This window comes from Heloderma suspectum, chromosome 1 (assembly GCF_057233095.1).
Source record: "Heloderma suspectum isolate Gila_16-S chromosome 1, 16-S_ref, whole genome shotgun sequence".
In the NCBI taxonomy this organism is placed as follows: domain Eukaryota; kingdom Metazoa; phylum Chordata; class Lepidosauria; order Squamata; family Helodermatidae; genus Heloderma; species Heloderma suspectum.
The window spans coordinates 214,231,632-214,364,350 of NC_139458.1; the positions used below are offsets into that span (position 1 = coordinate 214,231,632).

The 132,719-nt window shown below is 43.6% G+C and overlaps 1 protein-coding gene across 5 annotated transcripts; it reads right to left on the reverse strand.

Moving 5' to 3' along the window:
* Positions 1-10,993: 10,993 nt before the first annotated feature.
* PLEKHM3 (pleckstrin homology domain containing M3) lies at positions 10,994-118,337 on the reverse strand. 5 transcript variants are annotated; one of them, XM_084818870.1, is made up of 9 exons: positions 118,144-118,316; positions 114,405-114,465; positions 105,071-105,973; positions 92,428-93,351; positions 79,171-79,316; positions 69,494-69,687; positions 40,649-40,712; positions 24,694-24,851; positions 10,994-14,335 (listed from the first exon to the last, which is right to left on the reverse strand). In XM_084818870.1, exons 3-9 carry the CDS (start codon positions 105,669-105,671, stop codon positions 14,158-14,160), a joined length of 2,265 nt encoding a protein of 754 aa, XP_084674996.1. In that variant the 5' UTR covers positions 105,672-105,973; positions 114,405-114,465; positions 118,144-118,316; the 3' UTR covers positions 10,994-14,157. The 5 variants fall into 5 exon arrangements, 4 of the variants coding, with proteins under 4 accessions (XP_084674996.1, XP_084675005.1, XP_084675019.1 ...); XM_084818879.1 differs by lacking the exon at positions 114,405-114,465 and having other exon boundaries at positions 118,144-118,337; XR_014785595.1 differs by lacking the exons at positions 10,994-14,335; positions 24,694-24,851 and adding an exon at positions 52,608-52,859 and having other exon boundaries at positions 40,652-40,712.
* Positions 118,338-132,719: the final 14,382 nt, after the last annotated feature.

A 132,719-nucleotide genomic window follows, 5' to 3' on the forward strand; every position in this document is an offset into this window, starting at 1 on the left:
CACAATGAGCCAAGGGTGCCATCCTCAGTATTCAAGCCACAGCTGTGGCTTGTTGTTTTGTCTGAACCTGGGGACCGTGGGTTGTTCAAGGGTCAAACAACCCTCACAGAAACCATAGTCTGTTTTAGCATTATGCAAGGGTTGTTTAATGGTTCCTGGGTCTGGATGACACAATAAGCTGCAACTGCAGCTTGAGTATCCAAAATGGCCACTCACCCATGCTGCAACCCACTGTGGCTTAAGATGGGCTGTTTGATCGAGCGAACCAGTGCACAGAGTTATAGTCTAACACATCTGGAGGGCACCAGGTTAGGGAAGACTGGGTTAGATGATGATATCCAGTTGCGAAACCGCAAGAGCTCACATCTGTGGAACTGTGGCTATGTGGGAAGAGGTGCATAGTTTTTGTATCAATGCAAAATCAGGCAGTTGGCAAATCCTTTAAGCTTCTGAAAAGCCCCAGCGGCTGTAAACAATGGATTCATTTAATGCCAATTGTAATGGGTTTTTTATTATTATTAAGAACCAGACCAAACCAGGACTTCCTTTCACAGTAGTGTCAATCAACACTCATCAGGTGGTAGGAATTTTAGACCGTACCAAGTACCAACTAGGACTGGATATAAACAAACTGCATCAACAACTATTTCAGTGCCACCATACATCCAGTCTCTTCCTGATAATCCCCAAACTGAAACTTGACACTCAGAAGCCTGTAAAGCCCACCTCTTCCTCAGTCTAAAGTGGCCGTTCAGCTAGATGTTGGAAAAAGACTACCAATGCAGCTGTTACTACTACTAATAAATTATTATTAATAATAATTCTGTAACACTTATAAAGCACCTAAAATCCTCGAAGCAGTGTACAAATATTAAAACATAAAACAGTCTCTGCCTGCAGGCTCACAAGCTTATGGGTGACTGGCCAGATGGGTGATTAAGAAATTTAATAAATAAATACATAAAATTGCAGACATGATACGAAAGGATGAAGGAATGGGGAGGGAATAGGATGCGAGCCCTGGAGAAGCTGCACTGTCACTGGGCAGTGGAGGAAGCCAGGCTGGCCTCCCGCTCACCGTGATGTCTTTCCTGGGAGGCTAGGGGGCTGTGCTGGGCCCCCTGGCTAGTGGCAGAGGCCAGAATATGCCACGTTCAGCTCCACAGTCCCAGGGCAACTGGTAGTTGTAGCCAAATGTTCTTGCTGATGGGGGCAGGTGCAGTGTGTGTGCGTGTGTGCATAAAAAGCACCCTCCAGCTGCTCCTTCTGTGGCCAATGGATGGGTCCAATCTATTTCTATCACAATCTGTTGAATTTCCGAATTATCAGCTTGTATTAATTCCACACACTGGAATGGCTGCAGAAGGAAAAAGAAAAATGGATCCAGCAGTTGAACACAACTAGCTGAACTGACAGAGGAACAGAGGCAGCCCAAGACCTTTGGAGCCTGAGGCAAAGTCTAAGTGGCACCCTGCCCTCCATGAAGGTGAACATAACAAAACTAAGGAAATGATGGAGGATTTGCTGCCCTCATACAGTGCCATTTAGTTAGACCAGGGAGACTCAGAAGTTAAGTTCATTGGGTGATCTTGGGCCAGTTACTCTCTCTTAGCCAGGCTTACCTCACAGGGCTGGAGTGATATAAAATAATTGGGACTTGGGGAAACCATGTATGCCATTCTGAGGATGGCTAAATCTCCATCCAACCCATTGTCTCTCAGGGTAAAAAAGACAGAGAGAGCTTCCACTGGCAGGCTAAATTACATTAAGGACGGGTCAACAGAAGGCTTGAATCAACTATCTGGGGCATGGTCCAGGCAAAGTGAAGAACTCTGAAACCCTATTGACTTCAGTGGGAAAGTTTAGCACATACTGACATCTTTCCCATTAAAATTAATGGGATTTCAATCTTTTGACTTTGTATCATGCCCCCTATTTATACAGCAACCCTTCATATTACAGTGTTTCAATAAAGAATATTTTGTAGATGACAAGTTTATATTCTACTGTTTATTGAGAGTAGCCTTTTATACAGTAGGAACTAGCGTGCCTGAGCTGTGTGTCATGGATAATTTTGGCCGCTCTTATACACATTTACCTAGGAGTAAGCCCCATTGAACTCAATGGGCCCATTTGCATGGAAAGGTGGCAAAGTTTGGGTTAATTAATCCAGGATTTGCCATGCCACATGCTGGGCACATTCCACAGCCATTTTGAATATTCCGTCTCCATTCCGGCCAATTGGTTTGCTATGTGATGTCTGAATCCAGACACTATAGGTTAATCTTGGGTTACGCAACCCACAGTTAACCTAACTACTAATTGTACTCAATTAACCCATGATTTGCCACTGTTATGTGCGAAATGGTCAATGTGACTTCCTTCTGAGTAACATGTATAGGATTGCACTGTAAGAGACCCATACCCAGATACATAGTCAATATAATCTAACACGAGTAGAAATGAAGCACATTTGATTTGGCAGCAAATAATTTAAACATACAATTTAAAACAACAATACATGTATTAATAAATTAAACATACTGCAGTTTTAAAAAACATGTTTAACATACTTATGACAGACTAAAGCAAACAAAAACAAACTATCTCCCCAAATAAAGAAGTAATGGTCAGATTTAGCTTAACAGCCAGAAAACATTGCTTGAATATTTCCCTCATAGAAATTTGGGGAGTAAAACATCTAAATGTTCCAGATTCGTTGATAAACTTGCTGAATCATAGGCAGGGTTTGGACATACTCAAAGCAAAGGAAAGCACACATTGAAACCCCCTTACGGTACATATACATGAGAAAATCCCACTAGTGCAGCTCAGTTCATTTTACTGAACAGTTCTAATTGATGTCTGGATCATTAAAATACCGAAAAGATAAATGTCAGTATGGTTCGTTCTTGCACCAAGCTTTGGAACTGGATTGTTTAACAGTGCACAACCCTTTAGAGCAGATTTCAGAGTAGCTTATTTCCCTAGTAACAATTAGAATCACTTTTATGAACTAACTAGTGGATTCTTTTTATGGATTTGGATTAACTAATGAATTCTTCCTAACATGTTTGGGGGAAAAAGGATGTACAATTTTAACGGGTCTATGAAATGCTGGACTCCGTTAACTGGGATACATGCATTTCATTTGATGAGCTTCTGGTTTTATTGACTATTTAGTTCAGGGGAGCAAAACCTGTGGCTTGGGGGTGACATGTGGTCCCCAATGGCCTTTACTGAAGCTCCCCACAAATGCCACCAAAGCCCCCCCCTTTGCTGATTTCTCTGCCACCTGTATTCTCCACTGGCATCCACAAAGATCCTCACACAGATTGCTCTCCCCCTGCTGCAGTTATCTGCATCAAGATTCCTGGGATGCGTGCGTACCCAAAACTCTCTCTCTGTGTGCGCATGTGCAGCCCCGGAGACAGCATCACATGCGGCCCTCAGGACTGAAAATATTGTGTACTCCTGATTTAGTTAATCAGCGGTTGCTTGTTCATCAAATTGTTTAATTATTTGGACTGGATTAGCTAACAAATTTAACTAGAGAATTGAGAACACTAATCAAGATCAAGGGGTTAAGGCAGTCCACCATCTAATATAATCTGTAGCTGCCACACCTCAACAATAAAAGCAGCTTTATTATTCTAAGACACAGAAAAATCCTTTGACTGTGTGGAATGTTCATATGGATCATTTGGATTTCCAAAAATAGATGATGACATACTTTCGTCAGAGTAAGAAACTTTGCATTCAGTTCCACAGGCAATTTCCTATACTTGTGAACAGCCACAGGCCTTCCTTGGATACATGGAAGTATCCAAGTATCCTATAATTGTGTGGAGAAACATAAGTGTGAACCAGGCAATACACTCCAAATCCTGTGGCTGCTTCTGGGGCAGTTTCTCCCACAATTGTGGACGTAGCACTGATGTGTTTCTACGCACAGGCCTATGTTTCTCATGTGAATTATGCGTATGTACGTGTGCATGTGTGTGCATGTGCACGTGTGTATGAGGAGAGCCTGTACTGGCTTGTTTGCAGGGGAAAGGGTTACATTAGCAAAAAGACTGCTGAGCTAATTGCAGATTAACACAAAGAAACTGGCAAAAAGTGGATAAATGCAAAGCTTTCATTAGGGGCCAAATAGCAACTGGTAGGAGAGAAGAGAGGCATTCAACAGGTGGGTTTTTTGTTGAAGAAAAATAATGTTGTTTGCCCCTGCTTTAGATAATGGATTGGATCCAGACTTTGCTGTTCATGAATGGAAGGATTCTTTCTATCCATGAAAGGCTTTTGATCTAGTGAAGGGATCCCCCGACAGAAAGTGGGGAGTTGACTTTTGCTGATTTCTCCCTCCCCCTGCAGTCCCCTGCACCATCTCTCACACTCTTCCAGAGGTCCAAACCGACCACAGCAGAGTTTTGGAGGGTACAAGGGGTTGCAGGTGGATGGAGGGATCAGCAAAAGTTGCCTCCATCCTTTCCACTGTGGAAGTGTCCCTTGAGCAGAACTCCACTCAGGGGATGCTCCTGCCAGTAGAAGTCTGCATCCAACCCAATGACTTATTTTTTGTACATTATAATAACTGCAGAAATATTACTGTCATAATTGTGGTTATTATCGCATCTTTAAATAATTTTAAAAACTTTTTAAAATATTGAATGGAATCAAATTGACCCCCAAAATGAAATATGCTCAAATTCAAATAAACAGTAGTTAACCCACCCACCCCAAATGGTCCATATCCAGATTAAATCACATTGCTTTGACTAGACTGCTTTTAAAACTGCATTTTTGTTAAATCCATAGCATTTGTGGAAACAGGATGTCATCTAATGCATATCTTGCCTAAAGAGTCACAAACTAATTATCAACTACTCTGTTTTCTTCTTTCTTTCTTTTTTGTAGGATTCCCAGTTGTGCTAGAGTAATTGATGGCTTTGTGAGCCTGTGTGAGGCTGCTGGACAGACATTAAACAATAAAGCATAAGAAAAACCCTGTTGGATTTCCCACAGTGGCCAACCAGATGCTTATGAGAAGCCCATAAGCTGGACAGGAGTGCAAGAGCACCCTCCCACTCACGTTCCCCAGCAACTGATAGTCAGAAGCATACTGCCTCCGATACTGGAAACAGCAGTTAACCGTCATGACTAGTAGCCACTGATAGCCTTCTCCTCCATTAATATGTCTAACCTCCTTTAAAGCCCTCTAAACTAGTGGCCATCTCCACATTGTGGGGCAGCAAATTCCAGAAATCAATTATGCACTGAAGATCCTGCTCAGAATGTGATCCTAGTAGGGTACAATCTGACGCATGTTTTAGCCAGAAAACTGTCTAAACATGCATTGAATTGCGCCCGGAGACACATTTCCACTCGCCTGCGCCAGTGGCTGGCAAATGTTTAACTATATTGGTGATGTGGTCATTTGTAAACATTATTTTCATGATATCTGCACAGCATAATTATTTCAACATGGTTTCTCCAAGTCCTACTTTAACTTGATGTATAGAGCAATCTTATGCATGTTTATTCAGAAGCACGTCCCATGGAGTTAAAGTCCACTGATGACATGAGCATATGGTTGCACTCCTAATTTCCTAATGAAGGGATGCCCAGTGACACACCATTTCTGAGCCTTACATTAACAAACTCCTATACATACGAGTCATTACTGCATGCAGAACAATGGCTTCTAAATGAGGAAGCAGCTTAATGTCTAATAGAGTGTGCACAGAAAAACAATCAGCACTTGTGGAGGCGCAATTCAAATATATTGCATAGTGGCAAATACTTGACTTTTTGCCTTTGCTACAAAAAGAAGTTAAGGCACCAGATGACACCAAAGTGAGCAGCTTACATGCAACATGGCAAGTGCTACATGCATACTGCATGCTAAGCCCATCAGATCAGGGCCACACATACATTAGGATTCACCCTCCAGGGAAGTTTCTCTCCATTTCCCTCTTACATCCCCCCCCCCCCGCTCCAATATATATAATGCTGACCAAATAGTCAATGAGCAGCGTGATCCTGTGCATATTTATTTGCACATATGTCCCTCTGAATTCAATGGGGCCTACTCCCAGATAATTTGCATAAGATTAGAGCCATAGTTAAGTCATTCAGAATGTGAATGAATGACAGCAATGCACACTGCACTATGCCACTCCTACAGGAAGAACCCAGAAGGCAAATTATGAAGGTTTTACTAGATTCCATGTACTCAACATGGGCTGCAAAATTCATAATCCAAAAGGCAAGATTATATATTCAGCAGAATCAAATGTTTTTCTCTCTCTTGGACTGTATCACTTCAAGCCACATTTTAAAATCCTCTCCCGTGAAGAAAAGTCTTCATCCACACAGAAAAATGTTAGGAGAAGAAGACTAACCTAAACTTTTCTTCCCAACATGTTATTTTCTCATGTGAAGAGCAAGCTGGATTTTGTTTTTAGCTTGGGGAGCATTCAAACATGAAATTACCTGAGGTCTGAAGTGGTACAATCCAAGAGAGGCTTTTCCTGTCAATTCTCCGGAATATACAGTCAAGGTCAGAAATATTGGAACAAGGATAACTGTTTTGGCAGTTGGCCTCTGCACACCACCACATTGAAGTTGAAAGGAAACACACCCAGATGGGAGCGAAGTCAGGACTTTCAGCTGTAATGCAAGGGGTTTGACAAAAGTGGGGCACTAACCGCTCGGGAAGGACAGCCAGTGGTATACACACACGCCCATCGTCGGTGGCTCATAAGTAATGGAAAGAATGGCTGGCAAGCAGCTGCATGGCCAGGTGTGGCCTGTTTCTTGGGTATCCCATGACCAATCAAGCAGAGAAAAGGCCTGGAGGTGGTTCTGAGTGTTACATTTGCATTTGGTAGCTGTTCACTGGAACTCCCAACATGAGGTCCAAAGAGGTATCTATGCGAATGAAGGAGGCCATCATTAGGCTGAGGAAACAACATAAACCCATCAGAAAGATAGCAAAAACAGTGGGAGTGGCCAATACAACAGTTTGGAACATCCTGAAAAAGAAGGAATTAACTGGCAAGCTCAGCAACAGCAAAAGGCCTGGAAGACCACGGAAGACAACTAAAGTGGATGACCGCAGAATTCTGCTCATGATGAAGAGGAACCCTTTCACAACATCTAGCCAGGTCAAGAACGCTCTTGAGGAGGTAGGCATGTCATTGTCAACATCTACAGTCAAGAGATGGCTTTATGAATGTAAATACAGAGGCTTCACAGCAAGGTGCAAACCACTGGTAACGTTCAAGAACAGGCAGGTCAGATTAGCCTTTGCCAGCAAACACCTAAAAAAGCCTGCCCAGTTCTGGAATAAGATTCTTTGGACTGATGAAAAAAAGATTAACTTGTACCAGAATGATGGGAAGAGAAAAGTGTGGAGAAGGAAAGGAACAGCTCATGATCCAAAGCATACCACATCATCTGTCAAACCTGGTGGAGGCAGTGTTATGGCATGGGCATGTATGGCTGCCAATGGAGCCGGGTCACTGGTGTTTATTGATGACCTGACTGCTGATACAAGCAGCAGGATGAATTCTAAAGTGTATAGGGCTCTACTTTCTGCTCAGATTCAGCCGAATGCTGCCAAACTGATAGGATGCCACTTCATACTGCAGATGGATAATGACCCAAAACATACAGCAAAAGCTACCCAAGAGTTTCTCCAGGCAAAGAAGTGGGATGTTCTTTAATGGCCAAGTCAGTCACCTGATCTCAACCCAATAGCGCATGCTTTTCACTTTCTGAAGACAAGACTGAAGGCAGAAAGACCCACAAACAAGCAGCAGCTGAAGGCAGCTGCAGTAAAGGCCTGGCAAAGCATCTCGAGGGAGGAAACTCAGCATTTGGTCATGTCCATGGGTTTCAGACTTCAGGCAGTCATTGACTGCAAAGGATTTTCATCCAGGTACTAAAGGTGATCCTTAAGTTTGAAATGATGTTGGTTTGTTCCATTACTTATGAGCCACCAACGATGGGGGTGTGTGTATGCCACTGGCTGTACTTCCTGAATGGTTAGTGCCCCGCTTTTGTCAAATCCCTTGCATTACAGCTGAAAGTCCTGACTTCGCTCCCATCTGGGTGTGTTTCCTTTCAACTTCAATGTGGTGGTATGCAGAGGCCAACTGCCAAAACAGTTATCCTTGTTCCAATATTTCTGACCCTGACTGTAGCATCTGGATCTAACTGTGGAGCTCAGTGCTAAGGCGGCTTAGGAGCTGATGCTTGTACAGAACTTTTCCTCTGTATGGTGTCCATAGGCAGATGTACAGAATTCTGTATTGGCCCCCGGGTTTGCCACAATTGCAAGTTATTGGAGTCTACCAGAGGGCCATGCTTTAGGAACATCCCTGTGGACATATTGGGGGTTCTGAATGACCACAGAAGGTCGTTCTATGCAGGAAACAGCTCTAAAAAGAAATGGGGGTGAATGGGAGGCTTCTAATTATTATGCAAATAGTAAAAGAAATAATAACCACACCAATTAAGTGAGGTAAATGGAATAAGACAGGGAAGAGCTTTTAGCAGGCAACTAGCGCTACTGATAACTGCCACTCAAAATTCCTCAGTCAGCATTTATATATCAACTGCAAACTATAAAGGATTCTCTCAAAATGACTGATAATGTTCTTTCCCATAGGACAAATATAAAAAAAACCTCGGTTTTGTAGTCCCATTTTAAATTCCTGCTTTTAAAGAAAGACTAACATGCTGCATCCCAAATAATTCAGAAGCTACCCCAATGTTGAACTTTGTGCCAGAGAGGATATGGCATCATATCCTAGAGAAATCAGCAGTCAAAAAGTAGAAAGCCACTGAGAGAATCTTGGCATCAAACAACACTGTCAAAACATACACATAAGGAAGTCCTTATTCCTCATACATGATGACAGTCTAGTTTTTCCCTCATCTTTTAATTCGCAAAAGCGAAAGATGTTAAACCCACGTATCTCCCAGCAAGAGAATGATACTACTAGAATTAGAACATCAGTTGATTCAGGTAGACAACACTACAGTCCAGATTGGCTTTGGAAACTTCCTTTCAGACAGTTGACAACAATTATATAAAGCTGCTACTTTAATTTCCTGACAAGGTTATTGTTATACTCTTATATGGGAGGAAAAAACTGCATACATTGTCCTTGCAAAATATTAGGATAGAGGCAATCTCAGGTACCCTAAACTGAGACAGAAAGCATCGGGCTGTATCCAAAGTCAGTCCAACTTTAGTCCCATTCATTTGAATCGGTCTGCTCTAAATAGGACTAACACTGGATTACATTTATTGAACAAGAGAAGAGCTTTTCCCAACCAAAAATGATCCCTTACACTTCCACCCCATAGCAATGATATAGTTCTTCAAAAAGAGAGGCATATCTGCTTCTTTATTTTGTTCCCCATTCTTCTTCACTGCTAGCATTCCTGTTTGTTGAGTAGTTATTTTAAAACCAATCCTATGAGCCCCTGTGCCAATGCAGCCATGCAAAGGATTGGGCAGTAGAATCCCACCAAAGATACAAGTGGACAGCACATCTGCAGTACTATAAATCGATGGGATCAGCCCTTCACCACCTACCATTTCATAATCCCAGCACCTGTTGGGGTGGTCAGAGAGCTGGGGTTACCAAAGAGCCTTCAGAGGAGCACTGAATTCCTAATTCTGGCACAACCCTGTGCTAGTGATGTATACTAGTGAGAGACAAAAAAAAAGGGGGTTCCAGTAGTTTCCCACAGAAAGGAGGGCAGGGTTGAATAGTTTGCCCCCATCTGCTAGGCATAAAATGCCACTTTAGCTTCAGCAGTGCAGAAGCAGCTGCTTACCATAGGCCTGGTTTGTGTATAATGCTAACCCATGGTTTATTTAACCCATGCTTTGTTGCCCTATCCAGGGTTTGTCTGGTAGACAACTGAACAAACCATGGTTTGTTTCCTCAATCCCTGGTTTGTTTCTTTCCCTCCACCTTTACCTGTTCCCTCCCTGTATCCCAAATGCCTTTGTGGTGCTGTAGTACTGCCATGATCATTTTAACTGCTCTTGCCTTCTGTCTCTGTAGCCTGGCGAAACAACACATGAATAACCCATGGTTCTGGGTTTACACATAACAACTACTCATGGTTTAAAGAACCCAGAGTCCATAAGCTAACAACAAACCATGGGTTCTCTTTCTATGTTTCATGGTTAACAAACCATGGTTTCTTAGTGCAGCTGGGTTTGCACTTCATGACAACCCATAAGTCAACAACCCATATCATGGTTAGCATTGTGTGCAAACTAGGGATGGGGGAGAATTTCTCCCCGAAACTTCGGGGGGCCGAGTACCAACGCATTCGGTCCTCCAAAGGTTGTTCGGGGAGAAATTCTCCGCCCCCCCACTCTCCCCGCCGGGATGGGACTTACCTTTCACGAATGTCCCTCCCGGCGGCGGGTCCTGGCAGCGGTTCGGCAGGTCTTCGTCACGGGCGGGGGCGGCAGCCGGTCTTTTGACCGGCTGCCGCCGCCGCCATTACAAGAAAAGTAAAAAAACAACAACAATGCCCCTGTGATAGGCTACGTAACGATTAACGTAGCCTATCACGGCTAGATTTGCAAAGTCAGCTGTGATAGGCTACGTTAATCATCACGTAGCCTATCGCGGATGACTTAAAAAAAAAAAGCACGTACAGCTAATGGCGGCCCCCATAGGGAGCCGCCATTCGCGTTCCTTATTTGGTCCCTGTAGTCTACGTAAAGATTTACGTAGACTACGGCGAAAATAAGGACAACGCAAATAGCGTTGCCCTTATTTTCGCCGTAGTCTACATAAATCTTTACGTAGACTACAGGGACCAAATAAGGAACTCGAATGGCGGCTCCCTATGGGGGCCGCCATTTGCGTACGCGCTTTTTTTTTTTCAAAGTCACCCGTGATAGGCTACGTGACGATTAACGTAGCCTATCATGGCTGACTTTGCAGATCTAGCCGTGATAGGCTACGTTAATCGTTACGTAGCCTATCACAGGGGCATTGTTTTTTTTTTCTTTTGAAGTTCGCGGCCGGGGAGATGGGGCACTTCTCCCCGGCCTGAATTTCGGCCGGGAGAGGCGGGAAGCCTCCCCCCCCAGCCTGAATTTCGGCCGGGCGAGGCGGGAAGCCTCCCCCCCCCGGCCTGAACTTCGGGGGGAGCAGCGAAGCGCCTCCCCCCCACCGCGAAGCAAGCTGCGAGACCAGGTAAGTGACTTTCGTGCATCCCTAGTGCAAACCAGGCCACAGTGTGCCAAGATTTAATTTAACCTTCCCCCAACTTAGTGCCTTCTAGATGTGTTGGACTCCAACTCCCATAATCTCACAGCCAGCATAGCTGGCTGATATTGAAATTTTTAAATGAAAAGGCAAAGCACTACATCAAACAGTAATCATAAAATAATCAACAGATAAATCTAAGATATGAAAAATTCTGCCCGATATGCAATGTATGTTGTTGTTCCTGCAGTTTATAGGGGTTGACATTTGCTTCAGAATTACCTACTTAATGGTGAGGGAGCCTCTAATTGGCTCAAAGCCCCTCCATTTCGACATGTGATGGGCAGATTTTTGAGAGGCGTGAAGGTACTAAAAAAAGGTTTTCCTTAACACGTTGGCCAAGACCTTTCCTAAACCAGATGCCCATTATTATCAACTAATAATTTGGCATAATACTTTTCTCTTTTAGTTGTGAAAGTCAGTAGAGGCTCAACCATGTAACCCAATAAACTCAGTAAGATGTGTTCTCTTTTCCTCATGCAGACACAACTGAAATGGTCTAAAGCCTGGAAAACATTTTGCTATAGAATCAAGACAGTTCTTCCTATTGGAAAGAAACAGTTTCTTGCCAGCAAAGTGGGAATTTCAAAAAAAGCAGGTCTGTGTTGTGTCTTTATGTTAAGTTCTCATGCATAACTCAATGCAATGCTCTATTTTGCCATTGCAATACATGTGATTGAGGCTGCTGCAGATCTATTCCAAGTTTCAAAGGATAAGAGATATGTCATATTATATCATGCTACAAATACAAGTGACAAATAAAATTCTGCTCTCTGCCATGTGGACAGGAAACATCCAGCATAAATTCCCATCAATGACAGACTAGTATCCAACAAATCACAGGTGTAATTACACTGTAATAGGTCAATATATGACACTTTGCTTGTGAAATTTGGGTAGCCTTTGCAAGGGTTTAAAATAACAGAGCAAAATGCAAGAAAGCAACATTATAAAGGCATCATGCTCTTGAGTTATCATCAGCTGAAATTAGCAGCAACTGCATTGTTAAACTGGCATCAACAGTCACGCTTCCATGTACAAGTTGACTTCAGAGCTGTTGACTGTGTCACAGCCAAACAATATGGAGTTTACCATTTACTTATACAAATAGTTTCTACTTCCTTCTCCCATGATGGATATAACAACAGTATATTGGATTGGATGCAGACTTAGAGTATGACTGAAATCAATGGGACTTGAGATGGTCATGGCTAACTTAAGTCTCATTGATTTCAGTGAATTTACTCTAAGAATTACTAACTCTGGATCCAACCCATTGTTTTCAGGTGTGTCTTTCTCTAGCCTAGTTCACACATAACAAGAAGCCACTGTGGGTGAATTCCCCCATGGGGCTTCTCGTTGCAGTAGCGGTTGCTGTTTTTGAATATTCAGGGTGTGTGTGTGTGTGTGTAGCTTCTCATTATGTGTGAACCCAGCAAGGATGGGTTGTTGGGGTGGTCGACAGGCCACCCAGAACCTATGGGCTGTTTTAGGGTTGCAGGTGGCTTGTCAACCTCCCCAGCAGCCCACCCTTGCCAGGTTCACATATAAGGAGAAGCTACGATGTGCTCCCACCATGTGCTCTGAATACTCAAAATGGTGGCCACTGCCACAACGAGAAGCCCCACAGGGAAATTCACCCACAGTGATTTCTTGTTAAGTGCAAACCAGGTCTCTCTCTCACTTTCTCCCCCTCCCCCACTATTAGCATAAGTTATGTTAGCTTCTCAAGCTAGATATTTCAAATAGGGGGGATTTGAAATATTGTCAGGTGAGCATCCACATATGACCTACAGTCACCACATACTGAGTGCCAAGCATGTGCTTCATAAACCAGAATTGGAAACTGCTCAAGCAGTCCTAGTTTATAGTTACATGTATGTAGGATGTGATTCTCCCTTGTTGCACTGAAGCATTTGTTCCCCAAAGCTGCTCAGCCGGCTATTCTGAGCCTCTGTATAATGTACGCATCAAGTAGAAGCTAAACGAAACAGACTCCAGCCCTATGAAATCCTCAACAGGATGTAGTTCACCATTTCATCATTATGTATGAAGATAGCAGAAAGTTTCTTAGAAAAAGAAATGTCTTCTTCTACCACTAAGTAACAGCAAAGCAATGTACATTATTTCACATTAAACTGCATCAATTTGGGAGTTTTAGAGTGCTACATGTGAGAAAATAACAGGAATTTAAATTATTGACTTATTGGGACATTGGAATGTTGTTCAGGTGTAAAGCTGCAAATGTCGTACATGAGAGCTGCTTCTCCAGTAGTCAGGGATAGTAATGCAAGACATAAGCAGCATTTAGCACTTAGCTTATATAAAGTGCAAGGATCACTTTACATTAAATTGTCATCTGAATGTGGATCTATAACTGAGTTGACTTTTTGGTAGTGGGGGAGGAAAGTATTCTTAAATGCTGTTCACTAAAACATCTTTCTAAGCTGTGAAAACCCCACAAATACCAATTCATAGGCACCTTGTCTGTGAGTTTTAAATAGCAGTGCCACCCTTGCTATTTCTGCAACAACAACAAAATCACTTGAAAGCTGAATAAATACACACAAATAAGAAATTTCTGACAATAAATGCAAAGAAAATCAGAAATATTTCAAGTAGACTACATTTGGCTTGAGACCAGCTGGTTCACTTAGACTTCATGACTACAATTTAGCCTTCGATCTTGAATAGCTGGGGCTATTCAATAACTGAAAAGTGAGTATCAGCCAATCTTTTTGCAGTAAAGGTTTCTGCCTGGCAGTGCAATGTTGCCTTGTAAGCATTCATTTTACGGTAGGGAAGGGATCTCTACAGGTTGCCAGCTTTTTCCTGTGAGTCATGTGTTCTGATAGGACAGTTCAAACATGTTGCAGGCCTCTTCCAGGCTCTCGTCCATGTTGAGTCTTCTCCAGAAAGACTTCTGCTTCATCTGAAGCTCCTGCCGCACGCACCTGGGGCATGGTACTGCCTTCACCTTGCATTCCGAATGGAAGACGGCACCACAGCTCTCACATCTGTGAGTACAAAATCAGATGAGAATAAAGCTGTAACTTAAATGCACCTCCAAACTCAAAGCACCCCTATGACAACTTGATCCCAACCCCTAAAAGCCAGCCAGAGAGAGGAACGCATATGTGGAAGATGCGCAGACACTGTTGAGTCCCTATGGGAAGGGAGAGAGAAAAATGACTACGTTCATCTGTATAATATGCTGACAGTTTGGCCGGGCAGTTAGTTGCAATCCTGCATGAAGTCACTGAAGTCAGTGGGATTTAAGCAACCTAACTGCACGCAGGATTGCAGCTTTTCGCATTTGCTTAATCTTGAAATCTCTTGTAGTTTTTCCAAGCTTAACTTAAGCATGTTATCCATTCTTTACTGGGTTGGGACACAGGCAGGCAACCAAGTGAGAGCCTAGATGACAGCCAAAGAAAACAGTTGTGACTTTAAAATTTTAAATCATCCACATCTGACACTAATGCTGACTTTATCAAGCTAATTCCCCTTTCGTTAGTGATTTACAATTCCTCAAGAATTGCTGGGGACTAATGATTGATGAGAGTGTCATTTTGCGTTCATTCATGGCCTCTCCCTTTCCCTCTTTTGATCACTCTTCTCAGTCAACTGGAGAATGTAAAAGCTTATCAGGAATCTCTGCTGAAATGGGACGCCGGTAGGATTATGGAAGAGTGAAGCACACCTGCCATTGCTACCCAGATGCACTAAATCAGGGGGCAGGGAGGGGGGAAGAGAAGATGAATGATTTAAAAATTAAGAGCAAATACATCATTCAAACAATTCGCAAAGCAGCAGGAAAAACAACCCCGTTTCATCAATAATCAGCTTATTCATTGATAAAAGGAGGAGAGGGAAGGGATGATTGTAACCAATGCTACTGGGAAGAACAGGTATGAGCTATACTTTTCATAGGCTTCACTTAAAAGCTGACCAACGTCCATTGTTCAGGATCTCAGAACATTCCATTTGCAATTATCACACACTTCAGGTCCAAGAATTTTCTCACCTCCAAATTAACTCTTAAAGATATGCAGAGCACTTATATTGTAAACAAAGTTAGTTAGTCCAGAAGAGTAGATGTATTATAGTGTATAGCAGCTGTATCCTTCTATGAACATTTATTCAGAAATAACTCTGACTGAGTTTATTGGGACTTGTTCCAAATATGCATTGGACTGCAGCCTTCATTAGTGGCACATTACAGACTGATTCATTGCAGAGTGACCTTGTTCAGGGAATGCCATATTTTCCAACTGGGGGAATAGGCATTAAAATGGCAAATGTAAGCAATCATGAAGTGAGGCATTTTGGGGTAAAAAAATCCCAACTTCACATCTATGCTGATGGAGACTGAGCTGGCAGTGACTGATCAGGAAAGGGATCTTGGTGTTGTGGTGGACAGTTTGATGAGATAGTCAACCCACTTTGTGGTTGCTGTGAAAAAAGCCAATCCATGTTGTGGATGATCAGGAAAAGAACTGAAAATAAAACTGCCAATAGCATAATGCCTTTATACAAATCTATGGTGTGACCACACTTGGAACAGTGGGTACAGTTTATTGTAGAGTTGGAAAAGGTGCAACTAAAATTATCAAGGGCTGGAGCAGCTCCCCTACAAGGAAACGTTACAATGCTCGGGCTTTCTAGTTTAGAAAAAAGGGGAGTAAGGAATGGGGGTGGGGGAACATGACGGGTGTATAAAATTATGCAGGGTGTGGAGAAAATGCATAGAGTCACTCAATGAAACTGAATTCTGGGAGAGTAAGGACTGATAAAAGGAAATATTTTTCCACACAGTGCACAGTTAAACTATGGAATTCACAAGATGTAGCGATAGCCACCAACTGGGATGGCTTTAAATGGAATTTAAGACAAATTCAGGGAGGATAAGGCTATCGATGGACCCTAGCCATAGTGACTATATATTATAGCACCATGCCTCTGCTTACCCGTTGCTGGGGAACACAACAAGGAGGATGCTGCTATTGCCCTCATGTCCTGCTTGTGGGCTTCCCATTGGCAACTGGTTGACTACTGTTGGAACTGAATGCTGGATCAGATAGGCATTTGGTCTGATCCAGCAGGTCTCTGCTTATGTTCTTATTGTGTGAGGTAATCTTCAGTCTCCCCAGCCCTGGCAAACGAAGTAGCAACTATAAGTGGGGAGGAGAATATGCCACTTAAGCAGTTTGTTAATTTGGTGTTGCAGAATTTACTATAGTACAATGGCAAGCAAGGAGAGGAACCTGAACTTGCGATGAACTTAAAGCTGAAGATTGTTCCAGATGCAGTCTACTTTATAACAGGACTTCCACAGAGAATCACGAAGGTGAGCATTCTTACTGTGGCTGCAGAACCACTCAGAATTTCAACCCAAGAATCAAATGTCCACTTCTTGTTAGCCCACCCTATCTTGCCAAGAATACACCTTGAAGCTGCATGGGCCACTGCTCTAACATCTGAGGAGAAAGAGAAGCACCTGTGCTGAGAAAGAAGGTGTTCCTGGGACTCATCTGTTACGATACTCCTTTCCAAAGCAGTCTCATTATTAAGAAGCCTTTATCCTTCTCTTCTCAGTTCCTTTTGAGCACAAATACAGTAGCACTGAGGAGAAGACATTCATTGCTTTGAAGAGGACATAAGACAAGGCTTTAAAACAAGCAGCTACAGACTCATTCATGTACTCAGTTTTGCCTGTGGCAGTCCCACAGGCGGCTTTGGCTTCTCATGGCCGCAGCTGCTGTAGGGGTGCAACTCAGCAGCAACTGTGAGGAGTATTGCTCAGGTTACTCGGATGGTGCCAGTGCATGAAGCATCACTGAATCTCTAAGTGAAGGTCTCCACATTTTAAATGAATTGGGAGTAGGCTCCTGTAGGACAGCAGGGGAGATGGGAGGGCTCTCTCCAGGGAGGCGCTGGCAACTGATAGGTATAGCACCAATTTCTCCTTGCCAGTCTGTCCCAGCGCTGACCAGCTTCCCGCCTCCCAGCATTCCTATCTGGAAGCCACAAGAGAACCTGAATCACAGGTTATCATGCTTTAATGCATGCCCTGCAACACTGGACATTAAATCCCTTTCTAAAAATGCTACAGAGAAGCTCAGCCATTATGGCTATATGTATACATGTAGTTTGTATCTTATATTTTTTGTTGACATCACTCTAGCGCTTTGGATCAAGTATCTATTGTGGTCCAGAAAAGGCTGCAAGAGCAGGAGGAGGCCAGGAACTGCCGAAAGACTGCCAGGAATGAGAGACTCCTGGATGGCAGTGGGGAAGTAAGTATCACCCAATTGACCTGTCCCCTCCCCCCGCGCACACTGATTAGATTTTTAAACACTGCCCGCATGGGAACTCCAGATAAATGCAAATACCTTCCTAACTACCAAGTCACGACCCCAGCCAGATAACCCATGAGGGTATCTTTAAATTGGCCAGTCTAGAGCCTTGCGGGTACCATGATCCAATCCTGCAGCGTCCTCACCCTGAAAAAGATCAACAGGTTAAGGCACTACTCTAATTTATCCCATTTTGCTGACATACAGAGCACGGTCTGCTGCATGCATGCCCCACCTCTGTAAAGATCCCCACAGTTCCGGGTCTGTCAGACACATGCAAATTTGCACGACTGCAAATTATGCCATGAGTGTACAAGAAAAGGGTTTTTGAACTATTAACCTTGAAAGATGCATTTCCCTATGCCCATTGCTTGCAAGAGCATGTGGGGGTTAATTCTTGTGCAAAGAGTTTGCATGTGCACAGACGTACGTATTCACACAGGGACTAAAATGCCAGGGCAGCAGTGCAAGGGAACCCTCCATGCTGAATGGAGGCTTCAGGTATAAGGTCCACACAACAGGGTTTGCTAGGGATCAGCAACTCAACTGGCAATCACATCAGGCCACCAAAGTAGGAGAGAGCAAGGTGGAGGCCAGAGGCAAGCGGCAAGGTCTACAACAGGTAACAGTCAAGCTCCCAAAGTGGCAGCTAGTAGGCCAATGGATAAACACTGTAGTCCAGGCAAGCAAATAGTCAAGGTCCAGCTGTAGAAACGACTGTGTAGGAAGGTGAAGAGTGGGAGCTCAGTCTGGCAGGGTATTCTCCCTGGCAGTAAAATTGTTCTGTTTCAAAAGCAGGCACCGGTGCTGAGGCTTTCTTTATATGGCCAAGTGGGGCAGCACTGACTTCCTGCGTCACCTGAGTTGGTGTGGAATCAGCTGATGGGCCTTCTAATCTATATAGGTGGCACTTCTGGATAACACATTTCAGCTTGGAATTCCTTCAGCAGATGGGTGCCCTTGTTGGTGCAGGAGGGTAAGGCTTTGGAGCCTGGCTGCCAGGAGTTCAAGACACCCCCCCCACCGGTGCCTTATGTCCCGTTGCAGTAGTTAATAGGAGAAACCAGATCACCAAGAACCCAGCAACCAAAAGTTTCCCAACATGGACAGGCAGCACAGACTGGAATGACTAAACATTTAGCTACATCTACATTGTCAAGGAAGGACTGCCTGTAAAAAGTCTTTGCTGTAAAATCTGAAGCAGATGTCAGTGGCAGGGCTCAGCCTGGAAAGCTGTCCAAAATTGCAATGTGTTACCTTGAAACATGTGCAGAGTGCTGTTCTCTCACACCACTGAGTTAACTACCACCTGACACTCTACCTCTGGAATTGGGGAGGTGTGGGGGTTAGGCTTTACTAAGACTATTTCCCGCAGGCTTGCATTTGTCATTTGTCTCTTTTGGGTTAGCCTAATATAGATGATAAAAATCAGAAGACCCATTCACTGTAATAACCCCACTTCAAGTGGTATTTTACTATTCCTTTTATTTTTAGCCTTCTATTTCCACACCAAACTATTGAAAGGCCTAACACCCAGGAAATTCAAAGGAGGGGAGTACTTCAACTAAAAAATACGAAACCAAACCAAAGAATTTGTGAGCATTGAGCATTCTACAACAGTGTTAAGACAGCAAACTTGGGGGTTGTGTATTGTTGGACAGGATGTAAGGAGCCTGCCAAGCACAGCCCACAAAGCCCTGCTAATTAAGTGAAATGATTGTGTTTGTTTTGGAACCATTTGGCCAACAAAGGAATGTGTCACGCTGATTAGTAAGAAAAGGGTATGTAATATATGTGTATTCAAAGCCAGATGAGTGCATTATCCAGGTATTTGCTCTGTTTGCTCAAGGACTGACAAAAAATGAACGCTGAGCAAACAGGCCAGTGCAACTGGAAACTCCAACTCTTTTAGGAGGGGTGTCCTCCTGCTCTGAGATTTATCTGTCTCAGAAATAGACAGCCCTTGAGAAATTGCATCTGGAAATGGATCCATAGGAAAGCCACTTCTCCAACAGCAATGGTCCTCGCTGACAACCAGGGTGGTAAAACTCCAGTGCAGATACTCTGGCATGTCTGACCAAGGCCACCTGAGACTCATCACTTTGACTTCTCTAACAGCAAGCCCTGCCCCTAGCTGGACTCCTTATATGGCAAGCAGAAAGTTCAAGGCATTGGCACAAGTAACAAGATACACAAGCCAAAACACAAATAGGGTGGGCAGATGCATAACAATCTACACCTGTTGAAATTCCCTCTTCTACACAACTATTAAAGGAGCAAGAGCCCTATCCTCTTTTGCATCTGGCCACCTAAGGCACAATACACTTTAATTTCTAAAAGCCACAGATGAGCCACACCTTTATGAGGACTAACCAAAAATGCCACAAAACTGTGCAAGTTTTCAAGTTCTCCAGAATTCTTCATCAGGCTACGTGGTACAAAAATATGCATTGATTCAAGAATGCCGTGAATGGGACTTGCACGAACAACTTTTTATCAGCACTTTGTTGCTGGCTTGTTATTTTTATTATACTTTTTAAAATGGAGGCTAAAGGCCAATTAAGAGTCCAGTTTTGCACTCATTTAAACACAAGCAGAGTCCCATTCCTCTACGTTTAGTGTAACTGAATACAGGAATGTGAACAGAAACAAAACAAATAGGGAACAGTAAGTTCACCACAAGGCAAACGCGTTAACATTTATTCTCATCTTGATTCGGGGGCAAATTCTTAGAAAATAAATTTTGTAATGGACCCGAAACATTTACAGAACTGTAAATGTGGATGTTTAAGTGGGATCTGCTTAACATTTCAGATTTAATGAGCCCATCCTTCTCCCACACAGGAAAAATAAAAAATATTAATGAAAACTACTTAGCTGTGACAAAGTCTAGCTTGTCCCACAGGGAACATGTTTGGTTGAAGAAATCTTTTCCTTTTCAATCCTTTTGGGGAACCAATACCAATGCAAAAACTCAGTTTGTTAATCTTTAAGCTGCCACTGCTTTGGCTATTACAACAGACTAACATAGCTACACCTCTGGCATTTAACAGCAGTGCTTGTGTTTGCATCAAGCTGTGGTAGTCTATTGTAGTAGCAAAAACAGTAAATATTCTTGTGTGGCAGATTAAAGATTAATAGCTGGAGTTTTTGCATTGGTGTTGGCTCCCCAGAGTGACAGTCCTTTTCAGAAAACTACAAAATACCTGGATATGGAACCAGTATAAGTTCCTACCTGTTCAAAAGTGGATATACAAAACCAGGCACCAGGGCTAGAATCTGCTCCACCTTGGGCAGCATCCTATGCTGCCTGTAGGCTAGCAGGACTCAACGCTAATGCAACGAGAAGCTAGCAGTTCCTCAAGCACCCAGAAAGAACGGAAATGCTCATTTCTGGAGTGGGGCAGGTCAGTGGAGTTCACAGAAGGGAACTCTGGTGACCTGTCCCGATTCATAAACAAGCATTTCCACTCCTTTCTGGGGTTACTTTTTGAACTGGTATTTCCTGTTGTGCTACCAGTGAGTCCTGTGGGTGCAATGGAATTAGTAGAGGCACAGCTGAAGTACTGGATACTGCCCCTTATTGTAACTCTGCCATAGTAGCAAGAGCTCAGAGTACAAATGACTATGCATAAGGCTAGGCACAGAATAATATGAGAACAGGACATCTGAAAGCCAGATAAATGGCACTGAATGTTTCAGAAGTTATTCCCAAAATAAGTTAATGAGATCCTGCTAGCAGAACGTAAGAATGGATGGATAAGACCAAAGGCCTATCTAGCCCAGTGCACAGTGGCCAAGAAAATGTCTACGGGGAGCCCACAAGGAGGACACAAGCATCCTGCCTCAGATACAGGAGGTAACAGAAATCCTGTTAATATGCTGACTTTTGAGGAGACGCTTTTGTTAGTTATTCTGTGGTGGGGCGCACATGATTCATGCCAGGAAATTCCCCCTGCCCCCCCAGATGTAATGGGAAAAAACAGGCTTATACTCGACTCCAGTATGAAATGTACAAATCTGCATGAACAAGGCTAGTATGACCTGTCTTGGCATTAAAAGACAAGTCAGTGCTAGTTTACATCCACTGATTCCTTTAACACACGGAAATTCATCATATTGCCCTGTGGCAACCTTAGTTGGGAAGGCTATTTAAAAAAGAAATGAACTATCAATATAATTGGTAATATTCCAATTAATTTGCAATTTGTTTATTTTTGAAGGCAATTGATCAATATAATTAATGATATTACCAAACTACTATTCTGTTGGGTACATCAATATTAACCATTATTTTGTAAATAACATAATTATATCAATATTAGTAAACACTGCTTGCGTCGCGTATGTATAGAACTATATGTTATTGGCTGACACTGCAAATACCAAAAGAAGTTATTCTGTTCAGATATCACTGATTTGAGATGTACTATAAGTTCTCTGAAAACGTTTAAGGTTTCAGAAGACTCTGGGGTGTTTAGCCTGTAAATCCTCAGGAAACACCCAGGGTAACTAATCAAATGTTCTGCAGACAAACTACATGTACACATGACTGGTAAGCAGTAGTGCAGTTAGGTAATATTGAAATCTTCACTCAGTGGGGCTGTTTGCATGACACAACAGCCCACTATGGGTTATTTAACCCACACTGAGGCTGCGGCACATGCAGGGTGTGTGTGGCTGCCATTTTAAATATGCAAGCCCCACTTGGGAGTTGTTGGGTGATGCAAATCCAGGAAGCGTGGGTTATCCAAGGGTTAAACAACCTTGGTCTGTTTTAGGGTTATATGAAGGTTGTTTAACCCTCACATAACCCACGCTTGCTGGGTTTGCATGACACAACAACCCCCAAGTGGGGGTTGCACATGCAAACTGGTGCCCACAGGCACTGCAGCTCATTTGGGTTAAATAGCCCATGATGAACTGCAGTGTGCCATCTGAACCCAGTCAATGGTCTTAGAGCCCCCACCCCATAGAAGGAATGTGTATTATATAAATGTGGAAAGCCAGCCCTCTTGTGTTTGGAGGCCCTCCTGCTCATTCTGCTGAGTGGGGTTCTGGATTTCTGCCTCAGAGTCTTGCCCTGATGGAACCACCACTGAGAAGCTCTCTTATATCAATTATTTTGCCCCTTTTGTTATCCTCATCAGTCTCTCCTTTAGCCTGTCTCTTTGACAGTTTTACCCTCAATCCTGGTTCTTACGCTTCTCCATTCACAACTTTCCTTTATAGAAGCTACTGTTTTTCTATGCTTTCTTTGCTTCCTTATGTAATATTTACATAGTTGTGCTGCACACCTCATTTAATCTATGTTCAGGCCTTTGACTTCACATTAAAACAAAACAAAAAAACTGGAACAAACTCAGGAAAAGGCTGGGTGAATAATAGCTCTAAAAGATATGTCAGTCAGAAATCTCAAGGAAGGTAGGCCTTGGCTATACCAGCAAAGAAATTTTCTTCCAGCTGTGTTGAAAAACAACTCTCAACAAAGTACGCTAATAAAATAATCCTGGACATCTCCCTGATTACCAATAAAACACCATGCATGTACAAAACGTTGATTATTCCACACTTGAGGACTCACCACTGACAATCCACTGAAAGACATTGTGTCTGAGGTGATATGAACATTTAGTCTGTGGTGTTTATTTGCAAAGGCTCGTTCACACAAGCAAGTAACCACATGATACACAGTCGAATATACAGCCCTTACGTGTGGCTTTGTCAGCTCCTTCATTTCCCTCATATAATGCCATGGGCCCAGTGTGCAGGGGCTCATTTGCTGCCTAGCAATTGCCAATGCACTACTACTTACGTGTTGATGTAGTATCAGATGCTGCTCTTCCTCAATCCCATAATCAGACCTTATGCCTGCCATTATGTACAGGAGGCCAAGAGGGGAAGAGATAGCCTGGATATTAACCCCCAGAAGCTAAATGTGCAGACCTGAGGCCTACCACATGTACTGGCTCAGCCACACCATATGTACTAGCTCAGCCATGAGTAGATCTTAGACATACCATTTGTATAGGGGGCCAAAAGGGGGGGAGAGAGAGCCTAGAGACTACCCCTTAGGAAGCTAAGTGTCCTTGTAATGTGTGGGGTCAAGATTGCCCAAGGCCCCCAAAGTATCAGACTTACACGTACAATCCACAATGCCAGGTAAAATATTTATCTTAAGGCATTTTAATGGTAAGATTTTGAAAGCACCACAGTTCACAAGTTTTTTCTTAAGGCCTCTTTGTGTGTTACGTACACCATTGTGTTTGTCCTGACTACATATGTCTAGCCATTTATATATGGCAGGGAGCTGTGACTGACTGCAATCTCTCGTGTACACACATGTGGTAGACATAAACACAATGGCTGCAGACACAGCGTACACTCTTCACTCACAATGTGGGAAGGGGGCCTCAAAGACAGGATTGCACACAGCAAATTTCACATGATGTATGTAAATATCTTCATATGTGAGCATAGTTTGCAGAAATGTAGCCAAAATTAATATAAGAGGCAGTTAAACTTTAACTACTGGAAGACCATTTCCATGGAAGGAATCACAAAGCAAAATATCTGGAGGAATCATAACTCTTCCCTAGCTAGACAAAATAGCGGCTTAGTCAAGAAATGGTTCTTGGTGATTCAGGGCCAAACTGGAGAAGTTATGAAATATGATTTTGCACATAATATGCACTTTAAAATCCAAATAGCAGTCACGGCATGGGGTGTGTGTGTGATCATTATTTGGGGGGGGGGGGTAACCCTTTCCTCCCCTACTGCAGTCCTGATGAAATTGGCTCAGTTGAAGCTGCTATGTGGATTGGGAGGAAATCCCTCACGGGTGCAAAGATACATCTAACACCACATCTGGTTTGTCCCTCAAAAGAGGGCTGTATGTAGAGAAGAGGGAAACTGGGGTGGTCTCTTGCCCAAGATTGGGCCAGCCATGTTATGTTTTCCGATGCAACTATACAGGTAAACAGATGCATACAAGCACATGAATCACAGTTCTTCACCTGCTTGTAGAACTGTCCTCAAAGGGGTACAGGATCTCGCCGTTATTGCAGATCTCGCAGACGAATCCCTTTTGACTACAAAGGCTGCAGCTGTAGACATGGGAGGTGGCAAATTTGATTACCTTTCCAAGAAAAGGGGCCAGCTTCCCTTCAATAACCTGCAAGACAACAGAAGAAGACAAAATCATGAGGAATCCTCAACAAAAATGACAGGATATTCATGCGTTCCATCAACAAACAGAAACAAGTATGTAGAATTGATTGAAGTAACTCATGAAGATCCTAAACAGTGTTGAGATGCATGTGGGTGGGTGGGAGGAAGTCAAACCATATAGTGAATTCAAATTCAAAAATGCTATGTTAGGGTGTCATCCTATGCATGTTTAGGCAGGAAAAAAATCCTACAACTCCAAGCATTCCCCAGCCAGCATGTAGGACATTTTCCTGTCTAAACACACATAGGATCACACCCTTAATCAGAAAAAGCCTACCTATGGCAATGAGATAACAGAACACAAAGAGGTAATCTTACTCCTGTCCGAAGACAAGTACGTTTAGATAAAATACCTGAGACATTAAAAAAAGCTATCTTAGTTCATCCTTTCACTTCAAATGTGTGGTCAACTCTTTAGCTCAAATATACTCTTTTCTATAGTTGGCTTTTCACACATTTGAGGATATTCTTCCCTTAAGAATGGCTACAATATTTTGACTTAATTATATGGATAGAAGTATGTTTATTCAGTTCCACAACTGAATGGAACAGAAAAGAAAATACTGAAGAAAATGACAGTGGACATAGTTGGCTCTCAGTAGTGTAGCAAGGGGATTCTCACAGAAGTCTTACACCCGATCCAATACTCTTTGTCTGTTGCACACTGGACACTGGATTAAGCTGCTAATCCCAGGGACTACAAAGGTCTTGCAGGCATAAGGATACAGAAAAACATATAGGGCCATTTTAGGATTCATTAAGGCACATATTGTCAAGGTATGTGAAACATCAAAGGAGGTTGGCTAAAGACTAGAAGGACTTGTCCTCTTAGCTGGATCAATGTGCACATTATTCAACACAAGCTGGAAGATGTTTCAGTTGATCTAATGTTTTCCCAAGTTCGGTCAATTAAGCAGTAGCTCACAGCATTCAGTGTTGAACTATTATAGATTGCTAACCCAGATGAACAGTTTTAGTATTATCATAAAAACGTAGACATCATCTGCCCACCAAACTTTATTCAAAATAACAGAATGAGCTCAAGCAGAACTATACTGTGAGATAAGATACGGTCCATCTGTATCTGTATATCTATATCTATACGAATATCTATATCTATCAATAAGGGACATGCAATGGCCCCAGTACATGGAAAGCAATATTTTAATGTTTGCTTAAAGGTGTCAGATTTCTATGTCCACCCTCAAATATTCAGAGCTAGCATTATTTTTGTTTCAAGCTATATGCTACCATACCCAATATTTTGAGAGTCCGGTAACCAATGTGATAATGATAAACCTCAAAGCAAAACCTGGAAACACGAATTCCATTTGAATGTTTACCTCAATTATACTAAATGTATTTCTGCAGGCTACAGCCTAAACTACTGCACAGATGTGAAATGGAAAAAATGTAGGCAGGAAAGGAAGTTCATGGGAATCGCTTGGGTGGCTGCCACGGAATGGAAATGCTGAAAAGCGTTCATTCTTGTAAGAACATCTGTGGCAGCAGGAAGCAGAAATGTTATTGCTAGCTGTGCAGATCGGACATCTGTTTGTGTTGTAGGGAAAGGTGATGCTCTTATTGTGTCCTGCTATAGGAAGAGTCCCTTACACTGGACCTTAAACAATTCATAACGGTCACTACGCAAAGGTGTGATTCAAGGCCAGGACTCTGCTACCGTTATAACAGACTGTTCCAGTCAGGACTGTGAGCAGTTTTTAAAAAACTCTTCCTTAATTAATTTTGGCAATGAGGGTCAAAAGTCTAAACTGGTTAAGGGGAAATGATGTTCAACAAAAATGAGCAAACAAGCAACAGCAGATATGTTAGTGCTGGGACATACGCTTGTGGATTAATATAAACAGAGAAGTCAAGGCCTGAACCAAGGGTACCAGAACTACACATCAAGAAAAGTAATGTCCTGCACTACATTGTTTACATTCAGGCTTAGTGTACTGCCAATAGGCTTTAATAATAATAATAATAATAATAGCAGCACAGATTTGCATAAACATCACTTTTGCATACTTTATTAAGAATGCAGCATTGAAGGTTTTGCAAGGTCTGGCTTCATTGGGAAAGGAAGATTGGCAGCAGGAGGAAAGATAAGTGGCAGCAGAGGTGAATGGGTAGGGTAACACTTTTACAGTCAGTGGGGGAGGGACTGGTTGCCAAGCAGTTTATGAAAATTCTGACCAGTGGACAGAATAGGTTTTTAGCACTTGTATGATTGTAGCCAATTGCCTCTAGCTAGGGGCTGCTTGCTGGTACCTGAAGATAAATGCAACAGGTGCCTCTTGGCCTTGCAAGCAAGTGCGTGGGCACAGGGCCACTAACTGCATGCATCACCATTTACAGTGTCGCAGATGAGGACAAAATAAAACACTGGAATGCACTGGGAAGATTCGAAATAGTCCAGCTGATGGGATCTGCCAGCGCTAAACACATTGGGCTAGCAGGAATGACTGCTAATGCAATGGGAGAGTAGTGCTTGCTAGCACAACCCAAGAAACTACCTAAAACTACCACTTCTGGAATGGGACAAATCAGTGGAACTCCCTTCCACCACCTACGCTGATTTGTCCCATTCTGGAAGTAGTAGATTATGGTTGAACTAGCAAGTGCTACTTTCCTGTTGTGCTAGCAGTCATTCCTGCTAGCACAGGGGAAGTACCAGATACTGCCCAATGTGTTTAATGGGTGTTGTTTAAAATTCAAGGAGAGAGAATCTGGAGGCATTTTGACAGCAACTGTTTGATCCTGGAAGATGGATGATGTGTTCTACTTGGATTAGTGAAGATGACTAGCAAGTCAGAACGTGTCTAGCAACTGATGTGTTTCTGGTTGTTGTTTTTAAACAAACCTGTTGTTGATGAGACTTCTACATTCGTAATTTCACCTATGTGTATTTCTAAAATGGCAAATGTGAACTTTATTACTTTCTGGAAATGTTTTACATGGAAAAGAGGAAAAGAAATATATGAAATAAATACATTAAAATGCTTCCACATTATTAAAGCTTAAAGTTGATAACTGTAAGATGCAGTCCCTAAACACATGTACTAAGGAGTACACCCCATTGAGCCAAATGGGACTTACTTTTGAGAAAGCACGCTTAGGGTGAAACTGTCAAACAGTTCTAGTTTTATAGATATATAATAATCAGCAATACCGTATTTAATATATGTTTTACATGGGAAAACATTTTAATAGGATGTTGTGACTTTTATTAAACCTGTTTTGCAGAATTCTGTACTTTAGCTCTCAAGTATAATGTGGGATTTATTTGCCTCCTAGTTACTATAATATACTTGCCTCCTAGTTACTATAATGCAATCTTTACTCCTGCAAGGCAGAGGTACTATATACTGCTCAGAAACACACCTAGAACTGCTATTTTCAAATATAGTGCACTGGAAAAATCAGAACAAATAGCCACTTTAGAAAGGCCTTGAGGAAGTCTCACTGAAAGCTGTACTATGCAAAGAACATTATCTCTGAATTTTCGCAATCTATTAGGCATACGCCTAATATAATCAGAGTACAACTAGAGAGCTAAATCAATACATGGTGAGAACTTCTGGGGAAAAAACAGTGACGGCAAGAAAAGATTGTGCCTATATTTTCTGAATATGAGTGTAATCATGTTCGGTGTTATTCTTGCACAGGTTCTACTGAAATCAGAAGCATAACTTTGGGCAGAAATGTATCTTAAATAAGCTTACTAACCCACCACTTTTCCTCATCATAATCAACCACAGCGATATGTTTAGAATATGTTAAATGCTACAATCATTATTTTAAGAATCACATGGCCAATCAAAATTGTATAGCTGCCACAGGCAGGGAAATGTTTCCATGTTGTGACAGCTCCACATGGGCACCATATTGCTTGACAGTCACTCTGAAGCACACAAATCAGCCCAATTCCCTGGAAAGACTCCACACCAGCACCAACAGCCACCAGGGATGAGCACAGCTCTGAAAAGTCATACTCCCTGTAGAAAGAAGGAGATGCAATGGATGTGGTGATCAGCTTTCAGATCTTAGGCCACTGCCTGGAGACACCACCACACAGAAGAACTTCCAGTGAAGTACATGGATTCCATCATGTTTGACCTGGCCTTTGTTTGACAACTTTTCTCAGAAATAGGGCAATGTGAAGCCAAGAGAGAAGTAACTAGGCACAAAGCTACTCAGTAATTTAATGACTGAGCTTTTTAACCCAAATTACCCTGTCCACTGAACTAATGCTTCAGCTACCAACAGACTGACTCTCTCTCTCTCTCTCTCTCTCTCTCTCTCTCTCACAGGACCAGTTTAAAAATACAGAGCTTTAAAAATACCCCAGAAAGGTAACCAATCCAAGGCCTGCCATCAAAAGATAAATAGGCAGGCAGAAATAAGTAGAATAAAACATCTATAACAGCTAGAATATTCAGTTCCACAAATCTTCGGTTCTTAGATTGACACTGTTTTGTTAGCTCATAGATGATTTCACTTCAGGGCATCTAACCTTGAGGTACATATCTCCCAGAAAAGGCAAATGTAGTTTAATAAACAGGGGTTAAGCGTGCATTTACCCTCTTTAATTTTAATGAGGCTGCACTATATTGTGTGGGGTTGCAGGCTAGAGTTAATAATTGAAGCTAAAGAGGCAAAAAAGCTTACATACCAAGGTGCTATTACCACTGGGAAGACAGTGCATGCGTACAAATATCTTGTGACCCCCTTGTAAATCAGCATGTTAATCATTATCATCATATTGATGATAAGGCTCTTTATAAGTCAACACAGAGGCTGTAATTTCAACCGTCCATTCACGATCTGAATTATTTCCGTGAAGATAACGTTTGTTAAGGAACAGGTCTCTTCAAAAATACCGGCTCGCTTGTTAACTCCTTTTTACATCATGGGAGTGTTGGATTTGGAAACAGGCTTGACAATAGCCTTATGGAGGTGTCTGCATACACATGTGAGGGCTATAACAGTGTAGGGAGGGGTGTGCATGTCATCCCCACCCCCATGTCCCCAGGCATGCAGGCTCCTCCAAAGACCTTTGCACTTTTGATAAGGTAGGGTTCCCAAACACGGGGAGGTGTGTAAGTGTATTCAGTTGAAAGCTCTTACAAACCATCTTCAGACCTTCCTTAGTGCTAAACATGCAACTGTCTTTAGAGGAGCTGAGCGCCGGGAATGTTGGGGCCGGGCTTCCATGTGCACCCCCACTGCACATTTAATCCTTGCATGTACAGGCTGAACATCAGCACGGGGCTCCTATTTATGTATAGCTGATTAGGGTTAGACCTGAGGACTTGTCCTGCCAGTGGATGCTAAGCAACCACGTCAGCCATAGAGCTGATGTTTTGCTAGGCCCAGTAGAAGCAGCAGCATGGATTGTGGTGGCCTACCACACATTCTGCCACTTTTCCAAGACTGGAACTGGGATCAGTGGCCATACAAGACAGAATAGTGTGATGTATGTAGAGCTGAGCAAAGGAAGAAGTGGAAGAATTGGGGAAGTGTGTGGAACATCATGAGAAGAGGTGGTGGTGTACAGCCAAGGCCTACATAGGACTTCCCTTGACCTACTGGCAGCCTCGGGAATGAAAACAATAAGACACAAAGATTTAATAAAGAGAACATTAATATTTCCAGCAACACCACTGCCCATCTGTCCTATAGCACTGCGGTGCAACTGATGGGTCTGGATATGAGAGGCTGAGCTTCAAAATTTCATTGCACTACTATAAAGCTTTCTTGTTAGTCTTGGAGCAAGTCATTATGTTGCACCTTCACCTACCTCACAAAAGAACAGTTGCAAGGACAAAATGAGATAAGAAATGTATGGCACCTAAATGCATGGCACTACTATATGCTAAGCCAACTTTAGTAGTTTAAAGTATTGTGCAAATTGTCAGTTTGCTCACAATTGTGCACCAAGTCCAAGATATCGGAGCAAAGATTGATGGCTTTACTGGGCTTGGTGTCTTCTTACAATATTTAGATCATGGTCTTAACTCCAACTGTTTTAAAAGGACTGAAGACACCATGCTTATACATTGTTGGGGCTTGTACCCTGTAGCAGTGTTTTCTGCCTATTTGGCTGGAGGGATCCACTCTTGTCCTGTGTGCCCCCATCCTCTTCGCCTATGCCTCAGGTATACAGTGGGTTCAGTAGTACCCAGGTACTCCTCCTCTTGCTGTGTCTCGGCTCTGCTGCCTGAAGTAAGAAAGAAGGGTTGTTTCCACCTAAGCAGCTTCCCTTCCTCCCTCTCTTAAAGATGGCACAGGAAGGTGGATGCTAGAGAGGTTTCCCACCTCTCACAAGTCACCTGGAGCCTACAAAGCTGAACTTTGCTGAACTTCAGGCCTGTGGGCCAAATCCAGCCCTCTGGGGTTCCCCAGAAGACCACGCCCCTTCCCCTGGTCCCACCCCATTTCCCTATGACCAATGATCATTGGGTGGTTTCCCGGGTTTTGGATGGTTTTTCCTGTTCCAAAAGGTAGAATCCCCCTCCTAAAGCTCAGATACTGGCAATAAGAACTTTAAGCTAAAATATGCTGGTATTTATGGTATTTTGATTCACCCATTTGGCCCCACCCTTTTGCCTTCAGCCCCATCCACCACAGGAATGCGGTCCCTGGGAGCTTCTCCGAAAATGAACTCGGCCTTCAAGCTGAAAGAGGTTCAACACCCCTGCTGTAGAAAACCAAGCTGCATCCCCATTGCCCTGCCAGTGGGGCCATGGCAGCCTCCAACCTCCCTCCTGACTCCTCCACCCATGGAGCCACCACTCAGCCAGCTCTCTTTCGGGCTCCCTGGCACTTCAGCAGTGTAAGCCTTAGCCAGGGAACCCATCCAATCTCCCACCTGTTGGTAAGGGGTGTGCAGTCAGGGCCAAACACTAACAGCAACAGGAGTGCAGTTTTTGCTTTTTAAGGGTCTTCTTAAGGATAAAGCAACAACTTTTTCAGATAAGGAAACTTCAGTCAGCAACCTGATGATCAATCACCCTTTCTTGCCCTGGTACGGACTTTCCCATTGTTGCTATGTAATTGGAGTGAATACTAAACTTCATTCACCTCTGATCATACTGCTGCTTGTACACCCCAATATCTGAAGTTGAAACAAAGGCAAGATGGCAAAGGCAAGACAAGAGCCCTATGTTATCTTGGAGCACTCTGATTCAGTTTCAACTCTGGTCAGCCTAAATAGAAGCCTATGATGATATAAACAAAATGGAGGCTAAAGCACATTAAAGCTTTCTTACCTTGCCTTGTTTGAATGTAATGCTAAACCATGGTTTAACATCACAAGGATGAGCCGCAGTGAAATTTGGGCTTGTATGTGGCCTCTGGCGCACCTGAGGATGACCTCAGAAGTTTTAGATTAACCACAGCTTGTTCTGACATCTGAACTGGGACAAGCTGTGACTAACCTTAACTACGATTTTCAAAAAGAACCCAGCTTCAAACCATGGGTTATGAAGCTGGCTTGTTTTAATAATCCATAGTTAAGATTTGGACATAACACTAAACTGCGGTTAATCTATTATGGAAGCTAAAGGTTCTGATTGCCTCCTCATAGCTGCGCCAGAGAAGGCGAGGAGAGGGGAAGCACGCAAGTCAGAGGTGCGCTGTGGCTTGTCCTTGTAATGAGAATGCAGCCAATTACAGATAATTATTACAGATAATTTTACACTGCTCTTCAATCATAATTTAGTTATACAGTAAGCTTTAGACAGGTTATAACACGTTTTTAAAAGAGAAATTAAAAGTAGATTGATTAAACATAGGTTTACTCACCTGCACTATCTACTTGCAGTATCTACTTGCTATTTGTTCTATACACCACCTTCAGGAATCTCTTCTAAGCACTTCATATTACGTTATGGCCTTCTGTCGAATCAGATGCATTTTCCTCTAGAAAACAGGCTAACACGGGAACCAAAGTATTCTATATGTGAAACTCAACTCCCTCCGCTTTTTGGAATTTGACAAGAGATAGCGCAAAGCCAGCTCCTCCTTTGTAATTTGAAAGGATCTATTGTCTGTGGCAAGGTGAGGGGCGGGGGGAAAGGGGCCCAAACAGCATGTCCCAGTATCCACGGAAATTTCAGGTGCACCTGAAGGTCAAATTAAAACAAATGAGGGAGCCTCCCCCTTTAACCCTAAGTTCAGTATAAAGAATGTGAGTTGAAACAGTGGATGCCAGCAACACCACAGTAAGCTCCACGACGCAATGGCTGTGCCAAAGCCTCTGCCTTCACATTCACCATTTCATACCCTGTGGCTCCCTTTCTTCTTCCTCTCAAGATGTTTAGGCTTATGCTGGCAGCCTGACATGTGATTTCTGTCATCCTCTGGGGGTACTGCCAAACTTGTTAGAAGGCTGAATTATAGATGTTTCTCAAAGCATTTAAAAAGGCGGGGGGGGGGTAGGTGAAAGGCTGCATTAGTCAAACAAGTTTTGAAAATGTCAGGATCCTGCAAGGCAGAGAAAGGAAGACAATTCCCTTAACTTAAAGGTATTTAAGAAGTGCATACCAGAGCTGCATGCAGATTTTGTATTTTGATCATTGTGTTAGTCTAAATCTGCACTGCAGTTTTGTTTTATTTTCATATGGTTTCATTAAGTTGTATTTATTATTGTGATTTTAATTTTGATAATAAGCCATATTGAGGACTTGCATACTGGAAAGGCAGGATAGAAAGATTTGTTTTAAAGAAAGAAATCCAAGAACAGCGACACCCCTTCCACAGAGAGAAACCACCAGAATTTTATAGCAATTGTGTTTGCTTGCTCAGGTTTCTTTCTTTTGTTAGTTTTAAAAGAAGGAAGTTGGAAAATGAGTAATAAAAATATAAAATTAACTACTACTGTTCTCTGGGTGTCCTAAACTTGCAGGATAAACGAAAGGAGAAGTATTTGGTCTGCACAGTAGGGTCTTGCTGCCACTCAGTTTAATCTACACTCTGATGCAGCCGTACAGAATCTCAGCTCAGGAGCCTTTCAAATCAGCATCCTTCGGGGCTGCTGCAGCATCTTTAAAAAATGCTTGTTTGCAAAGTACAAGCAATCACAATAGTGACCTATAATACCAGAGAGTTTTTACAGCAATCCTAGACATGTCTACTTAAAAGTTAGTCCCACTGAGTTCAATTGGGCTTCCTTGCAGGTAAGTGGGGACAGGATTACAGTGCAAGGCTCATTGGGCTAGTATGGGAATTGCAACGCTACAGAGTGCGCCGTGCACATTTGACCTCTTTTGACTTCACTATGTATGTGGACCAGGTGTCCTTTTTACAGCTGGGTGGGCTTCCGCTGGCTACATTTGATATTCGAACTCACATCCTTCAGCGATGCAGTCAAGTGATCTAAACTGGGAAGCCAAATATTGCAACTTAGTATACCAGCATAAACAGTCACTTGCTAGGTTACTTGTCATGAGAAAGTATCTCCACAGATGATTAAACATGGAGGTGCAACCATTTCCAAAAGGTGCTTTTTCCTCTTTTCCTTTTGGGCCAGAAATTATTTACTTATATAGGTAAATGCAGACCAGTAGGCATGCAAGTAAAAGTTTCTGTGAGCTAGTAACTTCAGTGAATTTATTTGCAAGGTTGCATTACCACAGACAAACAATGAGCTCTTATCTATCCCTATCCAGTAATTCCTAGAACAATTTAATTAAAAAAAAATACTATACAACTTATAGTGCAATCCTCAAAACTTAAGCTCACCTGAGGTCAATGGGAATCACTCTGAGGTGTATGTACAGGATTGCAGCATCAGGGTGCAACCCTATGCATGTTTTAGAATTTTTTCTGTCTAAACAGGCATAGGTTTGCAGCCACAGAGCACATATTTTCTACACAATAAAGGAGGGGGTTCTACCCTTAAGGGCGGCCTAACAATAATTTTAAATAAGTAAATAAATAATGATTTCCATTTCACAAGAGACTGGAATAGTCCAAAGAAATAAAGCACACAGACATTTGGGGGTTTTGTGAGAGGCTTGTTTCTTGACTCACCTCACTCAGGGGTTTCTGCAACAAGGGAGGGTTACAGTGAACATATGGCCAACAAGGAAAGGAGATCCTCTGTTACCATAATTTTGTTTTAATGCTTGTTAAATCTGAATACTGCTACTTTATCTTCATATGTGAACAAATAAGGGAGCAAGAAGGGGACGGGAGAACTCTATGCATTAGCAACCTGGCGAGACTGTATAGCTGGTTGCACTCATTATGGAGTATGCTGGGAGAACTTGTTTTATTTCATTTTTTATTATTATTAAAGTATCTCTCTGTGACTGGGAAGTGGGAAAGGGAAGGAACGACCACTTATTTCTTTGGTTAAAGCTCAGGCCTGCTGAGGCACTCCCATTTGCACCCACAGTGCTTTTTAAATCATGAGAGGAATAAACGGTATTAGTAGTAATTGGACAGCTTTACCAAAATTAAGTTTCTTTTGCTTCACACCTTCTCTTTTGTACTATACTACTCTATTCATGGAGAACACAAGCATTAAAGGCTATTATGTAGTGGATTGATCTTGGACTGTCCTATAATTACACTGCAAAAACGAGCACCTAGAGCAAAACACCTGTTCATTCTGCAGCTTTTAAATTCACCTTGCATATCACATTCCCTCAACTGCACCAACACAAGGAAAAGTTGGTTTTTTGGGTATTAAAATAGAAAAAACGCGTGACATATAACCACTTATATAAAGCTTATTCAACTACATGTTCAGACCTACAGAAAGTGGTACCTGCAATATTACCATTCACTGCTGGTTTATTATTTATAAGCAATGCCATCCTGTACATGTCTACTCAGAAGTGTTCCACTGAATTTAATGAGGTTACTCCCAGGTACGTGGGTAAGGATTGCGGCCCAAACCATACTGGAAACCGCATATATGGGACAGTATCCAACGGTGTCATTCTGCAAACTCAAATAAAGCTAGCAGAACTATGCCGAATCCTTCTGTTGTGCAAGCAGTTGCACCTTACGCTTGAGCAAGTGGTTGCACAAGCATAATGCCCAACCAGCTGCACAAGTGGCTGTGCAAGCATTAATATGGAACTGCTTGTGCAAACTTATCTTTAGTTGGATTCTCATCTTGTGCATGGTTCAGAACCTAGTTTCTGCTAGTGCAACGACATTTGTGCTAGTGGAATGACACAGTTGGATGCTGCTCATGGTCTTAAAAGCACTTTATGCCTGAAAATAAACAGTACAACAATTGGTAGATATATTGCTAGCACAACAGGATGTGCCTTACCTTTAAATTCAGAAATCATTCTAAATTTAAAGATAGTGTAAGAATGAAACTCACCCACTAACTCAGAATACATTAACAGCAGCTAAAATATTGGTAGCTTCCAAATGGAAGACAGTAGGCACTTCTGAACAATAATGGCTCTGCAAGCTATAGTCTATAGGTAAATTGGTTACAGGCGCAAACCTATCCCGATGCTTGTATGCCTCTGAACTTGGAGGCTTACGGGCATCCACTGCAGAGTGGGAGGAGTGGCGTAAGCGATCTTCATCTCTACACTCCCCCCACTCTGAATTTTGGCTAGATGAGTTTTTTTGCCCATCTGTGGAGGTGGAGGGAAGGAGGCTGGAGAGGCCTGGGGACGCTTCATAAGCTGGCCTCTCCAGTCCCTTTGCCTCTCCGCCCACAGAAACACCCCCTTTCCCTCCTCTCCGAGGTCGCTTTTGTTATGGTGTTCTCCAGTAAATTATTGGATGCACTGTCATGATTTAAGAGATACAAGGTACATATGCCATACTTTGCTAAGACGAAAAGCTGTTTAATAACACATTGTATCTTTTTAAAATTCTGTACTTGAAAGATTATGGACCATCAGTGTGTAAAGCCTAAATATATAATGGATATATATGATAATTTAAAAATTAATAAAATACTTTAGGAATCCATTGATCTGTGGAACCAAGATCAAGCTGAAGAAACTGTGTAGATATATCCAAGGAGATTGTTATAGTACAAGCATCAACATAATATAAATATTTGATGTTTTTGAAGAAAATTTAAAAGATAAACAGTATTCATGCAAGAGTGCTAACAGAAAAGTACAATAAAGACAAGGGTCCCAAACTAGTAATAGTCAGTCATGTTTAAGTCCAACTGAAAGTGATGAGACAAGTTAGTGACTAAGTTGTGTTCCATTAATTTTTTTATATGAATTAGGTTTGACTCATGTTCACGACCAATACCAAAAAGGCCTGGATGCCTGCATGATATTGACTGCAATTGTGAGGGCCAAATCTGGCTGCAAACATAGAAGCTGGCAGCTACCATGGAATCCTAAGGAAATAGCAAGTTTATATGCATTTTGGCTTGCGGGGGGAAGAACCTGTTTCTGCACTATTGTCCACATTCTTACAGTCTAGGAACCCCCAGCTCGCAAGCCAGATAAGGCCCGTGGAGGTTCCCCATCTGGCCCAGCAGCTTCGTCCCCTGGCTACCACCACCCCCACAGAGGAAAATGCTCTTAAAATCAGAGCACTGAAAAGGGTTCCTTTTCGCAGTACTTGGCAGGGGAAAGCACTTAACTCCAATCAGCTGCTTTTACTTTTGGCCAACACTGGAATGCGGTTCCCGAGAGCTCCTCTGATATGGAATTTGGCCCTTGGCTGAAAAAGGTTTGTCATCCCTGATCCTGAGTGAGAGTATAGCATCCTATGAGCTTTCTACAAGTTAGAGAATGGAACTTCTTCAGAGCAGAGCCGGCCATAGTCTCATTCAATAGCTTCCTGTCCCTTTGATTTTATGTAGGCATTGCCCCACCCACATTTTTATGAGTTCTTGCCCTACTTCCTCTAATGTGTGTCCTAAAAAGGAAAATTGTCTCCAGATTCTACAAAAACATCACACAAAACCATTCTTTTTGCATACTTTATTGAATCTTTAAAAAAATATTAGGGATTAATTGAAATGTATTTTCTTTTTCAATTGCAGAATTCCACACTTCCTGAATAAAGGCCTGGCTGGGGGAATCCAGGAGGTCCTAGTCTTGTTTTTTCAGACGTACAACCCTTCTTTTGTAAGATGCCTTCATTTTGACAGAAAATACACAATCCCATTTCAAACTTAAGAAGTAATGACATGAGTTTGGGGGTGGGGGAGTGGAAGATGCTCTAGGCTGATAATAAGGATCCGGCCAGATTAAAAGCAAAATCCAATTTAACCTCACCCCAGCAGCACTGAAAGTAATTGAATTACACGATGAAAGGTTTGGGGTGCAGCGAGGGAGGGAAATAATGTAAATGTGTATCAGCACAATGCAATCTGTCAAAGGAGCAACAAAATAAATGAACGTAATATGGCTCTTGCAACCCCACACCGCCACTGCCACCTCCCTGGCCCCTCCCAAGAACAATTTGAGAAGCTGCTGATTGCTTCTTAAACTTCACTATCAATATTTGGAGCTAAGCAACTCACAAGGCATTGGAGCTTAACACACTGGCATCTGGGGAAGCAGACATTCCCAATTGAAGCCGCTTGCTATTCAGAAGCTTATTTACAGCAGGGCTGGGCAAAAGGTAGACTGGGATCTACTGGTAGATCTTTGGGTGATTTGTAATCAGCTGGGAAGGGTTTCTGACTCCCAATTACTTTACAATAGCAACAAGAAAATGATTTTCCCCACCCAAATTATGTTGCTGAGATGAAGAAAGCTTGGGGAAACCACTACCAGGAGTGTACTTTGGTGTGAAAGGGCTGTGACCTCTGTTCGGTTCTGTTACTGAAAACAACTTCCTCGGCTCAGAATGTGCTCAGTGGGACTTTGGTCTTTATGTCTTTTTTTTGCATCTGGCTCTGGTTGGCAGATCTCAGGGTTCTAGTAAAATATAAAGTAGCTCCAACAACCCTGATATCTGCCCACGCCTGATTTAAAGAACAAAGCACTGGCTTGTACAGAAAGTATCACAGACTTTCTCTCTGGCCATACCTTTTAGGGGTGAGTTTGTTCCCACCTCATAAATCTTTCATTCGGCAGAAAAACAAGGCGTGCGGTGATGGCTCCCCTCATGCTCCCTGTCTCTCTGCAGAATGGGACTCTCAACTGCTGCTGGGAACCCAGTTCTGTTGGGAAACAAGGCTCCCCACATGCCCTGTTTCCCAGCAGAATCACTGGAATTTCAGCAGCAGCCACTTCCGCTGCCATCAGGGGAAGGATGTGGTCCCCACAGGGTTCCTGGGTGTGGGGGGAACATGGCCCTTCAAGCCCCAGACGTTGCCCACCCCTTCCCTACAGAGTGCTTCATATATCACAACCCATGTGGAGAGGAGGCCATCACAAGCCACTTCCACAATACGGACAGTAAAACATTTAATAAGCAACTTGGAGCATTTTGTATCATGCATCTTGATCAACCCGAACACTTGGTTTCAGAAACCTCTGCAACAGCCATGCAAGATGGGCCAATATGATGATCTCCAAGTTACAGATGAAGAGCTGAATCTAACAAAATGGTTGCCCTGCCTGAGGCACCGTATGGAATTCAGAGATGAGATTTGAACTAGGCTCTTCCTAGCTCACAGCTCAACCTCTTATATTAGCTCTCATTTGTAAGACTCTTATCAAGCATGCTAGCACATTTGCCCAACAGACATTTATCCTCTTCAGTCTTACTCAGTTAAGGACCCTCCCAAAAAGGCTTTGGCTCATTCTGCATTTTCTTCTAACTTTAAAAAATCATTGTCTGCAAAGGAAAGCAAGGGGAGCATTTCCATTATGTTATGGACAGACAAACATTAACAAAAAACGTCTAGCTAGTTTCAGACCTCATGTCTGGCATTCACCACAGCCAAGGCAGATTCCATGTAAAATGTGTGAAATTCAGCCTTAAAAAAAAGGTAAAGGTGTCCCCAACCAGTCGTGTCCAACTCTAGGGTGCGGTGCTCATCCCCGTTTCTAAGCCGAAGAGCCAGCGCTGTCCGAAGACGCTTCCGTGGTCATGTGGCCGGCATGACTGAACACCGAGGTGCACGGAATGCTGTTACCTTTCCGGCCGAGGCGGTACCTATTTATCTACTTGCAATTTCTTGCTTTCGAATTGCTAGGTTGGCAGAAGCTGGGACTGAAGACGGGAGCTCACTCCGTCACGCAGCACTCGGGTCTCGAACTGCTGACCTGCCGACCTTCCAGTCTACAGTTCAGCAGCCTTAGGGGTTTTTAATTTGGTTTAGAGTCCTACAGTATTGTTCAATGGACAAATTGAAGCTGTATGTCTTCCTAGTGCCTTACTCTGTTATTGTTAAATGGACAAATAAAGCAGTTTGTTAGAAGTTACTGTATAATCCCATACACTCACCAACAGGCACGGCCTACCACTGTTTCTTGTTGCTTCTCTTCAGCACCATGTAATGGTGTCTGGGGTTGAGTTGCATAAAGACTGCAAATAGTCAAGTCAACAACCTGTAGTTACAAGTCACAGACCCTGCCCCCACCCCCTGAATTATTTCTGCAGACACCCATGTTAATAGTAATAAAGAATTATAACTAATGGGTAAAAATAAGCAAGCTACAACTAAGATATTGTCTTAGCTGTTATTTGGGGAAGGCTTGAAATATTTTCTTCTTGGCCTAGGAAAGCTCACCAAGACATAGCTTGAGAAAATCTGAGCTGGAGATACACACACACACACACACACACACACACAGAGTATCTGGACAAACTGAAGTCACTTACCTGCTGGAGGTCAGCCAGGGAATACAGGTGGATCTGCTGAAAAAGATATTCCCTGGGGAAAATTCTTGAAAAAAAAGAAAAAGTAGTAGTAAGTATTTGCATAGTATTCAAAATACAAAATCTTCTTTGAGACTTTCTGTGAGATAACAAAACATTCTGTGTCACTTTAAAGATTAACAAATTTTGCTATAGCATAAGATTTCATGGACTAGAGTCCACTTTATCAGATTCGTGGAGAGTGATCGCAGTTGCCAGAGGGGTGCGTGTGTTTGTTGCATGCATGGGAGCGCACACATATACACACATGCAGGTGTAAAGCAACTAGCTTGTTTGTCTGTACACAGAATAAAAAATGCACACAAATCTGTCATCAGAAATAGCAATATCCATAAACCAGTAGGAGAGTACTTCAACTTACCAGGACACTCTATTACTTATTTTAAGATGGCCATATTGAACAAAGGAGCTTCAAAGGGAAACTCCACTGTGAAACTGCTGAATGGGAACTTATCAAAATGTTCAATTCTATTCAGTTGGATCTAAACAGAGACAATAGTTTCCTCTCCCTCTACAGGTGTCAGGCACACTAAAATGATTGTGTTATCACTAGTTACTGCTGCTGTGAAGGGCATTTTGCATACATTCAAGCTGTAATTGAATGCCTCAAACACTACTTTTTGCATTCCATTGCTGTGCAACTCCAGCCTTTATATTTTTCCCTTTATACCCATGTGTGTGTGTACACACACACACACCCCCTAACAAAAGAGGATCACACTTCATGTATCTAATGAAATGGACTGTAGTCCACAAAAACCTATGCCCTAATAACATTTGTTAGTCTTTACAGTGCTACAAGACTCTTTGCTGTTTTTGCTGCACCAGACTAACACAGCTATTGCTATGGAAAATCCTGTAAGATAGTGAAAACATTAAATTCTTTAGCCTCCATTGGAAAACAAATCTTCAGTCTCTGCCTCAAATTTTAAAGCATTATTTTGGATAATGATAAAGTAATGCAATCTGCCTTTATAACATTATGGGCGGCTATTTCTTTCTCTCATAGGAAGAATTAATACAGCAAATCTTCTGCAGCTGAGACTGTACCCCTTCATCCACTTTCACCGTATCCACCTGAACAGTAACTTCAGTGTTAACTATGTGCAATGTCAACACATACAGCTAGTTCCATTGCGATTTAACTGCTCTTGTTTTGCTTATCTCTTCAATGTGCATTTCTCACTGGTACAGCTATCCTGCACATTATGGAACTGTGGTGGAGCAACTTGGAAATTCACACTGCAGTTACTATTTAATGTTTATATAGCAATTTTTCTAAGTACTCAAAATACCTTACATATTGACCTGCTTCACACAACACAAGGGTGGTCAATAAGTCATGGTGGATTATTAACCACCCCCGTGTGTGCTGGTAGATTTAACTAATTACCCATGCTGGTCATGGCTTATTGCTCCATGTGAACCTGGCAAGGGTGGCTGGCTGGGGTGGTTAACAAACCACCCAGAACTCATGCTCTGTTGTAGGATTGCTGGGTGGTTTGTTAACTACCCCAGCCACCTACCCTCGCCAGGTTTGCACATAATGACAAGCTGCCGGGTGCTCCCCGCAATGGCTTGCATTTAAAAAATGTCAGCAGGTACGCAACAAAAAGCCCTGCGGGGAAATCACCCCACAGTGGCTTGTTGTTACGTGCGACCTGCCCCAGTGATATGGTTCGCATCATCACAGAGTGGTTAACAACCCACAGTAGCTTGTTAACCAACCAGCTCATGCCAGCCGGATATGTGGAATTACCCTTGCCAGCACAACTTCTTGTATTGTGCAAAGCTGGTGAGGGTGGCTTGTTGGAGTTGGTTACAAATCACAAGCGACTCTTATGGGGTTAATATGACACAAGAAGCTGCATCGGCAAGTTAATGATCACATTCACCTACAAGCTAATGATCACATTCGGAGCAGGGTGGTTAACAAGCCGCAGTAGCTTGTTAATCACCCTGCAATCATGCAAACCAGGCCATTATTGCAGTTAATTCTTACAACACTCCTGTAAGGTGGAAAGCATAATCCCTGTATTACAGATGGAGTTAGATGATCGCTAAGAAATAGAATGTCTGCTTTATCACCCAATAAATTCATGGTGGAGCTGAAATTTGAGTCAGCAACTTTTAAACATGTTATTGAACACTTCTACACTAGTGATGGATGAATCAGTCTATTTCTGGTCTATGTCACTTTTGCAGGTGTTCATTTATAAGACCTTTCCACCCTATTTCTGCATCAATCTGCGATTTATTTTTAAAAGGTGCATTTAAAAATGTCAATACGTGCTTTTAAATGCATTTTCTCTCAAAATATACGTGTTTAAATGTATTTGATGTACTCTTTGAGCAGAGAATTGCATTGGAAAAATCAGGAAGCGCAGAAGCCAGTGGATAACTAATGACATCTGGAGACAAAATCATGACAGCAAGGAGATGGGGGCAGTCTGCTCTAAGGAAATGCGGTCATCCTCATTAGTGGATGTGCAGTGCAACCCTTCACATGTCTAATGAAACTTACTCCCAGGTAAGTGTGTAAAGGATTGCTAATGTGATCCACCCATTAGTCCAGGAGATGCAAATGAGGTCAGTTCTTATTGCAATGAGCAAAAACTGAATTCCTCAAGCTACGCTTCACTCAACAATTCCTTATTGGAAGTATTTACTCTGAATCACAGAACTGCACCCACTGCCCCTAAGACATAAGCTCTCTTCTTTGGATGCTGAGGGATACTGCTGGAAGCTCTTTAAAATGGTTTAATATACAGTTTTAACTATTATTGTATATTATTATACAGTATAGTATATTAACTATTATATTAAATCTAACTATTACTGGTCAAGTATGATTACAAAAGAAGTGGTGCCTCTAGAGGTGATTCCAGCAGTAAATTAATACACACCATCTTTGTGGAATCCTGTTATTTCCATTTTATCCCAAAGTGCTGACAAATGCTAATACAAAGTTTGAAACTTCCCAGATACAAGGTTTATATACCCATTCACAAAATTCTTCAGCTTTAACATAAAATCCAAATGATTTCATTCTAAATTTGGTGTAACAGTGGCATTTCAATGGAACTTTAGATTTGATTAGCCAACACCTGTTAGTTTTGCCTCATTTTTCTTTGATTACTTTCTAGATAAACCATGGTCCACCAACTATGGGTTGGATCCAGAGTTTGCTCCTCCAATGAGAAAGGCAGGGGAGGGGAGTTAAAATTCATCATATATTTGTTAAGCACTATTTTAAAAATTCAGTGTGTTATTGGAAGAAGAAATATGCTCCAAACATGTATGACTGGCACTCAAAAGTTTGGGAAATTGCACGTCTGGATAAACCTACCAATTATATTTGCATATGGAGAGGCAGACAACAAGAAGATAGATTTATCATCATGTAGCTTATGTGTTTTTAAAAGAACATTAGCATTATACCAATAATTTGGAACCATGTATCTTATTTTCATCAATGTAATGTACATTTGCAAAGATTATTTAAATAAACAAGCAGCACACACCAACATGCAAACACGCACACAAATTTGCCTCTCAAATGACACATATGCCACAACATCGCAAGATTTCCTACAATTTAGTTCTGCAAGAACTCTCTCTCTCTCTCTCTCTCTCTCTCTCTCTCTCTCTCTGTGTGTGTGTGATGAAATGCAACCAATACATGCAGACTACAATAAAGCACATGATCAGCAGGAGAATAACATAAGAAAAGCATGCCTACTCCCATTACCATGGAAACTGGGACTGGGATAAAGCCTTAAAAACTAAGGCCTGCCTAATTTTGCTGGTTTTTTTATTTTTATGGAACTCCTATTTATTGTGGAAAGATGCCTTGTTCGTTTGTGATGGAAGCAAGCACCAGAATAGCCCAAGCCTATGACTGACGATAGCACTCCAAATGCATTATGAAGCTCCCCTCATCAAAATCAAAGAGAACAGAGGGCACTCAGTGCCATGAAGATCACGCACCTAATGGACAGAACCAGTTGCATCCAGGGGCTGAGTGCTTGAAAGGTAACATTATGAGCATGTCCAAGATCAGATGGAGGTCAATTCAGACACGACATTTTAGTTCAATGTTGTAGTTTTCGTGAAGGAGCACTGGCGAACACTATCATTTATTCACATTACGAAATCAGTTTAGATCTTGAGAAACTGCATTGCAACATGGTTCTGCAGAAGAAAACTTGGCATACAAAAACAGTGCTGCTTTGCTGCAGTACGGGAACAGATTTTGAAATTCTTTGAAAAAATACAAAGAAAGTTTGCAACAAACAACATTCAGAAACAAATTCACAACAGCAGGGAGGGGCAGGCTGCTCTAATGAAGTGGAGGGGTGCAGAGAGGGTGATCCTCATTAGTGAACATGCAATGCAATCCTACCCATGTCTACTCAGAAGTAAGCTCCACTGAGTTCAATAGGCCTTATCCACAGATAAATGTGTATAGGACTCCAGCCTAAGGAGTAAATCTTCAGTGGGTTGGGAGTCAAGGGAAAGAAGTATTTCCTGAAAATGCTGGAAAGTAACACCAATAGATCAAGCACAGCAATAAAAAGAAAATCCCCAGTATGGTACAAGCCAATGCTTATTAAAGGATCCTGGTGTTTCAAGCCATCAAGGTTAAGGAGATCACAGATGGTATATTTAGGCAACGTATAGCTTGCCTTTCAAACTGACAGATTCTCAAAGAAGGGTAGAAATAAAAATAATACAAATAAAATCACAACAAAACAGACAAAATGAAACTAAGTCAGCATTAAAATAGTATTAGCAAGGAAGACTTCCGGTCAGAGCCATGTCGCCCTGGCAAGCGTCCTGCGGAGGCTCTGCAGGTCGCCTCCTCAAACAGCTTTTAAAAGGTTGAATAACCTTTTCATCTTCCCCTGGGATTAAAAGGGGAAGCTAGAGTACCATCTGGATAAGATCTTAGAAGAACAACTCCTTTTGTGGAGTGGCAGAAGGGCTGGACTGTAAGGTTAGTTTTCTGGAGCATCATCTACTCAAAGCTGTTTTGAAACTCCTATTTAATTAGGAAACCTCAGGGCTGATGAGCTCCAATTTTAGTTAGTATTTATGAATTGAAAATACCAACAATATCTGAGGACCTGCGAAATCTGTCTAAGTGACAGTTTGTTTGTAATTATACTTACTCCAAGATTCTATTACTAATCTTCAAGGGGCTGTGGATTTAATTAATAGTTCTTTGCAAAAGGTGGAGAAGGTTAATGCTCTGCAAGACCAGGTGTCTGCACAAGAAACGGCTATGCATGCCTCTCATAATATCCTGTCTGCTAAAATTTCCCAACTGGAGGCATATACTCATAGAGCGAACCTGCGTATCCTTGGTGTCAAAGATCTGCCTGCTGATATAAGTCTGTCTAAATTACTGGATAAATTTCTGCATGAGCTACTCACTCTGACATCTGATTATCTACTTGATATTGAGCATGCATACCATGTTCCAGGTCCAGTTTGTGGCATCAAAGGGACTGCCTATACTGTTATAGTTCAATTTGCAAGAGTCTCCACAAAAAATCATATTTTGCATTTGGCAAGAGAAGTGGGAGAACTTTTTGGGTGGCCAACACGAGACAAAGTTATGTTATTTCCGGATTACACTAAAGAAATCACTGACAAAAGAAGGCGATTTACCAAGGCGAGAACTCAGTCAAGACAAATTAATCTGCAATATCATATCAAATACCCTGCTATATTTTGCATTCTTTTTGAAGGCCAGATAGAAAAGTTTTTAAATCATGAGATGGCGGAGGCTTGGCTAGCTGGTGCTCAAAATAAAGCACGGGAGACATCTTCCCCAGCCTCATGAGCTGGGAACTTTTCAACTATTATTGTTCTTCGGATTTGTTTGGGCTTCAAGGTTTGAGCAGCATGCCAGTGCAGAGGACAGTTTACATACATCCCCTTTTTCTTTTTTCTCCTTTTCTTACTTCCTTTTTTTTATATTAGACATGATATGCTATATAATAAAATTCCTGTTTGTGTGTATGGATATGTACACATTCATATATAGATTTAGAAATGATTTTTGTTGTTGTTTATTCAATCAGTCGCTTCCGACTCTTCGTGACTTCATGGACCAGCTCATGCCAGAGCATCCTGTCAGCCGTCGCCACCCCCAGCTCCCCCAAGGTCGAGCCCGTCACCTCCAGAATATCATCCATCCATCTTGCCCTTACTATTTAAAATATATAGTATAAAATATATTAGTGATTTGTTATTATTTCAAATCCTTTTTAATTTCCTTCCTTTTTATTATTACTATCATTATTATGATACTTTGATTAGTAATATTTTTGGCTGGCTAAATTGTTAAGCTTTACTATTATATGTTAACTGAAGGGCAATATATGGTCATTGGAAATTAACTGTATGCTTACTCCTTTGCTATAAGACTGATGATATGATACTGAAATGTAAGGGTGATTATCTATGCTGTACTGAATTGTAATATTGGCAAAGTTATAGGTATAGCTTTATGTAGAACAAAACTTGAAGTTTGTGTGTAATGGAGTGTAAATTTAATGCTTTTAAGTAACTTTTTAATATTTTTTCTTTTTTGCTTTCTTCTTCCTTTTCCTTCTTCTGTTCTTTTTCGTTATTGCTGTGTCCTCCTAAGAATACTGTGTTGTTGGAAACTGTAGATAATGACTAGGTTGTTGGTACTGTTAATTTCTTGATAAATAAATAAATTTCTTGATAAATTTATTTTATAAAGATAAAAAATAGAATAAAAAGTTTTTTTTAAAAAAATTAAAATAGTATTAGCAAAAGAGAATTAATCATAAAAACGACAAAGAATGTTGTGGCAGCTTAAAGACTAACAAGTTTATTCTGGCATAAGCTTTGGTGGACACTATTCACTTAATCAGGTGCATGAAATGTTAACCTCAAATTGGCAGATTTATATACACATGCCTTGGGTGTGGGGGGGAATATAAACTGTGTTGTCAGAGGGAACTGAAATGCAAAAATTGCATACAGTGATTATTACTTTCATGGTTGCCATTCACAAAGGCTTGTTGGGTGATAATGCAGACATCATTGCAATGGTTAGCAAACTAACATACGTAGTGTAATAAAAAAAAGTTGTCCTTATTCAAATCACAAGAAATATTTTTTTTGTGGTGCGATCCTATGCATGTTTAGATAGAGAAAAAGTCCCACAACTCCCAGCATTCCCCAGTCAGCATGGCTGATTGTGCCCTTGATGAATTGTACTTCAGCAATTTCAAATTATCTGTCTTTAAAATTCCTTTGTTCAAGAATGGCCACCTTAAGGTAATTGGCAGAATGCTCTGGGAGGTTGAAATGTTCCCCCACCAGTTTCTGAACATTGTCATTCTGATTTCAGATTTATATCCATTCATTGTTTTGCATAAAGACTGGCCTATTTATCCTATGTAGAATGCAGTAGGATTTTGCTGGCAAATAATGACATATATCAATTTGGAAGATAAGCAAATATGAACCCCTGATGTTGTGGATGGTATTCTTAGGTCTTGCAAAGGTGTTGCTAGAGAAGATATACGGGGACAGAGTTGACATCAGTGTCTGCCACGGGGTCTGGTTCCTGAGTTTTTTGTCGCCATCCACAACTGTGTACTGATGCATCAAATGCAGAAGTTACCACAGACAAAAGCCCACATTCTCATATCACCTCCAAACATGTGTCAAAATGTTGTGTTTTGTGTTGCAAATCCCAAGTTTTGTGCTGCTACTATTTACTTAAGCCTTGCTGAGTTCAATGGGGTTTTCTCCCTCGTAAATAAGGGGAACATTTCACGTTTTAAAATAACTATCTTAGTTGTTCAGATATCTTAATAAATTAGCATGCGCTGTCATGTTTTACAACTCACTTCATTAGATTCTATAAGTAGAACTGGAGGCTTTGATTCGGAAAAGACAGAGAATGGAATGCTTGCTGCAGATCTATCTATTTAACTTGGGAGTTGTGGCATAAAGCAACACAGAACTAGCATAGGTTTGGAGGTGATATGAGAATGTGTGTTTTTTAGCTTTTGCCAGACCCTCACCTAAGGGTATGTCATTTTCACCCTTCTGCTGGTGGCATAAAACTCAGGATTTGTGGCACAAAAGAGCACAAACTTTGGCACAAGTTCAGAGGTGACATGAAAATGTAGACTTTTTAGCATTTGCCAGGCCCCACTGCTGGAGCTTATAAGGCATTGTAACTGAGCTTATTTTAAGGCAAACGGCTATATGAACCTCCCAAAAGTAGCAGCATAGGCAATATATATAAGAACAGCACATATAGCATAAGATAGGCATAGGATGATAGCTAAGAGAACCAAATATTACTAGGCCTGATAAAATATTGGGTCAATAGTTCTAGCTTGTGTCAGAGTAAAATATAGGGGAATATTTGTATGGGGTAGTAGAGTCATTTGTACTTTGGCAATGAGAGTAGTTTAAGAGAAGGGGTTGTGGTTAATGTACCTTTTTAGATACATTGCCAACCACAGAGACAGGATGCTTAAGGAGAAGTTAGGGACTTTTCGAATTTCTCTGGAATTAGTCAAAACATCAGCAATGACGTTTTCAGAAGGGAAACACTTAGATTTAGAGTAAGTGGCTTAAATGAAGCTAGACTACTTTATAATAACCAGTCAGTCAACCTTATAGGATAATGGATACCAAGTATGTTAAAGGCTGGCATAGGACTTATGGGCATAAAAGAAAGTTTTACCTGATGGGATAGAAGGCAGGAACCTCACCTGACTCTAAAAGAGCTTCTGGGAGAGGGGACAGGGCCTCTGCCAGCAGAATTGTTGTAAGCCTAACTCTTTCCTTTGCATTTCTGTATTAAGTATGAAAGGTGTGTGTGAATGAATCTTTATAATAAAAAGTACTTTATTTCACTCTAACTGGTTGTATGTGTAAATAATATATTTGCATACAAACTCAACATTTTATTGTGTCACGACAGCCATATCTCCTAGCCCGTGTCAAATTCTAGTAGACAGGAAACAAAATCCTATCTTAATTCTAATTTCTTACACCACCTAAGGGCATGCCATTTTCACACTTCTGGTGGCAGCACAAAATTCGGGATTTGTGGCACAAAAGAGCACAAAACTTTGCCATAGTTCAGAGGTGATATAAAAGTGTGGATTTTTAGCATTCGCCAGGCTCCACCCAAGGGTATGTTACTTTCACACTTTTCTGCAGGAGAAGCCACCACCCAGGGAAAAGGGCGTGCCTGCTGCTGCTGCTGCTGCTGCCATCACCACCACCACCACTCTCCCTGTGGACTTCTGCTTGGCAGACCGCCAGTCCCTGCGGGACCAGGCCCCAGGTACTGAGCCAGCTGCACTGACCACCTCCACCTGTTCCCTCCTGGAAGGGATATATAAGCTGGCTGGCTGAGGTGGCCTGGGAGAGCCAGGATCTGCAGGAGAAGCCACCACCCAGGGAAGCGGGTGTGCCTGCCGCCGCCGCCGCCACTCTCCCTGTGCACTCCTGCCTGGAAGTATTTGTGAGGGGATGTATTGTTTTGATTTTTGTTTAACTGCTGATGGGGGGTGGTTTTGGGGGGGGATTCTGTTGTGTTTTTAGGGGTGGGTAGCCTGCCTGATAGCCAGGGGCAAGGGAGCATGTGTCCACCTGACAGAGGCAGTGGGGGTAGTGTTGGGGGCCAGAACACACTGAGGCTGGGCGGCAGGCGCTGGCGAAGCGCTAGGGGAAGGCCATGCCAGGTAAGGGGAACAAGGGGGAGATGTGTAATATCTGTCCCCTGTTCTGGGCCTGTCCAGAGCCAAAGGATGGCTGGGGGAGGCATGCCTCCATCTACTGGCCTTCGTCTGTTGCTCTGCAATGCCAGGTCTGTTACCCAAAAAACATCTGTCATCCATGACATGATCTGGGATGAGGGTGCAGACCTGGCATGTATTATGGAGACCTGGCTGGCTGAGGCCACTGCTCCAACTCTTGCTGCCATGTGTCCAGCCGGATTTTCATACACACAGCAGCCGAGGGCTGGGGATCGGGGAGGGGGAGTGGTTGTTATCTACCAGGAGGCTTGGTCTTCACCAGACCCCCTCTCTGGGAGACCAAATTTGCTGAGTGCATGTACTGGAGGTTGGGCCCAAAGGGCAGTCTGGGGATTCTGCTCGTGTACGGCCCACCCCGCTGCATGACTGACTCCCTGGCTGAAGTGCTTGAGGTGGTCTCCAATGTGCGTGTACAGTCCCCTAACTTATTGGTGTTGGGGAACCTCAATGTACATTCAGAGGCTGTCCTCACAGGGGCACCTCAGGATTTCATGGGGACCATGGCTTCCTGGGAGATGCACCATATTCCAACTGGGCCCACCCATGTTTGTTTATGGAGAAGTGGGGAGTGATTGGAAGTTGGCGGTATATCCACCACCCCCTTGTCATGGTCAGATCACTATTTGGTGATGTTGGACTTCTCAGTTCCACAAACCCTCCGCAGGGGTGGAGGGCCCATTAAAATGGTCCACCCCAGGCGTCTTATGGATCCGAATGGATTCCTGAACGCGCTTGGGGATTCTCTGGAACACACAAACGGCCATTTGGTCAAGACTCTGGTGGGTGGGTAGAATGTTGCAATCACTGGGGCATTAGATTGGGTAGCTCCGAAATGCCCTCTCCCCCTGAACAGGGCTTGGACTGCACCATGATTTAATCCGTGGTTACGAGCTCTGAAACAGGAGGTGAGACAGCTAGAGTGCCGGTGGCGGAAGTCTTGCTCCAAAGACGATCAGACATGGGCTAGAGCTGTATCTTCAGCCTATCATGTGGCAGGGAAGGCAGCAAAAAAGGAATATTATGCTGCCTCTATCGCATCTGCAGAGTGCTGTCCCAGGAGGCTGTTCCAGGTGGTCCGGAGCCTGGTCGGTCCAGTTGCTCCGGAACCGCTGGAGCATTCTAAGGCCTCCTGTGAGGCCTTGGCAAGGCCCTTTGCGGATAAAATTGATTGGATTAGGGGCGTTATTCTGTGCGCCATGGATACAGTTAGCGAGCAAGAGGCGGCCTGTGGCAAACCGGTTTTGTTCAATCAGTTCCAGCTTCTTCCTTCTGATGAAGCGGACAAGGTGCTTTCATCTGTGAGGCCAACTATCTGCTTATTTGATCCTTGCCCATCTTGGCTCATTATGAGCTGTAGAGAGAGGCTGGGTGAGGGGAGCAGGGTGGTGGTGAACGCCTCCCTCGAGGAGGTAGTGATGCCATCAGTTCTCAAGCAGGCAGTGATAAGACCGCTTTTAAAAAAGCCCTTCCTGGATCCCCAAGTTTTGAACAACTTTTGCCCAGTCTCAAATCTGCCATTTTGGGGCGAGGTGATAGAGCGGGTGATGGCGATGCAGTTGAAGGCACACTTGGAAGAAGCTGATTATCTAGATCCATTTCAATTGTTCTTCAGGCCTGGGCATGGGACAGAAAGGCCTTGGTGGATGATATGACGAGGGCCTTGGATAGGGGTGAATACTCCTTCCTTGTTCTCCTTGACCTCTCAGCGGCTTTTGATAGTGTTGACCACGGTATCTCCTGGACTGCCTGGAGGGGTTGGGCACTGGAGACACCGTATTACAGTGGTTTCAGTCCTTCCTCTCCAGCAGGTACCAGAGGGTAGCACTGAGATAGGAGGTTTCAGACCTCTGGCCGCTCACTTGTGGGGTGCCGCAGCGTTCCATCCTCTCCCCGATGCTATTTAACATCTACAGTCAGGGCCAGAAATATTGGAACAAGGATAACTGTTTTGGCAGTTGGCCTCTGTACACCACCACATGGAAGTTGAAAGGAAACACACCCAGATGGGAGCGAAGTCAGGACTTTCAGCTGTAATTCAAGGGGTTTGACAAAAGTGGGGCACTAACCGCTTGGGAAGGACAGCCAGTGGCATACACACACACCCATCGTCGGTGGCTCATAAGTAATGGAACGAATGGCTGACAAGCAGCTGCATGGCCAGGTGTGGCCTGTTTCCTGGGTACCCCATGACCAATCAAGCAGAGAAAAGGCCTGGAGGTGGTTCTGAGTGTTACATTTGCATTTGGTAACTGTTCACTGGAACTCCCAACATGAGGTCCAAAGAGGTGTCCATGCGAGTGAAGGAGGCCATCATTAGGCTGAGGAAACAAAATAAACCCATCAGAGAGAGAGCAAAAACAGTGGGAGTGGCCAACACAACAGTTTGGAACATCCTGAAAAAGAAGGAATTAACTGGCAAGCTCAGCAACAGCAAAAGGCCTGGAAGACCACGGAAGTCAACTAAAGTGGATGACCGCAGAATTCTGCTCATGGTGAAGAGGAACCCTTTCACAACATCTAGCCAGGTCAAGAATGCTCTTGAGGAGGTAGGCATGTCACTGTCAACATCTACAGTCAAGAGACAGCTTTATGAATGTAAATACAGAGGCTTCACAGCAAGGTGCAAACCAATGATAACGCTCAAAAACAGACAGGCCAGATTAGCCTTTGCCAGCAAACACCTAAAAAAGCCTGCCCAGTTCTGGAATAAGATTCTTTGGACTGATGAAACCAAGATTAACTTGTACCAGAATGATGGGAAGAGAAAAGTATGGAGAAGGAAAGGAACAGCTCATGATCCAAAGCGTACCACATTATCTGTCAAACATGGTGGAAGCAGTGTTATGGCATGGGCAGGTATGGCTGCCAATGGAACCGGGTCACTGGTGTTTATGGATGACCTGACTGCTGATAAAAGCAGCAGAATTCTGAAGTGTATAGGGCTATATTTTCTGCTCAGATTCAGCCGAATGCTGCCAAACTGATAGGTCGCCGCTTCATATTGCAGATGGATAATGACCCAAAACATACAGCAAAAGCTACCCAAGAGTTTCTCCAGGCAAAGAAGTGGGATGTTCTTCAATGGCCAAGTCAGTCACCTGATCTCAGCCCAATAGAGCATGCTTTTCACTTCCTGAAGACAAGACTGAAGGCAGAAAGACCCACAAACAAGCAGCAGCTGAAGGCAGCTGCAGTAAAGGCCTGGCAAAGCATCTCAAGGGAGGAAACTCAGCATTTGGTCATGTCCATGGGTTTCAGACTTCAGGCAGTCATTGACTGCAAAAGAATTTCATCCAGGTATTAAAGGCGATCCTTAGGTTTGGAATGATGTTGGTTTGTTCCATTACTTATGAGCCACCAATGATGGGTGTGTGTGTATGCCACTGGCTGTCCTTCCTGAATGGTTAGTGCCCCACTTTTGTCAAACCCCTTGAATTACAGCTGAAAGTCCTGACTTCGCTCCCATCTGGGTGTGTTTCCTTTCATCTTCAATGTGGTGGTGTACAGAGGCCAACCACCAAAACAGTTATCCTTGTTCCAATATTTCTGGCCCTGACTGTATGTGAAGCCGCTGGGGGCTATCATCAAGAGGTTTGGGGTGTGGTGTCATCAATACATGGATGACACGCAGCTCTACCTCTCCTTTAAATCTTCACCAAGGTTGGCCATAGAATCCCTGTCCAAATGTCTGGAGATGGTGAGTGGCTGGATGGGTAGGAATAAGCTGAAGCTGAACCCTGACAAGACCGAGGTACTTTTGGTGAGAGACAAAAGGAGGTTGGGGAATGTTGACCTGGTGTTGAATGGGGTATGGCTACCCTTGAAAGACCAGATTCGCAGCCTGGGGGTCATTTTAGACTCCCAGCTGTCCATGGAGGCTCAGGTGTCAGCTGTGAGCCGGACAGCGCTGTACCAACTCCATCCGATATGGCGGCTGCGTCCCTACCTTCCTGACCATCTGCTCCCATTGGTAGTACATGCCCTGGTCTCTTCTCGTCTAGACTACTGTAATGTGCTCTTTGTGGGGTTACCCTTGAAGACGGTTCGGAAGCTGCAGCTGGTACAGAACGCGGCAGCTCGTCTGATTAAAGGCAGCCGCCGGCGTGATCACATCACTCTGGTGCTGAAGGGGTTGCACTGGTTACCAGTTGTTTTCCAGGCCAATTCAAGGTGTTGGTTTTGACCTTTAAAACCCTATATGGTTCTGGCCCAGCCTATCTTAAAGAGCGCCTCCAGCTACACCAGACAGGCTGCTTAACAAGATCAGCTTCGGATGGTCTTCTCTCTGTCCCATCAGCCAGGACAGCCAGGCTGGTGAGGACAAGGGGGAGAGCCTTCTCTGTGGTGGCCCCCACTCTGTGGAACTCCCTCCCTAGGGAACTCAGCCATACCCCTCTTTAATGAGCTTCCACCACACATTAAAAACGTGGTTGTTCAGGCAGACATTTGGGGTGGGTTAGGGTATTTTTTGAAATATGATGTTTTAAAGTAGAATTTTATTGTTTTAAAATTGTATTGCTGTACATCGCCCAGAGTGGCTGCGTGACCGGCCAGATGGGCAATTAAGAAATTCAATAAATAAATAAATTCACACTTTTCGTGGTGCTCAAAACTCAGGACTTGTCGTACAAAAGAGCACAAAATCAGCACAAAACTTTGGCATGGGTTTGGAGGTGATATGTCAATGCTGGTTTTTGTGTGTGTTAACTACAAAACCACATGTGATGTATCAGTACAGAGTTGTGGGTGGCGGCACAAAATTTACACAAAACTTTAGCATAGGTTTGGAGGAGATACTAGTTTAGGGGTTTGGAGTTAACAGAGTTGGTGACTCTGTGTTGGTGACTAGTGGTGTTGTTGTTTTCTGTTCTGGGTCTATCCCATAGTAGATTATTTGTGTTTACCAGCCTGGCCCTGTTGATCTGTTTTTTACTTCATTGGGCAAGTACTGTATTCTCAGAAATGCCTGATTTAAATCCTTAATCTGTGAGTCTCTGTCTGACAAGTCTGAGCAGATGCAGCTGTATCACAGGGCTTGGCTGTAGACAATGGATTTTGTGGTGTATTTTGTGTGGAAGCTAGAAGCATGTAAGTATGTGTAGTGATCTGTAGGTTCCTGATATAGGGTGGAAATAGAGTTGAAACTCTTCATGAATTGTTATCTGACTTTGTGATTCCTTTGTTTGAAAAAAAAAGCCACGTTACAGTCATTGACAGACTGTCCTGGGACTTAAGGTGGAATTTCCTGTGGTTTGAATAAGGACAACGGTTTGTTTGTTTTTAATCACACTCCATATGTTAATTGGCTCACCACAGCAATGATTTCTGTGTTATCACCTAAGAACATTTTGTGAATGGCAGCCATTAAGGTAATTATTACTGTCTGTACTTTCTGCATTTCACTTTTCTCTGCCAACACAGTTTACATCCCCCACCCCCACCCTTCCAGCACGTGTATATAAATCTGCCAATTTGAGATTAACACTTCATGCATCTGATGAAGTGGACAGTGTCCATGAAAGTTTATGCCATAATAAATGTTTTATTTTCAAGGGTGCAATCCTATGCACATTTAGACAGAAAAAAGTCCTACAACTCCCTGCATGCCCCAGCCAGCACTTTGTTGTTTTTGCTGCAACAGATACCCCTCTGGTAATCATTAAAAGCCTGTCTAAAAAAGGAAAACTCTGAGTGGTTGCTTAAAATGGGCAAACACTCAGATCTGTAGTTCATTTACATTCCTAAAAGTTCCACTGACCTAAGTTCCTAGGCAAGTTTTGCATTTGCAGGGTTTTGCCAAGAAATATGTCAATATGGAAAGGATTCCCCAAGGTAGAAAATGTAAAAACTGCTGCAAGACAGCATTGGGTCTCCGACTGACTCACCATTAATCATTCCTGTTGAGAAAGTCCTGAAACTGGTCAAAACACTGAAGAAATTGTCTTTTTTTTCTGGATATGGTAAAATTATTATTTAGAAGCAATCCTATACACACTTACCTGGGAGTAAGTCCCTGTGAACTCAGGGGCACTTACCTCTGAGTAGACACATATAGGATTGCATTGTAAGACAGCCTTCCCCAACCTGTTTATAACTCCCATCTTGGGAGTTGTAGTCCAACATATCTGGAGAGCACCAGGTTGGGGAAGGTAAGCCCCACTGAGTTCAATGGACTTACTCCCAGGTAAGTGTTTAGAATGTATAAGATTGCAGCCTTAAGCAGTTTCTCTTGGTTTGTGGTCTTGATTTCTGTTCCACTGCTATGTTAAGGGTGTAGGTACGGGGGGGGGGGGGCGTTTTCAAAAAACGGTTTAAAATTAAGTTTATGGTGAGGTTTTTTTTTAATTGTTGTTGTTTGAGACTATTAGATGGAGCAGTGGAATATACATATAAAAAACAAAAGGAAAGAAGGATAAAAGGACAAGGCGGTACCTCTTCTGGATGATAATTACAATGTCACCCCTAATTCATCTTGGTACTCTGAACATGCAGACACTGACCACCATTAAGTCAACTTTTTGCTCTCCCCTTTCCCCTTCCCTCCCAAACCTACTTTTTGTAACATCTTGTCTGATGGAAATCTCCATCTCAAAAGCTTGCACATTTTTGGTGATGTTTTGGTTGTCCTAACAAGGGTATTACACACTAATCTGGGTTGTGGATTTTTTCTTACAGTCAACCTTAGGGTTTTTTCCCCCTCTTCTACAAAATGATAGTGATCGATCGATCAATCTATCTATCCAGAGTGGACTTTTGTCTACTGGATCAGGGAGGGTTTGGAGACATTACATCTAACCAGAGTAAGGACCTTGGTCTCACGGGGAGCTTGCCATGTGTTTCTATATCTTTCCCACTGCCAATTAGTTTGAAGCATAACAGTCATGAAAGATAGAACCAGACATTTCATCCATCCTCACCTCTCAGCCGTATTAGGTATGTATCTGCACAAACAAAAGGTTATCGCTTACGTTTCTCTGGCAAACAGAACTATAGATAAGGTTTTGTTTTCTGCGTTTGAGGCGAAGTTGCAGGGTTTGTAGCTATGTTCCTTTGTTAGCAATAAATACTCTCTGGAGGCATTTAAGAGACAGTTTGTCATCGGCTCAGAGTAATTTTTCTCCACTGAATTAAACACCGTGACAGCTAGACTAAAACGAACGCAAATAGACTGCCTAAGTCCTATGCTAAAAGCCAAAGTACAAATGTGATAAGCATAGAGTAAATTCTGCAGTTCACATTGCAGCTCAAAGAAATCAAGGCAGGTGGGCATAAATCAATCAAGTGTTCTTATGCCAATGAAGGCTATATATTTAAGAAACAGTTTTAAGTAAGCATAAACACAGTTTGACCAAGTACTGTTCTTTTTAGATGACAAACAGCAATGCTCCCCCATCTAACCACTTTTAGAACTTTATGTACATTGTAAATTTAAGCTTAGACCTTTTAAAAATACAAATTCTGATGGACCACCCAATCCTGTAGACTGGACTGCCTTGCAGTAATAAAGAGCATGACTTGATTTCAATGCCTGACAACCAAGACAGCCATCTAGCTGTCTCCCCCTTGCCAGGCTAACCACTTACTAGAGAAAAAGAGGCACTGCACTGGGCTGATGAATTACATCCTGGGATGATCAAAAGGTTCTTAAGATGTTGTTGCTGGCAACCCCTTCTCCACCCCATCCATGTACCTACTTCTTCCTGCTTTTTAAAAAAAGAACCAAGTAACTTGAAGACATCTCCACAAAGATACAATGACCTGGGTGCACAACCAAAATAAGCCACGGTGGCGTATTTAAATTACAGCATGATTTCCATAATCACTGCCCGGGTGTAGCTTGTTGTAGTGTCTGAACCTGGGTGGCATGGCTTGTTGGAGGGGGAAACAACCCTCTAATAACCCTACAACTCCCCATGAGTTATTGCAGAGTTGTTCCCCCTCTAACAGTCCATGCCACCTGGGTTCGGATGACACGACAAGATGCGTCCCAGCAGTTATTATAGAAATCGTGCCTGGCATGCACTGCAATTTAAATAAGCCACCATGGCATATTCTGATTGTGCAAACCAGCCCAAATCAACAAAATTAACCCCCAAAACAAACTAGCTACATAGAAATGCCCTATAATTTAACCCCAGGTAAAGTAGAGTTACTCAAGCCCCTTCGCCACAACAAGGCAGTGATCCCCTTCATGGATCACTGCCTTGTTGTGGCGAAGGGGCTTGCGTAACTCAGTGAAGCCATAAGCTATGCCGTGCAGGGCCACCCAGGACGGACAGGTCATGGTGGAGAGTTCTGACAAAATGTGGTCCACTGGAGAAGGAAATGGCAACCCACTCCAGTATTCTTGCCAAGAAAACCCCATAGAACGTATCACAAGGCTAAAAGCTAATAGAGTTTTGCCAAGAGAACATGCTGATCATAGCAAACACTCTTTTCCAACAGCACAAGAGGCGACTCTACACATGGACATCACCAGATGGTCAATACTGAAATCAGATGGATTATGTCCTTTGCAGCCAAAGATGGAGAAGCTCCATACAGTCAGTAAAAACAAGACCTGGAGCTGACTGTGGCTCAGATCATGAGCTTCTTGTTGCAAAATTTCGGCTTAAATGGAAGAACGTAGGGAAAACCACTAAACCATTCAGGTATGACCTAAATCATATCCCTTATGAATATACAGTGCAGGTGAGGAATAGATTTAAGGGATTAGACCTGACAGACAGAGTGCCTGAGGAACTATGGACGGAGGTCCGTAACATTGTTCATGAGGCAGCAACTCAATCCATCCCAAAGAAAAAGAAATGCAAGAAAGCCAAGTGGCTGTCTGAGGAGGCTTTACAAGTAGCTGAGGAAAGAAGGGAAGCGAAAAGCAAGGGAGAAAGGGGAAGATATATCCAACTGAATGCAGAGTTCCAGAGAATAGCAAGGAGAGACAAGAAGGCCTTCTTAAATGAACAATGCAAAGAAATCGAGGAAAACAACAGAATGGGAAAGACTAGAGATCTCTTCAAGAAAATTGGAGATCTCAAGGGAACGTTTTGTGCAAAGACGGGCATGATAAAGGACAAAGAAGGCAGGGACCTAACAGAAGCAGATGAGATTAAGAAGAGGTGGAAAGAATACACAGAAGAACTATACAGGAAAGATCTTAATGTCCCTGATAGCCATGAGAGTGCGGTCACTGAACTTGAGCTGGACATCCTCGAGAGTGAAGTCAAGTGGTCCTTATGAAGCATTAGTAACAACAAAGCTAGCGGAGATGACAGTCTTCCAGCTGAGCTATTTAAAATCCTAAAAGATGATGCTGTTAAAGTGCTGCACTCAATATGCCAACAAATTTGGAACACTCAACAGTAGCCGCAAGACTGGAAAAAGTCAGTTTACATTCCAATTCCAAAGAAGGGCAACGCCAAAGAGTGTTCAAACTACCGCACAATTGCGCTCATTTCACATGCCAGCAAGGTGATGCTCAAAATCCTACAAGCTAGACTTCAGCAGTATGCGAACCGAGAACTACCGGAAGTACAAGCTGGGTTTTGAAGAGGCAGAGGAACTAGAGATCAAATTGCCAACATTTGCTGCATCATGGAGAAAGCAAGAGAATTCCAGAAAAACGTCTATTTCTGCTTCATTGACTACGCTAAAGCCTTTGATTGTGTGGATCACAACCAACTGTGGCAAATTCTGAAAGTGATGGGAGTACCAGACCACCTTACCTGTCTCCTGAGAAACCTGTACGAGGGTCAAGAAACGACAGTAAGAACCAGACATGGAACAACCGATTGGTTCAAAATTGGGAAAGGAGTACGACAAGGCTGCATATTGTCACCCTGCTTATTTAACTTATATGCAAAGTACATCATGAGAAACGCCGGGTTGGATGAATCACAGGTCGGAATTAAGACTGCTGGGAGAATTATCAACAACCTCAGATACGCAGACGATACCACCCTAATGGCAGAAAGCGAAGAGGATCTCAAGAGCCTCTTGTTGAGGGTGAAAGAGGAGAGTGCAAAAGCTGGTTTGAAACTCAACATTAAAAAAACGAAGATCATGGCATCTGGCCCCATCACTTCCTGGCATATAGAAGGGGAAGAAATGGAAGCAGTGACAGATTTTACTTTCTCGGACCCCAAGATCACCGCAGACGGTGACTGTAGCCATGAAATTAAAAGACGCTTGCTCCTTGGGAGGAAAGCTATGGCAAACCTAGACAGCATAGTAAGAAGCAGAGACATCACCTTGCCGACAAAGGTCCGTCTAATCAAAGCTATGGTTTTCCCAGTAGTAATGTATGGCTGCGAGAGCTGGACTATAAGGAAGGCTGAGCGCCGAAGAATTGATGCTTTCGAACTGTGGTGCTGGAGAAGACTCTTACGAGTCCCTTGGACTGCAAGGAGGTCCAATCAGTCAATCCTAAAGGAAATCAACCCTGACTGCTCATTGGAAGGACAGATAGTGAAGCTGAAGCTCAAATATTTTGGCCACCTAATGCAAAGAGAAAACTCTCTGGAAAAGACCCTGATGCTGGGAACGACTGAAGGCAAAAGGAGAAGGGGACGGCAGAGGATGAGATGGCTAGATAGCATCATCGATGCAATTAATATGAACTTGAGCACGCTCCGGGAGAGAGCACAGGACAGGAAGGCCTGGCGTGCTATGGTCCATGGGGTCACGAAGAGTCGGACACGACTGAACGACTGAACAACAACAAAGTAGAGGCCTGTACTGATTTGCCTAATAAAGGTACTGAAAGCTTACCTATTACAATGAATTCCTACTTTACTTTGGCTTCACAATTTTTCATCTACACCATTCCAATAACTATAATGGCTATTCTTCACCAGATATCAGAGGACGCACTTCTCATAATTTATTCATTTTTTAAAATTAATTTTAATTCTCTAGTTTTCTCAGAGAAGCTGGAATAGAACTTTCCTGCTCTTAATCAACAAGTGTGAAGGTTCACCTCCAGGTAAACTCAGCCTTCCCCAACCTGGTACCCTTCAAATGTGATGGACTTCAGCTCCCACCATCCCCAGCCAGCATGGCCATTAGCCGTGCTGGGTGGGCATGAAGAGTGTTGTAGTCCAACACATCTGGAGGGCACCAGGTTGGGGAAGGCTGAGTAAGGTAGTTATGTCAATACAAGAACAAATAATTATACTGAGCTGGCCTGTTTGGTTCTGGAACTGTTCCTACACATCTGTGTTTTAATATTGTAGTAACCTTAATATTTTACATTCTGCAATAGTCTAATTCAGAACATAATTGTTTAGAAACATTTATCAACGATCTTGTTTATTCATACCTGAAACTAAGCATAGGCAGGAAACATTTAAATAGTTAACTTTTCATCTACTGTGGCACAGAGGTGATGGTTGTTTTTGCAGGTGCACTTTTAAAGTTTTCTGTAAGCATTTCCTAAAGTGATAAATGTATGTTGGATGTGAGTAGTGCCAATTTTTCAAGCAATGCTTTTTGAAAGTGAAAACAATTTTGAATCTCAGGGATATTTTAAAAGGCAATATCTCACAATAGAGAAAATGGACACCTGTCAATTTATAATGTCCAGTATTTTCTAATCTCCTTTCCAAAGAGTGACCAATTGTGTTATCTCCCTTTGGAGCTACTGAAGAGCCACAATTTGGGCAGGTTCCCTAGAAGCAAATACAAATATTTTGAAAACTGTGTATGATTTTTAGTAACACTTCAAACTTGGCTTTTGGAAAGCTATGTTACTTTAGATCAGCATCCAATACAGCATTTCTAAAGTCTTGTGATATTGAATATAGTTTATTCTTTCAAATTTCTTCTCTGGAAACCCAGGATGACAGATTTCCATGAACTGCTCCTGTGAAGTACATGAACTTGAAAATATTTTATGCAAGTTAGTCACATCAGCAGTTTGTTCCCTGACAGAGCTGTAAGTTGTGAAATGCCACGTTCCAAGTTGGCAGTTCATGGGTCTGTAAGAAAGCGAGCAGCTTGCCCATGCACAATACATTACTGTCAAATAGAATACATTCACCTGTGATGCATTAATCATTCATATAACATGCTTGTGCATGTGTGCAGACCCAGGAAAGACTTGAATGATCCAAAAAACAACAGGGAGTCTTGTGGTACCTTGAAGATGAACACATTTATTATAGCATTACAAAATCGTTAGTCTTTAAGGTGCCACAAGACGTTTTGTTGACTAACAAGTCTCCCCCTCTGGAAATTGTGTGATGCAGTTACCTCATATCTAGGAGAGGGGGGGATGAAAAGCAGTCCTTGTTTTTTCAGTGAACCTGTACTCTCTGGGCTCACAGTGGATTGACGAAAGAGCAACGGTGGCTTTAATATTTTCAGCCTCCTGCAGGAACAACCTTTTTCTTACTCTCTGAGTCTCGCTAATATACATAAGGTAAATTAAGCAGTACTGACATTTCCTCACCAGCAATATATGCAATACTGTTCTGTGTGAAAATCTGCCTGCTTGCAGGGAGCACAACTGGATGAAAAACTTTGCTCTATTTTCCATTTCTTTTTGGAGGGCAAGGCATGTTTACAGAAGAAGGTAAAAACTGGCAAAGTAAGTGTTGAGAGCACAAGAGTCCTAAGCAGGTCCCTGTTGAAATGGTAATAAATTCATTTGGAATGTAAAAAAGATACTACATTGTCTCTCCTCTCAGAGTCAGGAAGACAGAATAATACAAAAAGAGACAGGCATTTCCCAGTAGTTACCACTATCGAATTTATAGTTCCCTCCCTGAAATGTCTTGCCTAATGAGTTAACTTTACAGGTTTGTATTATTTATTAATAGGGTTTTCCCCCTTTCCTTACCTACAGTGATAACAGAGAGGGACCACATACTCCACTGCTTCCCATCCTGAGGCTGCAATCCTTTATCCTTAGCTTTTAGGGCTAGATTTCACAAGGAAGATGCCTCTGCCCGCTGTTCTTCACACCCACTCTTTACAACCCCACTTATGAGCTAGTGTGACCAAGAGTGGCAGCCTCAATCCTGTGACACCTAAATCTCATTAGAAAAGCTCTCTTTGCCTTCTGTCCATTCTTCAGGAATAGAGGTTCTAGGGGCTGCAGAAAGTCAACCCAAATTATAGCTTTGCCTAGCAATTGTTCATTTGCTAAATTGTTCATAACTGCAATGTCATTACCAGTCACCAATTCTGGAAGAAATACACGAGGACCCAAGTGAGAAAACTGGTTTTGTTCTAGGTTGAAAATGTTTATCATCTGATATTCAAAAATTATCTCTGAATTATATTTGATATAATGAAAGCAGACGAAAGCGTACAGATGATAGGCGATTCAGCTCCAGCAGCTATCAAGAGGGTCTGATAAATTTATTTCTAGTGCCATAATTGTTGTTGTTGTTGTTATTATTATATTTATTTATATCCCGCCTTCTTCCCAATACTGGGACTCAAGGTGGCTTTACAACATTAAAAACTTGTACAGTTAAAACCTATAAATAGAAATTTATCTATTTATAGATAAAGATATATCTTTATCTATAAATAGATCTATCTATCTATCTATCTATCTATCTATCTATCTATCTATTTATAGATAAATAATAGATATCTATTTATAGATAAAGGGGGTTGGACTCGATGGCCTTGTAGGCCCCTTCCAACTCTACTATTCTATGAAATATACAAAAGTTAAAAATATAATTAAATCACCAATAATATTAAAATTATATAAAATATCAAAAATTTTAAAGACAACAAGAAATATAAACCATAGTATCCATCCATCATATTCTCACAGGTCGAGATTATCTATCCCCAAAGGCCTGCTGGAACAAAAAAGTTTTTACCTGCCTGAGAAAGCATACCAAGGAGGGTGCCACTCTTGCCTCCCTGGGAAGGGAGTTCCAGAGCCTTGGGGCAGCCACTGAGAAGGCCCTCTCCCGCATTCCCACCAGACAAGCCTGTGATGCTCGTGGGACCACGAGAAGGGCTTCCCCTGAAGATCTCAGGGCACAAGTAGGCTCATAGGGGAGAATACAGTCTTTCAGATAACCTGGACCTGAGCCATACAGGGCATTATAAGACATGACCAGCAATTGTGCCCGGAAACAGACTGGGAACCAGTGAAGCTGTTTTAGCAGGGGAGTTGTATGCTCCCTGTAGCCAGCCCCAGTCAGCAGTCTGGCGGCAGCTCTTTGAACCAGCTGAAGTTTCCAAATGCTCTTCAGAGGCAGCCCCACATAGAGCATGTTACAGTAATCCAAACGGGATGTAACTAAGGCATGTGTCACTGTGGCCAAGTCAGACATCTGAAGGAACAGGCACAGCTGGCGCATGAGCTTTAACTGTGCAAATGCACTCCTGGCCACCGCTGAAACCTGGGCATCCAGGCTCAGGGCTGAATCCAGAAGTACACCCATGCTGTGAACCTGTGTCTTCAGGGGGAGCGTAACCCCATCCAGCACAAGCTGAATCCCTATTCCCATATCTACCTTTCGACTGACCAGGAGCACCTCTGCCTTGTCTGGATTAAGTTTCAATTTGTTTGCCCTCATCCAGTCCTTTATTGCTGACAGACACTGGTTTAGCACCACAACAGCTTCCTTGGAATTAGATGGAAAGGAAAAGTATCATTGGGTGTCATCAGCATACTGGTGACACCGAACCCCTAAACTCCGGAAATCTCTCCCAGTGGTTTCATGTATATGTTAAATAGCATGGGGGACAAAACAGAACCCTGAGGAACTCCACAGGCCAAAGGCCAGGGAGTTGAACAGGAGTCCCCCAGCACCACCTTCTGGATCTGCCCCTCCAAGAAGGAATGGAGCCACTGTAAAACAGTGCCTCCAAGTCCCATCCCAGTGAGGTGGTCCAGAAGGATATCATGGTCAATGGTATCGAAAGCCACTGAGAGGTCTAGCAGAACCAACAGGGACACACTCCCCCAGTCTAGTTCCCAGCGTAGGTCATCCACCAAGGCTGTTTCTGTCCCATAACCGGGTCTGAAGCCAGATTGAAATGGAATAGTTAAAATGGCATCCTAAATCACATCTGTATGTGGAACAGAATCCTACAGCTCTGCCCTGGATTGTAGCTGCAATTGTGTTGTAGGTTTTGTATTATGCTGGCATTTGTTGTTTTTATGAATGTCTGTTCTTTTATTACCATATCACTTTTTATTATACAAATTTTATTGTTGTAAGCTGCCTTGGGAGAGCTTCTGCCCTGAAAGGCGGCCTAGAAATATTTCAAATAAATAAGTAAAATACAATTTGTGCCAGGCCACCCCCCTCCTCCCAACACACAGAGATTTTGCTCTATTGAGACCACAGCAGTGTTGTGCCAGTTTTCATGGAGGAACTATTGAGAGAATAGACCCATTGCATATCAAATGGTGTTCTCTTTGGTCGTACTCCTAGAAGCACAATGTTTCTAGGCAGCCCTAATATGCTGGGTAAGGCAAAGAGAGAAATCACCAATCTATCAGGGTAGACAAATGCTTTGGCCTCTCTAGGGCCAGATGTGGCTACAAGCAAAACATTACTGGTTGTGATGGTGCATCAGGATTCATATACTGATCATAAGCACTCCAGTGGCAGAGTACTGATCACTTTAGACTTCAAACTCTGGATCAACCTCAAGCTATCCACACTTTTGCAAAGAACCTCTGCTCCTCAGAAATGGCCACCATGCTGTAATTATCTAGGTCCTTATTTAAATTGCCAATATAACAAGCATCTGGGAGTCTTTAGGAAAACTGAACTGTCAGAGCTGTAAAAAAATTTTGTTCAAAGAGAATAAATACCAGGAACTCCAAGACCAAGTTCCATCACTGACATGTAGGCATATATAGACTGAAGTTCTAAGAAAGTAACAGCAGTTGCAACACACACCATAGGCAGCAATTTTGACATGTTTTCAGAAAAAAACTTGTACATTTTAAAGCACAAACATGGATCGTAATGAAAACTAGAAGAAAAAACACAGCACACTCTTTTCCTCATAAGAAAGGCTATCCATGTTGTAAAAGCAACAGGGTGCCATCGTGATTAATCAGTCTGCTCTTAGTTCTCTCTGGACGGCACTATTAACAGTTCGTTTCAGCTTGTTTATATAATTCTGACAGGCCTTCAAGACGGTGTTCTCAGAAACGCTGGCTATTCACATAACTGAGATGAAGAAGAAGCAGAAAAAAGAATTTCATCAAGAAAAAGTGAACCCTTAAGTTACCTCACATTCTTTTGAAACACTAATTACATTACAATTTAAGGCATACAAAACGATAAATAATATGGTAAATAACGGTTATGTTCTTGTTTGCAAAAAAGAAAATAGGGAACTGTGATAAAACTTTGCACATAGGCCACTAAGTAAAAAAGAAACACAGCAAGCCCCATGGGTCTGGGAAATATGCCATGAAGGAAAGAGATGGGGGAAAGCAATTCTGCAAAAATAGTAGCCCTATGCAGGCATTTGGAAATACAAAGCATGGAAGGGAGACAGTGATGTGTGCTCTGTTCCCTCTACCCCTGGCCTCCCCGTGTTGACAGGGAAGGTCTGAAGAGAGATTGTAACCGTGTTTGGTTGAACTGCATCTGGCATTTTGCTCTGCATCATGGGGAAGTCGGGGGCAGGGCCAGAGTGTGCATCCCTGTCAGCCCTCAAAGTCATTGTGACAGTTATGGGGTTTGAAAGCACTACAGATCACATCCAAACCAGACACAGCAACTGAGATGGTTTTTATAAGTCTAAGGTTAACGACAGCTTAACTGACCATGAAAGATAAAAATTAAATTATGTATTGTTACCTAAACATACACCTTTTATGGGTATTTTTATTTAATCCATAAAAAGGTCTCATTTTAAACCCTCCATCTTCATTGTGACATTTCCCATCACCATGTACAGGCGCACCTGTCCATGTGCCTCCCACATCTTTCCCCAAGAGCTATAGTGTAACATAACTTTATATTAACTTTGATAACAAGTTGATATATTTAACTCTCCATATCCCCCAAAATCTATGTCCTAACTTTACACTTTCTGTCTTCTATACCATGTCCACTCGACTGCTTCTTCAGTTTCTAATCCTCCTTTGTTTCAGTCCTTTGTAGCTTCCAATGGTTCTTATTTTCTCAGGTTTGCTTTTGTTCCTGTGCTCCCCTGAATGCCTCTTCACAGCTTCCTATGGACCCTTTTCTATCACCTTTTTCCATCAGCTCTGGCTCTTCATGGCTCAGCTAGTATCCTCACTTTCCCCCCTTTGCCCCATGTCTTCAAGCCCTATTGCTTTTTTCTCTTTGCTTCCTTTGATCTCTTTTCTTCTGCTCTCTTCACTGACTTGGCTTGGCCCTCCCTGCCTCTTTATTTTAATCAGAACATTCTTTTTTCTTTGGTGTTAATCAAAAGTGGTAATTTCTTTCTCTGATGCCTTTTCTGAACTGTACCCTCCATAAACCACACTGCCTTCAGTTTCATACAAATTGAAGGAGACACTATTACCAGTTTTGCAAATGAAGGACATGCAAAAAAGATAATGTTGCCTACGGATGTATGTGCAAGAGCAAGGCAATTATTAATAAAATATTACATGTGCTCTCCTCACAAAGTTGCAGGTTTTTTTTTTGAATTACAGCTTTAAACACTCTCTCTCTCTCAGACACACAGGTACATTTAAAACAAGAATGTGGTTACTAACATCTAGCACCTTGCTGACATAAATATCTTCCTTTAGTTGTTCTTGACATTATTAATCAAGGCACTGACATAGGTTATCTCCTAAATAGCAAAGATCACCTCCCTTTGGTTACTGGGATAAAGATGCCAAGGCAAAAACATCTGGGTATCTATTTTTACACAAGCCTTTCCTCCTTCCCCCACCAGGACACAGTTCAGCAATGACAGAGCAGAGGGGGGAATAACCCCTCTATATAAAAGTTAATTCCCAGTATTCTAGCCCACGCACTTAACAGAACTCTAGTAGGACTGTACAGATAAGGGACTAGCTTGGTCATCAGTTATTTCCACTGAATCCTATGGGACTAAGGAAATGCTTTCCTTCTCACCTTTTCAGGGTCTGAAAGCCAATTCTGAAAGAAGGCAGGACACCCTTTTGAAAGTGGCCTGGCCCTGATCCTTGCTTTGCCTGAGGCAATGACCTCAATGATGGATGGGAGGCTAGGGGAGGAAAAGAGGGGGAGTAGGTGACTCCAAGCCTCAGAACTCTAAATGCAATTCCCCTGAGATGCTAAGAACTACTGCTAGGTCTTCCAGTGGTAATTAAATTAGATACAACATGGAAACCTCTCTGCAGATACATAAACCCTATTATGAGTGGGACCTTTTCCAGCAGTAGTTCTGGTCATAAGAACACTCAGGACAATGGGCTCAAAGTGAAGGACTTTGCCATAACTCGGTCCACATGCTTTGCATGCAGAAGGCTCCAGGATCAATCTCCAGCATCTCCAGTCTAAAAGCATCTTGGGCTGTAGGATGGGAGAAGTGTGTGATCTTGAGAGTTATCACAGGACAGAGTAAACACTGCTGGACTAGATGGATTGCTGCTCTGATACAGAGTAAGTCAGCTTCATAGGTCTTATATATAACTTGTTCCAAATTCTGCATGTTCTATTGCTCCACAGTGGGTATGTGATGACTGCATACATTTATATCTTGCTAAGTACACTTTAAAACCATTCCTCCTGTAGAGTTGCCAGTTTGTTTAGCCATTGTCTTCCTAATATCCCTCAGTGACACACTGAAGACTCAAAGATGTCTTAAGGCAGTGAACAACCCAAGTCCACTGGAAGTATCCAGTTACAACAACTACTAGGCAGACACAACAGGCAGCACTTTAATTGCTGGGTCATGGGAACCAAGGAAAGGAAGCGAGAGATGGACAAGCAGAGGAAGAGAGCCCCAAGGAAGCTTGTTCTTGCCTGTTACCCCTTCTTCCTACCTCCTTCGCAGGTCTTCGGCCACTGCTGCTCTGCAGCTGAATAAATAGGCTCGGAGGGATTTCAGCTGCTGTCTCAGACGGGCCACAGTTGCCAGTGGCTCAACGTGTCTGTACAACATAGGGTTTTCCTGCTGGATGTCAATCAGGGGCTCTTCATAAACATATTCCAGGAACTCTTTGGCTTGCTTTGATACCTAAAAAGGGGGAAAATCCATTAAGCTTAGCTCAGCTTCTAATAAATGCTCACAGGCAATCAATACTCTCTTCTTAGTGGTGTTACCCTAGTTCCACTTAGGTGTTCTGAAGTTGTAATACAATTTATCCAAATTGCTTAAGGGATGTCTTTATGCATCTGCATTACAGGATGCTTGGATAACACTTGGAAAACTATTTGAATGCTTGAAGTGTTGTTTAAGATAGTATTATGAAGACACAGAAACTACAGCAGCGATACAAACCGAATTCAGATAATCGAGATATTCAAATAATCAAGATTTAATTACTGGAAGGTTCTATAGGTCATGCTAATCATACACACACCGCCTATGTTATCAGTATTTAATAGTATTTGAAATAAGACTCACATATGTTTTGAAGCATTCCAATCTCAATAATAACCAAACAAGCAAAGTAAACTCCAATTGGGGAAGGTTGTTATCTTTATTAGCGAGCTGCCCACACCCCAAGCTCAGGCCAGATAACATTTCCTTACCTCATTTCATCACAAAATGACCCTGCAAAGTAGGCTCTATCACTGTATAGGCTCAAGTACTGAGAGGCCATTTATAGTATTACTATATTCAAATGCTCCACGCAGAGCATCCCGTTAGACATGGCTGCTTGGAAGAAGCATTATCTGACCCAGTGCAGCCATGCCGAAAGGCATCGCTTCATGGTAGCCACTTGGATGAGTGTGGAAGGAAAAGAAAAAGTAGAACCACTCAGCTTATTTTAATTGTTATCAGGAAGCAGCACTTTCCTGCATGTCCAAACCAAGGTTCAACTGCCAGGGACTTGCTGCAGTCTCATGTGCTCCCTCCTTCACTTCCTGGTTCACAGTAACCATACAAACCTATGAAGCTGCCTTGTACTAAGTTAGCTTATTGGCCTATCTAGCTCAGCCCTATCTTTTCTGGCTAGTGACCTTCTTGCAAAGTAACTTTTTTCCCTACCTAGCTATATTGCAGACTGCACCTACTCTTGTGTTAGAGCTGTAGCACTACAGAGCAGTTTGCTGCCAAAATTAAGCAGCATACTGGCGATTTGGGTTTATTATTATTATTATTTTCATTTCTATACTGCCCAACAGCTGAAGCTCTCTGAGCGGTTCACAAAAATTAAAACCAAAGAGTGCACAATAAAAAAATACAAAATATATAAAACATTAAAACCACAGTAAACAATACAACCAGAATAAAACATAGCAGCAATGCAGGGATTTAAAATACAGATTTAAAACAGCAAAGCTAAAAGTCTAAAGAGCTGAAATGTTAAAGTGCCTGGGAAAATAACAAGGTCTTCACTTGGCACTGGAAATAATACAATGTAGGTGCCAGGCGAACCTCACTAGGGAGCTCATTCCACAGCTGGGGTGCCACAGCAGAAAAAGCCCTCCTCCTAGTAGCCACTCGCCTCACTTCCTTCGGCAGGGGCTCACGGAGAAGGGCTGCTGAGGATGATCTTAAGGTCTGGGCAGGCACGTATGGGAGGAGGCGATCCTTCAGAGAACCTGGCACCAAGCCGTTAAGGGCTTTGAATGTTAACACCAGCACTTTGAATTGGGCCTGGAAATGGACTGGCAGCCAGTGCAGCTGGAAAAGTACTGGCGTAATATGAGCCCGTTGGCCAGTCCCTGTTAACAGTCCTGCTGACCTGTTTTGGACCAGCTGAAGTTTCCGGACCATTTTCAAACGCAGCCCCACATATAACGCATTGCAGTAATCCAGACGAGAAGTTATCAGAGTATGGATAACTGTAGCTAGGCTATCTCTGTCCAGATAAGGGTGTAGTTGGTATGCCAGCCTAAGCTGATAAAAAGTGCTCTGTGCCACTGAATTCACCTGTGCCTCAAGTGACAGTTCTGGATCCAAGAGCACCCCCAAACTATGAATGTGTTCCTTTAGGGGGAGTGCAACCCCCTTCAGAACACATTGAATATCACCTAGCCAGGCAGACGAACCACCCACTCACAGTAACTCCGTCTTGTCTGGATTGAGTCTCAGTTTATTGGCCCTGCAGGTGTTGGTAGCCTGCAGCACTGCATGAACTTCAGCTTGCACTGGGTCTGCACTGGGGGACTAACGGTTGAAAATAGCCCCTGGATCACTGGAGTTGCCCACCCTGCTCTACAGAAAACCCTCCAAGTCCAGATGATGGTGTGACCCAAGCAGAGAACAAAAGGGAGGTACCTGTGCAGTTCAGACACTTGTTCAGTAGAAAGCGAGCCATGTTTGTAGAGCAGTTCTGATATTTTAAATCAATACTACCAGTTACTGGCCTCTGATCCTGTGCAGAGTTACTAGACTCATTTATTTATATATCACACTTAATAAGCAGTAAGACTTGGAAATTATGTGCAAGTAACTGCATGCAGGAAAAGTGCTGTAGATTGTTTTTATATTCTTTTATCAATACTGAAGAAGTAAGTATTAAAGTAGCTGGGGCTCTTTTTGCAGTTTACCTTAATTGTAGCAGCTGACATGAATGAGATATTTCAGTGCAGTTTGTGGCCTTTGGACATCTGGAAAGTCATGATCTTTTAATTCATTTTACAGCCCCATCTGTGTTTTAAAATGTACAGCTGTGTAATTGGAGCCATGCAGCAAGTGCTTGCTGGGGTTTGTAAATTTTGATAACTTTGGAGCCTCCCCCTGCCCTCCCCCCACCCACCCCCCTTTCTTTTTGGATGCATATGTTAGCATGGAATACCTTGCCAAGACTTATATGATACCCAATCACTTAAGCATCTCTGGTGTCATTAAAAACTTTTCTGTTCCCCTTGATTTATTTCTCTTATATCCTCCTTTTTTGATCTATCAGAGACCCTTCAGTACCCAATGTGATTCAAAATGAAGTTGTAGGATAGTTCCAAATAACTGGAACTATAACCCATAATCTATAATGTATATTGCAAGCCAGGAAAGAGTCTACAAGTACAAGGGGTCACCAGCATGGCTAACAAGCAGTATCAAGGAAGCTATTCAAGAGAAGAAGACTCCCTTCAGAAAATCAAAGAATTGCCCAAACAAAAAAATACCCCACAAACTTGTACAAAGAAATGCAAGCAGATAATATGGGATGCACCAAAGGATTTGCTCAGCAGGGGGACGAGGGGACTACCAAGGCGAAGAGGTTAGACAAGCCATTGAGTGTCTTGAAAGATGAGATGAGATTTTGAAATAATGACTTCCCAAGCCCACATGCTTAGGCAGTGACAGGGTTTAGACGACACATCGCAGCTCATCATGCATTATTTAACCCCCAATGAGCTGTGGTGCCTGTGTTGTGAGAACCCGGAGAGCATGGGTTATACAAGGGTTCGCATAACCCTAAAAAAGGCCATGGCTTATGCGAGGGTTGTTAAACCTTCACTGGGTTGACACGACAACCCTTGAGTGGAGGTTGCATATTCAAAATGGTGGTCACACACACCCTGCATGTGCTGCAGTTTCACTGTGAGTTAAATAACTCATGGTGGACTCTTGTATCATGCAAACAAGCCCAGTGTCAAGCATGCTTCCTGTGAAGCTGAAGGAGATGAAATGCAAAGGTAGAGGAAGTCCAGGAGAAGGCAACCTGTATACAGCAAGTGCAAGTCCAATGAGGCATCAGACCACAAAATACATATCACTTGATACACTCTGGCTGATTGTTGCTAAGAGGCTTCCTAAATGGTCCAGCTCTAGCCAATCTCCTTGCAGTGCCCTCCTTTAACTAGACTCAAGTGGTGGCACACAGAGAGAGGCTGAATCCCCAGCTGACATCCCTCAGGTCACCAGTTCAAAACTCACTGTGAGCTGGAGCCCAAACAGCCACTCAGCTACAACGGCTTTCATTTAATGTCATTTGAGTCACTTGAAGACTTGCACTTCATTATTTCAACCAACTCCACTGAAAAGCATCGTGCTGAAGGTAACATGAGGCAAAATAAAAATTCAGCTAATGGTGTTATTCAAACAATGCATGTCATCAAGTGACTGAACATATGAACAGCCCAAGACCACACAACTGAATTCTTTAATGCAATTCTCAAAACTAGTGCTCAAGAAATGTGGAGACACAAACATAAATCTTTTCCTTTGTGCTCAGTGTGCTCCACGTTGAGTAGTTTTTTCTCCAAATTAAAGAACAAATCTAAAAAAAGACAAAACATGTTGCTTACAGGTGCCATGAGGAAATTGTATTACTTTGGGCAGATCAGGAAAGAAATTCCTGATTAATAGTGAGAACTGATCTCAAGTGTAAACACACTGAATAATAATTTCAACATAAAATACTGGCAAATGCTTGCATAAGACTTCAATTGTACAGATGCACATTCTGAAATACAGGTGAGGCTATAAAATGAATAGAAGGCTAGCATTCTCCAGGTGGCCAAGATCCATAAGCTGCAATAAAAACTCCATCTATTTTTCAGCTGTTATTATAAGTTTTTTTAAGTAAACAAGAAATACGATTGTCAAGGGTCAAGCACATGGGGGCATAATAAATGTACAAAGCCAAAAATATCACAAGAGTCCTTCTAAAAAGAGAAAGAGGGGAAAGTGTACTAAGGCCTTTCTACAATGCTGATTTGTATGCACATAGCGTTTCACCAAGTTCTTCATGAAAGTGGGAAGCAGTTATGTGAAGAGTAATTTTGGCATGCAGACAAAACAGTTATTATAGAAATAAAGTATTACTTGTGGAGGGGGAAGGGTAAGTATGTATGTATCATTATTAATAAAGTCAGTCACAAAATAAACCAGTTATGATCAGGAACTTTTCAATACATGTTTGTACACCTACATGGACCCGGTTTGCACGTCACAGTCAATTCCTGGGTTGTTTGACCCAGGAATTTATGGGGGTGCACAAAAGCAAGTGAGTGTGCTGCTTCCCGCCCCACTTCTGTTTTCAATTAACAACCTAGGAACACCCCATTCTTGGGTTGTTTTGTGATGTTGGAACCTGGAAACTCTGGTTTGTTTATGGGTTAAACATCCCAGACTTAACCCAACAACAAACCATGGGCAATTGTTGGGTTAATCCCTAAACAACCTAGAATTCTGGGTTGGATGCCACGAAACAACCCAGGAGTGTTCTTGGGTTGTTAATTGAAAATAGAAGTGGTGAGCAGTGCACTTCCTTGTTCTTGTGTGCCTCTGCCAATTTCTGGGTTAAACAACCCAGGAACTAGCCATGGGTTGTGAACCGGGTATAATGGTTTGAGTTTTGACCACAGGACCAGAGAATCCCAGGTTCTAATCTCCACTTAGCCACAAAGTTAACTGATAACTTTGGTCCATTGTTTTCTCTGAGCCTTACCTACCTCAAAGGCTTGTTATGAGGATAAAATGGGCGGGGGAAAAAACTATTAATGCCACTCCTTGGAGAACGAGTGGGATAAAAATGAGCTCTTCAGATTCCACTATATGTTCTTGTCAGTTCTGTCAGGTAAATCATCATTTTATATGGGGAATAGAGCCAAGATCTACTAAGGGCTCGATGGAGCACTTCTAGTCTAAAAACTCTTGTGCGTTTTCTCAGTGATCAATCCAGTTGTTGATGGTTCAGCTAGATCAAATGGCCATAAAGGCAGCTGCACAGTATTTGTTGATTGTGGACAAAGCAACAGGGGTAACTGAATTTCAATCGTAACCCACCAAACCAAACGCAGCCTACCCGGCCAATATTTTGGCCTGCTAGATGGCCAATAAGCCTGCCTCCTGTTTCTTTGCAGTCCCAGGAGCAGAGAGCAAAAGCAGGAGTTTCTTCAAATCCCTGGTCAGGCAGGCCACTCACTACACATAGCTCTAGGGCATAGTCTGAAGGCACATGAGGCAGCCACCTTGCTGAAGCTGGGAAAATTCACCCTCCATCTGTGCTATAGGAGCTCAGCCAGAGAACCCAGGCCTGATAAGTCCAAAGTTAGTCAGTGCAATACCATCCACACTCTTACAGCAGGACCTGCAGACTACATTGAATCCCCAACACGGCACAATGCTGAATCACTGCTTTTAGTGCTTTGCTAGATTTAGCCCTCTGAACGTGAAGCAGACATGTAGTCAGTGAATGAGATGACACATAAAACACAGTTGATATTACACATGCACAGTGAATTCCGAGAGAACAAATGAAAACACATGCCTAGTTGAATCAACATTACCAAATAAGGTTCATGCTATGGTACATACATTGATTCCCATACCCTCGGAACTGCTGGAGAGAGAAATAACAGGTTTTAATTTCTATCTGAGTGCAGAAATAAGAATGGGAGGAGAGTCCTCTCACCTGCTTCATTCAATTCATTCTGTGCTCAGGAGATTGCAAATGTTTCCAAGATAATTTCTAGAGCCACTGGAATTTGAACTGAGAAGCATATAGAAAGTTTTAGAATCCTATGTCCAGGCTTAGTTGGGAATGTGCTGTACGCTTTATATTTCGGCGTGAAAACTGGAAAGCCACAATTAGCAAACAAAATGCAAAAGCTGGTGAATGCTGCCTATTTGGGAGCAAGTATGACATCAAACCTTATTTTGGAAGTGCTATTTGATGGATCTCAGCTCAAAGATCTTTCAGAATTCTGTAATGGATGACCACATTCGGACGTCACGATACCCCATGGTGGCTTAATAAGCTTCTCACAGTAGCTTATTTTTTAAATAGTCCACGATGCTCCACCACATGACCCGGCTAATAAGCTACTGTGAGTAGCTTATTAAGCTACTGCATGTAATTTGACTCACTCCCCACCCCCTGTCCTGCTGCAGTCCTCCCACTGGAGCAGTGGTGCTGTTTTACCGCTAAAGCACTGGAAGTTTGCAGGATCTGGACAAAACTTCATATACAGCAATTCACAACTGCAGTATTGGGAAGACCTGAAAGCCTCTGTCAGTGATGGCTATGGGGAGAATTCTGCTTCAGCGATTGAGCATTACATCTCTATGAAGCTTGGTCTTGACCCTGCAAACCCCCAAGGTTTTATAGCCACCTTGCATTTTCACTGCTGTCAGTGTCAGGGTGCTGGGTTTTAAGGTGCCTCCTGAGTAAGGGAGGCTGGCTATGAGGTTTGGTCCCGATCCTGCAAACCCCCAAGGTTTTATAACTACATGCCTGTTTTTGCTGCTCTCGGGATTTTTGCTGCTTGTTGAGCAATCGCCCTGGGTTTTGATGGTGGATTGGATGCCTCCTGACTGGGGGAGGCTGTGTATGAAGATTTGTCCGGATCCTGCAAACCCGCAAGGTTTCCTAGCCACCTTAGATTTTTGCTACTTGCAGGGTGCTAGGTTTTGAAGATGCATCAGGTACCTCCTGAGTAGGGGAGGTTGGCTATGAGGTTTGGTCCTGATCCTGCAAACTCCCAAGGTATTATAGGCATCTTCCCCTTTTTGGTGCACCTGGGATTTTCACTGCTGTCAGTGTCAAGGTGCTGGGTTTTGATGATGCACTGGGTACCTCCTGAGTAGAGGAGGCTGGCTATGAGGTTTGGTCCCAATCCTGCTCATCCTCCCCCCCCCCCCCATTAGACAGAAGCAAAAATCAAAGTCATCTTGATAGACTGGAGCGCTGGGCAGAAAACAACAGAATGACATTTAATAGGGATAAATGCCAAGTTCTACACCTAGGAAAAATAAACCAAATGCACAGTTACAAGATAGGCGATACTTGGCTCAACAACACTACAAGCGAGAAGGATCTTGGAATTGTTGTAGATCACAAGCTGAATATGAGCCAACAATGAGATGTGGCTGCAAAAAAGGCAAATGCTATTAGGGGCTGCATTCGTAGAAGCATAGCTTCCAAATCCCGGGAAGTACTAGTTCCCCTCTACTCAGGACTGGAGTACTGTGTCGAGTTCTGGGCACCGCACTTTAAGAAGGATGCAGACAAGGTGGAGAGGGTTCAGAGGAGGGAAACAAAGATGATCAGGGGACTGGAAACAAAGCCGTATGAGGAGAGACTGAAAGAACTGGGCATGTTTAGCCGTGAGAAGAGAAGACTGAGGGGAGATATGAAAGCACTCTTCAAGTACTTGAAAGGCTGTCACAGAGAGGAAGGCCAGGATCTCTTCCCGATCATGCCAGAGTGCAGGACACGGAATCATGGGCTCACATTACAGGAAGCCAGATTCTGGCTGAACATCAGGAAAAACATCCTGATTGTTAGAGCAATACGACAATGGAACCAATTACCTAGGGAGGTGGTGGGCTCTCCCACACTGGAGGCATTCAAGATGAGGCTGGACAGCCATCTGTCAGGGATGCTCTGACTTGGATTCCTGCATTGAGCAGGGGTTTGGACTCAATGGTCTTGTAGGCCCCTTCCAACCCTACTATTCTATGATTCTATGTTCTTAAGTGCTAGGCCAGCAAAAAGCAGAGTGGCAGTGGTTTTGACTGCTCTTCCCGCACAACTCTGTAGCCAGCCAAAATAACCCATGGTGACTGCCAGACAACACAATAACCCATGCTGGGTTAAATACCTTACTCCGCAGACTGTGGGTTATCAGAATGGGTTATTTTGGCCAAATAAGCCATTGTGGGTTAGAAAACACTCACCAGATGACACAATAACCCACGAGGGGTTAATTCAGCCATTGTGGCTTAATTAACCCATTGTGGGTTATCGTGACATCTGAACCCAGTCAATATCTTATTAAGCTGCCTGGTGAGCAGGAGATGAAGAAGAAGCCAGCAAGACAAAATGCCATCATTGCCTTCTCCCGCTGCTGCTGCTGCTTCCTCAGCCAGGGACTCAGCCCCTCCTCCTTGCACAGAGGCCACTAGAACTAACTGCCCCAGCAAACTGTCATTATCACCATTTCTTTGAATAGTTTACTGTTGTAATGAGATATTATTTTTTTACTGACTTTATGAAAGCCACTCAGGGAGACTTCTTGGTTGAAGGGCGGGATAAAAACGCTATAAATAAATAAATAAAGCAACCAAGCTAGCTGTCTTGCAGTAATGATGAATCTGAGTGACAGCCAAAGCGTCAACACTGAAAGAACAGGGGAGTATATTCACCCTACCAGTGCTGAGCCAGAGTATTCAGGCCAGACTTTTTTCAGCACTGGTGGGTGGGGGGATGTCCCTTCTAAGATTGGATTAACCTGGTGGGTGGGGGGAAACACCTGAAAATTTTCAGGTGGGGGTGAGCTTATCTTTAAAGACTAGGTGGCCAAGGGTTGCTCCTCCCCTCCCCACACACACACTTTTTCTTTTTTGACAGAAAAAAAGCCTCACTGTCACTTCAAGCAGCAGCTTGACTGCCTTCAGCAGCCTGGCAGTGTTCCCTTCTGATTTGGGACAGAATGCCAATGTAGTGTTGTTCTCAGAGGCACTTTGGGGGCATGGAGAGGGGGGGAGATAGCTGTCCCCATTGTTTTTGTATATTGTACCTCTTTATATCTGTATTCATCACCAGGAGCAGGGAAAAGGGACTCCTAATAGTATTATCAAGAATTTACTTTATACCTTGTATTTTGAAGTGTCCCAGTTATGAACCAGCCGTGCAGGAATTAGAAAGTTGTCATCCACGTGACAGATGTTGCAATAGTACCATCCACTGTAGCTGCACACCTTTGCTTTGCCATTGGATAGGCCTATGGAGCGCTGACAACCTGCCAATAGAGAAAAAGAGAAGACTATTTAAAAAGCAGAATTCTTAACTACGTTCAAAGCAAATCTTCATAACCACATTTAGCTGTGTTTTAGTTACAAGAAAGCTTACGGCAGCGTTCTCCAATCTACTGCCTTCCAAATGTGTTGGACGACAATTCCCAACATCACCAGCCAGCATTGATGGGAGTTCTAGTCCAACATAGCTGAAGGGCACCAGGTTGGTGAAGGCTGGTTTACACATTACTTAATTAGTTTCCAAAACAGAACAATTATCATTCAAAGTAAATAGTGTTGGAATAAGTGAGACATTTTTGATAACTGCTTGTATTGCTCCATGCTAACCTATTAAAAAATACAAGCTCTCTATCATATTTTTATAACCTGGAGCAGGGTTGTCAATCCAGTGCCTGCAAGATATTTTGGACCACAATTCCCATAATCCCTGACCACTGGCCATGCTGCCTAGGGTTGATGGGAGTTGTAGTCAAAAACAACACCAGGTTTCCTACCACTGTGCTGTTGAATAGGCTGAGAATTCTCTGTACCAATTTAATAATATGCAACTAGTTCATTAGCAACTGGAGGCCCTGGGCCAAAATCTGGGCTCCTAAGGAACACCAGCTACTTTCTTGGTTGCTGACAAAGGAGACAACAAGTATGTGTAGGAAGCATGAGGCAACAACATTTGTTTGGGAGCTTGCTTTGTGGAATGGATTGGGGGATGGGAAAGAGGCCTGACCCACCACTTCCCATCTCCTCCAAGAGGCCCATCATGTGAAACTCGTTTACTCCTGCATCCTCCTGAATTATAGCTCTTCTCCAGGTTTGGTATGCTCCAGCAGGCAAGAGTGGTCAAAAAACCCAGCCACACTACATGCCAGTACTACCACACCTCAAGGGCATCTGGGATCCAGAGGAGAGAAAAAAACAACCCGGTGATAGAGAAAACAGCAGTTGCATATAACAGCAGCAAACCATGGTTTAATTAATTAATTAATTGAACAAACCACATTTGGGGGCTATTTGTACATAACACTGGCAAATCATGGGTTAATTAATTAACCTATAAGTTGCTGCAGCATGTGCCAGGTGTGCTCCATGGCCATTTTGAATATACAAGCCCCAGTTGGGGGTTGCTACATGATGTCCGAACTCAGAAACTGAAGTTTAATTGTGGGTTAAATAACCCACAGTTAACCTACAATTAGTAGGCAGATTAACTGTGGGTTGTTCAATCCATGACTAACTTAGAGTCTGGGTTCAGACATTACGTAGCAACCCTTGATTGGTGCGATCGGGGGTTGAATATTCCAAAAGGCTGTGGAACACACCCAACACACATTTCAGCAAATCATGGGTTAATTAAGTAATCCATGATTTGCCACCGTTACATGTGAACAGCCCCCAAACATGGTTTGTTCAATCATCTGGGTAGGGAAACAAAAGCTGGGTTAAATAAGCCACAGGTTAGTGTTATGTGTGAACTGGGCCTATGTCAAACCTGAATGCTTTATTCCACATCCAGCTCTTTAGTTTCTGCAGATTTTTGAGTTTTGGAGCAACTGCTGATGTGGATGAGGCAAACTATGTGAGACAGGAGAAAACTCTATGAGGAGGGGGCCGTGACTGGAGAGATTACGAGAGGAAGGCCAAGCAGCAGTGCAGGGAATAAAAGCTTCCTTCACTGAAATTGTTTTCAGACATCACAACTGAAAACATGAGGGCTGGAAACAGGGTTTTAAAATCAAAGCAGAGATTCCCAGAAATCCAAATTCTCAGCCAGATCCCACCCAGCATTCTGCACATACGCAATTGTGAAGGCAGCAGGCAGCAGGCTGCCCTGTTGCTCCCTTCCTCAAGAAATCTATATTCCTCCTCTTTCCTCTATGACCTCTCCCAAGGAAGCAATTTCTGCTAAACCTGTTTTCATGCAGTACAGCCATTCGCTTCCCACTTGATTCGAACTTGCCCTCTATTTCCTTGACAACACATTTTTGACCTGGGTCACATAACATAATGCACACAACAGTCTGCGTAGCTGAGAGAATTACAAAATGACAAACCTAAGAAGAGAGACATGCAAAGACAGCACAATGTCATCTCCCATTAGACACGGCTGTCACAGTTGTTGTGTTCTCCCCTTACCCAACGGGTTAAACTGTACAACTCCACCCCTCACCTTGCGTCTTCTTCCTGTTGCATGCTTTATTTTACAAGGCCTATTATTTCTAAAACCCCTCACATAATGTTATGAAAGCAGTCGATTCCTTTGATGTTATGAGGTTCAAAGTGATGGATGGTGACAAATGTATCTCAGTGGCAGACACCAATTAAGCTATTTGTACAAAATAAAGAAGGGAAAGAGAGAGAAGAAGGCAGTGATATACAGCACAGGGTTGAGAATTTTTGTAGCATAGAGAGCCTGGATTCTATAACACAATTCTGTTTCTAAGGGGTTTTGTACTCCATCAGATTTAACGGAATGAGATTTTTTTTCCTCATTACAGGTTTTTTTTGGGGGGTGAGCGGCAGATCTGAATGTGCAAAGGTGTGAATAGCAAGCACCACTCTATCAAATCAAGTCAGACTTGATTTTCTGCTACTGTTAAACTTTCATTTGGATACCAATATCTGAATCAAATTCTGAAAGATGGTGACATATAGGTGCTGTTGTTTTATTAAGAGATCCGTCCCGTGGCCCCATCTCCTGAACCAGAATGTAGCTTATGTCGTATTGCTTCCAACACAACAGCAGCCAACAGAGAGGTAGGAAGATAGGTAGGTAGAAAATTAGAAAGATAGGTGTTATATGTAAAATCGTGACTTTTTAAAAATGAAAAATGTAAATAAATAAATACCTAATGAAAAATAACCACAGTGTTTTAAAAGATACCGTACGCAGGGAAGACATTTCAGACTCCAGTAGTAGGGATGAACAGGTTTCAGTGCTCTTGGATAAATACATGTTTAAATTGCAAAAAATATCACAACCCCATCTCCTACTGCATTTTAAGAGCTTTCACTGTTACTACCGTTTAATATCTCAAAACGAACCAGAGATAGGTGCTTTTGAAGAATAAGTAACATTTAGTCTGAAACATGGGCACTGCCCTCCTTAAACCCCTGACTAAAGAAGCCGAAAAAGCTTACAGTTTTGAACTAAATCCAATCAATAGATAAATGTAAGAAGAACACAGTGACTGTATCTGGAGTAATCGGATTCCATCTGGGAATTGCCTCCCTCCAAAAAGTATCAATAAAAAATAAAAAATAAAAGTAAAAATAAGCATAACATTTATTGATTTTCTGATTGATTAAAAGGTGCCCCTGATTAATTGGGCAGCAGTTTTTTTATGTTTTAAATATTTAATTCACTTAGGGAGCAATGCTCTGCATGTTTAGCGAGAAAAAAGTCCTACAACTCCCAGCATTCCCCAGCCCGCTCTTAGTCAATTTCTATGCCATCCATCGATATAAGTATTCTCAGAGCAGCTCACAATAATAAGAAAAAAGACAATAAAACAAAAACACTGTAATAAAACAATAATGATTAAAAAGTTGAAACAGTGGGTAAAACTGGTAGATCATAACAGTTTTAAAAACCTAGGGGGGAAAGAGAAAAAAATATCAGGGGACTGGAAACAAAGCCGTATGAGGAAAGACTGAAATCACTGGGCATGTTTAGCCTTGAGAAGAGAAGACTGAGGGGAGATATGATAGCACTCTTCAAGCACTTGAAAGGTTGTCACAGAGAGGAAGGCCAGGATCTCTTCTCCATCATCCCAGAGTGCAGGACACAGAATAATGGACTCAAGTGACAGGAAGCCGGATTCCAGCTGAACATCAGGAAAAACTTCCTGACTGTTAGAACGATACGACAATGGAACCAATGACCTAGGGAGGTGGTGGGCTCTCCCACACTGGAGGCATTCAAGGCAAGGCTAGACAGCCATCTCTCAGGGATGCTCTGACCTGGATTCCTGCATTGAGCAGGGGGTTGGACTCGATGGTCTTATAGGCCCCTTCCAACCCTACTATTTGATGATTCTATGATCTTTTGCCTGGCACTAAAAAAATAGCTGAGTAGGTGCCAGGCAAACCTTGCTGAGGACAGAATTCCATTAACAGGGTGCCACGACTGAGAAGACCTTTCTCCCTAGTCGCCACCCCCGTCACCTATGACTGTGGGAGGGCAGGGGAAGAGATGAGGATCTCATTGCTTATAAAGTCCATACATGCAGGTGTCATATTTGAGGGAGCATTATCTCATGTTAGATAGAGAAAGAGAGAAGGGGTGGGGGGAGAAGAAGAAGAGGTGGAGGAAGTATTCCTCCCCCAAGGTAACACCTGCACATGCCACAGAAGGCACTATCTTAAGAACATTTTTTTTTTCAGGATTCTTTATCCCTTTGGAAACTTATGCAGATTCAATAATACTGCCATTAACAGAATGACAGTTCAAGTTTATACATATCTACTCAGAAGTAAGTTCCACTGTGTTCACTGAGGTGCACTCTTAGGTAAGTGGATATGATTGCAATGCCAAACTTTTACAATTTATCGATTCAGTCTTCTTTAATCAGGGGTCTGCTCTGACAAGAACAAAAACAAAAACAAAATAAGTACAAAGTGCTTTTCTGATAAGACCATGGTGCAATGCACATACACAAGCAGTCCTTTCCGTTTCCAGCAGTGCCTGACCATGACCTATGTACCATTTTGCTAGGTCATCTTCTTGACATGCTTCACAACGTGAATTAATGAAAACTTTTGTGCAAGGCTCTGGTGACCAGTTTATACCAACAGACAAAATTTGGGAGTGTACGCGTGTGTGGAAATTAGGAAGGATGTCAGAGAAAGCACAAGATGGATAGTTTCTTCACAGTGAAGTCACTGCTCATTTCATGATATGTAAAGTTTTGATCGTGATGCACAAGGGGAGGGAGATACGATGCATTGTAGGTTACCATTACCGTGTAGCAAACAAGGGAGAAGGAGGGCTTGGCTTATGCTGTGAATACTCCCATACTCCCAGCACGCTCATTGTGCACATTCAAAATGGTTTTCTACCTAGCAACTGGGTAGAAAGGAAGCTTTCACATGCATTAAAAAATTCAACAGGATTTCACTCCTGCAGAACGTCTGATGCACACCATGAATTGGGGTTGCAGCGTATGCAGACACGTGCACAGAACGGCCCACACCAGGAAGTAACTGAATACTAATGAACAGCTTTAACAATGGCCTGGTATGGAAGAGCTGTGGTGTTTTAGGTAGAAGGCTCCAGGCCTTTCCCCTTACCATTACTTTTACCCCAGTCTCTCCCCTTCTATCAAGGGGGAGTGGAGTGGGGTGTTCCTTGCGGTTCCTTTTTCTCATGGCACAAGGACTGGACTACAGATGGCTCAGAGCTACCTGTCTTTCCCCGTCTTCTTTGGCAGTTTTGGGGCAAAGAAGGTCATGTGGTTCTGTTCTCTGGCTCTGAAGAACAGGGCCATCATATCTGGGTTGCTCCACTGATCTCTAAATACAAGGTAACGACACGCCTTCAGAATAATTTTTTTACAACTGGATATGAAAGTAGGCGAGCTGTCCAACTTCCCCCTGTGGGAAGAGATAATGCAGATCTGCTGTTGCAGTTACACCCTTGCTCTGCAGCAATTTTGCCAGCAAGGCTTCACCTCACTGCACCAAGGAGGCAAGGTGGTCTCTGGCCATCTGTCTTATTGCTGGCCAAATTGCACTTGCATTTAACAAGGCAAACAAATCAAAAACCCGACTCTTGGTATGTTTGTTAACCTCAAAATCCAAGCCAATAAAACCCCAAGCGAAATACTACACCTGGCTATCTCATAAAGGTGAATACACTGCAGGAGAAACCTTCACCTTTGAAACTGGCTGACTTTTTATTGCTTGGATTTCACAACATCAGTACTGCAAAACCATGAAGTACAGGAACACACACACATGCGTGCGCGCGCCTGCAAATATGGCTTATCCTGAAAGCTAGTGGCAATAAAGGTAACACTAGGTGAGGAAGGGCGCCTTTCAAAGCTGGTTGGCCTACTCTTTTGCTAGGTGGGGAAGAATATGGAAGAGAAGGGAAACTATGGCTTCACCAGACAACACAGGAGCTTCAGGTGCAGGAGACGTGATGTCAAAGTGACAAACGTGGAAGCCAGGGCAACTCTCATGTCAGGTGTCTGAACTGTACGGAAAGCAGTCTAACAAAACAGAGTTGGGGAGGAATTTTTCTCCCTCTCCCCTAACATTAAAACTTGTAGGTCACCTAATGAAACTGATAAGCACTATATTCAGGACAGGCAAACAGTACGCCTTTGGCTTATGACTCTGGCTTGTTTCAGGAGACACAAGCCAGAGTTCCAAGTTCGGGCATCATGATACACAAACCACAGACGGAGGGTCTTGTGATTCTTTTTAACCGTTGCCACTGGCAGGAGGAGCAATCAGGCAGTGTGCGCCAGCACACGGCTCAGTCCTGGCAAGCCAGGGTTCGTGATGTCTGAACCGGCCTCATGTATCACTTACCTTACAGCAGGCATACAGAACCTCACTATTAAGCCGTTTCACACCACTGAATAATACCAGCTGCGTATGCATGGGGTGGGGGGATAGTAAACAGGGTAGGGTTGTTATGTTTATGCCCTGCTCATGGGCTTCTTAGAAATTTCTGGCCAGCCACTCTTGGAAGCCGCATGGTAGGCTGGGTGTTTGTTTGTTTGTTTGTTTATTTTTGACATTTCTATACCACCTTACCTGCTAAAAGCCATCAAAGGCAGCATACAATTTAAAACAATAAAACCTTAAAACAATAAAAACAGAACGTTAAAACAGTAAAAACATTAAAACTACACATTTTGAAAAGCCAGATTGAAAAGATGTGTACCCCACCCTTTCTAGAGGCCAAGAGAGTGGGGGCCAATCGTAGTTCTTGAGGGATCTCACTGCACAGTTTGGGGGCAATACAGGAGAAAGCCCTTTCACGTGTGCTCAAAAAACTGGCCCCTGCAGGTCATGGCGCCCTGAAAAGGGCCTCTCCTGCAGATCTTAGTACTCTGACAGGTTCATAGCGAGACAGGCGGTCCCTTAGATAGCTAGATCCTAAGCCGTTTGAGGCTTTGAACGTTAAAACCAACACCCTGAATTGCACCTGGAAAGCAACTGGCGACCAGTGCAGGTCTTTCAGGACAGGTATAATTGGGTCCTGATACTAGATGGACCATTGGCTTGATCCAGCAAGGCTTTTATGTTCCAGGACCAGGAACATATTTTCAGGAACCATGTCTCATCTAGCACACCATACAGATAGGAGCTCCCTTGACTGGGGCTAAGAACAACCTACAGTTTTCCCCTTGTCCTTCAGTGGTGAATGACTACTCCCATCACTTGCAACCTTGCATATTACACGAATCATACGGCAACCACAAAATAAGACAGAATTGTGCCAACAAGATTCTGGTATACAAGTTCATGTGTTTTACACAATTCCAGCCAGATGGGAAGACTCCCATATGACACTAGGGCAGGGGTAGGCAACCCTTGGGGGCCTGTGGGCACATTTGGCAATTTCAGAAACTCTCCTGGACACCACCACAAAACAGCTGCTGTGGTAGGTGTGGCTTACCAGATAGAAGTGACAGGAGTCACCTTTTCTCCCGCTGCCCTCTTATTCTTGGTGGCTGGACATGCTGCAAAGGAAAGCATCAGCCTGCAGCCATCCATCTTCATTTCATGAGAATGTCTCTGAGCCCCACTTGTGGCCCAGAAGCAATTCATGGGAAATGAAGATAGCGGTGGTGGAGACCCTCACTTTGCTCTGAAGCAATCCCAACTTCCAGGAAGAAAATCTGTTAATTAAAAACGTGGAGGGGGTAGGGCACCTTGGCAGGTGACAAGAAGATGTCCAAGGGTGCACTGGTGCTCATGGCACCATGTTGCCTACCCCTGCCCTAAAGTCTAACACGGGCATCGACTCTCTGCCAAAGTATTCTGAATGAGGTGAAAACCCAAACGGATCCAATCGAAGAAAATATGCGTATGAAATTAACACATGCAAACTTGCTGACTTATTCTGAGACTGGTGCAACATAGTGGCCAGGAGGGTGTACTGCAATATATAATTATTACTATTGGCCAATGGAGTCATTATGAAGGCTACTGAAATGATTATGAAGCAGTCTGAACTCTCCGAAGCATTATATTAATTGATTATTGTGATTCTGAGTCTAAAATCTCTGTTCCTTTGTAGAAGAAGTTCAACACCAGATTCTTCCTATCCAGGATTTTTTCCCCACTTTTCTCTTATTGCCAGTTTCTTTCCTACTGCAACTTGTGCGTGGGAATAGGAAGTTTACAGGATGCTGAATGAGGCATTTTGCATCCGACCTCTTAAACATTAAGAATGCCCATATAAAAATAGTATAACAATTGGGTCCATAGGATGAAGTTGCAAGAAACAAAACCATACGACAGGGTGGAAACTGGGTTTCCTTTATATGTTTATTCAAGCGCAAAGTATAATGAGACCTTAGCCTGTGCTAAATATATACTCATTTCCTAATGTAATACTTAGGCTGCAATCCTTTTCACACGTACCTGGGAGTAAGTCCCATTGACCTCAACAGGTTTTCTTCTGAGTAGATATGGATAGGATTGCATTGTTAGGTGGCAATCCTTTGCAAACTTACTAGGAAGCAAAACGCATTTAAGACAGTGGACAGGCTTCTGTGTAAAGTTTTTAGCACCATGCTGCACATCCTAATAGTGGCATTATAACCAACTTTATTCTAGTTCTGCAGCAGAGCTCCAAATGGCTTCACAGTCTCTCCAGAACAATTTCACTACACTCCCTTGACAGATAGAATATTTCAAAGATGCAACAGAAAAAAAATTACATCTTAGTTACAGGATCCCCAGCCACCAAAAAAGCCATGGCCATCAGCAATGTTTCTGGGTTCATAAAAAGGGCTTAAGTTTACATAAATTCATGGAAGTCAGGATTGCAATCAGCTAAGCAGGAAAAAAAACGCTGATCATCTATGTAACACTGAAGGTGCTAACCATATGGGATAGGACCTTAAAGTTTCTGAACCATCTGACTCTGGCCACTGATGCAAAGCAGATATTGGATATTGAGAAGTACCACAGCAACAGAATCAGATGCAATTATTTGGGGCAGGGGGGGGAGAGAGGTAAATGCAAACAGACTGCAATCATATGCCTGTCTACTCAGAAGCAAGTCCTGTTGATTTACTCTCAGATAAAGGTATACAGAACTGCAGCCTGAGTAAAGCCTCTTCTATTTCCAGGCCTAGGGGAGTCATCAGTTCCTGAAGGAAAGATTTCTGAGGGGAGTTTGGAGGTTGTTGTTTTTTTTTAAACTGCCCTTCTGACCTCCATACACTAACAATCTGTTTTCCCCCTTCCTCTTTTTCCTCCGCCAAATCTCTGGGCGTGACATGGCTTCTATCGGTGGTTGGAAAATGCTAGCTGGCGCCCAAGATAAACTTGTCTAAAGATACATTCTTCTTTACCCACTTCTGAGTGTCAGCTGTTTGTCTGGAAGCTTTTTCTGCTAAAGCTTTTAAAAAGGAGGATAGGAAGAAGAAAAAATGTAGAGTGCAATTCAAACTAAACTGACCCCCACCCCCAAATCCTGACACAAGGAAAAACAAAGAAAGAAATGGGGAAAGGGTGGGAGGAAAAAACCTTGTCCCCATCAAATCTTTCCAACAAACTCCTTTATCAGAGGTTCATTGTCAATCAATTAGCCAAGGCGGTGGGGATCTGTGGGGGGGGGGTAGTTGGAGAGACAATAGGTCACTCTGTCGTATTACTATTTAATCACTTTTACTAAATAAATAAAGCAGCCCCAAGGTGCTGTCATGTCAAGGGAATTTACAACAAAACAAAACCAAAGAAAGAGAAAAAAAAATACCCTCATTTTTCCATTTGCCATTACTCTTTTCCTCCCCTGAAGAACAAGAGAGGGTTATTACTGTAGCCTTAAGTCTCATCTTTGTGCTGCTCGTCTTTGATTCCCACTCGGACCCTGCCACTTTCTGGCACTAATTTGTCAGGCTGAACAAAGAAGGGATTTGTACCTCCTGTAAGGTCTCAATTAGGAAAGGCTTCTGCTGTATTATGTGCCATTCAGACGGGACACAATGATGGTAATTACAGGAATTTGCACTAAATGGCTGAAGAATTCGCAGCAAAACTTTTTTTCTACCTCCACAAAGCTTACTCCTCTTTTGCAGCTGTGGGGGAGTGGGGTGAGGGTATAGGGGGCAGAATGGGAGGGTGTACCTAATGTCTACAAGATGCAATTACCAGCAACAGTCCTGTTAGGTTAAACAGCCACCCCCATGAAGTTAAGACAGCAGACATCTTTCAAAGTGGGAAAAGACAAATGAAGACCGTCAGCAACTATTTTTGACACACAAACCCAGTTTCTGCCAGTTTCCGCAGCATGGTCTTTCGGCTCTTTAGCTTTAAAACATTTATGATGTAAATCATAATAAATTATTTCATTTTATGTAATATATTCTATTCTTTCCTTCAGAAATCTCAGAGCTGTTTACATGGAGCTTCAAGATGGCCCCCCATCAAAACATTTGACCAAGATGATGTAGGAAGTTCTCTGTGACCTTAAGCAATTCCCAAGTTCACCCTCATGAGGAGAAATGAGAGTGTGAACCCGGTAATACATAGATTCATGTACTTCAACAGCGTAAGCACCTCATGCGCTCACAGGTCCATTCTCCATCCCTTTACGGTAGTATTTTGAGGTACCAGCTGGGACAGGGCTCATGCAGGAATGGCTCAGTATTAACATGCAAAGATGCGCTAACATGTGCTAATAGTTCCCAGGATAAACTATTAGCACATAATGCCAGTATGGTGCTGTGAACAGAAAACTGGTTTTGCATGTAAGAAGCCCAGGTTCAAAACTGATCAGCAACAAAGCTTGCTGCATTGCTGTGGGCTGCTCACTAGATTTCAGGCCTCCTATACACAAGCAGTAGTCCACAGCTGGCATTGGAGAACTCGTATTTGGAACGTGCCCACGTCACGAACGGGGAAGGCCACAGGGCAAAGCAGACCTTTCTTCTGACCTGGCTGACAAATGCCACCACCTAACACACACCTGCCCACCTCACCTCCAAAGTCTTCCCATACCGGGAGGATTTTTAAAAAGATGCTGGAGACAGAAAAGTCGAAAAGGATTCTACCACAACACAAATGAGCAAACTGGGCTGCACACACAGATGTGGCCAGCGGTGGACAGCGACAGTTTCTGTTATCTCAGCAACAGTTTGCCTGGCCATTGCTGGCTGTATCCATGTATTCCTGCGTTCACGCTGACATTTCTCCCCATGAAGGTGCACTTGGGGACAGCTCAAGCTGCTGAAAATATAGCAGAAAAACCTCTGGTAGGAACCAGCCCTGACCCCTGCTGCTCTCCCAGACAGAAACAATTGGCTCAAATATCTTCATCAGAGGCGACATATCCTCCACACACTTTCCTGTACAAACAAGGATAAATTGTATCAAGGGTAGTAACTGTAGCACAAGGACAAAAGAGAGAGGTTATCAGGAGAGAAGTTCACAGAAACATAGTGACATTATGGGCAATAAGGTGGCATGCTCATAATGAGCAGACAAATTGCAAAAATGGCTGATTGCAAAGTAAGCTTAATATCAACTTAACATTCATGAACTGAAAGATGGCAATAAAAAGAAAATAAATAATTGGCTCTTTTAGGGGGTTGCTAAAGTAAAAAAAAAGGCTGTTTTCCCTTAAAATGTGAGACAATTTACTGACACTGCCCCCTGCTGGCATTACTAATTACTGCATCCCTGGGCATCAGCAAACAGCTGAATTACCACAAGTTCCCTTCCATGTTGCTACCCACTACCTACCAAAGTCCCCATTCAGGAGCATCAAATTGATGCCTGCACCCTTTCACAGTCTGTTTCCACTGCCACTCTCATTTGCTCCAGTTCTTACTACTCTGGAAAACTCTCTTTACACCGTAGCAATACAATGAGAAAGTCAATTCATGAGCGATATCCAATGTCATGTGAGTGGACTTCCCCTCATGCAATAGGACTTCCCCTCCCTCCTCCCCTGCAGCTCCCCACACACCCCCAATCTGCTCTGAAGGGTCCACCAACCTTCCAGAGCAGATCTGGGGAGTGCACGGGGGGGGGAGGGGAATCTGTTCCGCCAACACTGTCCATTCTGCTGTCAAGACTACTGGATTTCACCCCTGGGCAGTTTAATGTGCTGGATCACCTACTATTAAAGTAGCTTTTGAACTGGGGGTCAGAGTAAGATCCATGAGCTCACGGCCATGAGGTACCTGTGAGTCCAACTTCAACTGCTGCTGTACCGACAAGTCATGCAAGTAAAGCAACACAATTGCTAAGCAATTGGGTTCCTCAGCATCCCATACTGGCTGCCAGAAACACCACTGGCAATTCTGAGGGCCCACCTGAACAGCAGTGGGAATAGGAGTCTTGTGCTCCAATCAAACTGTGGGAAAGATCAACAGAAAAAGGAGAGCAGATCTTCCTCTTCATCTCCATGACCTGGCTGATGGAGAGTTCATGCAGCTGTTTCTCCCCACTCCGAAGAGACTTTCTGCAGTCACCTATTATCTCATTTTTCACTTGGTAGATTCATAATAGGCTACATGGTCAAATCAGAAGTTCGTAAGTTGAACCATAACAACTCAATCTAGTGAATGCTGCAAGATATACTGTGCTTGTCAGCAATCAGAACACACTGAACCATTCACAAGATCAGAGTGCGCATATAAATCCTAGCCATGAAGTGGCCAAAAAGTTAAAGCTGGTGGCCTAAATTCATCCTCCATTTCCCGCCTTGAAAAGATACTTGGCACACGCATTCATGAACTAGGTTAGTACAGCACAGGACATGTAGAGAGGTACAGCCAAGTCTTAGAAATTGCAACAGGCAGCGATGCAAAACTCAGGAGGGAGCCCTTATATCCTGAAAAGACACGTAAGTAGTAAAGCGAGTCAGAACAAGTACAAAATGTCTTCCATTTGTTTGCTTACCTGCACACTTGAAACTCTGGGCAGTCAGCCCTCTTTCCAAAGACAAAGTGGTTAAGATGCTCAAAAAGCTGGTGGTTACAGATTGGCGCTTGATCTTCCTCTGCTCTTTTCCACAAGACAGGCCTTGGACTTTGTTTCTGAGCGTTACTTGCAGGTTTTGACCCAAGCTTGCAGCACTGGCAGCAGCCTTCAAGGCCTCCATCCATTCCTGAGCTCTCTGACGGGTCTCTGCACGCAGGCGAAGCACATCTTGAGGAAAGATCACCTGAAAGCAAGAGTCACAATCATCCAGAATATCAGTCTGGACAGAGAGACACATGTCAATATTGTGGCTCCACAGAGGGTCTTCGTCAACCCCACCAGTCTGAAATGCCATGAGGAGAGACTGGCTGAGTACAAAATGGAACGCTTTCCAGTTATTTTGGAGAGTCAGTCTGTAAAGAGTCCCTGATTTGAGAATGTTTTGGTAGTCCTTGATGTTTGGGGTCAAAGATGTTGATTGGAAAAAATCAGTCGGCTCCTTCTGTAAACCATGGTTTGGGGTGATGCCGCTCTCATCATTGTCTAACTTCTGTGAGCTCTCCAAATCTCCCTGTGGCCTCAGGAAAGATGGCACTGAAGAATGCATGGCTCCCCGAAGCTTCTGCCCCCAGTCCAAGGCCTCCCATGGGGATTCCGCTTTGAGCTGTAGATGCGAATTATTGAACAGAACCGCATCAACCACACTGGCTTCCACATTGATGCTTTGGAAATGCAAAAGCAGGTAGACGGTAGGGAGGTTCTGGTTGCCACTGCTGTCAAGCCAGTACAGGTACAGTTCATATGGAGAGAGTTCTGAGTAACAAGCCTGCCAGTAGCTGTCTTGGTTGTTCTTAATTTCCAAGTACCCTTTCTTCAGGATATTTGAGAATGTCGGCTTGTGTTCTAAAAGAAAGTTTAAATAAACGTAAGTATACATACTTTAAATTTCTCCCTCTATAGACTGTCTGACAAAGGGCAGGTGCTTGATACCAATTTCGCAATATTTCAGGGCCATGTGCAGTGAGTAAGGGTATAAATACAAGGGGGATAGCAGTCATGCTCACAGAGACATAGAAAGCACAGAGGGAAAAATGTTTAAAGCCGGGGTAAAACATTTGCTCAGCAGCAAGCGCCATACTGGAAACTTATCTAGAAAGCTGTCTACCTTACAATGTATCTACTTCAATCATCTCTAATTCCTAGAATCATACCATTTTTGAAAACATGAAAAGCATCAAAGTATAGTTGGTGAATGTGCTCAACTTATTCTGAACTTGTTGCCCTCAACTATGGAGAAACTCCAGCTAGCCCTTGAATATTTAGATATGCAGTCCTCAAAATAATGATTGACAACATGATTTGGGGTGCCTTTTGCCTGTTTGCTTCTAACCTTTCAATCTTTCCCATTATATTCCAATAATATTTATCCAGATCACACAGAGTTACTGCTAGTGAGTGATTTGTCTGCCCAGCTGACTGGTGTTTAATTAATTTTGGAGGGGGCTGCACTCCCCCTAAAGCAGATACTGTTAGCCTGCTACTCCCATCAGCCCTACCCAGCCTAGCCAGTGGTGAGGGATGCTGGGAATTGCAGTCCAACCACATCTGGAGGGCCACATATTCCTCATCCCTGCCCTAAAGGGTCAGGTGCCTTCTTTGGGGGATGCTCTTGGATCCAGCCCTATTGCTGGAGGCACAGGTGGCTTCAGATGTCCAGAGCACCTTTATCATAGGCTGATATACCAGCTATGATCCCATCTGGACAGAGATTGCCTAGCTACAGATCCACATACCGGTAACCTCTCATTTAGATTACTGCAATGTGTTATACATGGGGCTGCCTTTGAAAACAGTCTGGAAACTTCAGCTGGTCCAAAATACAGCAACAAAATGTGTTGACAAGGACTGGCCAATAAAATTATATTATGCCAGCGCTTTGCTATCTCCACTGACTTCCAGGCTCAGTTCAAAGGGGCAGGGGTGGCAGGTTACCTGAAGGATCACCTCCTCCCATGTACACCTTCCTGGACCTGAAGATAATCTTCAGAGGGCCTTCTCTGCATACTCCCGTCAGACGAGGCATGGTGGGTGGCTTCTATAGAGAGGGCCTTTTTGGTACTTGTGCCACAGCAATGGAATGCCACATTATGCCACTACTGAACAGTATAGACACACTTTATTATACCACCATTTTCAGATTAAACTTGCTGTTTACACAATGATGGGTATACACTTCCCCTTAAGAATTTGAAAAACCATCAGATCAAAAGGAGTGGTAAAAGGTTGATGGAAACCATACTGGCCATGGAATATTTCTTTGTATGATAGGAAAACTAATACCTCCCAGAAGAAAATGGTAAAACTAATACTGTCCAGAAGAAATGGTAAAGAACCAGGGATGCTTAGCACAGGGTTCAAAATATCTCTTGGGAAGATGAAGGAAAACTTCCTAAAATCTCAGGCACCTTACACCAGCCTTCCTAAACCTCTTGTCCTCCAGATGTTATCGACTACAGCTCCCAGTATTCCTCACCATTGGCCATACTGGCTGGGGTTGACAGGAGTTCACCCAGAGGGCACCAGGCTGGAAAAGCTGCCTGCCTTACACCACTAAAATTGAAGTTATTTACAATTTATTGGCCACTGTAAAACCTCCCTGAGACTAACACACTTACGAAAGAGTAAGCCCCATTGAACATGGTGGGATTTACTTCTGAGTAAACATACACGGGATTGCACTAACCCTCATTCTTCTTGAACTGTGCCATGATTAGACCCATCTGGAAGTTAATTTTGACTATAACAACGAAATAGTGAGGTATCAGATCCCACCTAATCCAATAAATTAGAGGTGCAGAATCTCAATCCAGGCTGCCTGAGAGCTCAATCCAGTCCTCTGGGGGTCAAATACCCCCTTCCCCTCGCCCCAGTCCTCTTCCCCAAACCACCAGTCATTTAGTGGTTTCCCTATTTTTGCACAGTTCTCCCCATTCTAAAAGGCTGAAATGCCTCTCCTGAGGCTTAGTCACTGGCAGCGAGAGCTTTCCGCTAAAACAGGCCAGCGTTTTGGCCCTGCACCCCTTCTGCCCTTGGCCCCACCCTTTCACCTTCAGCCTCATCCATCACTGCAGTGTGGACCCGGAGAGCTACTCTGAAATGGAATCCAGCCCTCGGGCTGAAAGACATTCCCCATCTCTATTATAAATGCTCTCTTTGACGACTTGCAAAATATTGTAATATGGCAGAAAATTCAGATTTAGAATGGTTCCAAGTTTTCTGACGGCAGCGAAAAAGTCTGTGGTGCTTTCTTGGAAAAAGGAACGCACACAAATTGGTGATATGGTTCCATAGGGTTCAGGACACAGCTATAATGATTAAGACTGACTTATTAGGAGTACATTCATGGGTATAGGGCAACTGAAAACTGCTTAACAGTAAGATACTTGAAACATTTAGGAATGATATGCTTCAGGTTGTCAATCCATATCCTTTGTTTACTGCGATTTAAAAGTACAGTCTACCTATGTGTATACCCTATCTGTTTGTAGCTGCTGGCTTGCTCATTAAAAAAAACTGAAAACAAAACTTGCTTCTTTTAAAGGGAAAAGAAAATTAGTTTTCTAATTAGAGCCTGCAGGTCGCACAGATGTGCCTCAGATGCAACACATGAATGATATACTGCTTGCCCTGAGTGGAATTAGCTGCAGAAAGATTTAGGTCTTCAACACACCAATGCCAATTGCTTAACTCTCACTGACTTCAGATTGCGGCCTACAGCTCTATCCTTAAACCATGTTTACTTGGATGTAAATATCACTGACGTCAATCAGATTTACTTCCATGTACACATGCAGAAAAAAAGCTGTACCCCCTAGTAAAATATCAGTTGTGTCTCACAGGGGCCTGCATACTATGTATGGGTTGCTGGCTTTGAGCCCAATGGTGGTGGTCAAGCAAGGAGTCCAGGGCATTGCCTTGAGTCAGAAGCAACCATGTCACCATGTTTTGTTTTTTTTACTTTTCTTTTGGGGTAACTTTTTAGCTAGTTCCCTTCCTTGCCTCCTGTCTCCATTCTCTTGCCTCCATCCATGTTTGTTATTTTCCTTGGCATAGTCAGGATCCTAGAAGCTCTGTTCTAAGACTATTTTAATTTCTATATTTGCAACCAAGCTGTTTTGGCTCCGGAGTCCCCTAACAACTGCGAGGCCTCAGTTCAGCCTCCCTATCCTCCTCCCCGTGAGTACCACAGATCCAACGAACTTTGGAATCATAGAACCATAGAATAGAAGGGTTGGAAGGAGCCTATAAGACCATCGAATCCAACCCCCTGCTCAATGCAGGAATCCAAGTCAAAGCATCCATGACAGATGGCTGTCCAGCCTTGTCTTGAACGCCTCCAGTGTGGGAGAGCCAATACCTCCCTAGGTAATTGGTTCCACTGTCGTACTGCTCTAACAGTCAGGACGTTTTTCCTGATGTACAGCCGGAATCTGGCTTCCTCTAACTTGAGCCCATTATTCCATGTCCTGCACTCTGGGATGATTGAAAAGAGATCCTGGCCTTCCTCTCTGTGACAGAGATGGAGCAGAATTAACAGGGCTGCACTCCACCTGTCCCTCTCTCGATAATGGCCATCCATCAGGGCAACCAAGACTGAATTGGTCCCGTAAGCAGGTTGAAATCCGGACTGGAATGGGGCTAGACCATTCCAATGTTTCCCACCTCCTAGCTGAGCAGAGCAGAGCAGAGGAAGCTGCTCTAGCTCATCTAGGGACTATAGAAGCAAGCAAGCTCCCAGAGAGTGAGTGATCAGAGCAAGCGGACAGGGAGAGCAAACAGAAATTGGCCAGGGAAGTTCAGCAGGGGAGGTCAAGGGGGAGGCCCCTAACTTTTTTTAAATTAAAACATTTTTTTAATTTATTGTTCTTGTAACACACACTTCCATACCAGTGGGACTCTGTTTTTAACCTCCACTGAGTAGAGGACCAGGCACAGGCTACTCTAGAACAATCAAAAAGCTAGACACAAAAAGGGAAAAGAGACTATGGAAGGGCAAGACTCTTCAGTGGTGGTGACCTGCAAGGTGTGTGCAATGTTTGTTTTCTTGCCTGAGAACAACATGGCCTATACGTGCAACAAGTGCAAGTTGATCACGCTGCTGGAAGAAAAAGTAAGAGGACTGGAGCGGCGACTGTTGACCCTCCAGGGAATAAGAGTGCTTGGACCGAGTGGTGGAACTACAGCAGCAAAGTGAAGAACAGAAGTTTGAAGAGCAACAGCATACTGAGGCAGAAGAGGGAAATGCTTAGGTGAGGAAAAATGCAGTAGAAGATACTCCTGGGAAAAGGGTGACATTTAGGAGCAGAAGAACCAGAAGCCACGCTGCACCAGTGGAAGCAGTGGAGCTATGGAACTGTTTCCAGGTACTTGAGGATGAGCCTGGAGGACAGCCTGCAGAGGAAGAATTACAGGGGAACCTGCATGAGTGTGCACAAGAGGCTGAAGGTCAGTCAAGCAGAGGCACCCATTGGCAGTTCCTGGATAACGTGGTACTCAATGGTGCCTGAGAAGCTTGAGCCTTTCTCCTTGTTTTTAAGTTGTGAGCAAAAGCTAGGAGACCAGAGAATAGCCTGTGCTGCTGGGAGTTTACAAGAACCCATGACCAGCCAGGAAACAAGGTCCTTTGTGTTTCTCTTACTCTGAAATAAGGCAACTATAACTGCCTTGACTCCATTCCTTTGCCTCCTTCTTTTATTCCTCTAAATCTATCATTTCTTCCCCCATATGGCCCACCATATTTTATCAGCACTCAAGTTCTCCCTTGACATATAGCTCCCCAATCCCTTGCCCTTTTCTTAGCACCTCCTTCCACTCCTTATTTGATCAGCACTAACTTCCTTGTCTCCATCTTCTATCCTTGCTAGCCCTCTTAGAACTAGTACACTGGAGGCGGCATATTAACCAAGCTTGGGGGTGGGGCTCTTTCATAGTGTGTGTGTGTGTGTGTGCGTGTGTGTGTGTGAAAATAACACTGAGCACTCTTTGACTTTAATGTTTGAGTTATTTTTCCCCACTTCAGTGCATAAATCAACTGTGTGCACACCAGACCTCTGGTAAAGATCCCTGCATTCCCACAATCATCTTGACCTGGACACATGCAAATTCACATACACATGTGAACAAGGATGCAAGGTAACAGACGCTGTGACTGATAGAGTGGGGGGCACTTTGGCATTGTCTTGCATATCACATGTGGTGATGTAGGGGTGTGTGCTGGGGGAACGTCCCCATCGGTGTGAGTTCATTGGCTCCCTCCAGGTGTGGACATGATGTGAGTGGCACTGGTGACACAGTCCCTGGTTGGTGGGTACTACGGAAGTTTCCATGAACCCTGGGGGCGTGCCCGTCATTTTTTTAATTCTGTTTTTGCTGTGTGTTTTTCTCCTCCCCTGCTGAAACCACATCGGATATGGTGGCTGTTCCACCAGCACAGCAGTGCTGTATCCCCACCTCCCACACCAACGTAATGAGGGGATAAGGTTGCTTTATCCAAAGTGTATCTCACTTTATCTCACAAAAAAGGAGATTTAATTCAAATAAATTGTAGAGGGGGAAAGTAATTAAATTCAATCCAAAATTGGAGAAAGAAAAAAAAAACACAGAAGTGTTGATGAGACAAAAAGAGTATAAGAAGAAAACAATTTTATTTGCCTTCCATCTTTGGCCCTGACATTCATTAGGTTTTCTGTGCTAACTCAAAAGCCATTAATTTCTTTGAAAACCACACTAATCCCTTTGTAGTGCAGATAATGGGTACACATTCTACAGTCATCTTCCCTTTCTGCTAATCCAATAAGGGAAACAGCATGGCTACTGCAGACCCAACCGCAACTTCACTCTGTTGTTCTTATTTCCATCAAACACAGATGACACTTCAAGCTTCTCCCACATTTTATGCCACATCCATCACTGTTCCCCCCTCCCTTGAGCTTTCACAGAGGGCTGCTTGTCCTTTGTTGAATGAGAGGAAAGCTGTCTCCCCTCCCCATCTTTCACAGCCAGTCCTTCTCTCTGCCAGCCCTTCTCTCAAGCTCTTGTAAACTGGCTTCATCCGCTCCCACTTACAACTGGGACAAAGACAGTGTCGGGCTTGATTGAAATTCAGCTATGGATGGCATACTCTTCAGGTCTGAGCAGCAGTTGCTGACACAGAGAGGCTGAATCAAAGCTGCACCACTACCCCACTGTTGGTCAGCTAGCTCCCACTCTGGTTCCCTCCTGTCACCCCACCTGCCTGATGTACAAAAACTACATAATACCTTTCCACTGAGTGCTTTCTGTCCATCCTCAACAATGGAAACAACATTTCACTTTACTTTCCCCAAACACGGAAATTAAACTGAGCCAGAGCAAATCAGAGCCCATCACAGCAAATAGGGGATAATCACACTAAATAGCCCACATCTGGGGTGACCTTTTTTTTTTAACTGCAATTTCTTGAGAAGTAAGGACCAAAAGAAGAAAACAGCAGAGAAAACACCAGCTGGGAGCAGTGTAAGATTTCTCTATCTGCAGATTATATCCCTTTGCTTGTTGTATTATGCCTCATTACAGGCTTTTTTGGCGCACACTTTTTTTCAAAAACGGTTACTAAGAGAGGCTAACATCTCTCTCTCTCTCTCTCTTTTTGTGTTCAAGCAGCCTCCCCAGGTACTGGGAAGAGAAGAAATTAGAAAGTGGTCTAAGCAAAGCCTGGGCCCCATTTATCCTAGCCAACTACCATGTTGTATTTGTGTCCTTGCCTGCAAGCAATATAAGAATTGCCTTGCTGAGTCAGACCAAAGAGCAGTTTTCCATTTCCAACTCTGGCCAGCTGGATGCCTCAAGGAAATGTCTCAGTAATGTGTGGCAGCAACAGTGCTTCTCCATTCTTTTCACACACACCCCAGCATTGGATATACAAAGGTAGACTGCTGTTGAATATGGAGGTTTCATTTAACTATTCAGCTTAACAGTCATGGAAAGTCAGAGCCTTCATGAATTAGTCCAGCCCTCTGAGGTACTTGCCCCTCTAAAATCCCTGAATATTTACTTCATTCCAGACTCAGAAGTAGCCAAAGTCCCTGGCCAACCTATTGTTAGCCAAACAAGCAGTGCGATGTTCTACAAACTAAACACAGCACTGATGGCTCCTTGCAGGGGAGGGGCTGTAGCTCAGTGGTAAAACACATGTATTGCAGGCAGAAGGCTTAAGGCTCGATCCCCAGCGTCTCCAAGAAGGGCAGGAAAAACTCCTGCCTGAAACCCTGGGGAGCTTCTGCCAGCCAGCATCGACAACACCGGGCTAGTTAGACCAAGAGTCTGACTCGGTATGAGGCCGTTTCCTATGTTCCCAGGGTCTCCCACCCCCACCCCACCCCCTCACTTAGGAGCATAAAACAGACACACAGAAGCAGACATTGCAGAGTCACGGTCGCGGATCTAGTATTGCGACCTGCTAGGTAGTCAGACCCCCTTCATGGATCACTGTCTTGTTGTGGTGAAGGGGCTTGCGCAACTCAGTGAAGCCATAAGCTATGCCGAGCAGGGCCACCCAGGACGGACAGGTCATGGTGGAGAGTTCTGACAAAATGTGGTCCACTGGAGAAGGAAATGGCAACCCACTCCAGTATCCTTGCCAAGAAAGAATATGTGATATGTTCCCCATGGAACGTATCACAAGGCTAAAAGAGATGACGCCGGAAGATGAGCCCCTCAGGTCGGAAGGTGTCCAATGTGCTACTGGGGAAGAGCAGAGGGTATTTCCAAGTAGCGCCAGAAAGAGTGAAGCGGCTGGGCCAAAGCCGAAAGGACACTCAGCTGTGGATGTGTCTGGCGGTGAAAAGAAAATCCGACGCTGTAAAGAACAATATTGTTTAGGAACCTGGAATGTCAGATCAATGAATCAAGGTAAGCTGGAGGTGGTCAAACATGAGATGGCAAGATTGAACATCGACATCTTGGGAATCAGCGAACTAAAATGGACAGGCATGGGCGAATTTAATTCAGGTGACCATCATATCTACTACTGTGGGCAAGAATCCCTTAGAAGAAATGGAGTAGCACTCATAGTCAAGAAAAGGGTGGGAAAAGCAGTACTGGGGTACAATCTTAAAAACGACAGAATGATCTCAGTACGAATCCAAGGCAAACCATTCAACATCACAGTAATTCAAGTCTATGCCCCAACCACTGATGCCGAAGAAGCTGAGGTTGATCGGTTCTATGAAGACCTACAACACCTTCTAGAACTAACACCAAAAAAAGATGTCCTCTTCATCATAGGGGATTGGAATGCTAAAGTAGGAAGTCAAGAAATCACCGGGATAACAGGCAGGCATGGCCTTGGTGTACAAAATGAAGCAGGACAAAAGCTAATAGAGTTTTGCCAAGAGAACATGCTGATCATAGCAAACACTCTTTTCCAACAGCACAAGAGGCGACTCTACACATGGACGTCACCAGATGGTCAATATCGAAATCAGATGGATTATGTCCTTTGCAGCCAAAGATGGAGACGCTCCATACAGTCAGTAAAAACAAGACCTGGAGCTGACTGTGGCTCAGATCAGGAGCTGCTTCTTGCAAAATTTCGGCTTAAATTGAAGAACGTCGGGAAAACCACTAAACCGTTCAGGTATGACCTAAATCATATCCCTGATGAATATACAGTGGAGGTGAGGAATAGATTTCAGGGATTAGACCTGATAGACAGAGTGCCTGAGGAACTATGGACGGAGGTCCGTAACATTGTTCAGGAGGCAGCAACTCAATCCATCCCAAAGAAAAAGAAATGCAAGAAAGCCAAGTGGCTTTCTGATGCGGCTTTACAAGTGGCTGAGGAAAGAAGGGAAGCGAAAAGCAAGGGAGAAAGGGGAAGATATATCCAACTGAATGCAGAGTTCCAGAGAATAGCAAGGAGAGACCAGAAGGCTTTCTTAAATGAACAATGCAAAGAAATCGAGGAAAACAACAGAATGGGAAAGACTAGAGATCTCTTCAAGAAAATTGGAGATCTCAAGGGAACGTTTTGTGCAAAGACGGGCATGATAAAGGACAAAGAAGGCAGGGACCTCACAGAAGCAGATGAGATTAAGAAGAGGTGGGAAGAATACAGAGAAGAACTCTACAGGAAAGATCTTAATGTCCCTGATAGCCATGAGAGTGCGATCACTGAACTTGAGCCGGACATCCTCGAGGGTGAAGTCAAGTGGGCCTTAGGAAGCATTAGTAACAACAAAGCTAGCGGAGATGACAGTCTTCCAGCTGAGCTATTTAAAATCCTAAAAGGTGATGCTGTTAAAGTGCTGCACTCAATATGCCAACAAATTTGGAACACTCAACAATGGCCGCAAGACTGGAAAAGATCAGTTTACATTCCAATTCCAAAGAAGGGCAACGCCAAAGAGTGTTCAAACTACTGCACAATTGTGCTCATTTCACATGCCAGCAAGGTGATGCTTAAAATTCTACAACCTAGGCTTCAGCAGTATGCGAACCGAGATCTACAGGAAGTACAAGCTGGGTTTCGAAGAGGCAGAGGAACTAGAGATCAAATCACCAACATTCGCTAGATCATGGAGAAAGCAAGAGAATTCCAGAAAAACGTCTATTTCTGCTTCATTGACTACGCTAAAGCCTTTGATTGTGTGGATCACAACAAACTGTGGCAAATTCTTAAAGTGATGGGAATACCAGACCACCTTACCTGTCTCCTGAGAAACCTGTACGAGGGTCAAGAAGCAACAGTAAGAACCAGACATGGAACAACCGAGTGGTTCAAAATTGGGAAAGGAGTACGACAAGGCTGCATATTGTCACCCTGCTTATTTAACTTATATGCAGAGTACATCATGAGAAATGCCGGGTTGGATGAATCACAGGTCGGAATTAAGATTGCCGGGAGAATTATCAACAACCTCCGATATGCAGACGATACCACCCTAATGGCAGAAAGCGAAGAGGATCTCAAGAGCCTCTTGTTGAGGGTGAAAGAGGAGAGTGCAAAAGCTGGTTTGAAACTCAACATTAAAAAAACTAAGATCATGGCATCTGGCCCCATCACTTCCTGGCATATAGAAGGGGACGAAATGGAAGCAGTGACGGATTTTACTTTCTTGGGCTCCAAGATCACCGCAGACGGTGACTGTAGCCATGAAATTAAAAGACGCTTGCTCCTGGGGAGGAAAGCTATGGCAAACCTAGACAGCATAGTAAGAAGCAGAGACATCACCTTGCTGACAAAGGTCCGTCTAATCAAAGCTATGGTTTTCCCAGTAGTAACGTATGGCTGTGAGAGCTGGACTATAAGGAAGGCTGAGCGCCGAAGAATTGATGCTTTTGAACTGTGGTGCTGGAGAAGACTCTTATGAGTCCCCTGGACTGCAAGGAGGTCCAATCAGTCCATCCTAAAGGAAATCAACCCTGAGTGCTCATTGGAAGGACAGATACTGAAGCTGAAGCTCAAATATTTTGGCCACCTAATGCGAAGAGAAAACTCCCTGGAAAAGACCCTGATGCTGGGAAAGACTGAAGGCAAAAGGAGAAGGGGACGGCAGAGGATGAGATGGCTAGATAGCATCACCGATGCAATGAATATGAACTTGAGCACACTCCGGGAGAGAGCACAGGACAGGAAGGCCTGGCGTGCTATGGTCCATGGGGTCACGAAGAGTCGGACACGACTGAACGACTGAACAACAACAACAAGGTAGCCAGAATTGTACACACTTGGCCACTTCCCAGAATTGGAGGGTGAAAAGACAATAAATGAATAATACATAAATAAATCTGGCTGTGCTCTTTTTGCTATTCGTGGATGTGTGTGTGTTGACATAATGCACACACATGCACTAAGCATCATACAGGAGCAGCGGCTGCATTTGTACTGCAGTGCACATGGATGCACTATGAAAGCTTTGTGCTGTGATTGCAAATGCAGGCACTGTGCTGCTACATAAAGCAGGGGAACCTATGGCCCTCCAGATGTGCTGAACTACAGCTACCATCATCCCCAATAGTGGCCACTCTGTTTGGGGCTGATGGGAGGTGGAATCAAACAACATCTGGCGGGCCACAGGTTTCCCACCCCTGCCATACAGCATCTCTGAGGATCCAACGGCCAAGGGGCTGCACAGCCTGAGCACCCTGGGATTTAAAGTAACTACCTTTGTCCTGCTGGACAGAAATAGTTGGCTAGAGGGAGCTGAATTTAGACTCAGTGGAATTTAGTTCCCATTGCAACCAATGGGTCAAAAGTTGTCATGGCCAATTTCTGCCATTGTTTCAATGAGACCTATGTTCAACTAACTTAGAATTCACAACCATAACTCTTCCAAGTACATTGGCATTCTCCCCACTGCCTTTTTAAGGGTGGGAAACCAAGATTGGGAGATGGGCAACTTGCCTAAGACCACCTCCTGAATCCAGGGTGGAGCTGGGAACTGAAGCCTGGCTGGGCCCAGAGCTCTAAGCCCACCCTGGACTGCACTGCCTCGCCAAATCTGTCCTCTTCTTTCGAAAAGAGATGGAGACCCACCCAAAAAGAAAAGAAAGCCAGCTGTAGCAAAGCATCAGCTCTTACCAGTGTTCCCTTGAATGTCTTCCCCCTTTTGGAATCCAGCTGACATGAACGGCGGTCTAGAGCCCCGGCTGCCCTGAATAGACAGCAGCTGGGGAGCAGCACCACTTAAGATGGCACCCCAGTCTATGCGGTTGATATCGGAGCGTGACCGGTTATGGCCAGGCTTGAAAGTGGCAGTTTCCTCACTCTGCACTATAATATCATTCACAGAGCGGGGCCGATTCCTCCTCCTCTGGCAGATGTTAAAGATGTTGAACGTTGAGGCCTCCCTCTGTTCCACCCAGGAGAGGTTGTCTGGAACAGTCCCTCTTCGCACTCCAAGTGGTTCTTTGGCAGGAAATGCGGTCTGTGCTTTGGTTTCCGGGAGTCCATTTTTGCAGTGTTCCCAAGCAAGGCTGTTCTTCCCCAGAGAAGTCAGGTTCCTCAAGTCTCCACAGGCTGCAATCTTATTAAACACTTCACGGCCAACCAGTTCGGGAACTTCCTGAATCCCATATACCTCTGGTGGCTGCACATTCTCTAGCTTAGTATCAAAGGTGCTGAAGAAATCTTCAGTCACCTCCAAGGCTGGACTGATGTCATCAACTTCTAAGGCCTCCATTTTATCTGTAGTCAAAAGAGCTGAGACTTTGGAGGTATTTTGCCAAGACACAACATAAATTCCCAAGCACAGGAGAGGAAGCTGCCTCTGGAAAGATTCTGGAGATGCTTGAACCTGGAGATGACAGGATCAATACGATTAGTGTTGCCCCTGGCATCTGACTTCAGGAGTTGGGGTTGACTTCTATTTGTAAAAGTGCCAGTGGAGAATAATTTGTCTTCTTGTTCCCATTTCTAAAGGTTAAGCCTGGAAGGGAAGATGTTGGCTGTTCAAGAGAAATTGTCCACAGAATCTGGATCTTCCTGAAAAACATGGTACAACATGATTTTAGTGAGGCTGTTCTCCTACTGAAGGGCAGACACCCAGAGGTGAGTGGAACACCAGCAGATCAACACAGATTTACATGTCTTACTGCTAAAAGGCCTATAAACAGTCAAAGGGTAGGGGTTCTTAAAGTATGAGTCATAATTTCACTAAAACTTTGAAGTGGAAAAGTCAAGTTGCAAGTCCCCAAATCCTGTGGGCCCAATGACCTCAGGCTGCACTGAATAGCCTGGGACCAGAGTATCTGAAGGACTGTGAAAGCTGTGATAGCAGCACACTATGGATACATTTCTTTCACATGCTCATTGTACACCTATATTTTACTTTTACACACACACACACACACACACACACCCTCTACCTCTTTCTAGAAGGATTTCTTTTGTTCTGTGTACCTTGCATCTTTTCCTCCCCCTTTTAGATTTTCCTATTGCAACAATCCTCAACCATTCATTCTTTAAATTCTGAGCTTTAACCAGAATTCCCCTGCAATGTTCACTTTTTTCTCTCTACATCCACAAGGACTAGAAAGACAATGTTTTTGTTTTTTTAATTTAATTCCCCACACCTGATTTAACAACTTGAAAGCTTAAATCAGGTGTGGGGAACTTTTTTCCTGTTGAGGTCCCCATTACTTTGATGATCAAAACCTGTCTGAGTCCATATTCCAGCAATGGGTGTAGTCAAGAGCCAAAAGTGTGTGGATGTGATGCTGACATTTCTTGGGTGTACAACAACAAAATGTTTGCCTCCAGGCATTCCTTCCCCAACTTGTGCAAGGTTCCCTCCATCAGCTCTGGAGGTTGGGGGACAGAGCAGGACACAGTAAATAGTATCAATAACCCAGAGAAGGACCAGTAGGGGACATGGCTTGGGAAAAGTCAAGGGCTGTGTTTCCACGACAATGGAAGGAGAAGCTAATGGAAGAGTACCGGAATTTTTTAAAGGAATCAGCTTTGCTGTGCGCAGGGTTCCACAAGCAAATTCTCTGGACCAGTAAAAATCGCTTCACAGAACATGCTTCCTGGTGGGGGTGGGGGGTGGGAGTGAATGTCATCTGAAGGGCAGGGGCTGCTCAGCCAATAAAAGAGGCTTCCCCTCTCCCCTCCCCCTTTCCCCTGAAAGTCCAGATGCACCTGCATTTCAGGAGCAAGCCTCATTGAGCACAATGAGAGTTACTTCCGAGTAGACACAAATATGCTTGTGCTGGGAAAGAAACCAGACCCCATTTTAACGCACAGGACCTCACTGACCAAAATGGGAGTTACTTCTGAGGAAACACTAATGGGTTTGTTGTGGGAAAGAGAGCAGTAAACGCGAAGACAGACACCAGCCCCCATTGTGACTTGCAGGATATCTGTGAAGTACTTTCTTCCTAAGGCAATGAATCGGAGCCTCGAGATCACAATTAATTGCACTTAAGGAACTAGGCTTTGAATTGGGCTTTAAAATGTGCCATTTCAATTGAGGGAGAATCTTGGTAAGTTCTGATGTGAGCATTCAAAGGCAAGCCTCATTCAGCACAATGGGAGTTACTTCTGAGGAGACACTAATGGGTTTGTTGTGGGAAAGAGATGGAAACCTGCCCCCATTTTAACACACAGGATCTCTATAAGGAAGCTGTGAAGTAATTACTTCCTAAGCTAATAAACTGGAGCCTCGAGATCCTGCTTAAACGCACTTAAGGAACTGGGCTTTAAAATGTGCAGTGTCAATTGAGGGGCTTCTCTGTTATTTCTGTGGGCATTCAGAGGGCAAGCCTCATTCAGCACAATGGGAGGAAACACCCCTTGACTGGGGTCAGGGTGAAAGGCACATCCCTGGGTAGGGCTAGCATACCCGAGCTAAATGCGGGGGTTGGAGCACACAGCAACTATACTGGGGAGAACCCGACTTAAGGAAAAGAATTGGACTTTGAGCAGTCTCAGGAAATCTGGTTTTTCCCTGATAAGCTCCGGGGTGGCTGCTGGATGGCCACGATATCATGTATCCCGGACAACCTCAACACACAGCCGGCTCGGAGTTAATCGCTGATGGAGACACCCCCAAAGGTCTAGATTGAGGAACAAGAGGTGTATATTTGTGTCAAGGGCTCCTTGGAGGGCTCTCAGTCTAATCCAGTAGCCAAGTCCAGACGCAGACAAAGGGATTCTTTTCAAAGCTTTATTCTTCTTTTACAACTTAACAGCTCTACAGGTAGCAACTAGATCTGAGCAGCAGCATCCCTATGCCCTAAGTTAGAACAGTTAGTCCCCGTTTGAAGGGCAATTACTGGCAGACCCCTGAATATAAGGACTAGGGAGAATCCCTCCCCTTTTCCCTTGGATCCTCTAGGCGCAACCGTTCTTTGAGCGCGAACCATTTGGCGCCGCTCTCTGCGTCTGCGCCGCGCATCCCCCCCAGTCTGCTATCTGTGCTGAGTCACTCCCTGGACTGCTTTCTAAACTAGGAATGTGGGTGGGAGGAATCTCCGTCAGCTGTTGGTCCTGGGAAAAAAGGAGCGCGCTCCTCTCCCGAAGGAGTGACTGCTCTTCCTCAGCATCAGAACTACTCTGGGATTCTATGGGCTCAGTGTCCAACCTGACAATTTGGCCCACTGGCCACAGCTTTCTCACCCCTGGTTTAGACTGTCAGAGTTACATGAACAGTTATGAGGGAATGTATGGACTTTGCAGGAGAACACCACCCATGTACTCTAGAGACCCTCTTTTAACCCAGATGCAAATAGGTTCAGGTGAACCCAGTTTTGCACTACGGTCATACAAGTTTTTTGAACCCAGAGATACAAGTGTGAGGGATGTGAGGGCAGGGCATCAAGGGAGTCAAAGACTGATTCCTCTTCCATCAGAAGAAGAAAAATATTTGCATGGTCTGAGCCTCAAAAGCTCTGGAGAAGGGCCAAAAATCAATGGGGCAACACCATTGTTTCCCATTAGGCTTTTTGGTCCCAAGGACACACACTTCAGAGCTCTTAAGGGATACCTAAGCCTTAATAGCCCTCTCCTCTATTTTTCTTTTAGAATTGATTGCACTTCTTTTGTCTTAGTCACACTTGTTTCCGATGGCTTCTCGTGACCTCTCCATACCCTGCTCAGTACACACATATTTATCACTCAGCACTGTTAGTGACTATACACCCAAGAGCATTTTCAATATACCCAGTGTGTAATGTTTTAAAATTTGATATGTTGCCTCTGAAAGGGTTCATGGCCACTGAAAGGGTTTCAGTGCCAATGTGACAAATAATCTGTTTCCATCTCTTGATTCAGGCTAACTGTTGGACACAGTTTTCTAGTCAATAAATAACTCTTGTTCTTCAATCAAAAGAAACAACTAAAGCAATAGCATCTTAAATAGCCACACATTTTATCCACCTGCACAGCGATACTACAGTTTATTTTTATAGTTTAAGCAATCAAAAGCACTGGATAATTGAGTAGACTCTTAGCTGGCAGAGTCAATTTATGGCTCCTAGACAGCATCCGCGGCGCAGTAGGATGCCACACCTGTAGAAAGAGCGAAGAGCATGGACATGGAGGAGATCTGTAAGAGAAGTCGGAGAGGGAGAGAAAGAGGCATGCTAGTGGGAGGGGAGAAGCTGCAATACACAATATCCCATGAGCTCTCCACCCCTCTCCCCACTCAAAAGGTAAGTCAGGTAGACAGGATCAGAGGCCCATCTAACGACTTTTTGCATTTTAAATGGAGGAACAGGCGAAATTGCCCCCTCGTCCTGCCTAGCTCTTGCCAGCAGGGCATAGGATAGACAGAGGACTCTGAGCTTGGAGCCCTCTGTCTATTGGGGTGCAATCCTACGCATGTTTAGCCAAAAATAAATCCTACAACTTCCAGCATGCCCCAGACAACATGGCTAGCTGGAGGAAGCTGGGAGGTGCAGGACTTAGTCTGAAATAAATATGCATCAGATTGTGCCCTAAAAAGCTTTAAACTGGCTGGTACCCTTGCAGTACAATCCTATACATGTCTACATGGGTTCAATGGGATTAACTCCTAGGTGAGTGTGTATAGAACTGCAGGCTTTGTGCTCTTTTTGGGGGGGCTTGACAGTGTCTTGTTACAGAATTCTGCTCTGTTATTTTGCTGAATCATTAGTATGCATCCGAAGTTATTTTACAGCCAAGCAAACATATTTCAGTTGTAAATCACGAGGCTGTGATGGGAAGACATGACTCAGCATCATTACATAATAGCAGAATGCTTTCTACTGGCCAGTGGTAATAAAAAGCAATTCCCAGAACTGTGAGTAATTTTCTTTTTTCTAAGAAAGGATGCGGCTGACACATCCTCATTGTTTTTATTACACCTTCTAACAAAACATCTGTTTTGTTACGATGGGGAGAGAGACTGTACATCGCAAGGATCCCCTGGGGAATGCATCTGTGTGTGTTCACGACACAAAAACACATTGTTTCCTCTTATGGCAGGGGTGGGGAACCTCTTTCAGCCCAAGGGCCAAATTCAACTTCAGAGAAGCTCTCAGGGGCCACATTCCGGGGGGGGGGGGTGGAATACAAAAAATACAGCCGCACAAAAGCCAGAAAACCACCAAATGATCAGTTGTTGGCTGAAGGGTAGCGGGGGGGAGGTTTTGCCATCTGGGGAACCCTGGAGGGCTGAATTAGGTTTCCCACCCTGTCTTATGGGATCTCTGCCAATGGAAAGCTATTCATTGTCAGTGCTGGAAACAGGTTTTGCCCTCACAGTAGTGTTCTCAACTGCAGCGGCATCCTCTTTTCCATAAGCCACTGTGTGAACAGAATGCTGGACCAGACAGACCCATAGTCTGATCCAGCATGGCTCTTATGTTCACTTATGAGTATCAAAACAAAGGAGAGCACCTGGGGGCATGACTGGGCTGGGGGCTAAGCATATGCCCCTCCCACAGTGTTCCAAGTGTCTTGGCAAGGATAATTTTATCCCCCTTTGAACTAAGAAGCACATTGTAACCTGACCTGATTTTGTCCCACAGAACTTAACAGGAGCCACTGAAAGTCAAGTCTGCTCCCAGCTGCATGGCTCTATCCTGGATTCTGTTCTTGGTCGTTAAGCAGAGTGCACTGCCAAAAACATGACAGAAGCTTGGGAACTGGCATAAGATAGATGAGGAAAATTATCACCCAAGTTCCCAAACTCTTGTTGCCAATGTGCATTTCAGAGGTTCAGAATAAAGGTTGCCTTTAAAAGTTCTAGGGAAGGACAGTACAATGGTATCTTGCACCCCACTGTTCATTCACCCATCTTGTGGGGTTCAATTAGAGTCCTATGGGAAGGAAATACTACTTTTTCAAAAGCATGTCCCTAGCCCTCATTGCTGAAACACTTAAAGGAGCCTTCAATGGATAGGAGAGATGCCACTTTATTCAGCACAACAATTTCCCCTCATCATAGATTCCAGTTTATGCTCCCCTGAATTAACAAACCTATTTGCCCTCTCTTCCAATTTCTCACTATTTCAAATCTTTCCCAGTCCTTGTCAGCTCACAGATGAAGCATGTAAGAAACACATGAACGTCTGTTCCGCAATCCCAGCAACTGAAGCTAGAGTTCAGCTGGGTTTTATCTAAAGTAGCTCCAATGCATAGATGGGGTAAACCAGATATTCAGCTCAGCTCCATGGAGACAGTAAACCTGCGCTTAATTAAACCAATGAGGAATGGCCCAAGCAAAGAGGATCCCAAGGAAATCTATCAGGGTGATTTGCTAAGCTAGTTATCTAAAGACCATGTCATCCATCATTCTCCGCAGTGATTTGTATCTGTTAATGATAATTCATAGAACAGCAGCATTTTAGACCACCCTGTCTCCCCACACAGACACGACTTAAAATGCAGAAATGGAAAAAGGAAGTAGAACTGTTAGCCCCACACAGTAATATCACCCCAAAGCTCTGGCACAACTGGTAAACAGTGCTCAGTATCAAGGTATCCCTTCTAACTTCCTGCCAAACTGTTGTGCATACAGCCGTATGGAAATCCTACCATGCTTCTTATCCAGCATTATCACCACTTAGCAAGGCAACAGATCTTTCTCCCTCCCTCCTGGGTGGAAACTGTCCTACTATGTAATTAGCAGTCTTCACTTTCCTGCTTGTTTCACAATGACTTCCAGTCTGAAATCTCACCAGCTGGCCTGGAGTTGCAGAAAGAAGTGGTTCAGTGCAAAGGCAGAATAAAGGCCAAACACTAACTCACCAAGGAAATCACGTTGTACAGTGACCTTTCCAAAGTGTTCTGTGTGACGTCACCCAGTCAGTGCATTTATGCAAATGGTTGAAGAAGGTATTGAACCTTTCTACAAACACAGCAATGAACTCAGATAAATTCTTGGAAACATCTGTCCTTCCTGAATTTAGTATTTACCAGAACTGATGTTGGCTTTTAAACAGCCTTCCCCATCCACCCTAAATGTGCCTGTTCTAAGTATCAGAAGCACCCCACCCAGCAGGAAACACCACCCAGGGGTGAATGAAGCCCTGTCAGAAAGGCTGTTGCTACAGCTGCAGACACATTGCTACCACAGTCATCATCACCACTATGAATTCAGAAATAGTTCATCACCTTGTTGAATCAAACTCTAAATGAATCTTAAGAGTGTGTCCAGACTGGCAGTTTATTGTGCACTTTGCTCAGGAAAAGCGCCCCAGGAGTAGAAAACAATCATACAGGCCGCACTAGGACAAATTTATAAAAAATAGTGGGATACTGCAAGCAAGCTGATGTGCTTGTGCACGTGGCTCAAGCGCTCCTGCTTGGCTCCTCCTGCCAATGAGAGCAGCTAAATAAGCCAGGGATGTTCCCAGGGCTTGGTTAGCGCGACATCCGAACCAGGAACTCTGGCTTGTCTCTCCCCCATCAACCCAGTCGTAAGCCAGGGTTTGTTCTTGGAAATTAACAACCCAAGCGTTTTGGAATGACAAAGAATATATAAAACAGGTAATGCACAAAGACAAGACAGCAGAGGATGTAAAGAGAAATGAAATTGTATCTAGAGAGCTTGTTTGGACACAGCCTTAGCCTGTAGTTGGCTTATGCCAGACTTACCCAACCTGGTGCCCTCCAGATGTTTTGGACTACAACTCCTATCAGCCCCAGCCAGCATGACCAATGGTCAAGGATTATAGGCTTTCTAGTTCAAAACATCTGGATGGCTTCAGGTTGAGGAAGACTTATCTTAGAGGCCAAAACAGAGATTCTCAAACTTTGACATGATGAGTCTGTGAGTAAAGAAACAAGCAGGCCAAGCTTCATAGAGCATCCTTCTAAGCATTCTTATAGAAGTTGTGTTAGAACTCCAGTCCTGCAGAGCCACAGAGATGACCAACAATGAACATTGTATGGAGATGTTTCCATGGCAGTCTCCAAGAAAGTGATGCAACACGCACCTCTGCTGGCAAGTGCAGAATCACCCAGGGCAGCATGATCTTGATAAAAAGAACAGCAAGTGCTGCTCCTATTCAGATGGGTGAAAAGCCCCTAAAACAAAAGGAAGACAAAGAAATGGTTTGGCTGGAAGGACCCAGCCTTCTTCCAGACCTAGTTGCAGGTAACCCGGAAGAAGGCATAAAGGGAGCCACAGTGACCCTTGGGAAAAAGCAAAGTCCTTTGGAAAAAGAGCATAATTGCCTGCAACAGATAATCAACACACTGGGGCGGGGAGACTCAAGCAGGGGAGGAGCCTTTGTTCCAGGATGATATCTGAACTACACTGATTAATACAGGCCTACAAAACTTGTGATGTGGCAAGCAAAGCACAGTTTACCAGCCGTGTATGGAGGCTGACCAGGGGATCAATACATCTACTGTTTCTCTCCCCTGCCCAGAACTGCAAGAATGGGGAGGTTGTCAAGCACAGGGCAGGCTGGTGGGCTTTGTTTGGCTAGGTGGGGCTCAAGTTTTGCAGGCCTGGGTTAGTGGACGCTAGGGAGCCCACTCAATAACCCATTTCCTGGCTTAAGCAAAAGGAAACACCCAGGACCTGAGCTGGAGTGGAAAGAACCTCATTCACTCCCCACCAAGCAAGTGCCTCCACTGCCCCCTGAATGCTCAGGGCTTATAGTTAGTCTTGAATGGAGAGGTAACAGCTGGTTTTTCCCCAGCAGGCTGCATGTTTCAGTCCCGGATAATCTGTCCCTGTTTCACTCTCAAACAGACTATGCACCTGATTAATGCAGAAATACATTGACCTTGGAATGAAATAGCCACCACCACACCAAAAGAAAACCTTGCATGTGTGTGCATTTTCTTCCTGCCATGGAGGCAACTCTGAAGCATCACCTCCGCTCAGCACAAACAAAAGCAAGTCATACAATAAAGGCAACAGACGTTGCTAGAGATGAGATCATTTAGCCAGAGGGAGGATGATCAGATGGCTGTGAACAACCATACTCACATTTTTAACCATTTCAGTTGGTTGGTTCCTGCAGTGTAACTGAACCAGGAAGGAAGAGAGGCTGTGGGGTGAAAGACTTGTGTTATATTTTATAGACTTGTGTGACAGAATATGAGGCAGCACAAACTAATAAACCAGGTCATTTCAGAAGATGCAGCAGCACTGCCTTTTGGCTGATAGAGGCGTGCCAATGCATGTTTGGGCAGAAGTACCCCTCATTGTGTTCAGTGGGGCTTTAGTCCCCACCTAAGGATAATTCACAGTAATATTGTAGCCCAAATATTGCAAATATTATTTTTATTTAACACCACAATTTATAAACAGTTCTATATCTAAAAAAAGATTACCAAATGGTAAACAATAAAGGGGGAAAATCAAAATACAGAATAAAAATAATTAAAATCAAGTTATACCAATAAAACCATGGCTGGTCATTCAGGAAAAGCTTGTTTAAATAAAAATGTCTTTAGGAGATGCCAAAAACAAAACAACATTGGCGCCTGCCTGACATCAACCAGCAGGGAATTCCACTGAGAGCAAGACTGTACACTAAAAGCTCTACTCTGAGTGGACCCTAAATGGACTTCAGGTCCATGTGGAACTGTTGCAGAACTGTTGCAGAACTGGCTGCTACAGAACCACCAGGCGCACCTCATCTGATGACCTCAGCGACTGGGCAGGCTAACAAGATAGAATGCGTTCTCTCAAATATCCTGGTCCCATTTGTTTAGGGCTTTATACACCAATAGCAAAACCTTAAATAGGCAGCCAGTGCAGTTCCCTCAGCAAAGGTGTTACATGCTGAAAAGGGGCAGCCCCCAACAACAGCCCAGACAGACTCCTGCATTCTGCACTAGCTGTAGTTTCCAGTGCAACCTTAAGGGCAGCCCCACATAGAATGTGCTGTAGTAATCCAGTCCTAAGGTTACTAGCACCTGTATCACTGTGGCCAGGTTATCCCTGTGCCAGAGATGCTGTAGCTGGTGTACCAGCTGAAGCTGGTAGAAGGCACTCTGAGCCTCTGGAATACCCACAGACTTTAGACCTGCTCTTTCAGAGGGAGTGCAACCCTATCCAGAACAGGTAATGAGCTTATCTCCTTGATGGACTCCAGAACCACTCACCCATAGGGCCTTCATCTTGCCAGAATTCAACTTCAGTTTATTGACCTTCATCCAAATCATCACTCAACCCAGACACCGATCTAGAACTTGCACAGCCCAGATGACACACAGTTCTATCTCCCTGTGACATCAGCATATTGATGTCGCTTTCCTCCAAATCCACTAATGACCATTCCCAGTGGCTTCCTATAGATGTTAAACAACATTGGGGACAAGATGGTACCCTGTGGAAACCCAGAGCTCAATTGCCAAGGAGCCAAAGAGTCAAGGGATATTAACCCAATGTTACTCTCTGATATTGACCCTGCAGGTAGGACAAGAACCACTGTAACACCGTGTCCCCAGTGCCCAACCCACAAAGCCAGTCCAGCAGGATACCATGGCTGATGGTATCAAAAGCCAATGAAAGCATGAACAGGGTCATACTCCCCCTGTCCCGCTCTCAATAAAAGTAATCCATCAGGGTGAACAGGCTTGATTCAGTCCCATAACCAGGCCAGATTGAAACAGGTCTAGACAATCGGTATCCTCCAAAAGTGCCTGCAGTTGTCCCGCCACTACCCTCTGATGTACCTTCCCCAATAAAGAGGTATTCCCAAGTCGGTGATAGTTCTCAAATATCATTCAGTCCAGAGTGGATTTCTTCAGGAGTGGCTGCACTACTGTCTCCTTAAGGGCAGCAGGCATGGCCACTTCACAGACACATTTACCACACTCTGGACCCACCTAGTGATTCCCACCCCTACCCCTGCCAGCTAGCTCTTATTAGTCAAGAAGGGAAAGGGTCAAGAGGGCACGTGGTCAGCTGCATTGCTCCCAGAACCCTGTCCACGTCATCAAGTCACAACTGAAACTGATCCCACAAAATTGGGCGGATGGTGCCAGCATAAATTTTTAGCTGACCAGATCCCCACAAGGATTATTCCAGCCCCAATTTTCAGACCAGTTTTAAAGTTGAATATGCAGCATTTAAGTTGTCCGTTTTTTGATACAGTGGCCATGTGCAGCTGAGGAGAGAGGAAAACTCTCCTAATTGAATCCAATCCAGGACATTTGAATCCTTCACTACGATTGACCTGGATTATGCCCCCACCTGCATCCTAGAGCTGAACAGGACAACTCTGAAACAGAGCACAGCACTGACATATTCTAGTGCAGCCTTGTAAATAAATTTACAACAGTTACAAAGTGCTTAATCCTATGCGTGTTTAGACAGAAAAAAGTCCTACAACTCCCAGCATGCCCCTGCCAGCCATACTGGGCGTTGTAGGACTTTTTTCTGTCTAAACATGGATAGGATTGAGCCATAACTCACAAACAAGCCTGCCTGCCAACTCAGACTCAGCCCAATCTTTGAAGGTGTTCTATCCTGACTACCTTAGACAGCTCACTTTCTATCTAGGCAATATCAGTCTACAATTATGAAATTTGAATACTGTTTATATACTTTATATTGTAGCATTCTGGCAATGAGTTTTATATTTTATTGTTATTGTGAAATAATTTGTGGTAGTGAAAACTAATAGGAACTGAGTAACTAACAACAGAAACCTATGCATGTCTATTCAGAAGTCCCACCGAGTTCAATGGGGCTTACCTGCAGGCATGTGGGTTTAGGATTGCAACTTAAATTGGATTAGAAATAGGATAAATGCCAATCCTGAACACATTTGCTCATGAGTAAGTCTTATTAAAGAATTTGATTGACTCACAAATATATTAGAACTGCAGTCCTAAACACTTGTTTTTCTGAAACCACACATAATTGTCCATCTCTACATAGCTATACATTAAATTGTGGGCATATATACAGGCATCACTAGGGCTGATTGCAATAAATGGAATTGTTCTTAACACTTTGTATTCTGCAGTTAAAATATGTGTGTTCTGAATGAAATCTGTATCTCAGAGAGATCTGAATTCAAATCCCCACTCCACCACTAAGCTCATTGGGTGATCTTGGGCCACTCACTATCTTTTAGCCTAACATACTTCACAGGGTTGTTGTGAGGATAAAAACAGAAGAGGGAAGGATAGGAGAATCCTGTACACCACTCTGAGATGCTCAGAGGGAGGGTGGGATAAAAAAATTAAAGAGAAAAAAGAACATACACGAGCCATAAAGTCAGCTAGTATAATAAAGATCAAATATAGTTTATTTATTTTATCCTTTTCAACATAAAAGCTGCCTACATAGCTTTGTGTTTCTCCTACTGTTGTCATGGTTCTTTTGCTAAAGAGGAGCAGGTAGAACTACTGCCATAACAAGATGACCTTATCTTGCATAATTTATATTAGACACACACTGATTTAGGCACAAGAACATGAAGAATAAACAGCTCTACTTTATAGAAGGGTTTATCAGAGACGGGACGTGTATGTACAGGCGTGTCGAAACAAAACAATACAAAAAATAGGGCAAAGAGAGTAACTGGATACAGGTGTAGGGACGATACACAAATATAGATATTTACAGTTTCCATAACTGTAGACACCTCAGGCACATCGAAGGAGATTTTTTGCATTCGGCTGTAGCATCCTCAGACATGCCTTTATATTTAGAGCACGTACATTCATTCGCAAATGAAGAGGTTAAAAATACAGGGAACGTTTACCTGGCTCACAGGAGCTCCACGCACGCACAATGTTTCGCGTTTATTCTCCCACGGGGGATCTTTCCTTTGGTCTTTCCGCAGTGACCGGCAATACACCCCGGCGGCATTATTCAGCCGTCTCTTGCTTCTCTGTTTACAATCTGCCCCAGTTCTCATCTCAAATTCCTCCCTGCAGGAGCCGGGAAACGGAAACCGGCAAGAAGGTTCCGGTCTGCAGTCTCTCGGTGTGCATTGGCTGGTAACAGAGGCCCTCGAGTGACGAGAACTAGATTTCAACACTCTGGAGTTTTGAAAAGGAAGTTAAACGCAGGTTCCCAGCCCTACACACCCGCGCGCACGCACACGCAGCCGGCTTGTCTTTTCTAGGACGTTCGGATACGTTGCACTCGTATATTTCTACCGTTCTGCAACCAAATGCAATTTTAAAAATAAAACAAGAGCCTCGTAACTTTAGTACAAGCTATAGTAAAGCTTAGAATTAAGGCTGCAACACTTAACTGGGAGTAAGTTCCATTGGATGCACCAGCTGAGTAGACATATACAGGATTGCGCTACATTTGGAGAGCAATCCTATGCATATTTTGACAGACAAAAGCCCTACAACCCCCAGCATGCCCCAGCCAGTCAACAGGCATAGGATTGTACCCTTAGCCCTTGATATTTGTGAATATTACAAAATGTATGGTTGTTTTTCTGTTAATAGGCTACTGCGGTTATCCTCTGCCTGGTTTGATATCAGCCTAAACGTATGCAAAGGTACAGTGGTGGAGTAAGGGGCTGGCAATTTAATGCATTGGATAAAGGGCACTCGTTCTCCAGATTTAAAACAAGTGTCGTGGAATCCTCAAAAGAAGAATAGAAATTACAGCTTTGTGAACTACAAAACCTTCTCAAAGAACTACACTTCTCCAAAAAAGTGCAGGAGAGGGGGAGCCATGACAATAGAACCAAACTTAAGTTGCATTTGGCATACAGACTTGTCATAAAGTATAGGCCTCACTCTAATCCTTGGAGTCTAAGGCCTGGAAAACCTATTCCTACGCATGCATGCCAAGATGTGACTGCTGGTTCTTCTCTCTCTTTATTTCCTGATGGCGCTCCTGTGCCATTGGCAGTTCAGAATAGGCACAGGGATGACTTCAAGAGGTAAAGCCTCTTTACCACTCACCCTTACCAGTTTATTCCACATGATAGGCTTCACATATTGATTTTGTGCCTGTCATGCAGGTAATCCTGCCACTGTGATCCATGACCTGGTAACCTCCAGACAACACTACTGTAATGTGCACTATGTGGGGCTGCCCTTGAAGCTGGTTTGGAAGCTACAGCTAGCACAGAATACTGTTGAATGGAATGCTTTGCCACGCACATATAACACCAGTGCTGAAAGAGCCCTGCTGCCTGACAATTTGCCAAGTTCAAGGTATTATTATTGACATTAAAGCCCAGAACAACTAGGACCAGTTACCCTGAAAGATCACCTTCCCCTATATAGACCCATTCAACCACTACAGTCTTCAGAGGAGGACTTGTTGTCTGTAGCATATCCTACTCTGTTGGTATCCTCCATCTGTTGGTAACATGGCAATGGGCTTTCCCTGTGGTGTCGCTCACCCTTCAGAAAGACCTCTCTGATATGGTGATCACGTGCACTCGATGTTTATTTAAAATTCTATCTGTTTACTTGTCTGTGTTTGTAATGCTTATTTTAAACCTGGAGGATGGCTTTTCCCATGGAACTTTGTAATTTATAATACCGTTGTGTTTTATAGTACTTAATTGTTTCAGAATTTATTGTAAGCTGCTTTGAGAAATGGTATATAAATATCTGAAAGTAAATACATGCAGACCTAGGGGTGGGGGGGAAAGGTTGACTATCACTGTATCAGCTCAGTAACTTCAGGTACATTTCTTACAGACCTTTGAAATGAAATAGATAGAAACAGGTTTGGTGAGGCATCCTTAGAGCTACAGTGCATTTATTATTATGTGCAGCATCCAAGATAGATAGATAGATAGATAGATAGATAGATAGATAGATATTGCAGAGCACTGGCTGCAGGAAGTAGATGGCCACTTATCAATCACCCCAACAAAGGGACAAAAGACACCAGTTTGCATATCCTACACTATATGTATAAATGCAAATGTAGAAATAATTATTTTAATTTAGAAGTACAGTACATTTCACCATAGTGTGGAAGACTTTGATCAGATGACCTGTGTACCTTGTTCAGACTGCTGTCCAGGTGTTGCTGATGGGCATTTCAAGGCCCAATTCTTGCTTCTGATGGTTCTTTATCTTTACACCAGACTTGGATTGAACAGCCCTTCAAATATAAGGTATCTTCAAAATAGAGGACAGTCCACTATAAAAGAGGACACATGGCCACCCTAACTTGGATTCATTGACAATTGGAGCAGAGTATGTAGGGCGAACACTTCTTCAAAGATGGTACTTGTTATCTGCAGTTTTTAGAAGAACTTATATATTAACAAAAATGTAACAAGTTTTTAAATGTGTTGCTCACTTTTCCCAGCAGGCCGAGCTCCATTAATCTTTCAGGATGTATCTCAATCTTTCTGGACTAAAGTTTTATCTCAAAAACTTTTGTTTTATGGACTCTCCCCTAGTTATTTGATTTCTCTGGGGTATGAGAAGGCCAGAGCAACATTAGGCAATGCCTAGCAGATACTGCCCCTTCATGGATCACTGCCTTGTTGTGGCGAAGGGGCTTGCGTAACTCAGTGAAGCCATAAGCTATGCCGTGCAGGGCCACCCAAGACGGACAGGTCATGGCAGAGAGTTCTGACAAAATGTGGTCCACTGGAGAAGGAAATGGCAACCCACTCCAGTATTCTTGCCAAGAAAACCCCATGGAACGTATCACAAGGCTAAAAGAGATGACGCCGGAAGATGAGCCCCTCAGGTCGGAAGGTGTCCAATATGCTACTGGGGAAGAGCAGAGGGTATTTCCAAGTAGCGCCAGAAAGAGTGAAGCGGCTGGGCCAAAGCCGAAAGGACACTCAGCTGTGGATGTGTCTGGTGGTGAAAAGAAAATCCGATGCTGTAAAGCACAATATTGTTTAGGAACCTGGAATGTCAGATCAATGAATCAAGGTAAGCTGGAGGTGGTCAAACATGAGATGGCAAGATTGAACATCGACATCTTGGGAATCAGCGAACTAAAATGGACAGGCATGGGCGAATTTAATTCAGGTGACCATCATATCTACTATTGTGGGCAAGAATCCCTTAGAAGAAATGGAGTAGCACTCATAGTCAACAAAAGGGTGGGAAAAGCAGTACTGGGGTACAATCTTAAAAATGATAGAATGATCTCAGTACGAATCCAAGGCAAACCATTCAACATCACAGTAATTCAAGTCTATGCCCCAACCACTGAGGCCGAAGAAGCTGAGGTTGATCGGTTCTATGAAGACCTACAACACCTTCTAGAACTAACACCAAAAAAAGATGTCCTCTTCATCATAGGGGATTGGAATGCTAAAGTAGGAAGTCAAGAAATCACCGGGATAACAGGCAGGCATGGCCTTGGTGTACAAAATGAAGCAGGACAAAAGCTAATAGAGTTTTGCCAAGAGAACATGCTGATCATAGCAAACACTCTTTTCCAACAGCACAAGAGGCGACTCTACACATGGACGTCACCAGATGGTCAATATCGAAATCAGATTGATTATGTCCTTTGCAGCCAAAGATGGAGACGCTCCATACAGTCAGTAAAAACAAGACCTGGAGCTGACTGTGGCTCAGATCATGAGCTGCTTCTTGCAAAATTTCGGCTTAAATTGAAGAACATCGGGAAAACCACTAAACCGTTCAGGTATGACCTAAATCATATCCCTCATGAATATACAGTGGAGGTGAGGAATAGATTTCAGGGATTAGACCTGATAGACAGAGTGCCTGAGGAACTATGGACGGAGGTCCGTAACATTGTTCAGGAGGCAGCAACGAAATCCATCCCAAAGAAAAAGAAATGCAAGAAAGCAAAGTGGCTGTCTGATGAGGCTTTACAAGTAGCTCACGAAAGAAGGGAAGCGAAAAGCAAGGGAGAAAGGGGAAGATATATCCAACTGAATGCAGAGTTCCAGAGAATAGAAAGGAGAGACAAGAAGGCCTTCTTAAATGAACAATGCAAAGAAATCGAGGAAAACAACAGAATGGGAAAGACTAGAGATCTCTTCAAGAAAATTGGAGATCTCAAGGGAACGTTTTGTGCAAAGACGGGCATGATAAAGGACAAAGAAGGCAGGGACCTCACAGAAGCAGATGAGATTAAGAAGAGGTGGGAAGAATACACAGAAGAACTATACAGGAAAGATCTGAATGTCCCTGATAGCCATGAGAGTGCGGTCACTGAACTTGAGCCGGAAATCCTAGAGAGTGAAGTCAAGTGGGCCTTAGGAAGCATTAGTAACAACAAAGCTAGCGGAGATGACAGTATTCCAGCCGAGCTATTTAAAATCCTAAAAGATGATGCTGTTAAAGTGCTGCATTCAATATGCCAACAAATCTGGAACACTCAACAGTGGCCACAAGACTGGAAAAGGTCAGTTTACATTCCAATTCCAAAGAAGGGCAACGCCAAAGAGCGTTCAAACTACCGCACAATTGCGCTCATTTCACATGCCAGCAAGGTGATGCTCAAAATCCTACAAGCTAGGCTTCAGCAGTATGCGAACCGAGAACTACCGGAAGTACAAGCTGGGTTTAGAAGAGGCAGAGGAACTAGAGATCAAATCGCCAACATTCGCTGGATCATGGAGAAAGCAAGAGAATTCCAGAAAAACGTCTATTTCTGCTTCATTGACTACGCTAAAGCCTTTGATTGTGTGGATCACAACAAACTGTGGCAAATTCTTAAAGTGATGGGAGTACCAGACCACCTTACCTGTCTCCTGAGAAACCTGTACGAGGGTCAAGAAGCAACAGTAAGAACCAGACATGGAACAACCGAGTGGTTCAAAATTGGGAAAGGAGTACAACAAGGCTGCATATTGACACCCTGCTTATTTAACTTATATGCAGAGTACATCATGAGAAATGCCGGGTTGGATGAATCACAGGTCGGAATTAAGATTGCTGGGAGAATTATCAACAACCTCCGATATGCAGACGATACCACCCTAATGGCAGAAAGCGAAGAGGATCTCAAGAGCCTCTTGTTGAGGGTGAAAGAGGAGAGTGCAAAAGCTGGTTTGAAACTCAACATTAAAAAAACGAAGATCATGGCATCTGGCCCCATCACTTCCTGGCTTATAGAAGGGGAAGAAATGGAAGCAGTGACAGATTTTACTTTCTTGGGCTCCAAGATCACCGCAGACGGTGACTGTAGCCATGAAATTAAAAGACGCTTGCTCCTTGGGAGGAAAGCTATGGCCAACCTAGACAGCATAGTAAGAAGCAGAGACATCACCTTGCCGACAAAGGTCCGTCTAATCAAAGCTATGGTTTGCCCAGTAGTAATGTATGGCTGTGAGAGCTGGACTATAAGGAAGGCTGAGCGCCGAAGAATTGATGCTTTCGAACTGTGGTGCTGGAGAAGACTCTTACGAGTCCCCTGGACTGCAAGGAGGTCCAATCAGTCCATCCTAAAGGAAATCAACCCTGAGTGCTCATTGGAAGGACAGATACTGAAGCTGAAGCTCAAATATTTTGGCCACCTAATGCGAAGGCAAAACTCTCTGGAAAAGACCCTGATGCTGGGAAAGACTGAAGGCAAAAGGAGAAGGGGACGGCAGAGGATGAGATGGCTAGATAGCATCACGGATGCAATGAATATGAACTTGAGCACGCTCCGGGAGAGAGCGCAGGAAAGGAAGGCCTGGCGTGCTATGGTCCATGGGGTCACGAAGAGTCGGACACGACTGAACGACTGAACAACAACAACAAAGCAGATACTGAATATCAAGTTGACCTGAGTTTAACTTCAAATGCCACTTTAATTGATACTGCATTTCAACTTCACAAATCAGCAAATTACTTCTATTCACTCTCAGTCCCGATGGCACGTCTCAGTTCCCTCCCCTCAGCTGTCTTGGAGGGCAGATTCTATAAAACTCCCTACTACGAACGGAAGTGTCCCTGTAACTCAGGAGAGACTGAAACAGTGACCCCTGTTCTTCTGTACTGTCTTTTCTATTGTGACATTTGTAAAACGTTTATTGATCCCATTTTATCTAAACTGCCAGGATGCTCAGATGCATTTTATGTTCTTTTATTTATCTCTGATAAAAAAGCATCCACTACCCTTATTGCTGCCAAATTTTTTGCAGCAGCAAGCAAAATCCGTCAAGAATTTACTCAATTCACTCAGTAAATATATATATATTCTTTGAAATGTCTAGAACTTTTATATTTTTTTTGGTTTTATACATATATAGTCTTATTTCCTGTTACTGGACAACGTGTTTTATGTTGATTATGATGCTACTTTGGTCATTCGACTGTAATAAAGAATGATTGATTGAATGTGTTGCTCAATCAATTGAGGATGTCTTTTTAGTTGATTACTAGCACAGTCCTATATATGTCTACTCAGAAATAAGTCCTTTTGAGTTTAGTGGGGCTTAATCGCAGGTTAGTGGGTACAGGACTGCAAGCTAAAAGAATTTTAGGGTGCAATCCTATGGCCGCTAGACAGTGGCTAAATGGCCATAGGATTTTTCGTTTTTCAGGAACTGACCTCAGAGCTAGGACTCCAAGGTCAGTTCCCAGAAAACCAACTTCCCACCCTAGAAGTTGCGCCTCACAGGCGGTGCGGTTCATCCCCGGCTCCGTGCTTGGAAGAGCAGCACAGAGAAGAGGAAAGGGGGGTGTTGCTGGGGGCGAGGAGGGGAGGGGGCGGTGGAAGGACCGGCACGATGCTTCCTATGCACCGTCCAGCCCCCGCCCGCCCGCCCGCCACTTCGAGCCGCCCCAGCTAGACAGCCGAAATCGGCCATCTAGCCACAAGTGCAGGGCAGCTGGAGTGTGGAGGAAAAGATCGCCTCCTCCTGCCCTGCATTGGATAGTCAACCGCCTCCAGGTTCAGAGGCAGCCAGCTATCCCTATAAGATTGTGCCCTCCACTGATTAATCTAAATTATCAATCAATGTTTGCAACCAAACTTCAGTTACAATTAGGCTTCAATCCTACATTCATTTTCGTGGAAGTAAGTCCCGTTGAACTCAATGGGAATTACTTCTGAGTAGTTATGTATAGGATTGTGCTGTTAAAAGTTAGTTTCATTTGTGAATAGCTCAGCCTTCCCCCATGTTTTGGACTGCAATTGGCCATGCTGCCTGGGAATTACAAGAGTGGCAGACTAACACATCTGGAGGGCACCAGGTTGGGAAAGCCTGTGGTAAGTGGTAAAAAGATGGTGGTAGGTGCTTTGTAAGTAAATAATAATAGTATGGGCTTATTCACTGCTTAGAAGCTACAGAGTGCCTGCATTGGGCTTCTGGTGATCAGGGAAAAGGACAGCCTGGTTAAAGGATGGGGGGGGGGGTCATCTTTGTTCACTTTGCTTAGATTCCAATGAAATGGTTTTCTTCCAGGGTGTAACAATATTCATGGAGCTCAGAAGTAAAACTAGCAATAGCAGGGAAGTGGAATTTGTAAGAGGAACAGGAAGTGAGGAGGAGACAGAGGAAGAGTGTTAGAGAGGCAAGCAGAGACAAGTAGGCTCTGTAACTGTTCTGTAAGGAGCCATTTTAATAAAGCACCCACTTTATATGAAGTGGAAGTTGCTCCTTTGATTATCTAAACAGTGTCACATGAAACACATGGGAGTGCTTTAAGCTATACATGTGGAAAACATTGCATTGGAATGGGGAAAGCAGTTGGGTTTTTTTGCAAGAAAGATCCACAAGTCGGAGCCAACAGGAATTCTGTTTTTTCCTTCATAAATCATATTTCCTCAGAAATCCGTCTTTCTTTCTTTCTTTCTTCATTATACTTTCATATCACTTAGGGAGCAATCCTATGGCTGCTAGGCAGTGGCTAGACGGCCATAGGATATGCTGTTTTCCGGGAACCGACCTCTCCCCACTTCTGCGCTGCCTTGGAGGCAGCATGGAACAGCCCCATCCCCCACGCTCACAAGAGGAGTGCGGAGAGGCCAGAAAGGGGCATGGCTGGGGGGCATTCCGGGGCAGGGAGAGCATAATTGCCTGTACGACACATCCTATGTGTCTCGTGCAGCAACCTCCTTTCCTGCTCAGCCCCCCCCCCCCCCCGGCTAGACAGCCACAATCAGCTGTTTAGCCGAAAAAGTAGGGCAGGAGAAGTGCAGAGGAAACAATCCCCTCCATGCTTCTCCTGCCCTGCTTTGGTTAGGTGGTCACTGCCAAGTTTGGAGGCCGCTGCATATCTAGATAGGATTGCTCCCTTAATATATTAAAATGCCTAAGCTGCTCACAATAAAATACAATATAATGATATGAAAACAAGATAAAAATAATACATAATTTAAAACATTAAAACACCATAAACAATGAAACAGGGTCGTAGCAGAATCCCTCAAGGGTCAGGGAAAGCCTGTGTGAACAAGTCTGTTTTCAAGAGGTGTTTAAAACTATAGTCACTGTTTCTGCCTCTTGAACTACATGTGGGAGAGTATTCAAAAGAGTGGGTGCCACCACTGAGAAGGCATGCTTTCATGCCGCTACTTGGTGGCATTATATTGGCCACGGAATGACCAATAAGGCCTCCCCAGAAGATCTCAGCGGTTTGACTGGGTATATATAGGGGAAGACAGTCAGCTAGGTATCCTGGTTCCGAGTTGTTTAGGGCTTTGTATGTCAACAATAAGACCTTGTACATGGCTTTCTGCTTAGCCCTTCTATGGGGGAAAAATGTAATACTGAACTGGCCCTTGGAGGCAGAGGAAAAAACTACCCAGCGGAATTCAACGCTCAAGCAATTACCTTTTCTTTAACGTTCAATATAAGCTATGTTTTATTTCCCCTTTTGATGAGCTGTTCCCATCTGTGAGCTCTTATGCCAGCAGGCTCCGTCTTTCCCAAGCCACTTAACTCAGGTCCTTTTAAACAGGGAGATTGTTTTTGAATGAGCCTTTCCTGGCATTGCTTCTTCGCCTCAGAGGAGCGATCAGGCAGTGGGCATAGTTCATTCCCACTGCAAGGCCACCACCGCCACCACAAACAAACATCCACCTCCATAGAAAGTGGGCCGGCTATTCTTCTGCTAATGGGATTGGCACCGTTTAGAGCAGTCTGCTAGGACATTGTCTGTGGCCACAGCAAGAGAAACATTATTCAAAGGCCATTCAGGCCCCCAAAGAAGCGGCAGAGCCGAGTAATTATCGGAGGCTCTCCATTAACGAGGGCATCTCTGCTCTTTGTCTGTGTTGCTTTAATAAAGCCCACTAATAGGGTTTGTGGGGGTGAGGAAGGGGCCCACTAATGGCTCCAAACAAAATTCTTTTTCTCGCTCCCCCCACCCCAGTGCCTCCTTGTTAGGAGAAGAGGCTTTATGAAAACTGACAGCGAAGCCATAAGTTACCATCCTGCATAATGACCTTTTGGGAAAACTTTGTGTGAACCCAAATGCTTTCAAGTCCCAACCCTTCAGTACCGTTGGGACATCTCTCTCCCCACAGTTCAGTGTTTGCAGCTCTTTTCTGTTTGCCGGTATGAATCTCAAAATATATTGTAGCACATGTCTCAAAGAGAACTAGGGTGGGGGTGGGGGTGGGGGAGAGGAGCCTATTGGGATCTCCCCAAGTGTGTCCAAGGCAAACAAGCCTCAGTGGGCCCGGCACTGGCTTTCATTCTTCTCCTGGCCCTCTGGGCGAGGCAGGCGGGTGCAAGGCAAATGGGCAGTGCTGGGTGTCTAAAACGAGCTCATTGTTTCTCCGTCTGGCAGCTGCATCTTCTGGACTGAGACGCTCCTCTCCCCAGTCGCACAAGTGTTCCGCTTGAATGTGGGCTACTCGCTGGAGATGGGAGGCACTCTGCACATGCTCACTTTTATTGTTCTTTCACAACCTCCAGAACTGAGCCCTGGCCAGTGGAGGCAGGTGGTTCCAATGTCAGTGGGGCAGAGGATCCGCTTCAGGTTTCAGTCAGAACAGTCAGCACGCTAAAGGAGCTTCGCACCTTGGATAGCCCCTTTCAGGTTCTGACTGGTTCTGATGGAAACCCAGAGCAGATTTCCCTCCTCACTGACATTGGAGCCACCAGCCTCCACTGGCTCCAGCACTGAAGCACATTAAGAGAATAAAACTCTCTAAACTCTATTAGGAGTTGTTGCCTTCTTTTCTATCTTAAATTATTTCTAGGCAGCCTTTAAGGGTGGAATTCTGTTTCTACTTAATGGATTCCTTGAGTGGCTATATTACAGATGGAAATTCAGTGGCGGAAGCTTTTACCATCTGAGGAAAACTCGACACTTCTGGAGCTTCAGCCTGATATACAGTTATCAAAGGCACAGAGCTCCTGTCAGGAGAAAATATGGAAATCTGAAACCACAGTCATTCCAGTCACATCTCTTCATAATCATCGTGTGTTGGCCCTTACGGCTCATTTTACATAGGGTGACCAGTTTCTTATATCTTTAACAGTTGTGTAGAAGAGGAAATTTGGCTAAGTAAAGTTTCTCTCATCACAAGTATATGACACGACATGAAGCTATGTAATGTCATATACTGTAATTCTCTCCTCAGAGGAGGAGCTCCTTTTTTGCATCTGGTCATCTAACTTAGAGCCACCTTCCTAAAGCCATCTTGTTGAGCAGTTCCCAAGTTAATTCCTTATCCGCTGATTGGAGGTGGCCCAAAAGATTTTGCCACGTGAGGCAAAGGAGAAGAAGATGCCCCCCCCACTCCATGCAATGAAATGGTGCCCTATTCCCCATTAAGAAGCTGGATCTTACTTCAACACTGGCAATGGGAAAGCATCCTCTATTGCACTGGAGGGCAGCAGACTAGCTGAGGAGGTGCTTGGCAAGCCAGGTGACACACACCGCTCTATCCTCTTAACACCTCACTGCTGCTCTCCACCCCCTAGCATGTGCTGCTGGAGGCAGCTGTCTCACTCTGCCTAATGGTAGGGTTGGCTCTGCTGCTGCCTAAGCTTTTCAGAGAGAGAGAAAATCTTAAAATATCCTCCCAAGACCTAATGACTATTGCAGAACTCCAAATATTTAAAAGTATGTTCCCCTCTTTTCTTATTTCTAAATTGTAACTGGAATGTGATTGTGCTGCGCGTCAAGTGAAAAGAGAAAACATCTCTACGTTTCAATATGGTGGTAGCAAATATGGTTATTTTAGTGGGTGCTGATGGCTAGAAGATGCTTTCTTGAACCAGCATTGAGGGCTTTTGATGACTGATGATTACGAACTATTGAGCACACGCGCCCACACACATGGGTGCCTGGGTGGTGGGTGGAGGGAAGCAGTCAGGCAATTCTGAATGTTGCGAATGAAGGAAGCAAGTCTGAGTTTTGCAGCTGGCTTGCAAGGAGGAGCCTGGGCAGGAGTGGAAGTTGGAGAACTTCCTTTGCTGTTGGGGAACGGATGCCGCTTTTAAGTCTAGCACTGTTTGTCTGGGTGGCTGCATGCTCCTCCATGCTCAGCTTGTATATTTGTAAATAAATATCAATATGGTCATACATTAATACCAAAATAAATACCCCAAACACTGATCCTTTCCAGTGCTTTTCCCTCCTAAGAAAACCGAAGCTGTACAAGCCTGTCCCAGGAACTTCCAGCCACTTCGTTGTTGTTGTTCAGTCGCTAAGTCATGTCCGACTCTTCGTGACCCCATGGACCATAGCACGCCAGGCCTTCCTGTCCTCCGCTCTCTCCCGGAGTGTGCTCAAGTCAATATTCATTGCATCGGTGATACTATCTAGCCATCTCATCCTCTGCTATCCCCTTCTCCTTTTGCCTTCAGTCTTTCCCAGCATCAGGGTCTTTTCCAGGGAGTTTTCTCTTCGCATTAGGTGGCCAAAATATTTGAGCTTCAGCTTCAGTATCTGTCCTTCCAATGAGCACTCAGGGTTGATTTCCTTTAGGATGGACTGACTGGACCTCCTTGCAGTCCAGGGGACTCGTAAGAGTCTTCTCCAGCACCACAGTTCGAAAGCATCAATTCTTCGGTGCTCAGCCTTCCCTATAGTCCAGCCCCCACAGCCATATGTTGCTACTGGAAAAACCATAGCTTTGATTATACGGACCTTTGTTGGCAAGGTGATGTCTCTGCTTCTTACTATGCTGTCTAGGTTTGCCATAGCTTTCCTCCCAAGGAGCAAGCGTCTTTTAATTTCATGGTTACAGTCACCGTCTGCGGTGAACTTGGAGCACAAGAAACTAAAATCTGTCACTGCTTCCATTTCTTCCCCTTCTATATGCCAGGAAGTGATGGGGCCAGATGCCATGATCTTCGTTTTTTTAATGTTGAGTTTCAAACCAACTTTTGCACTCTCCTCTTTCACCCTCAACAAGAGGTTCTTGAGATCCTCTTCGCTTTCTGCCATTAGGGTGGTATTGTCTGCATATCTGAGGTTGTTGATAATTCTCCCGGCAATCTTAATTCCGACCTGTGATTCATCCAACCCGGTGTTTCTCATGATGCACTCTGCATATAAATTAAATAAGCAGGGTGACAATATACAGCCTTGTCGTACTCCTTTCCCAATTTTGAACCAATCGGTTGTTCCATGTCTGGTTCTTACTGTTGCTTCTTGACCCTCGTACAGGTTTCTCAGGAGACAGGTAAGGTGGTCTGGTACTCCCATCTCTTTAAGAATTTGCCACAGTTGGTTGTGATCCACACAATCAAAGGCTTTAGCATAGTCAATGAAGCAGAAATAGATGTTTTTCTGGAATTCTCTTGCTTCCTCCATGATCCAGCGAATGTTGGCGATTTGATCTCTAGTTCCTCTGCCTCTTCGAAACCCAGTTTGTACTTCTGGTAGTTCTCGGTTCACATACTGCAGAAGCCTAGCTTGTAGGATTTTGAGCATAACCTTGCTGGCATGTGAAATGAGCGCAATTGTACGGTAGTTTGAACGCTCTCTGGCATTGCCCTTCTTTGGAATTGGAATGTAATCTGACCTTTTCCAGTCTTGTGGCCATTGTTGAGTGTTCCAAATTTGTTGGCATAATGAGTGCAGCACTTTAACAGCATCATCTTTTTGGATTTTAAATAGCTCAGCTGGAATGCTGTCACCTCCGCTAGCTTTGTTGTTACTAATGCTTCCTAAGGCCCACTTGACTTCACTCTCGAGGATGTCCGGCTCAAGTTCACTGACCGCACTATCATGGCTATTAGAGACATTCAGATCTTTCCTGTATAGTTCTTTTGTGTATTCTTTCCACCTCTTCTTAATCTCATCTGCTTCTGTTAGGCCCCTGCCTTCTTTGTCCTTTATCATGCCCATCTTTGCACAAAACGTTCCCTTGAGATCTCCAATTTTCTTGAAAAGATCTCTAGTCTTTCCCATTCTATTGTTTTCCTTGATTTCTTTGCATTGTTCATTTAAGAAGGCCTTCTGGTCTCTCCTTGCTATTCTCTGGAACTCTGCATTCAGTTGGATATATCGTCCCCTTTCTCCCTTGCTTTTTGCTTCCCCTCTTTCCTCAGCTACTTGTAAAGCCTCATCAGACAGCCACTTTGCTTTCTTGCATTTCTTTTTCTTTGGGATGGATTTCGTTGCTGCCTCCTGAACAATGTTACGGACCTCCGTCCATAGTTCCTCAGGCACTCTGTGTATCAGGTCTAATCCCTGAAATCTATTCCTCACCTCCACTGTATATTCATAAGGGATATGATTTAGGTCATACCTGAATGGTTTAGTGGTTTTCCCTACGTTCTTCAATTTAAGCTGAAATTTTGCAAGAAGCAGCTCATGATTTGAGCCACAGTCAGCTCCAGGTCTTGTTTTTACTGACTGTATAGAGCTTCTCCATCTTTGGCTGCAAAGACCATAATCCATCTGATTTCGATATTGACCATCTGGTGATGTCCTTGTGTAGAGTCACCTCTTGTGCTGTTGGAAAAGAGTGTTTGCTATGATCAGCGTGTTCTCTTGGCAAAACTCTATTAGCCTTTGTCCTGCTTCATTTTGTACATCAAGGCCAGGCTTTCCTGTTATCCCGGTGATTTCTTGACTTCCTACTTTAGCATTCCAATCCCCTATGATGAAGAGGACATCTTTTTTTGGTGTTAGTTCTAGAAGGTGTTGTAGGTCTTCATAGAACCGATCAACCTCAGCTTCTTCTGCCTCAGTGGTTGGGGCATAGACTTGAATTACTGTGATTTTGAATGGTTCGCCTTGGATTCATACTGAGATCATTCTATCGTTTTTGAGATTGTACCCCAGTACTGCTTTTCCCACCCTTTTGTTGACTATGAGTGCTACTCCATTTCTTCCAAGGGATTCTTGCCCAAAGTAGTATATCTAATGGTCACCTGTATTAAATTCGCCCATGCTTGTCCATTTTAGTTTGCTGATTCCCAAGATGTCTATGTTCAATCTTGCCATCTCATGTTTGACCACCTCCAGCTTACCTTGATTCATTGATCTGACATTCCAG

Coding starts and splice junctions, on each gene's coding strand:
- PLEKHM3 (XM_084818879.1), bottom strand. CDS start 105,671: ATGGAGGCCTTAGAAGTTGATGACATCAGTCCAGCCTTGGAGGTGACT. Junction 79,317..92,427: donor CCAGAGTTTCAAGTGTGCAG/GTAAGCAAACAA, acceptor CTCTATTGGCAG/GTTGTCAGCGCTCCATAGGC. Junction 40,713..69,493: donor GCCGAAGACCTGCGAAGGAG/GTAGGAAGAAGG, acceptor TTTTTTTTCAAG/AATTTTCCCCAGGGAATATC.